Source organism: Podarcis muralis, chromosome 7 (assembly GCF_964188315.1).
Source record: "Podarcis muralis chromosome 7, rPodMur119.hap1.1, whole genome shotgun sequence".
Classification (NCBI taxonomy): Eukaryota; Metazoa; Chordata; class Lepidosauria; order Squamata; family Lacertidae; genus Podarcis; species Podarcis muralis.
This window is the reverse complement of record NC_135661.1, coordinates 68618001-68761629: the sequence shown is the minus strand read 5'-3', so window position 1 is coordinate 68761629 and position 143629 is coordinate 68618001. Positions and strand designations below refer to the sequence as shown.

The 143629-nt window shown below is 42.5% G+C and overlaps 4 protein-coding genes across 19 annotated transcripts; 3 read left to right on the top strand and 1 right to left on the bottom strand.

Annotated features, from left to right (window-relative positions):
- Nucleotides 1-13517: 13517 nt before the first annotated feature.
- Nucleotides 13518-32534, top strand: MECR (mitochondrial trans-2-enoyl-CoA reductase). The gene is made up of 10 exons (XM_028742804.2): nucleotides 13518-13707; nucleotides 22179-22276; nucleotides 23783-23914; nucleotides 24664-24807; nucleotides 25799-25901; nucleotides 27907-28009; nucleotides 28581-28654; nucleotides 30146-30206; nucleotides 30455-30527; nucleotides 31344-32534. Exons 1-10 carry the CDS (start codon nucleotides 13553-13555, stop codon nucleotides 31505-31507), a joined length of 1107 nt encoding a protein of 368 aa, XP_028598637.2. The 5' UTR covers nucleotides 13518-13552; the 3' UTR covers nucleotides 31508-32534.
- A 1046-nt stretch (nucleotides 32535-33580) lies between these two features.
- Nucleotides 33581-43912, bottom strand: LOC114602899 (uncharacterized). Its single transcript, XM_028741628.2, has 6 exons — nucleotides 43785-43912; nucleotides 39992-40065; nucleotides 39356-39481; nucleotides 35767-35946; nucleotides 35512-35607; nucleotides 33581-34308 (listed from the first exon to the last, which is right to left on the bottom strand). The coding sequence occupies exons 1-6, from the start codon at nucleotides 43910-43912 to the stop codon at nucleotides 34229-34231; spliced, it is 684 nt and encodes a 227-aa protein (XP_028597461.2). The 3' UTR covers nucleotides 33581-34228.
- Nucleotides 43913-53638: 9726 nt separating this feature from the next.
- Nucleotides 53639-68101, top strand: SRSF4 (serine and arginine rich splicing factor 4). Of its 3 annotated transcripts, XM_028742805.2 has the most exons (6): nucleotides 53641-53969; nucleotides 62181-62323; nucleotides 63197-63309; nucleotides 65091-65305; nucleotides 66022-66111; nucleotides 66693-68101. In XM_028742805.2, the coding sequence occupies exons 1-6, from the start codon at nucleotides 53863-53865 to the stop codon at nucleotides 67504-67506; spliced, it is 1482 nt and encodes a 493-aa protein (XP_028598638.1). In that variant the 5' UTR covers nucleotides 53641-53862; the 3' UTR covers nucleotides 67507-68101. The 3 variants fall into 3 exon arrangements, with proteins under 3 accessions (XP_028598639.1, XP_028598638.1, XP_028598640.1); XM_028742806.2 differs by lacking the exon at nucleotides 62181-62323 and having other exon boundaries at nucleotides 53639-53969; XM_028742807.2 differs by lacking the exons at nucleotides 53641-53969; nucleotides 62181-62323 and adding an exon at nucleotides 62794-62839.
- Nucleotides 68102-88614: 20513 nt separating this feature from the next.
- LOC114602900 (lethal(3)malignant brain tumor-like protein 4) lies at nucleotides 88615-143228 on the top strand. 14 transcript variants are annotated; one of them, XM_077932029.1, is made up of 22 exons: nucleotides 88615-88751; nucleotides 101865-101994; nucleotides 105480-105633; nucleotides 107896-108001; nucleotides 109984-110131; nucleotides 110514-110568; nucleotides 111731-111819; nucleotides 114462-114566; nucleotides 115457-115592; nucleotides 116713-116804; nucleotides 118425-118576; nucleotides 120495-120571; nucleotides 121999-122084; nucleotides 122987-123097; nucleotides 125411-125525; nucleotides 125627-125750; nucleotides 128518-128682; nucleotides 129178-129315; nucleotides 129816-129877; nucleotides 131371-131537; nucleotides 136503-136565; nucleotides 141045-143228. In XM_077932029.1, exons 2-22 carry the CDS (start codon nucleotides 101878-101880, stop codon nucleotides 141171-141173), a joined length of 2391 nt encoding a protein of 796 aa, XP_077788155.1. In that variant the 5' UTR covers nucleotides 88615-88751; nucleotides 101865-101877; the 3' UTR covers nucleotides 141174-143228. The 14 variants fall into 14 exon arrangements, with proteins under 14 accessions (XP_077788155.1, XP_077788152.1, XP_077788163.1 ...); XM_077932026.1 differs by having other exon boundaries at nucleotides 101825-101994; XM_077932028.1 differs by having other exon boundaries at nucleotides 88738-88836.
- Nucleotides 143229-143629: the final 401 nt, after the last annotated feature.

The window sequence follows — 143629 nt, the reverse complement described above, 5'->3', positions numbered from 1 at the left end:
TGGAAAAGGTTGCCCTTGCTGCCAGGTTGGCTTTGCTTCAGATTCTGTTCTTGTGGGTAGGGAGAGGTGGGGCAGGGAGAAGGAAAGAGAGGGTATTTGGTCCTTGCTTTTCCAAACCTTAGCTTTGCTTCTGGATTCTCCACGAACTGAACAAAAGCAGCTTTTTCAAATTTGCTTCGGTCTTTGATAACATGTTAGCAACAAAACATTGCAGCCCGGAGTGTTAGCATAAGAAGATCCTGGTGGATCCGTCTCCTCTGCTCCTGTGGCCCTGGCAGAGATGGAGCAGATCAGAGATCCAACCAGAGAGCTATTCTTAAACAGTTTCACTGGCATCCAGTTCACTTCCATGCCCAATTTAAGGTGCTCACACTATTGCGTAACGCCCTAAATGACTTGGGTCCCAAATATCTGAGAGACGGCTTCCTTCCCTACAGACCCGCTTGGGTGTGGAGTTGTGGAATTCCCTCCCCAAAGAGGTGCACCTGGGACCTTCACTATGCAATTTTCAGTGAATGCAGAATACTTACCTCTTTACCCTGATTTTTTGATGACTGAGGCATGTGTTTTCAGAACCCAACCTATTCTGGCAACTGCCACTGGTTTTCACTGGTTTTAATACTGAATTTCAAATTGTTAGAACCTGCCCTGGGGCCTGCTCATGAAGGACAGGTAGTAAGTTTAATAAATAACAGCAACAACCAGGAACCCAGGCTGGTAGTGTGGTAACCTCCATTTCTGCGACAAGAAATGCCCTGATCCAGAGGTTCCTCAGAATCACTGGGGGTTTGGAAGATAAGGCTACCAATAGCTACTAGCCATCATGGCTGTGTTCTGTCTTCTCTGATGGAGCTGGTATGCCTCTGAACACCAGTCCCTGGGTAACACAAGTAGGAAGAGCGCTGTTGCACTCAGATCCTGCTTACGGGCTTCCCACAGGCATCTGGTTGGCCACTGTGAGAACAAGATGCTGGACTAAACAGGCCTTTGGCATGATCCAGCAGAGATCTTATGTTTCGGGTCCAGGTCTGGGAGAGCTGAAGCCTTACAGACTCTGAAACTGCTATGAGAGAGAGAGGGAGAGGACTCATCCCCATTTCCACTTGTCCCGTGCCTAGAAAGCATGGGTCCGAGCAGTTTTGCCTTTGCCCCACTGCTTTCCCCCTAGAAAACCCACTCTTTATTGCTGAATTGGAACAAATGGCAGTCTGCAGAAAACCTGGTTGCCATTTGTTCAGATTCAGCGCTGAACCATGGGCTTTCCTGGGGGAAAGTAGTAGGGGGAATGGAAGTGTGGAAGTGTGTGTGTGAGAGAGAGGGGGGCGGGGAGCAGAATGTTCACCTGGGGAAAGGAGCGAAATTCTAAAGGCAGATTGCAAATCTGCACAGAGACCAGCCTGAAGCTTCGCTGCCCACACCATAGATGAATGAGTCCTTAAAATGGTGTGCGCTCTCTCTCTCTCTTATCCATCCCCAATGTCATATTGGCAACATTTTGCTTTCAGGACATGAACAGGCAGGAATTACTTGAATCAGTCAATGAGCATGATAAATCATGGCTTCATAATTAACAATAATGGTTATTAGCCAGGCAAAGCAGAAAGGAGCAAACAGGCTCATTTATCCTCCCGGCCAGGCGGTTCTGCTGGGGGAGGAGTGCAGGGAGGGGGGAGACTAATGAAGCCATGAAATGCTGTTTGTGCTTGGAGAGTCGTGCACCTCCGCCTTTCTCAATGAAAGAAAGAAAGAAAGAAAGAAAGAAAGAAAGAAAGAAAGAAAGAAAGAAAGAAAGAAAGAAAGCCTCCCATAAGAACGTAAACAAGATTTGTGTGTCCTTTTTTAAAAATAATAATAATTGTAGCTTCAAGAGATGAAAATGCTCTTAATCACGGGAAATTGTGCTTGTTAAAAAGAGAGCGAGAGAGAGAAACATTAACCAAAAAAAAAATCATAAATTGTCTGTCAGTACTCATTTTCAAACACATACATTTGGACCAATATGCAAGAGATTCTCATTTTGCCAGGGTAATTAGGTCTTTAACCATTTCAGTGGGGAAGAGAAGCAGATGGCAGATGGAAGGGGCACATGATGAGTGGTGTCCTGCTTTTCACACGCAGTGATCCTGATAAATGCATGCCACAAGTCGTAAAATGGGAGGGAGGAGGCTGGAAAGAAGAGAAACTGGGGTGGGGGGGTGCAATCCATCAAGCATCTCAGTTCCTCCTACATGTCACTCAAAGTAGAACCACTGGAATTAACAGACATACCTTCATCCGAATGGGTTTAGTCTGAACAGGATTAGCATGGGATACAACCATGGCATTTCTGCAGAGACCCACAGGATGAAGTCGTGCCACCAAGGCAGAGGTCAAGAGCTGCACTCAGCAGAAGGCCCAGGAGCAGTGCCAAAGGCAGCAGGGCTAGCTCACCACTTTTTGAAGCAAGTGAAATGTATACCCCGCTAGTGGTGTAGCGTGGGTTGCCAGTGCCCAGGTCCACACAGAAGGGTGGGAGGGAGGGGAAACGGACAGAGTACGCATGCACATTCAACTGCCTAACAGTGTTTGCGTAACTCAGGAGATCACAGCCACAGAGATAAGAAAAGAAGAGTCGATTTGTTGTATGGAGAGGTTACTTCCTGGTTTGCAGGGAGAAGACATTTTCAACAGAGCCCAATGATGGAAGTTCTATTGAGGCAGCAAAAGGTATTGAAATGTTGCACCCCTAATAATTTTGTGCCCAGGGCAACTGCCCCTGTGGCCCCCCTCCCACACAATGTCACTGTACCCCTCTTTTCATTACAGCTCTCAAGGCAGCATACAGAAAAGCAAAGAAAAAACCTACAGATGTACCAAATTTAGAACATAGGTTAAGAGAAGTGTCTTAACCTTTGGCCCTCCTGATGCTTGCTGGGCTACAACTCCCCTCATTCCTGATCATTGGCCGTGCTGACTGGGGCTGGTAAAAGTTACCAAAGCTGAAGGGCCACAGGATCCTTCCTATCATTCCAATGAGTGTGGGAGCCGTAAGACCATTAAGTCCAGAGTCTAAAATAATGCCATTGCACCACTAATAAGATGTTTCCAAGACTTAGACTGCGTGCACGTCTTGCACTGAAAGCACATATAAAGCATATAACTTCCCCAAAGAATCCCGAGGACAGTAGTTTACCCTTCACAGAGCTACAATTCCCAGCTCTACAATTCTTTGGCAGTTTTCAAATGGGTTCTCGCCAACCACAAGCATTCGTGTAACAGGGACAAAACCAGAAGCGGAAGATTAATCAGAACTGGCACAAGACACTGGGCGGCCATTGATTTTTTGTTTTAAAAGTCTTCATGTAATATGATCTGAATACAGATTTATTCCGCTCAATATTTATTATTATCCCCACGCCTTGCTCTGCGAGTGCATTGAAAAGTGGGCAGGAAGATTGTCTAGATCAAAGCACTATATGAATATTAATTGCATCACTCAATGCCTTGTTGAGTGAATATTTTAATTATTACCTCCAGTTTAATGCAGTGAACCTAGACAAGGACACACAGTCAGAAGCCTGTGCCGTGATCCGGTAAGGAAGTTCTATGTACACAAGCAGGCTTATTTGTATGCAGTAGATCCACATTACAGTGCTCATTTGGGCCCCATGAAACCACCTGAATCAAACAACTCTCTCCTTGACCTCTCTCCCAATACAATTCTAGGCAGTGGAGGCATTGCCCCACCAATCTCAATCTGCCCTCCCCCAGCTCCCACCTGCATGCCTCATTATTTACAACCAGCCTAGGTAGTAGTACTACCTGCCAGCTTCCTTCTCCTTAGTTTCAGTGTGGTCCTTGCAAGGAAGAGGATGGAGACAAAACTAGAATCAGTTGGCTCTTCCTACCATTGACTAAGGATCCTCTTACTCTTTGGGCTACCTTCATTCCATCCCACCAGTATCTCTGGGCACCAGCTATGACCTGTTGTAGGAATGGGGAAGGAAATTCAGAAAGTTTGTATTTTGAAGTGGAATTTGATCCACATCTCCTGGGGTTGTACATGGATGAGATATGAATCCACACTCTGTCCAAGGCGCCCTGTGCCCCGTACCTAATCCAAAGAGTACAACACTAAAGGAGGGCCCTGGCAGAAGCTGGGGGACACCATGGGGTGGCTCCCCTGAGCGATCAGGGAGAAACAGACACGGAGGCAAGCAAGAGCACCCAGGTCACAGGATGGAGTGTCTTGCAATGATCTGGAAGACCCGAAGAAGGAGGAAACTAGTGGAGGGTGGAGAGTGAGCCCTGAACAGAAGGAGGAGCTGCTAGCAGAAGCCAATAGGGATTAAAGAGAGCCCTCCATGCCTTCTTCCCTTCTTCCCCACTGCCACTGTCACCTTGAACACATCAGCCAGGCAAGCTGAGTTGTCAGAGGAAGGAGCAGTGGACACTGAGGTCAAGAGACACCAAGCCTCTTGGATGTAGCATGAGAGCGATGTTGGGTAGGGCTGCCATACATCCGGAATTTCCTGGACAATGCTGGGATTTGGCTGCCAAAAGTCACGTCTGGGCAGAATTTTCTTCAGCTGGTTCAAATGTCCAGGAAAAACCCAAACGTATGGCAACCCGACTTAAAAAAAAAAAATGCTCAAGAACTTGGGGGGTGGGGGTTGCAAAAAAAAAACTTCTAAACTTTTGTGTCCAGATTTCCACTTTCTGAAATATGGCAACCTTAATATTGGGTCACGAGGAGAGAGATGGTAGGTCAAGACTGGGAGTAGCACTGAGTCAACAGGAGGGAAGGGAAAGGCTGCAGGCCACCAAGTCAGATCAGGGTCTGAGGGGGTTGAAATGTGGAGGTTAAACCACTATTGGGGGGGGCGTGATTGGCCTGATTGCATCTGAATCCCCCTCCCCAGACCTCATTGCCAAACACTGACTGCAATACACTCCTACTCAATGCCGTAAGTGGTCCAAGTGCTGCTGACTCTTTCATTATTATTTTTACAGTTATGCCTTCCAGTTGGTGGTGGTCTGCAGCTCCCACCATCCTGCATGCTGTCCGGGGCTGATCAAAGTTGCAGTCCAGCAACATCTGGAGGGCCACAAGTTTCCCACTCCCATTTCATGGGTACTAACTACCCAAAGCAGCTACTGTGCAGGGCTTCTACCACACACATTGAAGGTATTGCTGCAGTTTACCCAAGGAGTGGCAGGTCCTGATGACATGCTGACTGTCACACTCAAGTAGATTTTATTGGGGGGAGGGGATGACTGCTCCAATGGCCACATTTCCAGTTTTTACTATATCAATACTCTTGTTGTGAACCACCGGTGTAGAAATGTTTCTGTCTTCCTATATGCATAAAATGTAAGGCTATCACCACACTGCAGTTTTGTATGGCCACCAATCATACCATACCGCCATACCAACTTCAACATGAGAGCACTACAGGCAAACAGGCAGGCAAGTGAGCATGCAGAACAGGTAGCAGACAACCCAGGTGACTTGTTTAGTGGAAGTGGGGAGGTACTTGACAGAGCAGTTTGGCAAACCGCTCTGTGAATCACCTCTGCTCCTCCATTAAATGCTGATACAGCAAGGTTCAACTAAGGGGGCACTTCAGAAAACAGTCCTCTGCTTTCTTATGGAGGGAAGAGAGGGGCAAGCTGGGGGGGGGATAAGCACAGAGGTAGGTGAGTGATAAAATGAGGGGGTTGGTCAGGTATAAAGGCAGGGGTTGGCCAGGTGTGGGGGAAGGTTGGCAGGTAGCTGGGGTTGATAATTGGAGTGAGCAGGGGCAGCAGCCCTTAGTAAATAAGCAAAATATTTGAACACATAGACAGTCTAAACTAAAGAAGAAACCTCCTAAGACAGAGGTGAAAAAACCTTTTCCAGCCCCAGGACCACATTCTCTTCTGGGCAACCTTCCAAGGGCCATTTGTCTATGGGGGGAGGTGCCAGAGGCAAAAGTGGGTGGAACAATGATGTTATTTTTACCTTTGTACTGAAGGCTAACTTATGCACACACAGACATACATTTCTCTATCCTTCATCTAGACAAGCAAGAGGCCATGTCAAGCTCTGGTGCCTCTTGCTGACGTGACAGCTCAGTTGGTTAAAGCGAGGTCTGATAATGCCCAGGTTGCAGGTTCGATCTCCACAAGGGACAGCTGCATATTCCTGCATCACAGGGGGTTGGATTAGATGATCCTCAGGGTCCCTTCCAACTCTACAATTCTATGATTAATGGGCACTGAGTGACCACAAGAGTTTAACAGAATCCGGGATGTTGTAAAATGGCTCTCAAAGACAATCTGCCTCCAAATGTGTATTAAAGAAAAGAAGGGTGTCTTTTGTTCAAGTCAGAATACAAAATCTTTGCCCTAGGAACTGGAATTTGTGTGCAGCCCCAGCGTGTAGGGGGAAGAAATGCATAGAAATGTGATTTATTTTTTTCCAAAAAGGGGGAGTCATTTAATTTTTTCCCCAGACGGCCAGCTCCTTGGCATAGCATGTGGTTAGGTTCCTCCAAGGGTGGGCTTGAAAGGCTCAGCGCAGGCCTTCTTCCAGCTACCTTGCATATGCGCTCCAGTCATTATCAGACAAACCTGAATGACTTTACCAAATCATTAAGCCCTGCAGCACTGCTTGAAGGCAGGGGTGTATTATCTGCATCTTTCAAAGAAGTGAATTGTGCCCAGAAGGACAAAACTGATTTCTTCTTCTTCTTCTTTTTCCCTCCTCCTCACCCTCCCCCATGCCAAAAAAAAAAAAAAGCCTCACCACTGTAATTTAAGAACCTGGGTGTAGCGACCACATTTCAGAAATGCTCAGCATGGCAATTTGGCCATAAATGTCGCAACAGGAGCTTTCAGGTGCTGCATATTCGTCACAAAATGCCTAGCGTGCCTCCAGATGCTTAAATGGAAGCAGAATGCCTTAGGGAAAGCAGTTGCTCCATTGTGAGTGCAGAGGGATGGTAAAAACAAGTCCTTGCAGTGGCTGGCAAGATATGAGTTAGCAACTGAGCAGCAGCAGGAGGAACCTGCCACATTACAATCCTTTGTGATACTTACAGACGCCATCTCCAAATTCTATTTGTTTTAAAAAGTGCAGCTAACCTGCTTCTAAATATAGCCAGCCCTTAGTGGTTATCTGTGACTGAAAGTTGCATCATCCTTCAATTTTCATACACACATTCAGCTTCATTATTTCAGTCTTCCACCATATTTAGGGACTGGGGAGAAATTTGATCCAGTTCAGAGTTTTAAAGGCAAACGTACCTGATTCACACTTTTGAAAACAATTCATGGACTAAGATTCAAGTGCGCAAATTAGACAAAACAGCATACAATAATGTGTGTTTTAGAATAAATGTGTACTAATATGCTGACTAATTATCATTAAAATTTTGGTACTTCCGGGTCGCCGCAGGATGCAACCTGAAAAGACATAACCTGAACCAAACGTAACAAGAGGTATGACTGTACAGTCTGGCAAGTATCCGTTAAGCTGAGCAAACTATCAATACATGTAAGAGATTCAGGGACTAAAGTATTTACCATCACAAAAGAATAGCCAGAGTGCCCAGGTTGAGCAATGATTGAGCATTTATATGCTGTTGCCTAATATATACATTATTGCAAACAATTTAATAGAATGCATTTGTGTATGTCATTTTCACTTATAAGCATTTTTATGCACTCTTTCCTCAAATCTATACATTGCTGAATACAATCTTAATTGGAGAACTGCATTGCAATTAAAGATTGTACAAATACATTCCAAAATTCAAAGAAATTGTGTTTTTTAAGGACAGTTACATTGTGATTCGCACATTGTTTGGGGAACTGCCAATTTTGAATGTTTCTTTCAAAATGTTAAGTGAACTGAATTTCTCTCCCATCTCAACTTGCTGCAGGACAGGTTTTTATTTTCCTGATTAGATTTAGCAGATTAGACTTGGCAGTGACTATTGATGCAATTTTGTTTCAGACCCGAGTTATACAATCTAAAATACCTTAGCTTGCCATGCCCTAAATTAAGTGTTGCATAGTACCACCATCCAAACTTCTTTTATTATTATTTTTAAAAACTTTTTAAAAGAAGACTCTGGAAAAAAATAAACTGCAAAACATTGTCTCTTTGTAGAGCTTCCAGTGTGAAACCTTCCTTAAAGGTCAGGAGATACGTTTAAGCACCAAACAGGCAGGGAACTTATCTCTGGCGAGCAGAGAGAGCTGAGCGTTAGATCTCTGAGCCATGCTTGGCAGAGGAGCCGCTGCTTGGTAAGAAACTGGCTGAGTCCTCTGCAAGCTTGTACCATTGAAAGGAATTGTGTTGCTGTTGAATGCCGAACAGAACCAGAGGGATTTGGATTTACAATTCAAATTGTTAATTAACCTTTGAGAAGCTAATATAGAGCTCTCAAAGCACTTTTGTAAAAACAAAAAACACACCCTCGGATGCATTTAACATACCAACAGGTTGTTCTCCTGACCCATTTCTGGATTTACCGTACATGGTATAATTTGTCACTTGCAGCCAGAAAAATCTAGATCACTTGCTTGGTGAGAACTCTGGAGACAGGGCGCTTTGCTGCACAGCCTGAGCCTGTTCTGCCTTTCCTCCAAGGAGCTCAAAGGAGAAGAGGAACAAAGGAAGCTGCCTTGCCGAATCATGGAGGAGAGGGCTAATGATGGCTACTAGCCATGATGCCTCTGTACAACTTCCACAGTTGGAGGCTGCAATGCTCCTAAATGTCAGTTGCTGGAAACCACAGGAGGGGAGAGTGCTCTTGGGCTCAAATCCTGCTTGCTGGTTTCCCACAGGCATCTGGTGGGTCACTGTGAGAACAGGATGCTGGATTAGATGGGCCACTGGCCAAATCTAGCAGGCTCTTCTTATTGGCCCATCTAGCTCAGTATTGGGACGCAGGTGGCGCTGTGGTCTAAACCACAGAGCCTAGGGCTTGCCGATCAGAAGGTTGGCGGTTTGAATCCCCGCGATGGCGTGAGCTCCCGTTGTTTCGGTCCCAGCTCCTGCCCACCTAGCAGTTCAAAAGCACGTCAAGTGCAAGTAGATAAATAAGTACCACTCCGGCGGGAAGGTAAACGGCGTTTCCGTGCACTGCTCTGGTTTGCCAGAAGCGGCTTAGTCATGCTGGCCACATGACCCAGAAGCTGTCTGCGGACAAACGCCGTCTCCCTCGGCCTACAGAGTGAGATGAGCTCTGAAACCCCAGAGTCATCCGCAACTGGACCTAATGGTTTACTTTTTTAGCTCAGTATTGCCTACACTGACTGGTAGTAGCTCTCCAAGGTTTTAGGCAAGAGCCCCTTCCCAGTCCTACCTGGAGATGCCAGGGATTGAACTCAGGACCTTCTGCATGCTAGGCAGATGCGGTTCAACTGAGCTACAGCTCTTCCCCATATGTGGGACATCACAGGAACCCTGTGAAGTAGTTTAGGCTTAAGAGGCACTGACTGGCTCTAGGTCACACCATGAGCTTTACAGATTCAAACCTGGGTCTCCCCAAGTTGAGTCTGACCCACCAACACAGGGATGGAGAACCTGTGAGCCTCCAGGTGTTAGAGGGCTTTAACTCCCATCAACTCCTGCCAGCATAGCCGGGGGTTAGAGATTATGGAAAAGGCTGTCATAGGGTGCCTCAAGTTGCGTCTTCTGGAATTCCCAGCATACGTATTGAGGTTGGTGGGGCAATGCCACATTCGCTCTTAATAGATCAGCCTCCCCTGGAGGAGCTGTTCTTAATACCAAGGGAGCAAGGACAGTGGTGAGAAATTGGGAAGGTGCTCCAAGGCCTGACAAAAGTTCCCTCTCAAACAGGCAAACATTCTGCCAGCCTCCTGAGTGCTTGTTCACTACAATGTGTAAAAAGAGGCTGTTTGCACATAATAGGGCACCTCAGGGGTTGAGGACTCCCCTGCTTGAGTGCCTGAGGGCCCCGTTCCTGCCTATCTCTACCTGTCCCAGGGCAGGGCCTGACAGGCCTTATAAGAACTGCTGCTGCCCAGCAAGGACTGGGGTATTTTGAGGGAAGTTTTGTTGGGAGTTTTTGCTCCTGTTACAGATATTAACAATATTAACTTTTTGTATCTTTATTTTTATGTGGAAATTGTTCAGTTTGGTTATGTAGTTTTTAATGTGTTTCGTTTATTTTTATGTCTACTTTGCTATGTTTGTAATTATGTAAATCTTTTCATATTGTAAGCCGCCTTGAGCATTGTTTTAACTGTGGAAAGCCAGAATACAAATAAAAAATGATGATGATGATGATGATGATGATGAGGGATCCCACGGGTATCTGCAGGGCTTCCCCCCCCCCAGCAGATGCAGGGAGTAAAGGACTTCTTGCTTGCTTTTTCCCTAAATTAAGAAGCCCCCAATGCTTCAACCTTTCTTCTAGGAGAGTCACTCCATCCCTTTGATCATTTCAGTTGCCCTTCTCCGAACTTCTCTGGAGACCAAGGAGGAGGAAGCCCAACAGTCCATGCCATCCCCCAGACAGGTTGTAAATAGAAAAGCAGGCAGGTGGCGGCTGGCTGAGGGCAGACTGGGGTTGATAAGGCTGTGCTCCACTCACCCCAGTGGACTAGTCTCCAAGGAACGGAATTCCACACAATATACGGAAATGAATTGTGAGTCACTGCCTTTTAAACTGATTGCCAAGTGTCCTATTTCAAATAAATACTGCACTCTTCCTCCTCCTCCGCTGCATCGCTTTTCTATTGTACGCTGAAGAGCAAACTGGATTCCTGCAAAAAAGGAAGAAGTGATTTCTTGTCCTTTGTCTTTTTTTCCCCCCTTTGGATGGCAGGGTGCTAAGTGTTCCGCTAATGGCTCTCATTTGGCCCAAAGAAGGCAGCGCATTTACATGCAGTAGATTTAGGAGCATTATGAAAATGACGTGTTTATGAGCCTGCATTAGAAGGAAAAGAGGGCATTAATGTTTCATTTTTTTCAAATAAGTCAGGAAATTACTAAGTAAAAGATTGTAACCACAGTAATAACTCAACTTCTTTGGTACAACTGGAGCCGATCCAGCAGCACTTAAGTCATGTGAAGGCGTGGAATGCTTTGGGCTCGAGCATGAATAAGTAGGATCAGGGCCCTGAAATATATTGCCACTCCTGATGTAAAATATCGGTCTAGTTGCGGGCTGGGGAAGGAACAGGGGGAGCAGGAGGATGGAATGCCCGCAGCATAATAGGCAACTTTAGCATGTTTTTAAAACCTGAATGAGATCAGAGAATGAGCCATAAAACTAATTTGTGACCACCTAGAATAGATCAATGTTAAACTTGAAAGAAGTAAGTATAAAATGGGATTCAACAGCAGTCACTCATGGGTCAATTGCAATTCAGCATCGTCATGAATAGCTTGAAAGTGGGACACTATGGATGCTTAAATATGAAGGGGCTATAAAACTAAGAAAGACTCCAGATACTTTAGAGTACGTATGGGCATCACATATGTTACACATCACTCTTTGGGGTCTTCAAGGCAGGATCTCAAGCCACCTGTCTCATTCACTTCTCCCTGCCGCTGATTTTTGCTGCCTCCTCCAAGTTCACATGCTGCTGTCCTCTGGCTGCATAGCCTGCTAAAGATCTGTTTTGTGAAATGGGAAGGATGTGATTGTGGTGAGGAGGATGGCAGGGCCATCCCTGCATGCCACCTTCCCCATGTAAACCATACTCTCCCCTCCCCAGAAAACAACTGTTAGGCTTGCTAATGAGAACAGAATTGTCATGGGGAAGAGGCTAAACTGTTCCTTTCCAATATGCATCCTCCAATGTGTGTGAGAGGGAGTGAATTTTCCATGCTTACAATCTCGATCCTGTACTGTTTACTCAAAAATAAGTCTCACTCCCATCAAGAGGACTTGCTCCCAAGTAAGCATGCATAGGATTGTAACCATAAAGTGGAAAACATGACATTTTGAGGCTGCTTGTTATCATTTTTAATGTGTCTCACGCCATGTTGTCAGTTAAGCTTTAGGGACTTTTCTTTCTAGATTGAAGAGGAAATTGAAATCAAAAACATAAACTGCTGGCCAGGTGTAGAGCCCAGGAGACCCCAGAGGACAGCCCCTACCATTTCCTCCCAAAGGGGTGCAAACAGACCAGCAGCACTTCCTATTTGCCAAGATGCAGCTGTAGCGGTGGCAGATCTGGCCTCAAAGGAGCACACCATAGCCATTGACAGCAGCAGGAGGGGATGCATTCCATGGCAGACAGATCCACACACCCCAGCCCCATGGATCCTGCCACCTGAGGCAGTCTTCTCACCATGTCTCATGGGTGGGCCAGCCCAGACTACAATGGTACCATGGTTCTCGAACTTAATCCATTCCGGAAGTCCGTTCGACTCCCGAAACCATTCAAAAACCAAGGTGTGGCTTCCAATTGGCTGCAGGAGCTTCCTGCACTCAAGCGGAAGCCGCATCGGACGTTTCGCTTCCGAGAAACGTTCAAAAACCGGAACACTTACTTCTGGGTTTTTGGCATTCAGGATCCTATTTGTTTGTCAACTAAGCCATTCAAGAACCAAGGTAAGGAGGTAAAGGTAAAGGACACCTGGACGGTTAAGTCCAGTCAAAGGTGACTATGGGGTTGCGGCACTTATCTCACTTTCTGGCCAAGGGAGCAGGCGTTTGTCCACAGCTTTCCAGGTCACGTGGCCAGCATGACTAAACCGCTTCTTGAGCAACGGAACACCGTGCCAGAAACCAGAGTGCATGGAAACGCTGTTTACATTCCCACCACAGTGGTACCTGTTTATCTACGTGCACTGACGTGCTTTCGAACTGCTAGGTAGGCAGGAGCTGGGGCAGAGCAACTGGAGCTCACCCCGTTGTGCAGATTCGAACCGCCAACCTTCTGGTCAGCAAGCCCAAGGGGCTCAGGGGCAAGCCCAAGAGGCCCAAATGGCTCAGTATACAGTAAGCCTGAAACTTACAAATGGGTTATGTTTCCGGGATCGCACCTGAAGCCAAAATCGCATATAGTCAAAACACATTGGGTTCAGTCATGGGCAGGATTAAGCCAAATTATTTTTGTCTCAGTCGCCCACCACCTTTCAATTTTTTTTGCTTTCTTTTGGCAAGCACATAAAGCTGAATCCAAATACGTTAAATGCGCTTAAGTCTCAGGCTTGCTGCGTATGATTTTAACTGGGAGGGTGTGCATATCCTTCTATTCAGCTATTGCATTTAATATCCCACCTCTTTCTCCAAGGAGCTCGAGGTCGTACAAGCATTCTTTATCCACCCCCACCCCCAAAACCTCATTCAATCGCAGGTCAGGCTGAAGGACGTATCAACTCTCACTCCGCCGTTTCCCCACCCTTGAAATAAAAAAACCACGCGGGCACCAGCGCCTCTGCAAGTCACGTGCCACTCCGCCCAGAGAAAGGGAAGCCCCTCCCACTCCGCGTGAGTGGCGTGAAAGGGAGGCGCGGCGATGACGCGCGTTGATACAGCCCGGCGAGAAACGCTGGAGCTGTCGTCATCGCCGCGCGCCACCCGCGGAAACGGTTGCTATGGGTTTAACGGCTGTGGCGACGCGAGGGAGCCGCGCTCGGCCCTTACGGCCTCTGTTGAGCGCCGGTCTCCGCACTCTGTCGGCGTCGGCTGCCCGGGCGCGGCCTCGCGGGCTGATCTACGAGCAGCATGGGGAGCCGGCTCAGGTCCTAAAGTAAGGGAGGGAACTGTTTGGGCTGGGCCGGGCGTCCGCTTTGCCATGGAGACAGCAGGTGCGGTGGGGAGAAGCCACGTCCACACAGCCCAACGGCGCTATAGACGTCTGCTTGGAAGTGAAAAGGCCCCGCTGTGTTCCGTAGGGTTAGTGGGGGGCTGCGTTATATATCTCAGGGCGTCCTGGGTTTGCAGCCTCAGAATGGGCAAGAATTAAGCTGGTGGAGCGGGAAACCACTACCGTACCAGTGCATCGCCCGGGCTGGGGGAGGCTGCACCTGTTGAATTTCTGCCTTTCACGTAGGTATGGCATGGCATGATGGCAAGAAGCACCAGGGCGAGGGGAGACTGGAGAAAGAAAATACAGTGGTACCTCGGGTTACAGACGCTTCAGGTTACAGGCTCCGCTAACCCAGAAATAGTACCTCGGGTTAAGATCTTTGCTTCAGGATGAGAACAGAAATCATGCTCCGGCGGCGCAGCAGCAGTAGGAGGCCCCATTAGCTAAAGTGGTGCTTCAAGTTAAGAACAGTTTCAGGTTAAGAACGGACCTCCAGAACAAATTAAGTTCTTAACCTGAGTTACCACTGTATTTAAGTCATTGGGGAAGAGAGAGATTACATGCTTCGGCTGTTCTCCTACCTAGTGTGTTAAGTTTATTCAAAGCTAGAGCTTCTCCTGAGTGTAGGTGCATAGTATTTCATCACCTGTAAACATTACATCATTGAAGATGGCATAAAAATAAAATGCAATTTCAGAACTTAAGCTTTTGTTCTGGTTTTGTGTGTGCATTGGAACTGGCCTCTGTGTACTTAGGAATTTTCCTTTCCTCCTTGCACTCCCCGCTGCCCTGCTCTTTTTATTTGACCTTCTCTAAGATGTAATGGCCAAGGATATAGGACCTGGTAATTGGTGACCTAGCCTTGGTTTCTCCTTCTTTTGGGTAAGTGTCTGCCTTTGTGGCCGTGTTAAACTTGCAAAGCTTGATCAAGATTTCAAAGGACTTCCAAGAGGCCCTGAAGCTCCTGCACTGTCACAGCCGTTGCCTTATATTCAAATTGGCTCTATTTCCTGAAGAGCAACAGAAGTAAAACAATTCAGAGGTATCCCCAAATACTTCCGTTCTCATGATGAGGACATGTGTGTGGAAGTTTTTTCCACGCTTTGCAGTTGCAGATTTGCCCATCACGGATTGCTGTTTCTGAATTGGTAAGCTAAAGACCCCAACTGACAGATATTGCAGAGTAGTTCTCAGCTGCTGGGCATCAGCTCTCAGTGATAGTATGTGCAAAATAGTGAAATAATTGAAACAACCTTATGTAGCTTATGGTAAGATTTTACATTCTGGTCCTAGAACCTCATTCTTTAGCATCTTTTACTAGATTGTTGCAAACATTTTTCCATTCTTGTTGAAGGGACGTTGAATATACCGGTAGTAGCTTTGGAGATCACATCCTTTTGGAAACTGGACACAACACTCCTGTGCTGGATATGGGGATGTGTTTGCCATACCATATATGGCCAAAATACCCAGCTGTTGCAGTCTCAGTGACTATTTAAAGTTCAGGTTTTATTCTGGGGGTTTTGGGGGGTGGGAGTTGGCCTATATAAATGATTAGTCAACTACTGAAATCTTCCAAGTACGCAAGCAGGTAATGTTTGTGTTAAGTAGGTCTGACATTAAGTCTGCCTTGTGTCAGATATAATACTCAATGGAGTGACATTTCTTCCTTCTTGCTTTGAAGGAAGGCAGGGATAATCAAGCCTACAAGTATAACTTTTTAGGTGGGATTAAAAAGTCAAGGTCCAGCTAACTGTAGGATTTTAAATCCTTTTAGCAAAGTCATAGTAAGATGAATACTAGAGTGGCTGGGGGAACTCAGCCAGATGGGCGGGGTATAAATAATAAATTATTATTATATTATTATTACTATATCTGATTTTGAGTGAGAGCTCTCTTGTTGTTAAAAATGCATGTTTTTGCTTCTAAAATAGTAGGTTAGACTTTGTGGCAGAGAGACAGCTTGCTCCAAACACACAAAATCGTAGATATAAACAGGAACTTCTGATTCTGCTCTAATGATAGCTCATTTCTAATTTGAGCCTGAGTTTTGAATTTCAGATTTTCTTACAAGATTATAGTATAGAAATTCTAGATCCAGTTGTAAAAAAATTAACTGCTAAATTTCTTTAGTTATCTGGAAATATGGATTTTAACTTCTGCTGTTTAAGTTGTAATGGCTTCAGGTTCCAAAATGTAGCATAAATAGTTTTTTTGAATCAGATCATACATTTTTGCTTTGAATATTTGTGGTTTTTATTACAACTAAAGTAAGTTTTTAAATATTTAGACGTCACAAGGCTGAATTGGCTGCACAGCTGAGTTCAACATGGACAATTTGATCACACAAGAAGCAGGCTTGACGTTGATGGGTCTTTAAGCCTACTTCAAGCCTACCTTGTACAGGGATCAACGGTGCAATCTAGTCCCCACAGAGAGTCATCAGGTGATTGACAAGTGAATGACCTCACCAACATGTCAAATTTGGCCCACAAGGGGCAGGGGAAGATTGAGTGAAGGGTATCAGAACTATGACTTACGTCATATTGGGCTACTGGACAGTTGAAGTCAATAGAAATAAACTTTAAGAGGTACACTTGCTTAGTATGCAAGCAAGCATTCTAGATGCCTAGCAGGAAGGTATCTTACCTCCCACATGCTAGTCCAAGAGGAGGAAACATGGCTGATAAGGCAATCTGAGGGGCCTAGGGTGCAACTTGGGTTGTCATCATGGGCAACCTGCAGGAAGAGATTATTAGTGGTCTGACTGGGGATGAAGAAGGCTATAAATCTATTTGGGACAATAGGTGAGAAAAAATGGTGTCAGCAGAGGCTATGAGAGAAGCAGTGGAGGCTGGAGAAAGTTGTTGGGGGGGTCTTGCAATGTTGATATAAAAACTTTGGAATGTGCTGCTAAGGATACTTATCCCTGTTTAGTTATGGTAAATTGATTCTGCACTCTCTTCCCCTGATTCCCATGTTACTTCTTGAAAGTGCCACAGTGATATTTAATTTCTGTTCTGAAAGGAAATCAAATATGACAATTGGCCATAAAATTCCCTGCCCAGCATCTTGTAGATTAAGCAATGGATTTCTTACACAATTTACTTGATCAGTTGAAGCGAGTGACTATTATTCAGCTGAATGGCGTAATAAATTTGAGCAAATTTGGATGATTAGGTTCCTGCCATACTTTGCTGGCAATGTAGTAATTAATGGTCTGTCCGCATTTCCATTAGAACATCAATTTTTCAAGGGAGCTATAAATTTGAAAAAAGAAATCTGGTCTGTTCAGAAATGTTGAGATCAAGGGCTCAGACTAAACTGTCTTCTCTACTGGATTTTACTGTTCCCGGTTTTTCAGCACCAGCTACACTAGCTGCACATCTGGCATCTTATAAGATAAATATATTATTAACCACATGCCTTTAGTCACTAAAAAAATAGTGGCCTGAGAAGTCCCTTCTTGGTCCATGAAAGAACCATGTGTGCCTCTCACAGTGCTATCTTGTGGTTTATAGAGGACTATGCTATGATAGCATCACAAAAGGTTCTTTCTTTTCCTTTTAAAAGCAGGGATGGCAAGCCTGTGGGATGTATTCAGTGCGTGCCCCCCCCCCCCCCATTTGCCTACTTTTTAAAATTACTTTTTTTAAGATGCAGACTGCTCACGTAAGTTCCCAACTGTACTGTTGTGGTGCAGAAAGGGTACTTATACTACCACCACCCCCGCTCCAAATTTGTCCTGACAGGGATGTTACTGTGTGTCTTCTCTGTGTGCAGAGATACAGTGAATACTGGGTAATATGTAAACCCTTCCTTCCTCGGTTACGTTCTAGCGTGCAGAGAAGTGGAAGCTAAAATAGGAGTCTGCAAGTGAAGGAGTAAGCTTTCTTTTCAGTTAATCCTGGCGTTCTATGACCAGATGTACAACAGATGGCAAGACAGTTGAGGGGATGTACCCTGCTGACACGCTGAAAGCTGGCCTTCCAGAAGAATCTTCCTGTTCCATAAGATCGTATTCTGAGGTTTTAGGTGCCCTAACTTTCAGAAGTTAGAAGAGTGGTGTCCAGGGGTAGGGCCTCTTCTGTGTTGGCACTCTTAGTGTCGAATACATGCCCCCAGATAGCTGTTTGGCACCTGTCCTTTATATTTAAGACCCCCGTCAAACTGTGTTTCATGTTCTATTTAGGGCATTCAGTGGGTGATTCCTGCCCCTCTTATTTTTATTTAATGCAGCTTCCATTTTTTTTTACTGGATTTTTGCTGTTTGCTGGTTCTATAGAGTATTGGACTAGATAACCCTCAGGGTCCCTTCCGACTCTGATTTGGATTCTATAATAGGATTCATCAAGAGGTGACAAGCAAGGAGGGTCCATCAGTTATTTTGGTGCTCCAGGAGATGATGCTGTCTCTCCTTTCCTGGAAGGAAAAAGTCTTAGAGCTACGCTCCCCCATAGTCCCCCTCCATCAAACCACTGTGTGATAGAGTAAGCAAAGACTTTACCCTCAATGGTGTCTCTGTGTACCCTACCCATGTGCCAAATGTAGAGTGCTGCTGCAAAGAAACCACTCCTATAAATCACTTTTATAAATCTTACCACTAATATAAATCCCAGATCTTCCTCTCCCCACCCCGTTTGAGGGCAGATAGGAAGTTGCTGTGTCTCAGTCCCTATGCAAACCTGGGGAGCTAAAAATTAGAAAATCCTGAAGGAATTTTTGCTTTATCTCTGACATATAATGAACAAGTCTCCAGGTGAAGGTGAGCTATTGCAGTGTCTCTGAGCAATTACTACGCTAACAAAACATTGCTGTGGTGCTCACCCACTTTTTAAAAAGGGGGTGGGGCAAGGCCACCCCAAGTGTGTGACAACAGTTGAGAGGAAAGTTTGTGCCTGAATCTGCAACAAAAGGAAAATGAAGTGGGCTCTTTGTGGGAGGAAGGCGATTAAATATCATGCAGGTAAAATACACTATGAATTTTACTACAGCACAAAGCTGCAGAGGCAAACAGAATGTAACCGCTTGAGTCATGTGGATGATGGATTACTCTGTTTCAGTTAAGTCCAAACACATGAGCAATAATTCCAAACAGAGCTAAGCTATAAAGCCTCCCTAACTGCAGCACAGATGCTACTTGCGACTTGAACAAGGGCCTTGGTATTTGTACTTAAGAGTCTATACACAAATTCCCCATGACATTAATGGCTGCAAATGAGCAATTGTGTTTGTGATCGGTTGTTTTAGAACACTAGGATCAGAAGCCTCTGAAAAGAGTTGTCATGCTTTCAGAGGAAATGGCTGGAACAGGTCTATTAAAACAGCCAAACCTATTTTAATTCAAACAGCTCCAGCTGTGTGTGGCTTGTATCTTTGTGGAAAAAGATTAAATAATGTTATCAGTGCTAAATCCATCAGTGATGGATAACATTGTGGCAAACATTTTGCTCTGTGTCTAAGATGTACCAAATGCTGCTGTGAAAGGAAATTATTTTACAACCTAAAAATGCATTTTTCCGAATCTGATCCCTATGATCTTATGTGGCAACATTAACTAAATGTATATACCATTTGTTAAGAGTAAGGGCTCATAGTTTGGAGTGTGCCCTGTCCCTGCGCCGTATATGGGACCGTCTACATTGACCGTCATTGAGAGATGTAACAGATATATTCACACCTCAGTGGTTTATTTTATTGTAACTTCAGAACTTCTGACCTCCCCACAGTTTATTTTTATTAAGAATAATTTCCTGCCTTTTGCACTGATAGCAACCTTACAGTGGCAACAATAAAATGTCTTTCTAAACAACTGAACAGCAAAATAAAAACAGCCAGGACAACGTTCTGCTGTAGGCTATATTGATTTATTCTGCAGTAGTCTGTCCTGCATTGGCTTCAAAGCAATGTGTGTTAGTAAACCGACCATAACATTTTAAAAAATGTAAGTCTGTTTATTAGAATGAACACTTGGTGCCTGACATGTTAACTCAAAACTATGCGTAGGATTGTAGCCTTTGGTAAAAATGGGATGCATTGTCTCACTGCATTCATCCTAACATACATTTCATAGTTGTAATCTTATGCATGCTTTCTTTGATCTGTCTCATTTCACTCAATGGATTTATTTCTCTGCAAAAGGCAAAATCTCAAAGTGTTTTACCAGGGGCAGGCACCAGTAAATAGGGGCTACTCCTGTTTTTAAAAAAAATTAAAAAATGAAGTGATTATGAGAGTTCAAGCTTGGAAACCGTCCCCAGAAATACCCACCAGGGAGCACAAACGACTTGGGGTGAATGAACAGGGGGGGTTTTCATCCTCTGTTTACGCAGAAGTTCAACACATATTTTCAGAGACCCTCCATGCATGGTCAAATAATGCTAATGTCCAAGTGCTAAAATCTTTTGAACATTTGTGTCTTCTGCTGTCTATTTCAAAAGTTACATTTCTATTATGTTTGACAGATTGCTGTACCTCAGATGCAGAGGGGGGAACCTGCAGTTCTCCAGATGTTGTTGCGCTACAGCTTCCATCATCTTATGACCATTGGCCATGTTGGCTGGGGATGATAGGAGTTGGGAGTCCAACAGCATCTGGAGAGCTACAGGTTCATCACCCTGTTCTAGCTGTTCAGATTCAACCTGCTTTCTAAATTGCCTTTTCAAGCATTTGTGTGTGTTTTTATCATGTATTTTATGGCTTTTAGGTGAATGGTCTTGGTGTGATGTGGCTGCCTTTTCAAATTGGTGTTTCCTGCTTGGCAGGGGGTTGGACTCGATGGCCCTTGTGGTCTCTTCCAACTCTGTGATTCTGTGAAATTGTATTAGTCTGGTTTGTGATTTGTAATGTGGTAGTGTCATTTTTGCAGTGTTTTGCTATTGTGTGATGTTCTTACTGTGAGCTGCTTTGAAAACCCTAGGGCAGGAAAGCAGGGTTAAAAAAATCTAAATATAGACAAACTTTTTGCTGATGGGTTTTTATAACACTTCAAAGCCTTTAGGGAAGTCCCTTATTAGCTGAAACTAATTTTCATTATTGTGTTGTTGAATCTAACCTTTAATTACTGAGATGCTTTGGTCTCTTTTGAGGGCAAAAGAACTGAACTTTTCCACTCTGCTCTCTGGAGTAGCAACAGAATTGCTGACAGATCACATGATGGACCAATTCATTGGGATGTAGTGTTTGCCTGTTTGTGTGTCATTCTTCGATTCAGGAATCTAGTGTGTTGGGCAGGTGCTTCAGTGGAGATGCAGCAAATTAATTTGGCTGCCTACCGTGTCCAAGCAGCTGGAAGTCAAGGTTTCTTTTGCAAAGGGTATAAGGTGGCCAAAGCCAGTGCAGGGATCCCACTAATGCCAGGTAGCACATTTTAGGTCTTCCATGTGCATTCTTTAGAAGGATGTTGGTTGCTTCCTCACCATAGCAATTTAGTGCTTCAGAGACACTGCTTCTAACAAGTCAGCTGGAATTACAACATTGACTTCATATAGCACTTGACATAACACTATTTTCCCCCATTAAAAATCTGTCAAATCCTAGACTTATGGGTGAGAGCTTAAATATGGATTTACTCAGAAGTAAGTCCCATTCATTAAAGATGCTGCTTCTCCCTGCCACTGTCTGCTTAAAATATGCTCCTGATTATTCCTTGGCAACTGGTGCCTTTTAAACTTGGTGCCAAATGCAAGCCCTGCTGGGGTTGATTCCGCTCAGTAGCTGTGAATTGGAGCTCCCAAGTGACATCAATCTCTGCCAGAAGTGGAGCTTGAAGACAGCATCAATCAGCTGATCTGCATTGACTTCAAGCTCTGCTTGGATTGGCTGGTATCTTCCTTTGCAAGACAACTTGAGCTCAAAGAAAAATGGATCGCCTGACATCATGGTGATGCTACCAGACTGATGAGTGGGTGGGTAGCTGTGTCCACCTGTCAAAATGGCCCTCAAAGGGTGGGTGAGCTTGTGATTTAGCCTGCCAGCCAGATCCTGTTTCGCATCCCAGAATTAACACAGTATCCTAAATAGTGCTTTGCTAGTGTTATAGGGTGGTGCTGCAAATGCTTTTTAAACAGAAACAAATGGCATAAGATAAAATAGGAGAATACAGAAAATACTAGAATGCAACAGGTTGGGAAAATCACTCAGTTTTCAGAGAATCTCAATGAATGAATGATACCCATTGGTCACATATACAACTGGTTAGGAACCCACAAAGGGTCCACAACCGCTCTTGCAGAAGGATGCTAACAGAAGGTTTGAATGGTACTTAAACAAGTTCTCTTTTGGATGAGAGGTTGAACCTGATGGATGAATACTTTAAAGACAGATTAAAATCCATCAAAATGCTTAAGAATCACATGAGTGAGAAAGAGCCTTAAGCATAATATTGCATTTTTGTCTGCCTTTCCTTCCAGCCTAAAGGAGATAGATCTGGCAGAGCTGGGGGATTCTGGAGTCAATGTGAAAATCATTGCAGCCCCTATCAATCCATCTGACATCAATATGATTCAAGGTAACCTTGGCTTGCATGCAGACAGTTTCATTCTTGCTCCCCATATCATTTCTTCATATAATGCAGTCAGATAAGGCAAAATAGATTGTCTGAATTTAATGATATACCCTGTGGAATATACCACAGGGGTTACATGGCCAACTTTCCTTCTTCTGCGCGTGCACACACACACACAATTTGAGTCAGGTTGAATTCCTTTCCATCTCTGAAAACAATGTTTTCTAAGGGCCATGTCTGTCACTGTGTGCCATGCAAGTTATTAATGTTGTCTAAATACTTGGAGGGACGTGGGTGGCGCTGTGGGTAAAAGCCTCAGCACCTAGGGCTTGCCGATTGAAAGGTCGGCGGTTCGAATCCCCGCAGCGGGGTGCACTCCTGTTGCTCGGTCCCAGCGCCTGCCAACCTAGCAGTTCGAAAGCACCTCTGGGTGCAAGTAGATAAATAGGGACCGCTTACTGGCGGGAAGGTAAACGGCGTTCCATGTGCTGTGCTGGCTCGCCAGATGCAGCTTGTCACGCTGGCCACATGACCCGGAAGTGTCTCCGGACAGCGCTGGCCCCTGGCCTCTTAAGTGAGATGGGCGCACAACCCTAGAGTCTGTCAAGACTGGCCCGTACGGGCAGGGGTACCTTTACCTTTAAATACTTGGAACGATTTGGCCACCAAATACATATAGGCAGCAAAGCTCCATACAGTGCATAAATATTCATATGTGCTTTTCAGTAGTGATGCTATCCACTTAATACTGAAGAGCGAAAGCAAGAAGTAGCAGGAAGAGATGTTCTCCTTACCCCTCTGCAGAGTCTCTCCCAACATGCTCCCTCCCAGATTGGCTCTGACTGGTTTAGGCAGTAGCATATTCTAGAAGGCAGCAATTGCCATTCAGCTGTTTCAGCTTCTGCTCCCTGTTCAGCAGCAACAAATTAAAATGATTGTGTAGGAATTGGCCCTTGTGCCTCTGGCATGGGGTGAAGGTCCCCTATGTGTTGTGTTTAGGAGTACATGGAGGGTATGAAGGTGCCAGAACATCCAAAGCAGGTGTGCGAAACCTGTAAACTCCACGCCCTCCAAACCCTCCAAACATTGGACTACAACTTCCATCATTCCTGACCACTGGCAATGCTGAATGGGACTGATGGAAGTTAAAGAAACCAATGACAGCTGGGAGGCAGCTGGAACCCCATCCCTGAACTAGGGACCTGAGAGAAGGATGCAACTTCATTCACAGAGACAGAGAGTGAGTGTTCCAACTGCTGCTGTGACAGATTTACCACTTTTTGTTTACTTAAGTTGTAAATTGTCTTTTAGTTTATGTTCATTGTTAACCACCTTGGAAACTATTCTGATTGAAAGATGGGTGTTTCAGTCATAAGTAACGAATGCTCATATGCCTGTCACATTCTGGCATCTTGTTTCTGAATATGAAGAAAAAATGAAGCAAGACTGAATATTGGCTTATTCCCAATAACTGCTTGGATGTTTTATGGTATAGTTGTCATCTTGCAGGGACGTATGCTACTCTGCCTGACTTGCCTGCAGTTGGTGGGAATGAAGGAGTTGGACAAGTGATTGAAGCTGGGAGTCGTGTGACTTCTCTGAAGCCAGGTGATTTGGTTATCCCAGCTGATGCAGGACTTGGTGAGCTTGAATAACTTTTTTTAAACAATTAACTAAGGAAAAATTGGCTCTGCGACTAGATAAGAGAAAGGAAACATACTCATCAAGGGCCATAACCCGTCTGATAGTCTGATTCCCCAGTTTAAAGAAATATGCCCTCTTTTGCTGTACATCTACAAAGACATGCACTTGAAAATCTCTGATGAAGATACAGTAGCGCCCACCTGCTTTCATCAATCAACTTACAATTTATGCCTAAGTGGGCAGAGTTTGCAGCATTTGGTGGATAGCCAAAAATTAATTATGTGACCTTCAGCAATAGTGCTTGTATTTTCTCCTCATGGGACAAAGAGAAACTTCTGAAGTCAGGGATTAATAAAATAGGGGAGGGGGGTGTTTTAAAAGTTGTGCACTGCAATGGTCATTGCCTGCTTCATAGATACCCATAGTATGTTTACCTCTTAAACAACAACAGAAAATCAGGAGGTCTAATCAGTTCTCTTATCATACCAACTTAGACCTGAAAAGAGAACAGCCCTGATGTTCTTCCAAGAAAATATCTGTGACCCAGCAACAGGCAAAAACTCAATTTATTTTCTTCTTCGCTCTTAGGCATGTCAGCAAACATTTTGAAACCACTAGCTTGCAGGAATTGAGCTATTCATAATTTTTGACCTATTTCTTGAACTGGAAGCTTCTAACTTAAGCTGCTTGTTTCTAGCTGCATTCTTTACCCAAATTGGACTTTTTTCTTTAATCCCTCAAATCAGGAACATGGCGAACAGAGGCAATATTTGGTGAGGAGACCCTGCTGAAAATTCCTCCTGATATCCCATTAACGTGCGCTGCCACTTTAAGTGTCAACCCCTGCACAGCTTATCGGATGTTGTCGGACTTTGAGGTCTTGAAGCCAGGTGTGTACTGACAATGTGTTTTGTAGTATTTATACATCATGAGCAAATTTACCAACTGGACATCATGCCCTGCTTTGGGGCTACACAGAGGCATCTGGTTGACCATTGGAGAAACCACTGGCCCTTTGTTATAATCCAGCTGATCTGTACTTGAGTTATAAGATGCATCACTAGACTCTCTAGCAAGGATGCAGGGAGGAATAGAGGTGAGGGATGAGCAAAAGAACTCTAACTTGCTTTGCTCATCTTAATTACCTTTTAGTCTGGACAGCATAATCATGTTGACAGGTATTCTCAATTATTGCTCCTTCATCATGAATTTCATCCCCTGGGAGAATTTCCAAAGTTCAAGTCTGAGCCTGTTCGAGAAGCAGCATAAGATGAATTTTTGTTCTGTTTTTCCCAAGTGACTTTATGTGGCCAGAAACAGGGAGGGGGAAGAGTGAAACTCAGGCAGTGGAATAATTGCAACTGAGGCTGTATGGTTCTTGTTGTGCTTTCATTCCTAGGCCACCTCTGCCTTGCCATTCAGATTTTTGTCTACATTCATATATCATTATCATCCCTTCTTCCTCCACCAAACACTCTGTCTTCTCTGTTTTGTTTCATTTATTATCAACCAGTAGTGATTTAGCACAGACATTGGTATCAGAATCTATAGCTGTTGATGGAAATAACAAGAATTTAGCAGTGGTCAACCATTTTATCATTTCTATAGCTAAGTCTTCAAATTAGGACTGAAAGGGGTGATGGGTTCCTACTAAGAACAACATGGATTGTGGCTTCTCAAAATCTGTTGCATTTATGTCCTGCTTGTGGGCTTCCCATAGACCACTGTGAGCAGAATGATGGACTAGAGAAACATTTGGTCTGACCCAGCAGGGTTGCTCTTGTGTTTTAGATTCTGTAACAGACAAGAATGAAAATTAGCAAACTCCACCAAAGGAAATGAAAGGGAAACTTAAACAGAGATGCATCTGTTTGTCTGCAGGAGATTCAGTCATCCAAAATGCAGCCAATAGTGGAGTGGGGCAGGCCGTCATCCAGATCGCAGCAGCCAAGGGGTTCAAAACAATAAATGTGGTCAGAGATAGGTGAGTGTACAGTGAAACTGCTCATCCTGAATATCTTTTCTATTTTGCTTTGGCCCAAACAGCTCCCCTAGTTGCTGCTTGGCTTGGCTTGGCAGGAGATGATATTCTCTTGGTTGTTGTTGTTTAGTCGTTTAGTCATGTCCGACTCTTTGTGACCCCATGGACCAGAGCACGTCAGGCACTTCTGTCTTCCACTGCCTCCCGCAGTTTCGTCAAACTCATGCTGGTAGCTTCGAGAACACTATCCAACCATCTGGTCCTCTGTCGTCCCCTTCTCCTTGTATTCTCTTGGTAGCAATTCCCAAAGTTAGAGTTAAGCAGGTAAATGCATTACAGTCCTGCAACATGATCATAATGTAGGTTTTTTAAAGTGTAGCTTAACTTTCAGCAGGTACAGACAAAACCAGGTGCAAATTAAGAGTTCCACAATTTCTTAAAGAAAAGAAAACTTTTTAAACTGCCACAGAGACTGTTTTGGAGGGGGTGTTAACTGGAGTGGTGCCGTGTTTAGTATGTTGGACTAGGACCCAGGAGGCCAGGGTTCAAATCCCCACTCAGCCATGAAGCCAACTAAGTGACCTTGGGCCAGTCAGGATGGCTCAGTTGGTTAAAGCGTGGTGCTGATAACGCCAAGGCTGCAGGTTCAATCCCCATTAAAGGGGGTTGGACTGTATGATCCTCAGGGTCCCTTCCAACTCTATGATTCTGTGACTTCTCTATGACTGTTTCTCAGCCTAATCTGTGTCACAGAGTGGTTGTGTTGATGAAGTGGAGAGGGAGAGGACTATATATGCCACCTTGTGCCCCTTGGAGAAAAAGGTGGGATTAAATGTAACATAATAATAATTTAAAAAATAGAAGAGGGGAATCATAACCTTTCACATCTGTGCTCCCCCCCCCCCTTCACTGAAATCTTTATCCTCAACCACTACTCAGAAATTGTTGTTATCCTCTCTGGGGGCAAAAGACAGTCACAGTTTAAGTATGTTATCTTTGTCCTTCAATGTGGTTAATGCAGCATGAGGAGAGGGCCAAATATATGCCCTACCCCAAGAATGTAAGAACAGCCTTGCTGGATCAGGGCAGTCAGGCCCATCTAATCTAAGGGAAGTGGTCTCTTCTCACAATAGCTAGCGAGATGTCTATGGAAAGCCACAAACAGGACATGAGCACAATAGCGCATTCCCACTGGTATTCTCCACAACTAGTATTCTGATACTGGAGGTCGTATGTATCTATCATGTTTTATCTTCCATGATTTTGCCTGATCCCTTTTGAAAGCTGTTGAAATTAGCTGCCATGAGTACATCTTGTGGTATCAGTTTTCATAGTTTAACTATTTGCAATATTTCCTCTTCCCTGTTCTGAATCTCCCACCATTCAACTTCATGGGATGCTCCCAATGAGTTAGATGAGAGAAGAACAACTCCTTAGTCACTAACTGCACACTAGGCATCATTTTATACATCTGCTTCACCTCTTCCCAGCTTTCCTACCTCTTCACTGCTTCACATGCAGTGTTACATTAACCTATGGGTGTCTGAGTTTAGTTAATAATAATAATTGCTATCAACTACTATATTATTATTATTATTTAAAGAAGCGTTTAATTGACTACATTTCTTCCAAACCCTCCCTTGTGTCTAGTCAATGAAAAGTGGGTATGTGGATGTCTGATTAAAAGGGATTTATTTTGGAGAAGAGTGGAGAAATGGAAGTGGCATGGCTGATGGCTCCCACACTATGGTTTCTGGATTATAATCTACTTAGGTGTCTGAGCAATTGGCAAGTGGTTCCCTCAGTAACGTATTCTGAGGAAGCTTCTTCAGTGACTGACTGCAGGAAGAACAGCAAAAGCTCTTCCTTTTCTCACTAAATGAGGACTTGGGTTCACATGATGGCATGTACAAGAAGATGTTCTCCCTCACTACTGTGCAGCATGGCATGGTAAACAGTGGGTCTTAACATTAACTAGATTCCTTTTTCATTTGTCCTTCCTTCCCAGACCCAATCTCCAGGAGCTTGTAGACAGACTGAAGTCCCTTGGAGCAGACCATGTCGTCACAGAGGAGATGCTGAGAAAACCGGAAGTAAAAGAGCTGTTTAAGGTATAAGTGAAAACCAGATTTCTGGGGGACAGAGATGGCAAAGGAAAACAGAGTTGCCACAGTGAATCACTACTGATTGATAATAAATGAAACAAAACAGACAGAGAAGACAGAGTGTTTGGTGGTGGTAGAGTGGAAGATAATGAAATATGAACAAAGACAAAAATCTGAGTGGCAAGGCAGAGGTGGCCTAGGACTGACACCACAACAAAAACCATACAGCCTCAGTTGCAATTATTCCCCTTAAAACTGAAGTCAGATTTTCTGCATTCCTTTCTGTTTCTCCTCCTGTCTGCCCAGAAGCTGCCTCCTCGTATTATGGGCCAAACCATGAATCTTTTCAAAAATTCAACTCAGTTGCATCCTAGAGATAAAAGATTCTAGCTCATAGGAGTCTTGATTATAGTTGTATTGAATGACACAAAATGAGCCAGGATCAGGTGTATGTGTCTCTTTGTGAGAATCCCTTCTGAGAGGTTGACATCTTGGAGCTAAAGCAGCAAACACATGCAGTGAGGGGGGAGGCAGTAAAAGAAGGAGCTTATTTTCTGTGCAATCTCTTGTTCTCCAGAAAATCCCTAGGCCCATATTAGCTTTGAATGGCGTTGGAGGGAAAAGTGCCACTGAGTTGCTGCGTCACCTCCAGTAAGTTCAGCTCTTTGTTGGGGGTGCATTTTAAGTGTTTACTAAATGCCTTTGTCTTGCTGTTTTTAACTGCTTGTATATTTCATATTTTAAATATTTGCATTGTGAACTGCTGTGGGATAAATATTTAAATAAATGTACAGTATTTAAATAGTGTTGCCTGTGGCTGGAATCCTCTAGTTCACAGTGCAGATTTACAAAATCCTCTCTTGAGTGTGTGCACTCATGTTTGTTGAAGAAACAAGATTGTGGGTGAATTGAAAGTCTTTATTCTTAATGTAAAGAGTTTTCCCAAGGATATGAGATTCCAGCTCCCAGCAGTCTTAATTGTAGTTATATTGATCACTATCACAGAGGTTCAGCATGGGTAACATTTAAGAGAGAAATTAAGATGCGTTAAAAGACATAGAATACCTTGCTTTTGAGCTGGTAACTTTCACATGCCTGTCAGTGCTAAAGGGTCTCTTTTGCTGAATCTTCAGCATGCTTGAGTTTCATGTTCTGAGGGAATAAAGTTCTACATCTATATCTTCCACGAGAGACTGCTATGCCCAGTAGCTGTTTGAACACGGATCATGGAAGGACTGAAACCTACTCTTGAGCAAACTTAGCTGTCATCATGACTGGACACAGGAAAGGGGTTGGTATCCTAATTGGGACCCCACTAGTTTGGGGCTTTATTGATCAAAGCTGGCTTGTGTTCCATAATTTAGTGTAGCCGCTTGAAATTACCTTGAAGGCCTGCCAGGTTCGGCAGACACACTGCCAGGAGCCACCCTATTATTTAAAGGCAGACAATTGCCCAGGGCCACAAACCTGCAGATGTTCTTTCTGAAAAGGAACAGATCTCTCTTAGTCATAGACTTTAGGCAATAGACAAGGTGGATTCTGAATGCCAGTTGCAGGAAATCACAGGTGAGGAGAGTGCTGCTGTGCTCAGGTTCTGTTTGCAGGCTTCCCATGGGCATCTGGTTGGCCACTGTGAGAAGAGCAGGATGCTGGACTAGGTGAGCCTTTGGCCTGATCCAGCAGGCTGTTCTGAAAGGGCCCATATGCACTTTCGTACCCTAACTCAGTGTTTCCCAACCTTGGGCCTCCAGCTGTTTTTGAACTACAATTCCCATCATCCCTGACCACTGGTCTTGCTAGCTAGGGATGATGGGAGTTGTAGTCCAAAAACAGCTGGAGGCCCAAGGTTGGGAAACACTGCCCTAACTCACCTTCCCAATATTTTGCTTGATCTAAATTTAAGACATTTTTCTCAGGAAAAGGAATAGCATTCTGGTATTTGTGCAGTACTGTTTACTGTGAACTATTGGGCTGTGCTGCTTACAAATTAATCCTGGTAATATTAGCCAGATATCCAGGAGATGAGAGAAGCTGGTCAACAAAGTAGACTTGAGTGCCAAAGTAAGAGGATATGCTTGTTGTCTGGAAATGGAAAAGCCCAACCATTTAATCTTCTAATCTCACTGCTAATTCTCCCTATAGGCACAAAGGGACCATGGTTACCTATGGTGGAATGTCAAAGCAGCCTATAACAGCCCCTGTGGTGAGTAGCCATGAGATTTCTGTGGTTTACTTAATTTTTTTCTGCACTTTTCCATTTGTTAAGGGGCAATAGCTTATTCCTGTTGTGTTTCTCCTTGCAACGAGTCATCTCTTTCTTTGGCAGAGTGCCAAATTCTTCGCATCTATGGGGCAAAACCATTCTCATGCCAGGTCATGTTGTCCTCCAAAATGTCCTCCGAAAGAAAATATATTGTAGAGTTTTCATAATCCCTCTGCTTTTTTCTGCAGAGTGCACTGATCTTTAAGGATGTGAAACTTCGTGGCTTTTGGATGACCCAGTGGAAGAGGGACAACGCACAGAGTAAGTGATGGTAATGTGCAATGGTGAAATAGGGTTTGGAAGAAAAGAGCAGGGTGATGTGTGGTCCCGTATATTGATGAGAGAGAACTCTGCCTGAGATCCTGGAGAACCCCTTATCGTCAGAGAGGCATTAGCTGACTTTGAGCTGGTTTCTGAGCATCTCTGCTATCCGGTTTTAGTGTTGGAATCTCTGATCTGTAGTAAAATGAATGTAAATGTGCAGTTGCATGTTATACCAGTAGTATGCTGTAGATAATTCGCTCTGCCCCCTGAGCCGCTCTTTGGCATCTTAGCCCACCTCACAGGCCACTGCTCTGCACCTGACTCCAATTGCTGAACATCAAGATCTAGTTTAAACAACAAAAGAAACCACTCCTGTTCTATCCAGCGCACAAAAGAGGTATCCTGAACTGTGTTAGAACAGAACATAAGAGGAGCCTGCTGGATCAGCTCAATGGCCCATCTAGTCCAGCATCATTTTCTCCCAGTAGCAAAATAGACGCCGATGGAACTAGCATGCAGGGTCTGAAGGCAAGGGCCCTCTCCCCTTCTGTGGTCTCCAGCGACTAGTATTCAGATGCATTACGGCCTCCAGCTCAAGTTGGAATTTCAGTATCTCTGCCCTGAACAACATCCATAAGTTGTTTGTGTCGCTTTTGACTTCCCTACTTCTAAACAATCAAAATCTGCTTATTAGTAGCAGTAGATTTATTAGCATCATTGCCTTTTTCATTCTCATGCCAGGACTTGTTCAATGTAAGCTCAGTTGTTTTTGAGAACATTTAATATGTACTCTGCTTTGTTTCCTGTATACAGATAAAGAGAAACTGAGAGGAATGATTGAAGATCTATGTGATCTCATTCGTAAGGGTCAGCTCACAGCTCCAGCCTGCCAAGAAGTCCCACTGATAGACTACCAAGCTGCTTTGGAGTCTTCCATGAAGCCCTATGTATCAGCTAAACAGATCCTTGTTATGTGAAGCCGGTCTGATGGGGAAATTTGTACACAGCCTGTTCAGATGGAGGTCAGGCCCAGCTGGTTTCAGGGCTCCCAAGACTAGAGAACTGAACTTTTTCAAAGCTCCATGCCCTGCAGCTTGGCAGAGGGGGAACTGTGGGGGGCAAATGACCCAGACTATCCAGTAATAGTGGTGGTGGGAGATTAAAGCTCTTGTTTCTATATGACTAGGAAACACTGGTTTCATGGCAGAAGGTGGGGTGGAGGATGACCTAGGGAGACTTTCCCTCAGTGTACCCTGATCTAGATTTTCAGTGAAGGAACTGTACAAAAGCTGCTGTGTGCTCAAATTTCTTCCTCCTATAGCACACTTTTTGCTGGCTTTTCTGCACTTCAGCTCTGCTTCTGCAGATCGATTGCATTTTCTAGGATCAGGTACTACTGCATAATTGGGTATTTGGCCTTCTTTAGATGGAGAACAGCTTTTGAATTATGGACAGCAAAACCTGTCCATTTCCTACAGATCTTTCTTTTGTTTCTTTTCCACTTGTAACACTTCCTGTGTTTGTCCTTGTCTTAAGTAGCAATGTGCTCCCACCATTCAAAATCAGGCATAAAAGTGATTGTACATTAGTGGCATAATGTTTTATATGGGAAGACAGATCTGGTCAAGACTTCAGGAAAAGTGAGGCTTGCCTACTAGCCCTCTTAATGTCTAGTGCGTTCTAATTCACATTGTTGGTCCATTAGCGATGGGCAACATGAGCTGTATCCAGCCTACCAAGGCTTTTCCCCTGGAGTTACCACTTTGCAGATTACTTTCCGAGAGCATTGATGTGTCAGATGCAGCCTGCAGTCCTCAAGTGTCATCCTCCTAATCTGTATATAACACATAGAAAGACTACTTTAAAATTGGTTATTTATATCAAGACTGTTGTAACTGAAATGAAGGCAAATTGTATTTGATTGCAAACCTGTTCTTGCAGAACCGTGTAATGACCGTTGAAATGCCAATGATTTTTGTTTCCAATAAAATTCTCTAGCTCTGATCAGTGATGAGATTTTTGCTGAAGCTTAGTAATAGGCTATGGCACTCTTGAAGCTGTTCAGTCACGTAGTGTTGCTATATCAGCCTCTGGGATATTTCATGGTATTGCTTTAATAGCTTATATGGTGCTTTCACACATTAGACTTGGGCAGTGTAGAAGCTTGTATGTTTATACGCATTAGCACACACACACATAAGCATAAAATGAGAACGGCTGTGCTGGGCTTTGATGAAAGTTATCAGTGCATGGACTAATTATGATGAGAAAGTATATCAGGCCCACAGAGATTGGAGATAAAACAATAGAAATGTTTTAAGCCCAGAGAGAAATTGTGTGATAGCCCTGGCAAAATCAGTCAATATTTCTTTTAATTCTAGAGTATGAATTGATTTTCTAAGTGTTGGTGATACCATGAACTTGAAGAATTTGGGATTTCAAAGGGCCTGTTTTTAGGGATCATTTTGAACATTTTGATTGCCCCTTTCCAGCTCTACAATATCTTTATTTTATTTTATTTTTTGCAGTGACCAAAACTACACCAGAGCTTTCCAAACTGTGTGGCGCAATACGTTAGTGTGTCAGCTGCAGTGTGTAGGTGTGTCATGTGAACACTCCCTGTGCTCCTCTTGGGGCTGGGAAGGGGTTAGTTTAACCTCCATTTTGCTACTAAAAATGAATGACTGTGTCACAAAATGATGCATGTCTAAAAAGTATGTCACCAACGTGAAAAGTTTTGAAAGCTCAGCTCTGCACAGTATTCCAAGTGTGGTCTCACATAGATTTTTATAATGGCAGTTTGCTTTTCCTAATGATCCCTAACATGGAATTTGCCACTTTCCACAGCTGCCCCACATTTCCATTGAGCTATCCAATACAACCCCAAGATCTCATTCCTGGTTAGTTACTGCCAGTCCAGGCCCCATTAGTATATATGTTGTAAGCAGTCCTGAGTAGTTATTTTGCATCAGCAGGATATAAATCTTTTAATAAACAAAAGACAATGATATTACAGTACATATAGTTGTACAAAAACAGTAGTTCTAAGGAGGAGGAAACATTGTTTCAGTATGTGTGTGCTGCAGCAGATGACACCATAGACTCCAGAGGCACCTCCCTTCTTGCACTGGAAGGAGTGCCTATCTTAGATGGTGCTTGCCCTCTGCAGTTTTTGTAAGGTATTTAAAATATTTTCTAAAATTAGCAATTTGTTTGTTTAATCAAGGCCACATTGTAAGCTGATATTTGAAATTGATTAACAGCTAAATGCTGCAGTCTGCTTAGGCACCCTTGTCAGCCTGTCTTTTTCAAATGGAACGCTGGAAGAATCTGCCATACACTGCCAAAATCAGACTATATGTCCATCTAGGTCAGCATTCTCTATTCTAGGGTCTCTGGCAGTGGTCCTTCACATTCCCTTCTACCTGGGATTCATTTAACTTTGGAATGGAAAACCTGTGATGCTCCAAGTGTTGGACTCAAATTTCCCCGATCTCTGACTATTGACAATGCTGGCTGTGGCTGATGGGATTTGGAATCCAATAACAGCTAGAAGTTTGCAGGATCCCCATCCCTGATTTAACTGAAGAAACCTGAAATTGAAACTGGGACCTTTTGCATGCTCCATGGTCCCTTTCCGATGAGCAGCGAGTGCCTTGCGCTGCGTGTTGATGTGAAGAAGTGAGGCCGCTTTGAGCTTAAAGAAGGCTGTCTGTGTTGGAGCAGGCGAGGTAAGTCACGAGTTCTCCGCTGCAAATCATGATGAAGAGGCCGCTGGCTGCAGAGGGAAGGTAAATCAGCATATGAAATATTGTCAAAATTAACCTAATCCTCTGCTAATAATTTATTTAAGATTACATCATTCCTTTCTGACTGATTACAGGTTTCTAAGGTGGTTTACAGGAGCTCGCAACCAAGTAAGACTAAGAAAAGAAATAAGGCAGCTGGAGGGCATCACATACCCTACTGCAGGGGTCAGCAACCTTTTCCAGCCATGGGTCCACTGTCCCTCAGACCATGTGGTGAGCCGGACTATATGGGGGGGGGGGGAGAACGAATTCCTATGCCCCACAAATAACCCAGAGATGCATTTTAAATAAAAGCACACATTCTACTTGTGTAAAAAACATCAGGCAGGCCCCACAAATAACCCAGAGATGCATTTTAAATAAAAGGACACATTCTACCCATGTGAAAACACGAGGATTCCCGGACCGTCCGCGGGCTGGATTTAGAAGGCGATTGGGCCGCATCTGGCCCCCGGGCCTTAGGTTGCCTACCCCTTCCCTACTGCAAGGTAGCCTAACAATGCTGTTAATGTTGCTGCAGCAACTTCCTCCCTTTCAAAGTTTACCAATGACCACAGGGGAAAATACCTCCTTAGAAGAAATGGACTACCTAGCAACCAGTGTCAGGAATTCTTAGGGCACTTACTCTTGGGCAGCTGGGTAACTTGTGGGTCCTGGCTCTTCCTTGCAGTGGTGACTGATGAGTGTATATTACTAGATGTTCTCTAACTTCTTGTAGCTTGAAAGAGGGGGTTTGATGAGTGGGGCACAGCTTTATGCAGATCCACTCTTTGCTCATGTTTTTTGTCCCTTTGTTCATGGTCCTGTTAGTAGCAAATCCACCACTACTGGACATCATTTTGCTCTTCTTTACCCAAGAGAAGCCGGACTGAGACCAGGAAGCATTGCCCTTCGGAAGCTGACATAATCATATAACTAGCCAATGAGAGTTAGCAGATCAGAGTGAAGGCAGGAATCATGTTTTCAGGTTCTTCCTGACAAAATCAACAAACTGGGTGGTCTGGGCACAGCACGGTGAAGGTGAGAGGGCCACCTTGACCCAGCCCTCAACACCCTGTCAGCCAGAGGTGTGAACTCCCAAACAAAGCAATGCATGTTGGATTGACTTTGAATATTGCAGACCTTATACTATCCCTTCGAAAGCAGAGTTGGCTTTTTAAAAATCATCTTACCAAGCGCCAGCCACCATTGCCAAACCAGAGGAAATTCTTTCATTACTGCAAAAGACAGGTCAGAAAAGTCAGCTGAAAAGTTGGAGATATGCCGGTGTCACTATACTGTAAAGCAGAGGTCAGCAAACTTTTTTGGGAGGGGGTCGGTTCACCATCCCCCAGACCTAGTAGCGGGCCGGACTGTGTGCGCAGAAGCACACGCACGCGATGGAGGGGGCTTCTCTCTCCCCCAGCCCCTCCCCTCCCCCTGCCTACCTCCGCCACCACTCTGCCTGCGGTTGGGAGCCGGCAGCGGTGGCGGCGCCTCTCCTTTTCGTGCCAGCTTTCCCCGGCACAGGGCCAGCAGACGCACCAAGCTCCGGCCCACAGCGCGGCCATGGGGAGAGGCCGTTGGGTAGGCGGCAAGGCTTCCTATCAAAGCCCAGCCCCCTTTCTCTGCAGGGTGGGGAGAAGCCAGGAGGAGACGCCGCCATGGTGAGGGAGGGAGGGGGGCAAATCACCCAAAAATGGCGACCAAAAAAAATGGTGATCGCACCGATCCAAGCAGCAATTGCAGAACCATTCACGGGCCAGATCCAGAGGGCAATTGGGCTGGATGCAGCCCGTGGACCTTAGTTTGCCAATCCCTGCTGTAAAGGATAATTTATTTGGTAGGAAAGAACGGATCGGAGAAATGTGGCATTCCAGGGTCCAAAATCCCTTTGCTGCCTCTACTACTAACGTTTTCAGTAACCTGAAGCACAGCTTTGCCTTACTGAAGCGTCAGGAAACTGTAGGCCCAAGAACCAAATGTGGCCTTCTAAGGCCCTCTATCTGACTCTCAGAGCTCTCCTCAATCATACATCCTTCTGGCCCTGCTTTGAGTGTTTTCCCTAGTTGGAAAGAGTCTTTGAACTGTGATAGTGCATAAGAAGCAAGGCTGACTTCTGGGTTAGCATAGTTTGACAGCTGCCAAAGCCCATACCATGGGGACGTGGGTGGCGCTGTGGGTTAAACCACAGAGCCTAGGACTTGCCAATCAGAAGGTCGGCGGTTCGAATCCCCACGACAGGGTGAGCTCCCGTTGCTCAGTCCATGATCCTGCCAACCTAGCGGTTTGAAAGCACATCAAAGTGCAAGTAGATAAATAGGTACCACTCTGGTGGGAAGGTAAACGGCGTTTCCGTGCGCTGCTCTGGTTCACCAGAAGTCATGCTTAGTCATGCTGGCCACATGACCCGGAAGCTGTATGCCCGCTCCCTTGGCCAATAAAGCCGCAACCCCAGAGTCGTCCAAGACTGGACCTAATGGTCAGGGGTTCTTTTACCTTTACCTTTAAAGCCCTTACCTCAGTGCGGGATCCACTACCAACTCTTGGAGCCTCCTGGCCTTGCTGCTGCTACCTATTCATCTTTCCTCTCCATCTTGAGTGACCCACCAGTACTCAGGATAACTGTACTTGCAACATACATACACAACAGAGGTGGGACCATTAGAGTGAATGGGTCACTGCCCCACCTGCCTGCCTTCTTTCTTACAGTCAATCCTGAGGGTGGCACTGACTGTCGGCTTCCTCCTCCTCTGTGTTCTCTGTCTTCTGCCCTTTTGGAGGAGGATGGGGACACAACTAGAGTTTATTGGTCCAGATCCTCCTCTTCCCTTCCCGTGCAGCATCTTCCAGCATGGGGGCTGAGCTCCTTTCAGGTGTGTGCTGGACTACTAAAGTAGGTGGCTACCACCCTGTTCTGGCATAGCAAATCCAATAAACCTGACTCATCTATCTGTTTGCAAGTCCATTCATCTCTTTGTGCGGCTCTTCCCCGTTCCTCGCTTCGCTCATCAATCATCTCTTAATTTGCCTATCTTAGCCCTTTCATCCATCCATCTCAATCTTGGAGCACAGAAGTTTGCCTCCCTCCGAGTCACAATTTTAAAGGGGGGAGAGAGAGTGACTGCACCTTGCTTTGGCAGCAGAAGCAGCTGCAGTTTATCATGCCCGAGCCAGGACGCCAACAAATCATGCCCATGTTGGAGGCCCATGCAGTGGCCCTAATCGGAAAACGCATGGGGACTGTGGCACGGGAGCAACACAATCCTTTCTACTAAAGCGCATGTGTCTGGCTCCCACTTAGCAAAAATTACTTTGTTTATGACTAAGCAATTAGTCTTTTCCATAGATGCCCCCCAGCAACGCAATTGACACAGGAAGCCGAGGGGGAGCCTTGCACCTCTCGTGGTGACAGCGAAGTGATGGGTGCCTTTTTCCAGTCCATTAGCACCAGCAGGCTGCAGATGTCGGCGCCTGTCTTTCTGGCATTTCAGCGCGCAAGAGAAATGGAAGGCTCTTCCCTGTTATCATTGCTGCCATGATGGGAGAGAAGGAAAGATGGTTCCACATGGCACAGGGATTAATGGGACAGAACAATAGCGGAGGCAGGGACATGAGAGAAGAGGCGGGTGCCAGCCATTTGCAAGCTATTTAAAAACAACGCTCTCTTCCTTGGTAATGTTCATATTTGCTTTAAAGCTGTTTTTAAATTTGATTTTGCAGGATCATTAGCTGTTACTGCTGCTTCTAGGGTGGTGGGGGTGGAGAGGATGCCTGTGGGAAGAAGGGAAAAGTTGGCTTTGTCTCCTGGGTGAACTTTTTAGGCCAGCAGTGGGGAACCAATGGCATTAGACTACAACTCCCATCATTCCTCTGACTACTTGGCATGCTGGCTGGTGTGAATGGGAAGGTCACAAATGTATCCATTTTTGCAAAACAATCTCCCCTAATATAACACATTTTATGTATTTTTTTGCTGATAAATGCATTTTTAATGCACACTTTACCCTAATACATTTTTGCACTCGTTGCTTAGCTGACAACCTGCATTGCAAAATTCGGATAAATGCAAATTTTGAAGGATGCCTGCCTATTGTTTTTCATCTGGTTTCATTAAGTGCAGCTTAAGTTAGTCTGCCTTTAAATACAAAGTGAATTACATTTCTCTCCTGCCCATAACCTGGATATATTTTGTTCTTTCATCAATAAATTCCTTTTGCAGTCAGTTCTTAGTTGTTTAATTATGTTAACTTAAAATGTCCTACTCAAGTAAACCCACTGAAGTGAAGACTATAGGTGGTCATGTTTATGTCAGTGGGTCTACTCTGAGTTGGACAAGCCTTCAATGCCATCTGAAGTCGTTATTATGATGGTGATTAGTAATACTGTTTTGCATTGCATGTGGAATTTGTATTATACTCCCTTGTATTAACATGCTTTGGGGGTGATTTATAAACTGCTTAGAAACTTTTGTAGAAATATGAAGCAGTATATAACTTAAGTAAATAAACAAAAGATTTGAACATGACTGATACCGTATTGGCCCAAATATAAACTGCACTCAAATATAAGCCCCACCTTTAAAATTGGAAAGGAAAAAATAAGAAAATAAAAAATACCTGAATATAAGCTGCTCCATTCCTCACTGCTCCTGGCTGCTTATGGGAGGGTGGGGAGCCGCACTGTGTTGCCAGTGGCCTTTCCCCTATCTCGCCCTCTCCCTTCCCGGCCTTGGGGGAGAGGACAGGGGAATACGAACGGGGCGGGCGCCAATTTGCCATGCTCCTGGTGCTGTTTGCCCCGTGCTTCTGCCTGCATACCGTAAGGTCACGAATATAAACCACACTTTAACTTTTCACGGCTGGAATTTGGGGGGGAAGTGAGGCTTATATTGAGGCCAATACGGTAATATCTTAGCTGGACAGTTGGCTGTTACTTCACTGGTCCATGAAAGCTGCAGTCCAGTGCCAAACGTTGCTCCTTTTTCCATCCTTGAAAGGGTCCCTCCAATTTAATACATGACTGCCTTGAACTCACCTGCAACAGTCAAGAGCACATGGGCCATGGTAACAGTGATGGTATAATCCCAGACCCAGCGTTTCAGTAGTACAGCGAAGAGGAGGCCGCTGATCAGAAAGGTGGTCTCCATCGACAGCACATTTGCTTAGGAAGGAGGAAAAGGGAAAGAAAGCCTTCAATGACCTGGTGTAATCCAGATATTCTGGATTATAAATTGGGGGGGAAACAACAGCAGCACCCAGCTAAAATTCTAAACTACAGTCGTTCTCCTGTATAGTAGAGCAAAATGTCTTTGATGTTGTGTTCTATACAGAGGTCATTCATTTTAGACTTTCTAGGTTTTATCCGATGCTAGTCCTATTCAAAGTTTTTAATGTGTGATGTTTTATAATGTATTTAATATTCTGTTGAGAGCCGCCCAGAGTGGCTGAGAAAACCCAGCCAGATGGGCGGAGTATGAAAAATAACTTCTTATTATTATTATTTATTAAAGTGAACCTAATGAAATTAATCAGCATGACTAACTTTGGTCCATTAATTTGAATGGGTCTACTCTGAGTTTTGCATCATAGGCATACCTTGATGCTTCTGTTCTTCCCTCACCCCCAAAGGCAATGCCATCTCTATGAACACTAAAGGGTTTCCCCAACTCACCCAGATATTTGGGATTTGAATAAGATGGTTCCATGTTGAATTCAAAAGGGATAAGCATGCCAAAGTTGTTGAGCCTGGAAAGAAAAGTACTTGAGGTTAAACTCAGTAGAAGCAGAGGGAACGCCCTCCCACCAAATGTCAAAGAGAACAACAACTACCAGACCTTTAGAAGACATCTGAAGGCAGCCCTGTTTAGGGAAGCTTTTAATGTTTGATGTATTACAGTATTTTAATATTTTTTGGAAGCCGCCCATAGTGGCTGGGGAAGCCCAGCCAGATGGGTGGGGTATAAATAATAAATTATTATTATTATTATTATTATTATTATTATTATTAGCTTCATGACAGTTACAATGGTGGCGCTTGTAAATTCCACCGACATCATCTAACTCTTGCTGATTCCGAACAAGGTCCACTTTATCCTACATGATGTTTCCAAGTGCAGAAGCTGAGCGTTTGAATCTCAATTCTGCAATACAGTGGTACCTCGGGTTAAGTACTTAATTCGTTCCGGAGGTCCGTTCTTAACCTGAAACTGTTCTTAACTTGAAGCACCACTTCAGCTAATGGGGCCTCCTGCTGCCGCTGCTCCGCCAGAGCACGATTTCTGTTCTCATCCTGAAGCAAAGTTCTTAACCTGAAGCACTATTTCTGGGTTAGCGGAGTCTGTAACCTGAAGCATATGTAACCTGAACTGTATGTAACCTGAGGTACCACTGTAAACTGAAACAGCCCTCCTTACGAGGTTAACAAATAAACTATGGTTGAAACATGAACAGGCCAGGAAAGATGGGTTTACCCTGGTGTGGTTTAATTTCGTAACATATGCCAGTATTCCAGAAAATGAATAACCTCGTCAGCATTTGCTTCAATCGGATTTATCAAAATTTAATTTAAACATATATTATCTTCCCTTTGAACCCGCCCCTCCACGTTCCTCAATATACCAACTGTTTCATTGGTAACAGTAGGGGAGAAATGAATATGACTCATACTTAATCGAAGCACAACCACAAAAGCTCCTGATTAAGCATTTGGCTATGCAATGTTGAACTTTATCTGTTAACTCTGTTCTGTCCTGCTCCCCTTTATTTTTGTTTAAACCAATTCACAAACCAAGAACTTATACGCTGACTGCTAATAATGAACCATATTGTCAGGGAACTGCCATCGGAGCCAGAGGGAGAGGGAGGGCTCCAGAGGGATTCCGGAGAGCGTCCCGGGAGGGAGAGAAGCAGCACATCTTCTGGGGAAGGAAATCAGCGTAGCACCAGTGGAGAAGGGGGGCAGATGAGGGAATCGGCGAGGTGGCTCCATGACTCCTCGCTGGGGACCAGCGGAGAGAGCATGGGTCCTCCGCTGCCCACACCCTCCCTGCGCAGAAGGCTTCCGCGCAGGGAGACTAGGCGGAGACTAGGCGTCAAAGAGCTTCTTTGCTGGAAGAAGTTCAAGAAACGCCCACTGATGGATTCTGCCAGCGATTGAGACAGCCACGGGCGAGTGGCTGTCCAGACAGAAAGGGTTCACTCAGGCAACCAGCCAGGTGTGGCGCCGATTTACACACAAGCAACCCCTAGAACCATTACACATATGCTGTAGATATCACTGAAGATTTATTATGCTCCTTTTGTGGTATACACATGGCATGAGAAGACTTGGTCTATTTATTTGTATCATTTATTATTCCTATGATCCTTGTTTATAAACCCATTAAAAAGTTATAGTAAATAACATTTTAAAAAACCTCTGCAGCAAACTGTTAGTGACAATGGCAGTTTTAGAGGGTACAGGTTTATACGAGAGCATGGTGGGGAAGAAAAGATTCAGCCCTCTCCAATCCTGTATGACCCTGAGCAGAGAGAGATGCTATTTAACAAACAACAAGCCCAGATACATGAAATATAATTGTGCATTTAACTTACTGTGTAGTTTGGCCCTCCACTAGTTGCCTCAAACCAGTGGTGGCCAAACTCAGCCCTCCAGATGTTTTGGGACTACAGTTCCCATCATCTCTGACCACTGGTTCTGTTAGCTAGGGATGACGGGAGTTGTAGTCTCAAAACATCTGGAGGGCTGAGTTTGGCCACCACTGCCTTAGGCAAACTCTTCCCCCAGCTTCCACCCAGCCCTGGTGATAGGCTGTTGTAGGTAGTGCAGAAAGGTAATTGTGTTCATGCACCCAGCTAGAACCCTGAAAAGGAACTGGAAATTGCAATGTTTTGCTGTGGGTTCTGCTTGCTTCATGTAACTGTGATTGATTACTTTGTCCACTTTGCCCAAAGAGATCTACGGTTTCACCCAACAACTTTGTCAGATTGGACAACTTGGCAGAGCCACCCAGTACCCTTGAAGGCTTAAGTACCGTTCTTCCCCAGACATTTTGTGTAAGTTATTACAGATCATTCATTGCTCTTCTTGCCAGGCTGGGAGGTTAACCAACAATGGGAGTAAAGCTAGGCACTCATAAACCTGTCTATCATTGATGGATGGGTAATCACTTTGGTCTTAAATGTAGCTACACTTGGAAGAAAGCCTCATTGGTTTAAATCGGAGTGGGAAACCTTTGTTAGCCCAGTGGCCAGCTACCTTCAAGAAGAAAGCTTTCCAAAAGAAAAAGTGTATTAGGCAAAAATGCATACTAGAATGTGTATATCAGGAGGAACGAGTCTTTACAGAGGGTGGTGAACACAGCACATGATATCATGGGCTGTCCCCTGAGCCCGCTAGATGACATCTGAAGGGATCGTTGCCTTAGGAGAGCAAGAAAAATTATCAGGGACGATTCGGCCAGCACCTCTTTAATCTACCCTCAGGCAGGAGATATAGAAGTATACCAACAGGCTAAAAAACAGTTTCTATCCGTGGGCTGAACAAAAAATAATATAGTACAACTGACTTTCAGGGTTGGTGTGTTATGCGACAAGCACACAGAGTGCAATGAGACTGGGTGTTTTGGGGGGGAGGCTCGATTAATTTCATTGTACACAGGTTGTACATTGACAATAAAGGTATTATTATTATTATTATTATTATTATTATTATTATTATTATTACTAAAATGCTGGCAAACTTCTTTGAGGACTTAAAAAAAAACACAGACTGAAGCAGAAGTGTGGCAAACTGTACTTAATGTGTGAAAATGAGAAACAGACACTAAAATTGAAAGATGTTTACAATTCTTATTAATTTATTTTATATATTTATTTTAACAGATAAATACAATTACTAAAAACATAGAAGAAACCATAATTTTAAACAACCAATTAAAAGACAATTGACAAGAATCAAAACTTTATGTCTCTCTGTGTGTGTTTATTCCTGGAGTACATCCGTTGAAATTAATGGACCTAAGTTAATCATCTCCATTAATATAGACATTAATATTATTAATATGTCCATTAGTTAATATTAATAATTGCTTAATTTTCAGAGTGTTGCTGTGGGAATTAAATGAGGAAGGGGGAAAGCCCTTCTGCTCCTTGGAGAAAAAGTTGGGATATGAATGAAATAAATAAAGGATGCCCATAGATCTACGCTGAGTGTGACTAACATTGACCATAAGCCTTAAGACTCCCAGGAACATTCTGTCAGATGTGTTTTGTAACAGCACAAAGCTAAGGGGAAATTAAAATAAATGGCCTACACTGTAATTAGGCATTGTGTCAGGTGTGGAGGGGAAAAGAACATTCGCAAACACTTATTAGGAGCAGCAGCAGGAAGACTGAACGCTTGTGGGAGATGCTAACAGGAGAGGTTGAGAGTAACATCTATGGTTCACAGAAAGCAGCCTCACCTGAATGCTCCACAGCAAATGCTTCCAGTCATGTAATACACTGTGTAGAAAATGAGGAGGCACAGCAGTATATGAAGAACAATTGTCTGGAAATCAAACCAGGAAAGAGGAAATAGATTGGTACACATGGTGACCTTGCGTTGGTTTCCTGCTGAGCAAAGTTGAATGGTACCACCTCAAAGGAGAAACGTCATTAGAGAATTGGGTACCTATGTTAGCTGGCCCAAATAATATTGGTGGGTGCAGTCGCAGGTGATTGTTGAAGGTGCTTTGCAGCCCGACAGAGCACTGGAAATGGTATTGGATTCGCCTGAGAAACAGCATTTCTGCAGCAAAGAAATGACTTGGGCTTCTGTGTGGAAAAGCACAGCTTCATATCTGTTGGAAGTTCAGGTGCAGCTCAGCTGGCCAAAAGGGGGTTACATGGGGATTCAGATTCCTAGACTATCCCTGTGCCTTTTGCCTCTCTACTGACCTCTCTCTCCTTTAAACTTTAGATTGACAAGCCTTAGGTTGCATCCTGTTCACAACTTCCTCCTCCTCACTCTCTCAGACCTGCCTTTGTTTTCCTCTATAGATTAGTAAGATTAGAGAGAAGCTTTTCTATCCAAGTTAAGTACTTCCTACGATAGGCAACTTTATTATTTTTCTCTCCAAATCTCTCTGTGCGTGATTCCAATAGGGTAACGTCTACTTATCAGATTCACAAGCCACATTCTGCATACCAAATTTCAATAATGTAGGCTACTAACAAGAGTTTCCAGAACCATCCCTCCCTTCTTTCATATGTCTTTTGAAAGCTATAATATTTAGACAGGCCTTTGAGATTTGAATGTTCTCCTTTTTAACCAATTGGTATTTAATGAAGTTTATCTTAAATAATGTTTTTTTACGGAGACTTTTTGCTGATTTTATTCCTATAAGTTGTATACCACCTTGATATATTTTAATGTTTGGTGTTCTATTGTATTTTTAATATTTTGTTGGAAGCCACCCAGCCAGATGGGCACTGTATAATTTATTTATTTATTTATTTATTTATTTATTTATTTATTTTTTATTATACAAAATATAAATACAAAGATACATACATAGATAAAATAGGACTTCTGTCTTCCTGTAGTTTTTTTTCCCCGTACTACAAACCACTGAGAAATCTATCACTCAGGTTGCCACTTGCATTCGCTAGAATGCACCACAATATCATCCAAGTGATATTTAGTTAAGAAGAGTTTGGATTTGATATCCCGCTTTATCACTACCCGAAGGAATCTCAAAGCGGCGAACATTCTCCTTTCCCTTCCTCCCCCACAACAAACACTCTGTGAGGTGAGTGAGGCTGAGAGACTTCAGAGAAGTGTGACTAGCCCAAGGTCACCCAGCAGCTGCATGTGGAGGAGCGGAGACGCGAACTTGGTTCCCCAGATTACGAATCTACCGCTCTTAACCACTACACCACACTGGCTCCTTTTATTTATTTACTTGATTGGGGTGGAGGGTGAGCAGTTGCCCCCTTGCCTCCCCTGACTATGCCCATGGACCTTCTCCTGGCCCATGCTAGCGAATTCTATGCTAGAGCTAACTTTGGAATTATAGAGGTATACTATTCTACAGTTATCTTTAGATACTGCAGTCTGACTTCAAGCTGATAAGCAGCAGGTGGTGTGGGTGAATCCCTGCTTGACATCCCAAACCTCTCTGCAGCAGCTGACTCTGCTTCCCGCCCCCCAGCTCAATAGAGGTAACCTGTTCCCCAAGGGCTTTACCTTGATGGCTGGTGTATGGCTGCCTTGAGGCACCATGTAAGATTCATAACAGCAAGGGTAATATTTCGTGAAGCACAGCTGTAGCCCAGAAGAGAGAGCCTGGTCTTCTCCCGCAGGGGATTAAGGTCTGAGCTGCAAAGCCTGTTAGAGGCGAAGATCGGAGGTGGCAGAGAAAGAGGGAGGAGCAAAGGAAAGCAGCCAGTTCCTTGACTGGAAGAGTTGAAGACATTATAAGCACTGAGCAGAATCTTAGGGACTGTGGCAGTCTGCCATAACAGTGGTCGGTGTGACTTGCACCCATTGGGACAGTTAAGGCAGAAGGCAGGAAGATCTACAGCAGAGCCTCTCCCTAACTGGTTGTAAGAAAGAAGACAGGCAGGTGGGGGCTGATTGGAGCCAAAGTGAGGTTGGTGGGCCAATGTCCCCATTCACCTTAGTAGAGTAGCCTCCTGTGGCGGTGATTTTTATAGGACTCAATATCTGTCATGGGATGGGATCACATTGTTCAGTGATGCTGAAGAAATTCCTACCCAGACATTCAAGAGTGCATCTATACTACCATAAAAGGTAAAGGGACCCCTGACCATTAGGTCCAGTCGTGACCGACTCTGGGGTTGTGGCGCTCATCTCGCTTTGTTGGCCGAGTGAGCCGGCGTACAGCTTCCGGGTCATGTGGCCAGCATGACTAAGCAGCTTCTGGAGAACCAGAGCAGTGCACGGAAATGCCATTTACCTTCCTGCCGGAGCGGTACCTATTTATCTACTTGCACTTTGATGTGCTTTCGAACTGCTAAGTTGGCAGGAGCAGGGACCGAGCAGCGGGAGCTCACCCTGTCGTGGGGATTCGAACCGCTGACCTTCTAATCGGCAAGTCCTAGGCTCTATGGTTTAACCCACAGCGCCACCCGCATCCCATATACTACCATAGATGGCACTAAACAGGGAACGGTAGCCAACACCTCAGAAAACAGAATAAAATTCAGAGTGAGCTTGACAGAACGTGAAGGGATGGCCTGGAACTATGAAAATGAAAATTCAGCAGAAACAAATGCAAAAGTTCTGCATTTATGCAACAACATCAAGCAAGTGACACCTAGCTTGGAAACAGTGAATGTGAAAAGGGTCACAGCAGAGCACAAGGTGAACATAAGTCAGGGGGGAAAAGTAAATGTGATTTTAGCCTAATAGAGCCAGAGTTCTCAAGTCATAAGAAGTATTAGTTCCCCTTTATTCCATGCTGGACCACCTACATTCAGCTCAAGGCACCATACTTAGGGAATGATGTGGGCAAGCTGGAATGGATTCAGAGGAGAGCAATGAAGATGGCAGTCAGTACAAAAAGCAAGTCCAAAGAGGAAAGGAATGGGGTATTTTTACTCCAGAGCACACAATGAAAGAGACATGCTAGCAGTCTTCAAATACCTGAAGGACTGTCGCAGATCAAAGGACAAAGGCTAGAACCTAATGAGCTTATGTCACAGGAGGGTATATTTTGGCTGACCAGTGGCAGAAATACCTTGGTGACAGGAGTGATCTGACAATGAAACTAATTGCCTTGAGGGAGGTGGGATCAGAAGAAAAGACTGGGAGCATGGGGGCAGGATCATAGTGCTTTTAAAATCCTTGAAGGGGCATTGCACAGAAGAAGGCAAATACTTGTTCTCTGCTGCACCAGAGGGCAGAAGTACATGCAATGGGCTTAAGATACACGAGGGTAGATTCTGGATGTACATCAGGAAAAACTTATTGATGGTAAGAGCAGTTCTATGGACCCAATTATCTAGGGTTGGTTGGCTCTCCTCTGATTGGAGGTCTTAAGCAGAGGCTGCACAGACCATCTGCTGGGGATTCCCAAGCCATGCATTGACTGCATGAAGGTTGGGCAAAATGGTCTTCTCCAACTCTCTGATAGGTGGGTCTACCATGGAACAACCCACTCACTGTTCACTGCATTTTTAAGGGGCATCAACATTTGCTGTCTTCATCAGATTGTCGTCCTCTGGTGCGGTAGTGATCAGTGGGTCAGTGATGGCAGGGTAGAGTTTCGCATGAACAGCTCAACTCAAGGTGAGCACAGCGCCAGTGCCAGGAACATTGGATTGTTCTGACACTGCTCACACCACCCTGAGCAGTGCCTGTCATTCAGAAGAAGAAGAAGAAGAAGAAGAAGAAGAAGAAGAGGAGGAGGAGGAGGAGGAGGAGGAGGAGGAGGAGGAGGAGGAGTTTGGATCTGATATTCCACTTTATCACTACCCGAAGGAGTCTCAAAACGGCTAACATTCTCCTTTCCCTTCCTCCCCCACAACAAACACTCTGTGAGGTGAGTGGGGCTGAGAGACTTCAGAGAAGTGTGACTGGCCCAAGGTCACCCAGCAGCTGCATGTGGAGGAGCGGAGACGCGAACCCGGTTCCCCAGATTACGAGTCTACCACTCTTAACCACTGCACCACACTGGCTCACTGAAGCCAGATGGCAAAGCCACCTCGCCTTCACTGCCCTGCTGACCACTGCCTGTCCTGTTCATGACTCTTCCAGGAGCATTGGTGAAGTCATTTCCTGCCTCTTCCTCTCCAACCCTTCTTGCAGGGCCTGTTGGCATTGCATAGCTCTTGAGGAAGGCTAGCATAGCTTAGCCTACATTTCCTGTGCCCACATAGTATCTGGCTACTCTCAATTTATCTTTGACTTTTGCCCGCCATTTCATTATTATTATTTAGAAGAGGGGAAAGAAATCAAATCAAGAAAATATCATTAGTTAGAAAAATAGGTCCCTGGCTTTGTAGCTAATGAAGCTTGGTAGCCTGAAGCATTATGAAAGGAGATGGAAGCTTTTTACATATGAAGAAAATGGTTATTTCAATAGATTGCTCCCCCTACACATACATTAAAAAATGTGTCAAAAAATTAAGCATGTCAACAGAAGGCACAGCGCTCTATGCTCAGGGCCCAATACTGTCAACGTGTCAAGCTTAGGAGAAATGGTTTACTTGCGTGAAGACCAAAAATGAAGAGAGAATTTTTTATTCTGGAGTTTGGCAAGTTCTACACAGTTGTCTGAGAACTCTTCACTGCAGAGGCAAGGAATTGGTGAGCTTCCAGATGTTGCTGGACTTCAACTCCCATCAGCCCCAGCCAGCCAGCTAGCATAGCCAATAGTCAGGAGTTGTTGTCCAACAACACATGGGACACAGCTACATAAATCAAAAAACAATGATTTGAATGTGTTATAAACATGCAACACCAGATGGCACCAGAGAGCAGAATTTTTTTCTACATGATTTTCCATAGGATTTTTTTCCTTTTGTTATCACAATCTAATTTCTGACTTATTTACAGCATAGTGTTTCTTTTCTGTGTATAAATCCACTCCTTGGAGTTAGTGGTGGATGGTGCCAACTGGGGTGGAAAGCAAGGAGGCCAATTGCAGGTGGAGCCAGAGACTGATGCAGCCAACTAATTTCTCCCAGTTGAGGGTAGAGGGAAGGTAACACTGAGGTGGATCAGCAGCAGGAGGAGGAGGCTGACAGCCAGTGCCACCCCTTCAAAAGGCTGTAAGAAGGCAGGCAGATTGGGACTGGCTGATGGCAGGCTGAGGTTGGTGAGGCTGTGCCCCATTTGCCCTAACAGATCAGCTTCCACTGCCTGGAGGATCCACATCTCTGCTTTAGCACAAGCTTCAAGAGAGCAAGTAGTAATGCACAGTGAAGACAGCCCCTCCGTTTGCTGTGTTAGCCTGATATGATATCAAGACTTGGCTCAGCTTCCTGACCATGGATGAACCTCTTAATGTGCAAGCTTTTTAGATAGGTCGTACGGCCTGCAATGTTGGAGTTGCAATGTTTGCAACTCTGTCCATGTTGTGGAATCATCAGGGGATCATTTGCCCCTAATACCAGGAATATTCTATGATACAAAATCCAGTTATACCCATAACCATATTGAAAAGGGACCCCTCAGGTATGTTGTCCCTCGGGCAAAAAAAAGGACATATTGTGATATTGATTGTGTGTGTTGATAATTGCTTGGTGTTTATTGGTGAAAGCAATGAAAACAGAGCAACTACTATCTTTGGATGCTGGGGCCCAAAACTCTGGAGCACCATTTCATTGGATAAACTTATCTGCTATAAGCATTTTGGGAAGGGAAAAGCTTATTGATTTTATACAATACTGGAATAGACCTACAGAACTTGTATTCCAAGATGTCTTAATTATTACTTTGAATTAACTGAAGATATTGTGTTAAAGAAGGGTGACCTTCCAGACGATTTTGGACTCCAAGTCCCATCAGCCAATGGTCAGAGATTATGGGAAATGTAGTGCAGTAATAGCTGGAGGACCAAAAATTGCCCAGCCCTAATGTAAAGACTTGGAAGACTAAATAGATGCATCAGATTTTGTTTGCCTTTTCTTCCTATTTGTGTGTTGAATAAGAGGAGAAAATAAAAAGTAGTAGTCTCTTAGCCACACTGAGTAATTAGGGAGAGCTAATCTGGAGTAGTTGGTTAGAGTGCCAGACTATGACTTGGGAGACCAGGGTTCAAATCTCTACACAGCCATGAAGCTCGCAGGTGACCTAACTTACCGTGTTTTTGTGAAGATAAAACTGGGAGGGGAGAACAATGTAAATCGCCTTGACTTCCTTGGAGGAAAGGCAGAATATACATGTTGTAACAAATGAACATCTAAAGAACTTGACTGTATGCTCCAGACCAGTGCTTTGAGCAGAGTAAGTGTTCCAAGTTCCCCTCTAGCCTTTACTTTAATATGGGCATTAGAAATTCAGAATCACTCCCAACAGATCACGTGTGCCGAGGAAATGTTAATATTATTAACACTTACTACAAAACAGAAGATCACAGCCTTGTTAAAACTGATTCTAGAGAACGGCACACTGAGAACTAGCAATCATAGCTGGTTTGAGACATTTTTACAAAAAAATTGCCACCTGCTCATTGCTAAAAATGTTAGTCCCCTCAAAGACTAGCCTGGAAATAGTTTCAGGAGATGTTAGATTATATGTTCTCAAGCCCCCTGGTAATAAGAGTAAAAGAACACATGCACTGTATCTTTTCCACCTTAAGTGTGATTACAGGGAGGACAGCTTTCTTTCAAAAGAACTCCAGCAAATCTGTCAGCACACAGCATTTATTTGCAGCAGCAGCAGAAATTAAGTTTAGTTAAGTGGAATCCTTGCCTGGTACACACCTTTAGTTGAAAAGGTATTTACACTGAGCCTTGGTGTAAAATAAGCAAGCTTATGATCATTCAAGGAAGTTCATTCTTGAAAGGAAAGAGTTCTATACTCCTAACTATCTGGTTGGAGAAAGAAAGAAGCCATGCTTGTCCCTTGTTCTCAAAAGATAGATTCAAGATGTGTGAGGAGCAGGAAGTTGTAAAACTGGATGCAACCTAAGATTTATTGCTCTAAATCAGAGGGGTCTGCATCACCCCTAGTGGCACATTTCTTAGGAGCCAACTTTTTAAAAATGGCAATGAACATGACTTTTTTAAACCATAGATCCCTAGAGTAACAAGTCTTAACCTTCCACCCTATAGATCGCTAGATGAGTGGCAACCAACAGATAAAGAATTAATTGTTGTCTCTGCTTGGGGGCCGTTTGTGATTTATATGACCAAACAATCTCAGGGTTGGCACATTCCCACTAAATATGAGTTTATCTGGCAACATTCTTGAAATTTGGTATGTTTCGTATTTCTGCCAATCTTGTATTCCACTGTGGAATTTATGTTATGCTATTCAAGCTCTCTATGATTATTACGATTACTATTTTATTGTCTTGTTATACATTCTACCCTCACAGATATAGGATCGCAGGTTTGAAAGGAGACATTGGGTTTCATCCAGACTAAACCCCCAAACACACAACAATATTTCATGCATCCTGAATTTGTTGTCAATAAAATACTAACTTTACAGCCCTTGTTTCTTCTCTAAACCATTACAGAACATCTACACTTTCTACAAAGCAATGCAATGATTCAGAAACTCCTAAACTCTCTTCACTGGGTGAACGAGCAAAGTCCTGTTGTTGATTTAGAGGTCTTCTGATGTTTTTATTACGGCGCTGCCCGCTTTTAAGAGGCCTTCTGGTTGCCTTTTATTATGGTGCTGTCCACTAATGTGGATCATTGTCCGTGAGCACAGTAAATCAGGGAAAAGTGCAATAAATAAACGGCTAAAAACTGAAGGCCTTTACTTCTGCGGAGGTACCGTTTGGGTTCTTAAGGGCAATTCTCTAAGAATAGAGTAACTGCTTTACTGCAGAGGTAGCCAATGTGTTGGCCTCCAGATTTTTCTGGACTTCAACTCTCATGATCAGGAGATGTTAGATTCTGGGTGGAGCTAATGGGAGCTGGAATCCAACATCTGGAGGCACAAGCAGACCAAGATCAGTCTAATCTAGTACTCAAGAGCGACTAGCAAGATTTTCCAACCACCACTAGCAGCTCACAAAGCACACCTAGTGGGTATGGGGGTAACACACTTACTGGGAATAAGTCCCATCAGACACAAAGATTTTCTTCGGAGTACACATGTTGCACGGTTAGTACCCAATTTCTGGAGTCCATAAAATCTCCCAAGATACAGTTTTGAGGTGCATTGATATAACCTCCATTGAATTCCTTCTTGCAGAAAATGTGGTGAATATATCTAGGGAAGAGTTATAGCTCAGTGGTACAGCATCTGCTTTCCATGCATAAAATCCCAGGTCCAACGCCTGGCATCTCCAGGTAGGGCTGGGAATGTCTGAAACCCCCGAGAGCTACAACCATTCAGTGTTGACAACACTGAGCTAGATGGACCAATGGTTGGATTCTATATATGGCAGGGTTTTAAAAAAATGTTTCTATGATATAGATTGGTCTTAATATAATCAAGAGGGAACTGTCAGCGAGTGATTTCAATCACTACAATCTGGCAGATCACTTCTTGAAGTGAAGTACCATGTAACATTTTGATGCCTTAAATGCAAACATGGGTTTCTGGTGTCACAAGCTGTCATGTCTGTGAGCGTTATGGTGTGCCAGATCTTCTGCCTAGCGACAAAAGGGAAATTTAGTCTGCAAACTTAAACACATTTATTTAATCATTATATGCTTTTATTACGTTTTTAGATATGCTGTAAGCCATCCAGAGTGGCTGGGGAAACCCAGGCAGATGGGTGGAGTATATATAATAAAAATAAAAATTGGTCGCTTACTACATAAAATACCTTGGAGCAACTTACAGTGGTTTTTATTTATTGTATTGTATATGTACACCACCCCATAACATGAAGTTCTCTGGGCAGTTTATAAGTTAAAAACACACAGAACTTGAAATACACAGGTAAGACATAAAAGCATTTTTTTTAAAAATGAAAATCTACATAAATACAACAAAACAGAATTCACGGCACCCTCAATGTGGGAGTTACTGCAGCATAAACTTCTGCCCTTTAATTAATTAGCATATGACACCCTATTGTGTAGATGAATAAATGCATATGATCACGCGGTTATATTGTAATCTTCAACATGCTTATTAGCAAGCAAGTACTTTTGAACTCAGTGGGGCTTAGTGCTCAGCAACGCACTCCAGCGAAGGTGCATCCGTTAGCTGCATTAAAAATGAATGAATATAGCTGCGCCTGGTGGATTTATGCCTGCTGCCACGCATATAATGAAAGCACATGGATTGCCTTCAGCTCCCGAAAAGACCCACTGAAATTAATGGACCTAAGTCAGCCACGTCCATTAATTTCAGTGGGTCAGCTCTAGGGTATTACTAACGCGGGATACAGCCCCGGCTCATCAAACCATTATACTGGTGAAACTGTCCCTAAGCGATCGGAGGGAGCGAACCGCACCTGCCGAATGTCTGCCTGTTAAGACAAGCGCCTCCCCGCCCCCCGGCTCATCTCCGAGCGGCCCCTTTAAGAGCCGCCGCCGCCGCCCATTCCGAGAGGCGAGCGAACTTCAAAAAGCGCCGCAGCGAAGGCTTCTCGGGCCCGCCCGCCCCGCGGCGTCACCTGACGCGCCTACGTCAGCGCGCACGCCCTTGCGTTGCGTGTGTGCTTACGCCGGCGAGGGAGAGGAGGGAAAGAAAAAAAAAGTCCGCTGCTGCCTGCCGCCCCTCCCCCGCCTTCTCTCTCTCTTTCTCTCTCTCTCTCTCTCTCTCTCTCTCTCTTCCCTCCCCCCCCCCGCCCTTCCCGCCCCGCGCTGAGCTCCGCAGGTCGAAGCTGTCGCTGAGGCCGCGTCCGCCGTCGTGCGCGGCGCCAGGCCCTCGCGAGGCTGTCGGCGAGGGAGATGCCGCGGGTCTACATCGGGCGGCTCAGCTACCAGGCCCGGGAGCGGGATGTGGAGCGGTTCTTCAAGGGCTACGGGAAGATCCTCGAGGTGGATCTCAAGAACGGGTAAGGCGTCTCCTCCTCCGCCGCCGCCGGGCCTAGTCCCCGGGATCCCTCGTTTCTTCCTGTCAGCGCGGCCGGGGCCTCAGAGCGCATGCGCGCCCTTTCCCCGTCCTTTCCCGCGCGCGCTTCTTGCTCGCCCGCCCGCCGCCTCCTCTCCCTCCCGGGAAGGGCCTCGCCGTGGCTGCCCCCGGGACCCTTCAGAATTGGCAGAGCAGAGGGGCTTCTCCCTCGCCTCCAGTTTTTAGGCCTTCCTTGTGGTGGGGGAAGCAGCTGCTTCTCCCTCCGTCTGGCGCCCCGCTGCCCCTTCTGCCCTACCGGAGAGGTGAGGGGGCCGAAGGCCTTCCTCTTAAAATGAACTTCGCTGCAGGAGCGTAAGGAAGCCCCCACCACAGACCCCGGCCTAGCTCAGTATCGTGACTGACAGCAGCTGTCCAGGGTTTCAGGCGGGACAGTTAAGAGCTGTTCGGCAGTGGGACGGACTCCTCGAAAGTTGGTGGTGGGCTTTCCTTCACTGGAGGTTTTCAAGCAGAGGTTGGGTGGCCCTCTGTCATGGATGCTTTAGCTGAGATTCCTGCTTTGCAGGGGGGTTGGACTAGATGACCGTAGGGACCCCTCTCAGCTCTTATGATTCTGTAAGGGCAGGGGTGCTCCATAACAGACCCTTCCCCAAATTTGGCAGCAACTAGCAGTTCGAAAGCACGTCAAAGTGCAAGTAGATAAATAGGTATTGCTCCGGCGGGAAGGTAAACGGCGTTTGCATGCGCTGCTCTGGTTCGCCAGAAGCGGCTTAGTCATGTTGGCCACATGACCCGGAAGCTGTATGCCGGCTCCCTCGGCCAATAAAGCGAGATGAGCGCCGCAACCCCAGAGTCGGTCACGACTGGACCTAATGGTCAGGGGTCCCTTAACCTTTTACAGTATAAGGAGCCCCCCATATAATGCGTCTCAGACCGTTTTGCAAATTCCTTCACTGAGGGGTCTTGGAAAATATGTTTCTGGGTGCAAGGAATTCAAATCTGCTATCCTTTTTTTGTGATTGGACAGCATTTAGCTTAGTAAGTCTACATGTGATGAAGCACATACAGTCGTGCCTTGGATCTCAAACGCCTTGCAACTCGAACATTTTGGCTCCCGAATGCTGCAAACCCAGAAGTGGGGGCTCTGATTTGCGAACGTTTTTTGGAAGCCAAACGTCTGACGCGGCTTACGCGGCTTCTGATTGAGTGCAAGAAGTTCCTGCAGCCAATCAGAAGCCGTGCCTTGGTTGTCGAACATTTTCAGAAGTTGAACGGACTTCTGGAGCGGATTCCGTTTGACAATCAAGGTACGACTGTAATTTGCTTTTGGAAAACCAAAGAATTTTAATTTTACCTTCTGAAAATTAGGTAGTTCTAAAGATTAATTAATAAAAATGATAATAAAAAATATAACAGCAAGTACTTGGCAATCATTTTTAATGATTTCTATGCAGTTTAACACATTTTACTTACCAAGCAAAACTAAATTATATTAATTTAACAAAAACGTCTTTTGAATTTCCATATTATGTTACAACTTTTTATCACTCACTTTTTTGCAAAATGGAAGTTGAAAAATTCAACATATCCTAGTAGCAGTGCAGCCTCCACACTGGCTGTCAGCAGCTGTCCAGGATTTCCTATAGGGGTCTCCCTGAGCCCTGTCTAAAGATGCTGGAGAATGAACCTGAGACCTTATACTTGCAAAGCATTTTCTCTGCTCTGGTCCTGCCTTCCTTTAACACAAAAAGTTCAGTGCTAAGTTTGATTTTGAAATCATCATCATCATCATCATCATCTTTTATTTATATCCTGCCCTCCCCAGCCGAAGTCGGGCTCAGGGCGGCTAGCATCAGATATATAACATTGGTATAAAATCAAACAATAATTAAATTACCTCCTAAAAACAGGTCAAAATCAAATTGAAATCTAATTAGATGGCTTTCCGTGGTGTTAGGGTTTTTGCACCTGTAAAGCAGCATAGTCCTATACATGTTTTCTTAGAAGTCCCACTATGAGTCCTTGCACAGTAAGTGTGTTTAGGATTGCAGCCTACGTCTTGAGATTGACATTTATATGTGCTTACTTGGGAATAAGCTCCATGAAATTCATTGGGACTCACTGTGTGTGTGTGTGTGTGTGAGAGAGAGAGAGAGAGAGAGAGAGAGCAAGAGAATGACAGAGAGTCTGCTGTGCTTTACAACACAGTTCTAGGTGTATTAACTTAGGTAGAAAAGTAATAGCTGTAACACTGTGCTAATTGGGGTTCATTACCATGTAAGTGTGCAGGAGGGCACAGCCTCAGAACACTTTTTAAATGCTTTATTGTGGAAAGAATGATGCAACTGAAATGTTTCCGCTGTAAAGTTAACATGCCAAAACTCTTGCACAGTGATGCGGAGAGTACTGGTTTCCTTGCTTGAAATAGGCAAAGGAAGAGATTGGCCCTCATAGCTTATTGATTTAGAGATTGATTCCCAAGCCATAATGGGTATATGCAAGAGATGCAGTTTCTACAGGCCTGTGAATATGGCATCATATGGGCAGACCTCACCTGGAGTACTGTGTCCAGTTCTGGGCACCACAGTTCAAGAAGGACACTGACAAACTGGAATGTGTCCAGAGGAGGGCAACCAAAATGGTCAAAGGCCTGGAAATGATGCCTTATGAGGAACGGCTAAGGGAGCTGGGCATGTTTAGCCTGGAGAAGAGGAGGTTAAGGGGTGATATGATAGCCATGTTCTAATATATAAAAGGATGTCACATAGAGGAGGGAGAAAGGCTGTTTTCTGCTGCTCCAGAGAAGCGGACACGGAGCAATGGATCCAAACTACAAGAAAGAAGATTCCACCTAAACATTAGGAAGAACTTCCTGACAGTAAGAGCTGTTCGACAGTGGAATTTGCTGCCAAGGAGTGTGGTGGAGTCTCCTTCTTTGGAGGTCTTTAAGCAGAGGCTTGACAACCATATGTCAGGAGTGCTCTGATGGTGTTTCCTGCTTGGCAGGGGGTTGGACTCGATGGCCCTTGTGGTCTCTTCCAACTCTATGATTCTATGATTCTATGATTCTAATATATTCCATGTATGCACATTTCGTCTGAAAACATTAAAGTACTTGCATGAACATCAGCTTTGTAGTATGGTATAGGTATTACCTGGGTTGGGGAGGGAGAGTTCTTCCTTAATTAAGCTCATTGTTATTCATACATGTGACTGACAACTGACAGAAATGGAAATTACTCCTGCCCTGACACAGAATAAAAAAAAAAGCTTCTGCCCTGATGATCCATCATAAATTTTCTGTGAGGTAAACTGTGAGGTAGCCAGTCATGGGAAACTTAATGACATGTTTGCTCACTCTGATGAAGGAGGTTGGTGTATGGCCATAAGGCTCCTTCAGATCTCAGCTTATTGAGCCAGTGGGTTGTGGATCCTGTGGTCAGCATGGTCAGTGGTCAGGGATGGCGGGAATTGTAATCTATCATCATCTGGGAAGGCCGCAGGTTCCCCATCCTTGCAATATCCAAATGTGGTCATTGATAAGCTCCAAAAAGACCCTTCCAAACTAATAAAATTAGTTTCAAAAAGCAAAAGGTGCATTGATGGATCTAAATTGGCTGAAACATACAGAACTTCATACTTTGGAATTGTACTGTTGAATATTTGAGAGTCATGATGGAAAACTTGCTCAAAAACTACAGTGCAGAAAGACTTGTATGGTACACAGTGCCATTAGGGATCACCCAAATTCAGGAATAGCCAGTATTAATAGTCATGATAGCTAAATGGACCTTCTGTGTTAAAAACATCCACATAATCTTTGAACGCCACATTGTCTGGCTTTGACTGGCAGCCGTTGAAAGCAGAATGCTAGACTTGACAGGTGTTGATCTGATCCAGCAAGGCAATTCTTCTGTTCCTAATAATTTGTTGAACAGTGGAGATTTCTCAGCAAAGAGTTTAGGCACTGAAAAACTAGGTCTGTGACTCACTGCCAGGGAAAGTAATGTGTACTTTGAGCTGTAAGAATGATGAGTCTGTAATTCATTCTGTAGCAGTTCATTATATATGGGCAGACAGCAAATTGGCATTCTAGGAAGAGTTTATGGAGTGATTCTCCTCTGGAACAAAAAGTATGTAACATGTAAGTTACACTTGTAAATGGTATCCCGGTGTTGATTTCTGGCATGCTTGGGGATAGAATGTGGATGGTTGACATCTGTAGATATGCTGCTAATTGATATACAATTCATGCCCCTCACAAAACTCTTTCCCATTTTCAGAGATTGATGGGCAGTGCATCTGTAAACAAGTGACTTAGCTGCCAGAGCCTTTGCACCACACGTAAAGGTGTTTTCATAGGCATGCTCTTGGCAGAAGATCTGGACTTCAGAAGTCCTTCTGCCTTGCCCTCGTGCCCTCTTCCTCCCCGCCCCCCCCAAAAAAACCCTCCTCCCATATGGAGGGCTGATTGGTGTCTTAAGGACAATTTTGTTGATCTGGTAACATGTAAACTTCCTAAGCCCCCTATATTGCTATAATATAGCTATCTGTTTCACAAGCTCACATTATCTTTCTTCTGTTCTCTGTCTTTGGCATTCTGCTGGGCTAAATTCATTCTTATATTGGCACAAAGAATCCTGTCTCAGTGCTGGAAGTAAAAGATGAGCTCCAGGTTTTGAGCACCATGTTATCAGTGCTAAATGCAGTAATTTTAAACTTATCCCACCTTTACTTTAGAATTCTGGAGTTATCTGCCTTTCTCTCTTTATATATGCTATTTCATATAGCTATCTAAAAATCTTTCAACAGACCACAGTTAATTTGCCCGGGATCTAAAATCGCAGTTCTATACATTTTTTTATTACTTTATGTAGCAGGTATGTTGTTGGACTAACAAGAACAATTTTCAGGTGTAGAACAATACTGTATTGTGGTTTTCCTCGGAATAACTGTGTTAGTTTTATTTGTTGGGGCTGTCATCTTTTTCATTAATGCTTAGCAAACAATTACAAATTAACTGCAAGTTGTAAGATATCTTGTTTTTCAGTTCTTCATTTTTCAGTTTATGCTCAGATTTAATGCTGATCATAGGTGCTTAGTTTGCAGGAGATTTTAAATTCATTGTTTTAAGTTTGGGGTAAATTAAGCTGTAATGTGAAGCTGGAATACTATACTACAGAGGCTGTAATTTGATGTCACACTAAGTGTGACAAGTACAAGCTGCAGTGGGGCTTAGGCTTGCCCAGTGTTATAAAATGAGATATGCATACTCCCCCTCTACCCTGAAACAGCTTTTAGGAACAGAGCACAAGTTTTCACTTATCATTTCAGTTAGCCACAGTTCAGCATATCATCTGAATACTAAACTCTGGTTAATTTTAATTCAGGTTTGTTTAAACAAGCCAGCTTCAAAACCCATGGTTTGAAGTTCGTCTGATTCAAACAAACCATAGATAAACCAAACTATGCTTAATCTTGTTGGTTCGGAAAACCTGACAAGTTGCTGTTAATCTATGGTGGAAGCGAAAGCTTCATAACTTATCACAGTCATATCAGAAGAGGAGCAAAGGACACACGAGTCTGAGGATCATTATAGCTTGTATTTGTCATGCTAACCTATGGTTTAATATGATGTTCAAAGTGGGCCAGTCTATCTCGTCCAGAAGTCTACAGATTCATCAAGCAAAATTGGTTAGTCAACAGGACCATTCTCCTCTCTCAATGAATAGGGTCTAGTTCCTGATCTCACCCATACCTTTGAAAGTCAGTCCAAGGTCAAGGACAATCACATGTTCTTGATTTGTCTTTGCACTTGCCCTATAATCCATTCCTGAAAAGCACAGAGCAAAAACAAATCCTAGGTTTCCTCCAAACATTAGAGCTGCAGAGTGAGTGGGGACCACATTCCTGCAACTACAGGACTTGTTCATCAGAAGTTTTCCAAGCACTTACCATGACAAGTGTGGTGAGTGATATTGTGAATCCCTGATCCTAGACCCATTTATTTTGATTAGTACTACTGTCTTTACATTTGTGTGAACATAGGCTCCTCTGAGAACCATGAGACTGGCCTAGATCTCACAAAGGGAAGATAATGGCAAGTAAGAAATCAGAAATTAGAGGAAGAGGTAATATGGGTCATACAACTAACAGAGAGGAACTTCTTTTGACAAGGACTTAATTCTGTCCAATTAGTGACAGACACCTGACATTATCCTCCCCAATCAGGGGCTTGGGTAACTTGCGTTTTTTTGTTCATGTTGTCAGTTGGGTACACTAGTATTTTTAATTGCTAAAATAGTGAAAGGTTGCCCATATCGATTAGAATTCAGAGTAATAACCCTTCTGTCTGTCTTATTCCACAACAGAGAACTGTGAGCATTACAGTTGGGCACTCTTCTCTGCGTCACTAACCTCACAAGGTTGTTTTGAGGATAAACTGAGTGAAGGCACTTTGAGCTCTTCAGCAGAAGAGTGATATACAGATGTGACATGCAAGTCACTAAATGATAAAAACCAACTGTCATTTGGCTCCTCCCTAGTTAGAACTGCCTCTTGCAGTGGTAATTCCAAATTGCCTCCCGGGTTTGTGTTTTTTCCTCTTCCCTCCCTTTCCCCTTTGTTGTTATCTGTATAGATTGCAAGCCTGCAGACAAGGGTCTGTGTTTTTAAATAATAAAGTTCCTGGACTTCACCACTTCTAAAGCTTCCACTGGTGTTCACACTTGGAATGGGGATGCAACTCTTTTTGCACTTGACCCAACAGGCTTTCTCAGAGGAAGAACTGTGATATCATCCTGGAAAATGTAGTGCATTCAGTCTGTGCAAAGGCCTAAAAGGCTCGTTGTATGGACTGAAAATCATTTTCTTGTATAATGAGATAGTGTGATCATTGTGAAAAGTGTTTGCCCTATATTTTCTTGGCATTGGCAATGAGCTGAACTTTTCTGCAAAACCAAAGCATGTGTACCCACACTCTCACACTACAGATGGATGCTAAACCTGCTGTTGTTCACACGTTTGGACAATAACTTGTAAACTTGCTGCTTCTGGTTTTTTCTTGTTCATCTTTGGAGGCCATTGAGCATTTCATTTCTTTCCTCTTAATTATGTCTAGCAAGCATTATTAGAAGTTGCTTGTTCACTGAAATTGTTGATGCTTAGACTTTGAGGGGAAATCTTACAATTTCCACTTCCTAAAAATCTTGCTGAATGAGGTCATTGTAGTAGTAAGTGTTTTGTTTTCATTGGCATGAAAGAATTTAAAACCTCACTATATGCAAGCAGCAATCTGGATAGAAACACTTCTGCATCTGAACAATTCAGTATCAATATCCCTCCTGATTTGCAAGAGGAATATGTAAAATTCAGAGGTCTACAATGGAATGTTACTTGAATAAAACACTTAGGAATATGGTTTCTTCCAGATTTTCAACAATAAGAGATTACAATAGCAAAAAGATTACCAGCACAAAAATAAAAAAATATCTGGAACAGTACAAACAATACCCTTTTTCCTGGTTAGAAAAGATTACTACAGTTAATACGGTTATTCTCCTGAAAATTCTATTACTTTTGGGAATGTTGCCTTTGGAAATAAAATATAATAAACTGGCAAAAGAAAATCATGAAGTGTATGGTGAAGCAAACCACATAGAACTGCCAACACTAATCTTGGTGTTTTGATAGCCAGTAGAGGAGGCCTTGAATTTCTTGATGTTAAAAGGTATAGTCAAGTGGTAAAATTGGCAGTGATCAATAGTCGCTTTATCTAAAACTGATGCCTGCTCAAATTTGAAAATGGGGGAGCACCCATATACATGTATGCCTATAAATGTTACACATTATTTACAATATACTTCAAATAACTGGTGATGAATAATAAAGTCATGAAGAGATAGGAATAACACACTTTTGAGTGCTGTTATGGCAAGCAGTCATCGTTTTCTACTATTTGCCACAAAGCTTTTCTTGAGGTATATCGGCCTCTTTTGCCCTATGGTAAGACTTGACAGCTATTCTTATGCCATACTTTTGTTGTCACCATTGAACTTCTAAGGCTACACTTGGAGAGAGATGCTTGTCAACAGCTCCCATACTGCATAGATCTTCAAAGCCCATGCCACTGTTGGCCAGAATTGTGAAGGTAACTGTTGACGTGGTTGATGCTGGAGCTGTTTTTGTCTCCCCTTAGGTATGGCTTTGTTGAGTTTGATGATGTGCGTGATGCTGATGACGCTGTTTATGAGCTAAATGGCAAAGATCTTTGTGGGGAACGTGTAATTGTTGAGCATGCCCGGGGCCCTCGCCGCGACAGCAGTTACGGTTCTGGACGCAGTAAGCACTAACATACCGTTGTATTGGTGCCTTTTATTCTATTTAAAACACAGCATTTAAAAACAGTATTTTTTAATTAAAAATGTAAAGTTTGATTACTGTAGATTTTATTAAAGTAATATTATTTAGATATTAATATATTCAACTTTTTAAACTGTAATTAACTAAATGAACTTTAATTTTCATTATTTTATTTTGTAAATATATGAATGGTTTATTTGTAATGTGATTGTTTAACATAGACTTAACAAAGACCTCAATGTTTCAATTAAGAGTCCTTTGAGGCTAAGATGACTGCCTGTTCCATTTGCTGACCCTGGGTTGCCTTTCCATGAGTGGCTCTTTGACCTTTGTGGCCCTTGGCTGACCCAAAAAGGAAGCCATGTGACGACCGCAACCTTTTCCCATTAGACGTGGGTGGTGAGGACCCCAAGGGTTAGAGACAGATGTGATTAAACTGAAATAGGTGCCTGAAACCTTTATTCATGTTATATATTCAGAAAGCTTTAAATCAATGTAAGTAACATTAGTAACTGACTATAGTGATTTGGTTTTTTTTGTTTTCAAAAACATTATTTTTTATTAACTTAAACTTAGTTGCATGTTTAATTTTAATAGTAAATATAAAATATACAGTCTTTTAATTCTGTGCTAATGTTCTAGACGTAATGTATATAGACCTTTTTAAATGTCTGACTCTCGTAACATAAAATTTTTAACACTGAGAATGTAGTTTAGGCTAATGGGAGGGGGGAACTAAATGTATTTACCGGCTGTTGGGTAGACTAGTATTTATTTTCTTTGGGGGTATAGATTAACCACCTGGCTCCACTACCTTACCTGAAGTATTCCATCTGCTTATCACCTCTAAAGGTGGATATGGTTATAGAAGAAGTGGAAGAGATAAGTACGGTCCTCCGACCCGTACTGAATACAGATTGATCGTTGAAAATCTGTCAAGTCGTTGCAGTTGGCAGGATTTGAAGGTATGCCATCTCTGTGCCTCTGCTAGTGCTGATAAAGGTTTGAAAACATAAATTGTGCTTCTCTTGTTAAGCCTTGCTTTTGGCCTGTGGTCCACACAAATATATTTTTCATTTTTCATGGAAACCCTGGGTGGTATTCAGTTATGCTTTACTCAGAGTAAACCCACTGAAATTTGTGAACATTACTAAGGTAATTAATTTCAATGGATCTATGCTTAGCTGAATACCACCACCTGTCCAGAATAACGGACATTGTGTTAACTCTTACTGCAGTGTACAAAGCACAACAGAGAACAGTAAAAGTGATAAGCTCCTTGAGCATGAGGGTTTCAGCCTGTGCAGTTATTGTGCACACTGAATATTTTACTATTTCAGATGTTTTATTTCATTTAGTTGTTTCATGAAAGTCATATAGACTGCCTGATTGTAAAAAAAAAACAGACCCTCATGTGCATAAATGCAGATCAGATGCTTCTGAAGTCATACAAGGTTTTGTACCTAAACTCGCATGTTGCTATGCATTTTGAAAACCTTCCCAAACAGCCAGCTTGCAGGGAATGGGGGGGGGGTCTTTCCTCTGGTTTCCTGGCTCTTGTGGTTTAATGTCATGTTTCACATTGGCCTGCTTCCCTTGGAAGGGCTAAAATAGTACTGCGGCCACTTTGAGGAGATTAAGGGTGATAGACCCCATAATGCAAACTGGGATGCAGAAGGATGTGTGCAGAGAAAAGGAAGGCTGAAAAGTCTGCTATGCATGCAGTCTATAAGTCTTGGTTGAATTGCTTGAGCTAAGCAAATGTGTAAGCAGATGCAATAATACCCTGTTGAATTACACTATCTGCTTTATCCTTTCTGACCATTTTCACCGGTAATTGGACAGTATTGTTCCTCCTTTGCCAGCCCAACAGTAACATCTTAAAACAGAATGTCTGAGGTTAGAATTGCCTTTGGTAATAGACCACTGTGCTCCTTGTATTTTAGACCAGAGGTGAGGCTTGGTGTAGTGTGCAGCCATTTTCTTGGCTTTTTCATCTGTCCATCTGAGACGGAATCAAGAGGGCATCAATAAGCTGAACATTCTCACATGCACAGTTTGAAAAATAAATGCAGTCTAGTGTGCTTTTCAGTTGCAGCATCAGGGCAGAGCTTTCCAGACTTTTCATGTTGGTGACACAATTTTTAGACACGCATCTTTTCATGACACAGTAATTCTGTTTTACTTGCAAACTGGAGGTTAAACTAAACCAGGGGTCTGCAACCTTTAAGACAAAAAGAGCCACTTGGACCCGTTTCCGAAGGAAAAAAAACTGGGAGCCGCAAAACCATTACAACATTTAAAACAAATATAACACTGCATATATTGTTTCTTACCTTAATGTCCGATCTGACAGCGGGCGGGAAGGTGACGTCGGGACGGTGTGTGACTAACGCACGCACCGCCCCAATGCGACGTCACAGCCAGTACAGCGCCCGCCACAGTGGGGAGTGTCGGGGCGTACAATGCGCCTCCTCCCCTCGCTAGTATTCGCCCCGGAGCTGCGGCAAAGGTGTAAAAGAGCCACATGCGGCTCCAGAGCCGCGGGTTGCAGACCCCTGAACTAAACCCTTTCCAGCCATGGGAGGAGCGCAGGGAGCCTTTGCATGACACACCTACACACTTCCGCCGACACATTAACATGTCACGACACACAGCTTGGAAAGCTCTGACCTAGGGGGGATGATAATAGACAGAATCAGCTTGAAAGCATAGGTGTATTCACAGGCAATGTTCTGTCTTCCAGGATTATATGCGTCAGGCAGGTGAAGTGACGTATGCTGACGCACACAAAGGTAGAAAGAATGAAGGTGTGATTGAGTTCAAATCCTATTCTGACATGAAAAGAGCCCTTGAAAAACTGGATGGGACAGAAGTAAATGGTAGGAAGATAAGGCTAGTGGAAGACAGGCCTGGGTCCAGGCGCCGCCGCTCCTACTCCAGAAGTCGGACTCATTCGAGGTAAGTCTGTTCACAACACTCCTTGGCAGGGCAAACGTTTGTTAGAGCTGCTGGAAAGTTATGTATTGGGCCCTTGCTTTGTTAACCTTGCAGGAACAGTGGTGAGTTGCAGAACTGTGAAGTTCTCTTGTTGGGTGATGGAATTAGAGGGGTGCTTTAAACTTAATTCCAACCATGATCAAACAGATGTGAGTTTAGGTTTGCTCATTGCTAATCTCCACGTCTGATCTTGGTTTGAGGCACAGCCAAAGTTACCAATTTCATTCAAGCCAGCAAACTGTGTTCATGCCTTACGAATCACAGTTGGAAGCCAGAGTGAGACCTGGGTAGAGCCATAGCTCAGTAGCAGAGTAGCAGAATCCTTGACATCTCTGGATAAGGGTTTCAGGAGCTTTTTCTACCCCTATCTGAAGCTGGAGAGCTGCTGCATCTATTGATCTCTTCCCTGATATAAGGCAGCTTTCCATGGTCCTGTAGTTTGCCAGATTAGACAAAACAGCTACATATGCTTAGCCGCAAGCCAGGATCAGACACAGGGAATTATTGTGCATGGGTGAAGGGAATACAGACCTGAGGTATTTATACTTAATCAAAACAAAAACAAAAAGAACCCAGTAACCCCCACCCACCCACCCATTTGCTATTCCATGTTCCAGGAGTCTCCTAAAAATATGTAAAGACTTATAGCTACAACAATGACTTTTTCTTTCTTTCAGGTCCCGCTCTCGAAGCAGACACTCACGTAAAAGCAGGAGTCGTAGTGGCAGTAGTAAAAGCAGTCATTCAAAGAGCAGATCACGATCCAGGTAGAGCAAACTCACAGTTACTTAATTTTCAACATACTTCATTCAGAGGATACTGATTAAGTGTTTTTAACTGATGTCAACATGAACAAACCTTGCGTACGTAGCTGTTAAATCTAATCATTATAGATCCCTAATTTGCAGTGATTTTTGCTTTCATTTTTTTCTTGAATTCCAGGTCCCATTATTGCTCTCATTAGCTTTAAAATCTAGATACTGATCTCTTACTGTTCTATTTCTGTCCCCTTCCGGTGGGTTTTATTTATTAACAGCTTGTGTGATTTGCTTCTGTAGCAATAATACTCATTTGAGTGCTACAACACACAAGTCAGATTCTGGTTACAGTACAGTATAGGAAGTTCTTAAAATGTGAACAAACTGAATGTCTCGCAGGGAAATGTGCAAGGAGGGAACATAGTGAACATATGAGCAGAAACTGATACAAGTTCAATTATTTCAACAGGGTAAGACTTGCAAGCTTCTGTTTGAGTAACAAAATCACAGAGGCTGAATTTCATTCCTGCCGATAACTGCATGAAAATTTATATAAGAATTCCTTTGCTACTTTTGGTTTTGCTTCTTAGGTCAAGATCCCATTCCAGAAGCAAGAGTCGCAGCCGAAGCAAAAGTCGAAGCCAAAAAGCAAAAAGCAGGAGTCCGAGTAAAGATGATAAAAGCAGGAGCCGCAGCAGAAGTGCAGAGAAATCCCGAAGTAAAAGTAAAGACAAGCCAGAGGATGTGGTGCAGAATAATGATGATGTTGATGATGATGACCGAGCAAAAAGTAGAAGTCCCAGCAAGGAAAAGAGTAAGAGTAAAAGCAGGAGTAGGAGTGGCAGTAAAGAGAAAGCAGAAGAGGGGGAGAGGGGCAGTGTGAGGGGCAGTAGAAGTAAAGAGAGAGAGAAGAGTGTCAGCAAGGCGAGAAGTAGGAGCAAAGAGGGGAGTAGGAGCAGGAGCCGTAGCAAAAGTAAGGACAAGAGGAAAGATAGGAAGAGGAGCAGAGAGGCCAGTAGGAGCAGGAGCAGGAGTCGCAGCAGAAGTGAGAAAAGCAAGAGGCGGAGTAAACGTGACAGCAAGTCTAGCAGCAAGAAGAAAAAGAGAGAAGACCAAGAACGGTCTAGATCCAGGTCTAGATCCAGGTCCAGATCTCAGTCCAAGGAAAAAGAGCATATAAAAGCAGAACCAGACACAAAGGAAGCAAAAAGTGAGGGTGAGGAAATGGACACCCGCTGTAAATCCCGGTCCAGGTCAAATTCCAATTCTAAACAAAATGTCAGATCAAAATCTCGCTCCAGATCCAAATCTGTTTCAAAGCCAAGATCCCAATCCAAGTCTAGATCGCGGTCTGCCTCTAGATCGCATTCCCGATCTAGATCAAGGTCTCGGTCCAGATCCTAAACTTGCTGCAACCACACTTAGAGCTCTATGAGAAGTCTTTTGTACATGTTTGGTAGTTGTAGCACAAGTGATTGGAGTAGAACACATGTCACTGCTGTACATTTTTAAAACCCCGCCCCACAATGGTGTGTCTTAAGTGTTCAGTCCAGTGCTCCCTCTCTGTCGCACATTCTGGAAAATGATACTGAGAGTCTCATCAGATCATCTTCCTGGATTTCCAGAATAGCCATAGAGAATGAGCACTGCGTTTCGATGGGCTTCTAAGATTGGAATGATGACTCCTAGGTAGGTATGGTAACTTCAACAATTTGCCCTTAAATTGATGCCCTTTGATGTACGCCATTTAGTGAAAAGTGCAGAGTCTTAAATTTCATATTACTTTTGTTTCATATTTTGGACTTGCAGAGTTTGTTAATAGCACAGTCAAGAAAAATAGATACCTACAGTAAACCATAGGAAGGGAGGGGGGGAGTAGAGTTCCACATTCTGGTATTGTGACAATATCCTTGTTTTATATTTTTTTATTTTTCCCCATCTTGCAAAGTACAGTGGCCCCTGTTTCCATTAAATTTGAATAAAGACTATTTTTGCTTGACCACACGTTGTAATGGTTTTAAGTTATGCTGATTTGTCCCTTTACATGTTCATAAGTTTTAGGCAAGATCTTCAGAAAACAGTATTTTTCCAACATATTAATTCCTGTTATCGAGACTCCATAGTACTATTATGTGGCTGCTGACAAGATCCCTGCACAACTTGGCTTACGGTTGAAACAAAGCAAGTATCTCTTAAGGGGATATATGACCAATTTATTATGACCTGTTTTTAAATGATTTTAAACAAATTCACTATCCTTACTTTCACTTCTCGTACAGCATTAGGGAGAGCAACAAAATCTATTTGACAACTGTGCAATTGTGCAGGGGGCCTGTCAAGTGTGGTCTCCAAAGCTTTTAATCGACACATTGAAATGAAGTGGGTCTCAAGGGTGTTTTATGTTCTTATTTGTCAGTTGATGCATTGAATTGTAAATGGATAAATGGTAACTGCAGTAAAGTGACTGATCCTTTATGTGGGACCCATTCAAGTTTAGATTGACGACACAGTGGCAAGAAATGTGGGGTGGCCAGAGCAAATGAACAGCTCCTCTATGAGGAAATGTTATGATATCTGGGGGTTTTTAGTTTAGAAAAAGGGTGAATTGGGTGGGGGGACATGGTAAGAGGTGTATACAGTTATACATAGTGTGAAGTAAGTGGATAGAGAAGTTTTCCTCCATCTCTCAGCTTTCATTGGAAGACTCCCAGGTTCTAGTATTATGAATGCTAGGAGATTCAGGACAGACAACAGAATGTATTTCTTCACACATTACATGATTAAACTATGGAATTCAAACACCCCGCTACCCCTGCTGCCCAAGGTGTTGTTATGCCCACAAACTAGGATGGCTGTAAAAGAGACAAATTCATGGAGGACAGAGCTGTCAGTGACTACTACTCATATCTTCTACGTCCACTGTTGGAGACAGTATGCCTTTGTATGCGACTCACCAGTGAGGAAAGTGCTGTTGGCATTTAGTCCTGCTTGCAGGCTTCCCATAAACATCTGGCTGGCCATTGTGAGAATAGGATTAGGGCTAGATAGGCCTTAGTCTGATCCAGAATGACTCATGTTCTTTACATGTGTGACAGTACTGCCTCACTGTTGGATACGGTGCTCAAGTGTCCTTTTCTTGCAAAATTCACTTTTATCTGAACCCAGCAACCTGATCTGTACCATGTGGATCATGAATCGTTTCCAAGTGAAGACATACATTTGTGTGCTTTATTCACAGTTACAAAGACAAAAAAGCTGGCTGTCCTTGGGAACAGATGTAATCTGGCCACTGACAGCAAATAGTTAGACATATGAAGTGATCAGGAACTTAAGAGCATGCTGCCTAAACAATGATCTAGTACATGGCACAACTTCACCTAGATTTGGGATGTGGAACCTGTGGCCCTTAGACCAGCTTCCATCAGCCCCAGCAAGCATGGCCAGTGGGCAGGGGTGGTGGGACTTGTAATCATAACTGGAGAGCCACAGTTTCCCCATCCCTAGTTTGGATGCTGTTATGCCGTGAAACTGCTTGCCTACTCACACCTATTCATAGGTGAAGGTGATAGTCATCTAAGGCTTATTTTGTGCTGTGACACTGAATTGATGAGCTCAGGTGTCCTGGGACTTTTTCCTCTCTTGAGACTGATGAACACCTTTAGGCAATGTAATGAGCTAGCCTCAGCAACATGCTTTTCCATCTATTCTTTTTTGCAAACATAGCTTGAAGGAGAGTTTTATGTGTCTACTCTGAGTAGAACTTAGTTGGATACACCTATTCAGTGGTGAGGCTTTTGGTCTTCTCTGGGTATGTTGCCATTGCTCCAGTGAGTGGATTAGGAGTGCTTCCTTGCAAATGCAACCAATGAAGTTTTGTTTAGGTTTTTATTCCCCTGGGGAGCTCTTCAGCTTCTAAACAACCCATATGCTCAACTCCAGGTTTCAGTGCTTTGACGGCATGCATTTCTGGATCAAAGTAGGTGAACACATGCTACATCTAAAGCTCAAGAGTGCCTTAAACTCTTGGATACAGATTATTAAAGTTTGGAACTGCTATGATCTTCTGCAGTTGTGCTGGTAGGAATCGATTTTTTCGGGAGGCACAAATATATATATTTCTGGTTTCATTTGTTCAGTTCACTTCTATCAAGGAACTAGCTAGTGTTGCAGTTCTGATGCAAAATCTTCAAGTGGATGGTGCAAGACGTTAACAAGATTAATACATTTTCTCCTGGACTATGGTACATAATATCTACACTTTGAAAACTGTCTGTAATGGAACTGAACTATCCTTTTATAACCTTGTGTATTTAGACTAGCAATAGAGCATTTGGAAAGGGATATACATGAATTTCTTGTCTGTCTCTGGACCAATACAAAAATAAACCGTTTCCTACTGCTTATTGCATTGTAGTTTATATGCCAGATCTATACTGCATGGTGCACCACTAGGGGTTATGTTTTTTTTAATGTTAGAATAAGCCTCGTAAATAACTTTGCAGAGTTACCAACCTGCTGGAGTGGCAGAGTAGGGATGGAGAGCTGCATTTTCATGCTATGTGCAGCAGCCCCTTTTGTTTCGACACTGCATGCAGCAGAGAGCCACAGCACCCTTTCCTTCCTCTTCCAGTTCACTCATTTGCATAGAATTCTGTTTGCCTACATGGAATTCCAGTCGCCTGTGGCTACCAAACCAGTGTTTAAATACATGACTGATTGAAATGTTTACCCTGCCCTTCCTCCAGGGATCTGTCCATGGTCTTGTCCAGGCGTCCCCAAACTCGGCCCTCCAGCTGTTTGGGGACTACAATTCCCATCATCCCTGACCACTGGTCCTGTTAGCTAGGGATGATGGGAGTTGTAGTCCCAAAACATCTGGAGGTCTGAGTTTGGGGATGCCTGGTCTTGTCCTCCTACCCTTACCACAACCCAGTGAAGCAGGTTGAGCTGAAGATGAGTGACTGGCTCAGGGGCAAGATTTGTGGCTGAGTAGGAAACTGAAATGGAGTCACCCTAACTGAAGTCAAAAGTTCCAGCCATTTCACTGCAGTTGCTCAGTGGTTTGAAGAATACTGTAACAGCAACCTGATGTGGCAGCCTTTCATTCCAAGGCTATACTGGGCTGTGAGCAATTCCTACCTAAAATCCTGACAAATTACTAGCAGTAAGTGTAAATACTGAGCTGGGTGGAGGAGAATCATAGGACTGTGGAGTTGGAAGGTGCCACGAGGGTGCAGTGTCTCCAGTCTTTCCCCCCAACATGGGTCTCAAAACCACGTCCCATGAGATTAAGAGTCTCATGCTCTACAATTGAGCTATCCCAGCTGCGTCTCAATATACAGAGCTTCCTATGATGTTCCAGCACATGGTTCAGCAGCCAAGTGGGATGTGTTCCTCTCCTTTCCTGAAGCAGCAAGACGATGGCAACAATAATGGTGCTGGAGACATAGTGGGCTAGAGGAGGAGCTACATTGGGGGTATTGGAGATAGGAGGATGTATCAGAGAGGGAAGTGAATGCGAAAGAAAAAGGGGCCCTTGGCTTACGTTCCCTCTCCACCCCACTGGAATTTCATGTTACCCTGAAGTGGCAGCACTGTCAAGAGGCTTCAGATGAAATTTTAGGAGAGATGGGATACATGTCATCCAGCCTTTCAAAGCATCTCTTCTTTGTGTGAAAGACAGGAAGAGTGATGAATGGGCCAAACGAGTTTCAAGCAAATGTAATATTTGAGGAATTTAATGGGGCACAACTTCAACACGTTCCCTTTTGGCATTCTCAGCAGCACACCAAGTCTAGGTGCGAGCAATATTTACCGTATTTTTCGCTCTATAACACGCACCAGACCATAACACGCACATAGTTTTTAGAGGAGGAAAACAAGGAAAAAATATTCTAAACGAAACAGTGGGTGTATGATTTTTGTGGTTCATGCTGTGGCCACAGACATGTGATCTGACAGTGAGTTTGGGGTAGCCCAATGCAAAAATCCTGAGGATCCATGTGGATCCATGCTTTGTAACCACGTTTTTGCGACATTGCGCCCCCATGAAACAGTGGGTGCGTGTGTGTTTTTTGGTGCAGGCTATAGCCATGGAAATGCTATGTGATCTGATGGTGAATTTGGGGTGACCCAGTGCAAAAATCCTGAGGATCCATGTGGATCCGTGCTTTGTAACCACGTTTTAAGTGGGGAGGGAAGGAAAAGAACTCAAGGGACAAGGAGCACGCGTGGGGGGTGTAGAGAAGGAGCTTTCCTGCGAGCTGAGCGGGGAGGAGGGAGGGAAAGAGCACTGTTGCTTTAAAGGTATACTTAAGGTATTTGCCCTGTGCCTGGGTTTTTTCCATTTAACAGTTTGCAGCCTTTTCCGTCCGCTCCTTGTTTTGAGGCAGAATAGATTTGAGCAAGTGAGGAGGGCTTGGATTGCAGGGGATTCGCCATTAGCTGTGTAAAAGCGCTCCTCCTTGCAGCCTGAATGATAAGCAGCCACCAGCAGCAATAGAATGGAGCACAAAAAAGAGATAGGGGCACTAGGACCCAGCCAATGCTCAAATCTATCCTGCCTGAAAACAAGCTGCTCCGTCCCAGCTGAGACGCGGGGATTTGCAAAGTTTTCCCCTCTCCCTCATCCCTCCCCAGCCTTTTTTTTTTACTTCCTGGCTCAGAGCTCGAGGTTGGTTTTATTTTGCTGCTAGTTGCTTAAATTTTATCTTTCCTGCCCTCCCTCTGCAGCCTCATTGCTCTGTTTAGAGAGCGCACGGACTTTTGCTAGCGTCTGTCCCTCCTCCCTTGTAAGCGGCTGCTGCCGGCTTTGCTGCCATGGCTCTCCTTCCCTCCCTCCTCCCCGGCTCCAGGTCGCTTTAAAGCAAGCAAAGTCAGAGCCTCGTAGAGCCTGTAAGTGGCTCCCGCTTTGCTTGACTGACGGCAGCCATGGCTCCGATCCGTGCATTCGCTCCATAACACGCACAGGCATTTTCCCTTACTTTCTAGGAGCAAAAAAGTGCGTGTTTTGGAGCGAAAATTACGGTAATCCTTTCTGTGAAAGCATAAAGGGTCGCTGCTATCCAGCTGTTTTCCAAAGGGTCAACACAGCTACTTTGGATTTTTTTTTTTTTTTTTGGAAGAAGAGGATTTTGCACCACCTGAAGGCACGACTTGATTCCATTATGGGAAATCCTCTCCAGTCTAAGGAAAGCTATCCAATGTGGCTTCTTGCTTTTTGCCTAGCACACCTAAAATTAATTTCTGACTTTGCTAATTGAAGGGCTACCTAGTTTGTCTTAATTCCTGTTTTTTGAGCTATCAAGGAACCTTGATGTGCATCTAAGAATGAAGACACAACTGGATAACAGCCAGCACTATGTTTTCAGGGATGGGAAATCACCCATTGTTAATTCTTCCTTTAAGCAATTCATATACTTCTTAATTACCAAAGTTTCCTAGAAGGCAACTTGGTGCAACTTGATACCTGCATAGCAGCTAAAAGAACCTCACTTGAATGCCTGCTACCTCTTTGCCACCCTGCCTTTTTTCATAAGACTGTGGCTGGCAGAGGGAGCACCATCAATCTGAGGCCAGAGACAAAGAGCTCCATCCATCTTTCTCCAGGGTTCAGGCATGCTAATCAGCTTCTGTAGAGAGGAGCACAGGAGAGCATAGGAATAAGATGTCCTCTGTATGACGCCAATAGGGAGAATCATAGAGTTGGAATAGACCACAAGGGCCATCGAGTCCAACCCCCTGCCAAGCAGGAAACACCATCAGAGCACTCCTGACATATGGTTGTCAAGCCTCTGCTTAAAGACCTCCAAAGAAGGAGACTCCACCACACTCCTTGGCAGCAAATTCCACTGTCGAACAGCTCTTACTGTCAGGAAGTTCTTCCTAATGTTTAGGTGGAATCTTCTTTCTTGTAGTTTGGATCCATTGCTCCGTGTCCGCTTCTCTGGAGCAGCAGAAAACAACCTTTCTCCCTCTATATGACATCCTTTTATATATTTGAACATGGCTATCATATCACCCCTTAACCTCCTCTTCTCCAGGCTAGGGAAAGCGGAGGAAGAGTTTCCCCTTAGGAAAACACCAAAAGAAATATCAGACAAGTAGGAAAAGAACAATGTGAGGGCAGTATCAATAGATACAAAATTCAGAATGAGACTGACTTTCAAAATTAGCATCTCTAGGCACACTTGCGAGAGAGGTTATTCTGGCTCAATTAATTTGACTTTAAAAATAAAATAAAAACGATGCATTTTTTTCAAAAGGGACACACTGGTGCTTTGATCAAGCATCTTCAAAAAAGACCGGTCTGAGGCTTAACTTGGATGTGTGCCCTTCCCGTCAACAGAATTTTTTATCTCACCATAAAAAAAGGTGAGGGGGATGAAAAGGTAATGCTTCCAAAAGACTTGCTGAAACGCCCTGACGAAGTGTATTTAAAAGGGTCCCAACCTTTCTGCCTTTTATACTATTCAGGACGTCACTTTCTTCCATTGCCACAAAGAAGCAAAATAAAGGACGGTATTAGCAGCCCAAAATCTCCCATGCGGGATTTAGCACATAAAAGACTTTATTTCTTTCCGTTTAAAGATTCCACGGACATTTATACACACACACACACATATACAGGTGATTTTTTTATCATTTTTCCTCTTCCTTGACCTCTTATGTATTATGCAGCAAAATCATTCAGCGCAGCCTTTAATTCCCCCCAGCTGCTCTCCCACAGGTTTGGGTCCCCGGCAGCATTTATCTTTAGTCCCATACGTTGTGCGCAACTTCATTCTCTTCCAGGGTTGTATTGAAATGCTTTCGGAAGGAAAATAATCCCTTTGTTACTCAGAGTTTCAGGCTTGGCAAGCTTAATCCTGGGGCAAATAAAGCAACCGGCTTCTGTATTATTGTTCTTTCTACCAAGGGACTTCCCTGTCTCAGGTTCATTCATTTGCCCAGGTCCCAAACTATCCTTCAGTGTGACAGAGGGCTCCTCCAGGTGCCCTATTAATTAGGAACTGATGGCTATTTTTGCACATGATGGTATCAGGGCAGTTGTACATGACCCCTCTCTCAGTACTGTTTGCTCCTGCAAAAATTCAGATTGGGCACACAGCTTTGATTCTAATCGGTGTGTGCCCCATAACTTCTTGTTGAAATACTATAACTATTTACACCACAGATGTTCTGTTTTTGTTTTATTTTGCCCTGCTTTTTGTGTTCTATAATAATAATAATAATAATAATAATAATAATAATAATAATAATAATAATAATTTATTATTTATACCCCGCCCAGCCACTCTGGGCGGCTCCCAATCAGTGTTAAAAACAGTACAGCGTTACATATTAAAAAAATTCCCTGAACAGGGCTGCCTTAAGATGTCTTCTGAATGTCAGGTAATTATCTCTTTGACATCTGATGGGAGGGCGTTCCACAGGGCGGGCACCACTACCGAGAAGGCCCTCTGTCTGGTTCCCTGTAGCCTCACTTCTCGCAATGAGGGAACCGGCAGAAGGCCCTCGGCGCTGGATCTCAGTGTCCGGGCTGAACAATGTGGGTGGAGACGCTCCTTCAGGTATACAGGACCGTTTAGGGCTTTAAAGGTCAGCACCAACACTTTGAATCGTGCTCGGAAACGTACTGGGAGCCAATGCAGATCTCTCAGAACCGGTGTTATGTGGTCCCGGCGGCCACTCCCAGTCACCAGTCTAGCTGCCGCATTCTGGATTAATTGCAGTTTCCGGGTCACCTTCAAAGGTAGCCGCACGTAGAGCGCTTTGCAGTAGTCCAAGCGTGAGATAACTAGAGCATGCACCACTCTGGCGAGACAGTTCGCGGACAGGTAGGGTCTTAGCCTGCGTACCAGGTGGAGCTGGTAGAGAGCTGCCCTGGACACAGAGTTAACCTGCGCCTCCATGGACAGCTGTGAGTCCAAAATGACTCCCAGGCTGCGCACCTGGTCCTTCAGGGGCACAGTTACCCCATTCAAGACCAGGGAATCCCCCACACCAACCCGCTCCCTGTCCCCCAAAAACAGTACTTCTGTCTTGTCAGGATTCAACCTCAATCTGTTAGCCGCCATCCATCCTCCAACCGCCTCCAGGCACTCACACAGGACCTTCACCGCCTTCACTGGTTCTGATTTAAAGGAGAGGTAGAGCTGGGTGTCATCTGCATACTGCATACTATTTATTTTATTATTGCATTTATATCCCACCATTTTCTCCTAGGAACTCAAGGTGGTGTACATAGTTCTTCTCCTCCTCATTTAATCCCCACAACAAGCCTGTAAGGTACATAAGGCTGCGAAGCAGAGACTGGCCCGAGATCGCCCAGTGAGCTTCATGGCCGAAGAGATTTGAACCCTGGTCTCCCAGGCTCTATTCCAAGAGGGCATCTCCAAACAGCAATACAGTCGTACCTTGGTTTTCCAACAGCTTAGTTCTCAAACGTTTTGGCTCTTGAACGCCACAAACCCGGAAGTGAGTGTTCCGGTTGGTGAACTATTTTTGGAAGCTGACAATCCAACGTGGCTTCCGCGGCTTCTGATTGGTTGCAGGAGCTTCCTGCAGCCAATCAGAAGCCGCACTTTGGTTTCCGAACATTTTGGAAGTCGGACGGACTTCTGGAACAGTTTCCGTTCAACTTCCAAGGCATGACTGTAACGCAATAACATTGGGGAAGCACCACAGAAGAACTGATAAAACAAAATGTGTGTGCAAGCCAGTATAAATTCACCATTAATACACTATGATTGGGTCAATTATATGTTGCAACACACACACACAGCCTGAGCTCATGCATGACTTTCCTCAAGCATCTGCATTTTAGGTTGCTTCATAGTCCTCCAAATCCATCTTTCTCTACCACCTTGTTTGCTGGTTGCCGTTTAACACAAATTCAGTCCGTATATTTGGTTCATCAAGGTTTGTCTGTGTGGAGCAGGGGTGGGCAGAAAGTAGGTTAGGTTCTGCTAGGAAACCTCTGGCTGATTTGCAATGCCAACTTTGGTTTCCTCAGTTTCTCATTTTATCAGTCTTAAATTTCTGTAAGCCCCCCACCTTGGGAACCCTCGCTCTAAACTTGGTCATGATATCCAACAGGCAGCCAAACCAATAGATGTTACAGGATGGGAGGTGCTGAGAGAGACCCCACCACCACGAGCCTTGCCTCACACATTACCAAAACCTCATTCATTAAGGCAGTGCTTTTTTCGGGGGGGGGGAGGTCAGGGGTACACATACCCCTAAACATTTTGTGAATCTTTGTACTTTTGTCCATTTAAAGTATTTATTTGAACTATAAAATGGTGGTTTTCTTGAGTCAAAATGAGAGTACCCCTAAACATTTTTTTTGGGGGGGAGCACTGCATTTAGGTTCAAGACTCCGTTCACAAGTAAAGGTAAAGGTAAAGGGACCCCTGACCATTAGGTCCAGTTGTGGCCGACAGTGCCTGTCTAATCAGAAACTCAAGATCCCGACAGCAGCCCCTAATGTCAAGAAAATTAACAGCAACATATCTGCAAAGGCATTGCATCTGCAAGGGAAGCTCAGCTCAGTTTGCAGGAGGAGCCCCAGCTGAGCCCCAGGTCTCCAACAAAGGAAAACAGGGTAAGTACCAATACCAAATGTAGCAATTCACTGATAAATGTATCCATGTACTGGCTCAATGGGAAAACTTTAGAAATTCATAAGATATCATTCATATCAATCTTCTCAGTTCCAATGGCACTTAGGACCCAGGGAAGGGAGGTACAAGGGGAGAGGTTAGTGAGCCCACCATAATCCCTGAGATGTACAGTCATGTCAGCAGAGCCTTCGAAAGGAGTCATGACCTAGCGTCAGACAGATAAACATCTCAATTACAAAGCCTACCCACCCCATAGTGGAACAAGACAAAGGGGTTTGTTTGACTTGACTCAGGAACCAGGGAACTGTAAATACTTTCCTTTGTACTGTGATGTACGCGTGAAAGACTATATTTGATTGACAGGGGCATTCCTGGAGACCACACCTTTTATGTGACATATCTATGATGTCTTGATGATGCTTCTGGAAATGTATTATGGGAAACTTTTTTAAAAAAACTGATGTAACAATTGATCAGGGCTTCTGGCTGGTTTGTCTTTGTGGTTGTGGGAAGTCTTGTTGCAACAATAAAGATTAGGCTGACTAGCCGCTGTTTTGCTTCAATCTCCTGGCTGAAGTCTCTTGCTTGTGACCCCCGACTTGAACCTGTGGGAGTCAAGGTTAGGCAATTGTAGGACGTGGGTGGCACTGTGGTCTAAACCACTGAGCCTAGGGCTTGCTGAATAGAAGGTCGGCGGTTCGAATCCCCGTGACAGGGTGAGCTCCCGTTGCTTGGTCCCAGCTCCTGCCAACCTAGCAGTTCGAAAGCACGTCAAAGTGCAAGTAGATAAATAGGTACCGCTCCGGCGGGAAGGTAAACGGTGTTTCCGTGCGCTGTTCCGGTTTCACCAGAAGCAGCTTAGTTATGCTGGCCACATGACCCGGAAGCTGTCTGTGGACAAACGCTGGCTCCCTTGGCCAGTAAAGCGAGATGAGTGGCCCAACCCCAGAGTCGCACATGACTGGACTTAACGGTCAGGGGTCCCTTTACCTTTACCTTTTAGGGTGCTCCAAGGACTCCCTTTCACATAGAGAACAAACGGACAGACAGACAAGCCACTTTCCCAAATCTACCGTATTTTTCGCTCCATTGGACGCACCCGACCATAGGGCACATCTAGTTTTTAGAGGAGGAAAACAAGGAAAAAATATTCTGAATCAAATGTTGTATAAACTACTGTATTTAATAAACAACTGGTATATCAGAATCACATTACAGCCATGTAAAGTGAACAGCAGTCAACAATGGCATTAAGAACCATCATCACTGTCATTAACAAATGAAGAGAGACTTTAAGGTTTGAGTACTCTTCTAGTCTGTGAACCCCAAGAACTCATCACTGCTAAAGTCAGAATTTATGAAGCTCAGTTGCTCACAGTCAGAGACATCACTTTCTTCGCTATCTTCATGTAAAATACCATCTTCGTATCCATCCAAAGCATTGCTAATGCCACATTTTTTCCTCTCAATCCTCTTCCTCCCCTCTCTCAGCGAACAGCCTGCCAGCTGCTCGCAAACATTCCCTTTACTTGAATTACAGTCAAGAAACAGCCAAGCAGAGCTTCTCAGTAGCAGGCTTGGGAGGCTTTCCTTTTCCCCGCATTTTTCTTTTCCCCCCTCCAGCAGAACAGCCCCCTTTTCCAGCCTCCTCTCCATCCCTTTCACCCAAACTCCTCAGGTGACGTCTACAATTTCTCCCCTTCACTGCTCCCTCTCCTTTGCCCTCTACCATGACTCTCCACTCACGGCAACCTATGGTACCTCATCTCCCTTCACCCAGCTTCTTGGTCCCCCTCCTCTCCGTCCTCTTCCTCCCCTCTCTCAGTGAACAGCCTGCCCGCTGCTCCAAACCTTGAGGGGAAGGGCAGGCTGCTGGCAGAGCAGCACCCCCCACCCCCATTCAGCAGCCCTGGAGCGTGGGGCATGGGCGCACAGCCTGCCCACTGCTCCAAACCTTGAGGGGAAGGGCAGGCTGCTGGCAGAGCAGCACCCCCCAACCCCATTCAGCAGCCCAGGAGTGTGGGGCATAGGCGCACAGCCTGCCCACTGCTCCAAACCTAGAGGGGAAAGGCAGGCTGCTGGCACAGCAGCACCCCCCGCCCCCATTCAGCAGCCCAGGAGTGTGGGGCATGGGCGCACAGCCTGCCCACTGCTCCAAACCTAGAGGGGAAAGGCAGGCTGCTGGCACAGCAGCACCCCCCACCCCCATTCAGCAGCCCAGGAGTGTGGGACATAGGCGCACAGCCTGCCCACTGCTCCAAACCTAGAGGGGAAAGGCAGGCTGCTGGCACAGCAGCACCCCCCAACCCCATTCAGCAGCCCTGGAGCGTGGGGCATGGGCGCACAGCCTTCCCGTTGCTCCAAAGCTGCAGAGGGAAGCCGAGGCTGCCGGCAGGGGAGCGCGGCTCTCCCGCCCCCCCCGCCCCCATTCAGCAGCCCAGGAGTGCGGGGCAGGGGCGCACAGCCCTCCCCTTGCTCCAAAGCTTCCTGGGGCTGCAGGGGGAAGCCGAGGCTGCCGGCAGGGGAGCGCGGCTCCACCACCACTACCAAAGACCAGTCCAAGAGTGTGCCGCACTCCGACAATTTGGCCCCAGGGACCACACATTCGCTCCATAGGACGCACAGACATTTCCCCTTACTTTTTAAGAGTAAAAAAGTGCGTCCAATGGTGCGAAAAATACGGTATATCGAATAAAACAGGTGTATCTGTTTTCGCTGGAAATTAATGGAACAACAGAGAATGGGCTGCAAATTGAAGCGATTGTGCTCTCCCCAGTGCCTCCTGAGGAGCAAGAACACTGGAGGACATTTGCATCTGCCTGTTTATGTACTCCAAATCCCCAGGCCTATAAACGACCTGTGATAAGAATTTAATAGCTTCTGTACAGACAGATGCAAAGCTCACCCCTTATCTCTTGGCTCCAAAAATCCCTCTTTGAAAAAATATTGCTTGAGAAAGTACTTTCTTGATAGCGCCGGGAAGGTGCAGCAATACAGCAATGGCCAAAAATAAAAGGATGCCCCCCCCCCCTTGGCAAAACAGAGCAAATCTGGGAGGAGGTAGGGAAAGCAAAATAATCATAATTGTGCTCTGTATCCCTCTACTGGGTACCTAATCTGCATTTAAAAGACTATATAAATATGTATTTTATGCTCGCTGTGCCTTCAAAAAACACCAGGAAATACTTTGCTATGGGTTCTATTTTTTCAACAAACCTGACATAATTTGGTATATTGAAAGAGCTGTTTCTCTTGGCTAGTTTGAAACATTTCTGTATGTGGGAAGAGGGTTTGCCATTGCCATCAGTTTAATTCAAGGCCTTAGGCAAACTAGTTGAGCAAACATTTTCGAAAACACACAGGGAGTTCTGATCCTTGGAGTTCTTGATTTTAAATGGGGGTGTCCTACTGCAAAAAAATAAAAAATTCACAGCATGCAGCTTTAATGTTTAAGTGACAACAGCACTTGGGGAACCTGCAGCAGAAATCTTCTAGTCAGTTAATCTGAAGGAGCCCTGGGCTGTTCCCATCAGTATACTGATGACAGACAGCTCTACTCCATAACATCCGAACCAGGAGAAGCTGTGCAAGCCCTGTACCACTGGTAAGGCATGTCATCTTAGGGGGCTAAACTTTATTTTTCAAAATTTCTTCAGGGAGGGGAGGGGTCTTAAGAATGTGTTTTTGGGTGTGAGGAAGTCAAATCTGGTATTATATTTTGACTGGTCAACATTTAGCTTGGTTAATCTATGTTTGATTAAAAAGCACCTAAATTGCTCTCGGAAAACAATAAAAAAAAATAATTTTACCTTCTGAAAATTTCAGGTAGTGCTGAATTTTTTCTTTTGTTTTTCTGCATAAAGCATATCCTACTAAGCATGCAACATTACCTTGTAATCATAAAACAACATTAGAAAGCAATGGCACCAGTTAATTTAAACCAAATGTAAAAGAAATTTAAGCAACTTTCATCAAGTCTTGCTTTGATTCACTGACTTGTTTCTTGGCCTCTGATGTAGCCCTCACATTTCTCATTTATTTTCATTTGACTTTTAATTTGTATGCCACCTTTCTATATTACTATGCACAAGACAGTTTACAGCAACAGAATGTACAACAAAGATCACACACCTTATGTGTATACACCTACCTGCTTCCTTGTTTCGCACACTTCTCTATAGACTGAGCCTGACAGGGCCATCAGTTAACTTATTTACTTCTGCTGTTGTAAGTTTACATGTCAAAGGAGGTTCATAGACACCGTCAGAACAGTCTATGAGCAACAACAGGGATGAAACACTGGAGTTGACGGAAGGTGTCCTCGGATGTACAGAAAGATCTGAGTTGGGACTTCAGAGAGCAACAACTCTCTGCCAGTTCCAATTACAGTAATTTGCTCATATGTGTGAATGTCCCCAGTCCTGTTCTCTGTTTAGGAGCCATTGTAGGTCAATCCACACTGGTTAGGATGGAAGTAGTGGTAGCTGAAGAAGAAGAAGAAGAAGAAGAAGAAGAAGAAGAAGAAGAAGAAGAAGAAGAAGAAGAAGAAGAAGAAGAAGAAGAACAACAACAACAACAACAACAACTACTACTACTACTACTAATGGACAAGTAATATAACTGCACGTACTTGGCAATCATTTTTAATGATTTTTATGCAATTTTTTCACACATTTTTTCACACAAAAATTAGTAAGACAAATTTAAAGTAATGGAAATTCCACACAAAAAACCCCTCAAAAAGTCACTATTTTAATGTAGTTATTTACCAAACCAAACTAAAATATGTTAATTTAACCAATACATCTTTTGAATTCCCAAGTCATGTTACAACTTGCTAGCACCCCTCATTTTTGGAATTTGAAAGTTGAAAAATTCAACATGCCCTAGAAGCTGAAGACACAGAGGCATGTCTTGCTATGTGCTGAACCTAAGCTGGGACTCCTCTAGAAACCTAATGGGGACACAAGATCTGATGAAGTATTCATGCTTTGAGCCCCTCCACCCTATGCTTAGGTTATACATATACATATACATATACATATACATATACATATACATATATATACACATATGAATAAAACCATATATCATAAAGAGGCTTCAGTGACCTTCATTCTTTTTTTTTTAAAGATATTTATTCAAAATTTTTGACATTTAACACCCAACACATATAAACCCTTCCCCAACAATACAATAAACAAACAAAAAAGAAAAAAAAAGAAAAAACATAATACAACATACAAAAGAAGGGGGGAAAAATACAACATTAAAATCAGATTCTTAATATTCAAACTTTCTTCGCTTTTTTGGACTTCCTCACGGCTTTCGTTCCTGTTTCCAAATTTATAAAATTCTGAACAGCAAATTATCACCTTATTTCAATTACTTATTTGCATTTTTTCAATATTATGTCTCTAAATCTAGGTTTATTTACCAAAGGCTTAAGTATTCAATTTAGGCATAATATTAACTAAAGAATTAACTTTTTATCAAATTTCACCCATTCTCAGATTCTTTTCAACTAGCTTGCTGATGCCATATTTATTTTTATTCTTGCATCCTTCTTAACATTCATACAGTTTCCAATGTTTTTGTAAATAGTCCTTAAATTTCTTCCAATCCTCTTCCACTGCTTCTTCTCCCAGATCGCGGATTCTGCCAGTCATTTCTGCTATTTGCATATAGTCTATCAGTTGCATTTGCCATTCTTCCAGCGTGGGCAGATCTTGAGCTTTCCAATGCTTAGCTATAAGTATCCTTGCTGCTGTTGTTGCATACATAAAAAAGGTACAATCTTTCTTTAACACCTTCTGACCGACAATGCCCAAAAGCAAGGCCTCTGGTTTCTTAGGAAAGGTATACTTAAATACCTTTTTCAGCTCATTATATATCATTTCCCAGAAAGCCTTAACCTTAGGGCAAGTTTCAGTGACCTTCATTCTAAGGAAACTGAACCTGAGGCATGTGTTGACACCCTGGAAGTCTTCCTCACTTTGGAGATTAAGATGTGCATGACAGGATATTGAAAGGCACAAGAAAAAGTGACTTAACAACCTGTTGCAGATAAACAAAACTTTCAGTTGCCAAATATATTGCAACCAACTGAAAGCTTGCTTGTCTGGGAGAGTGTGTTTTCATCTGTCTTTCAATACATGCTGTAATTTGTCACTGTGTTCAGAAGCTGTTTTATCTTGCTGTTGAGCAACTGAAAGAGTAGTTTGCCTCATTTGAATAATCTGAAATAGTTTGCCTGTTGTATTCACTTCTGTCTTTAATATACCTTGCATTTTATCATTGTGTGTAGAAGATGGTTTACTTTGTTACTTTCTTTCGTGCGCAATTATATATTGAATCAAATTTGCAGTGTTTGATGGCCCTAACTGTGCATATTGTGTTCTGGTGCTGAATGGTCCTCATTCTTAGATTCTGCCTAACTTACACAGCACACCAGACATCCCTAAATCATTATAAAATCAAAGAGTCCCTGCATCACAATTACCATGAAATGAGACACATCTCTCTAAAAATCGTGATTATTTTCCAGGACTGTGCCATAACATTCACATGAACCTTCCTGCAATTAATGGGAGATCCTTCTCTAGGTGCACCCCATGCCCAGGGTTAGATAGGTGGGAACATGAATAGAAGTCCTTTCCAGTAGTGGCACCTAAATTCCCTCCTTTAGCATATATGTTCATATCAACCTTTTAGGCAGTTTGAGGGTTTAACTGGCATTTGATTTGTTCTATATAGATTCTGGTGCGTTTTGCTGTTTTATTATGTCGTTTCATTGTAACATATCGTGGTATTCTTTTACAGTGGTACCTCGGATTAAGTACTTAATTCATTCCGGAGGTCTGTACTTAACCTGAAACTGTTCTTAACCTGAAGCACCACTTTAGCTAATGGGGTCTCCTGCAGCTGCCGCGCCGTGGGAGCCAGATTTCTGTTCTTATCCTGAAGCAAAGTTTTTAACCTGAAGCACTATTTCTGGGTTAGCGGAGTCTGTAACCTGAAGCATATGTAACCTGAAGCGTATGTAACCAGAGGTACCACTGTATATCCATCTTGACCCCTTGTAGAAACTGGGCTATGCATACATATATATACTGTGACTTGTATCCAATGCAGTGTTAAGTATCTTGTCATCGCAAGAATTTAAGTGTGTGAGATGGGACATTTCCCCCTCTCCTCCCCCAGTGTGCCTCTATATTTGTTCTGAGGTTCCCCCCAAACCTTTGGAGCAGATTTAGGGAAGGGGAAGGTGCAGAAATAAGTCCTGTTGCAGGAATAAGTCCTGTTGCACTAATAGGACAGTTACTTAGCACTGCACTGTATACAAATCATAATAAATACATGCATTTCTTGTTGTCTATTCAGTAATTTTATTGAGAGCATTTTTATCCTGCTCTTCAGCTGGAAAGGCTCCCAGAACAGCTTACATAAATAAATATATATTAGATTAGTTTGGAGAATGTTCCTGAAGAACCGTGATGTCTGCCATTGAAACATTTAAAGATAGAAGTGTATACCTGAGTATTATATTCCTACCCATCTTGTATCTTCTTCCATGTCCCCCCTCCCAAAAAAATTATCCCCCTTGATTGTCTCATAATGGGACAAAAAGGCAGGATAGAAATCTTTCAAAACATATAAACAAATACAATCTATCTGCAGCTGTACAAACTGGAAAGCAACAGGAATGCTAAATTATCTGACAGACTTCAGTAGATTATGCATACTAGATATACTCATGGCAAGCCTGTTGTACTATTTCAGTTACAATCGATCCTTTCACTTTCAGCACAAAAGATAAAGGAAGATCAGCTCTGGTCACTCCAATCAAAACAGGGCTCATTTGGGAATCAATTGGCTGGGGGAGAAATGGGCAAACAGAAGTTTGGACTCTAAAAGGAAGCTGCTTCTTTTAATTCAGTGACACCAAAGTAAAGTTTTTTTGCGGTAGCACCAGCTGAGGTGAGCGACACCGACTTGTCCATCAAATTGGATGCATTATGCTAAACTCTTATCACCACGCCACAGCTTTAAAAAGATGAAGCCTGAAGACATATGTGAGCAATTATTTCGAACAGCCGTTATGACATTGTCGCTACACCACTGCATAAAACCTCAGCAAGCACATTGCTTTGTACTATCCATAAAGCTGTCACTTTCCAGAAGATCTAGAATGGGCTATTTTGGACAAAATCATTACAAGACACACACACACCACCCAAATTAAAATTTTCATATTGTATTAACATAAGCCACTTTGAAAACCTATCAAAGCTGTGCCAAAGTTCCACACGTTGTGAACTTCCTCATTAGAGTGGCCGCTGTTACGTACTTTGAAATGGCTTTGCAAACCTGGTTAGAAGGGTTGTACTGACCATAATCTGAAGGTCTGAACCACAGAATCATAGAGTTGGAAGGGACCCCTAAGGGTTATCTAGTATAGGAAAATGCAGCTAAGTGGTTCTGTGGAGCAGGCAGGATGGACTATGGGGAAGGGCCATAATTCAGTGGTAGAGCATCTGCTGTAAATGCAGGTCACAGTCCTATCTCCAGGTAGGGAGCATCTCCAGGTAGGGCTGGGGGAGAACCTATCTTAAATCCTGGAGAGCCACTACCAGTCAGTGTAGACAATACTGAGCTGGATGGACCAATGGTTTGACTCGGACTGTGTATACACTGACCTGTTTGTAGCACAAAAATGAAGGTTTTCTCAATCTGCAATAATTCACGCTAGTCCTCAACATACTGCTTTCAATCTAGATTGATTCTAGATCCTGCTGTCCACAGGGGTGGGTGGGTGTGGTTACTTGAGACACACTTGAAATCCCTTCTCTTTATTATGTTATCCATGCCTGCACACAGGTGAATGAAGAAGGAAGTGGTGATTGTGATCTCCGCATGTGCCCAACCACAATGTCGTTGGCCAGGTATGAACCACATGCTTTTGTTTTCATCTGACTCAAGAGCCCTATGGTGGGAAGTGGCACAAACCAACAAAACACACACAAACAGGAAAATGGTATAAACTGCCCTACATTGGTGAGATCTCTGTCTGGTTCAATGACAAATTAGCAACTTTGACATGGATAAGACTAACTCAGTTTGATGAACTTGACCGAAGGACACTGATGATAACTGCCGCTAATAAATCCATTGTGGGTATATTTAAATTAATAAATGTTACAGAGCAATCCCACAGACCCCAGATAAACAGATACAGGATTGCAGCCTTAAGAGCAGAAGACACCATAAACATGTGTGTGTGCGCACATACAGATGTGTGTGTCTGTGTGTTGTATGAGTTACACCAGTGTGGTGCTATGCATGTTTTTTTTGTTGTTATAGTTGTTTAGTCATTTACTTGCCAGTAATTCGTATTAAATTTGATGGGATTTCCCCCCATGTATAGGATTGCAACTAAAATGTACCAGCATGCTGCCTAACCATCAGCAGAATTATGATTCTAACATCAAATCAGATATGCAGATTAGGCAAAATATGTGCTCCCGTTTAGTGAATTTTAATAGCAGGTTTTAAAAGTATCTTACTCTAGCAATCAAGGCTAGTTTAACATGTTCTTCATGTGAGCCATTTAGCTTCTCAAGTATCATCTTCCTTCGATCCCATTTTCATTTAAATTGTAACAGTTTCAGGCCTGCTTGAGGCTTTATTTTTCCCTGCATTATAGATGTGTCTTACAACTCCAATGGGAGAAAAATCTTTTTATTGGGGGAAAATATTGTTATTGTTTTAGCATTCAGACATAACTGAGCAATAAAGTGTTCCCAATTATGGAGGTAAACAACATGAACAAATGGCAAGATAACAAAAATACCATGCATTAAAAGTGGCAAGACAATCATGACCGCATGACAAGACTTATTGAATCATAAAAGCTGCTGTAGATGCAAAAACAGCCTTGGGTGCAAATTTGGTAAGGGGCGTTGCATGTGAACACATAAACCCTGCAAGTTATTTTCTTCATTATCAAATCCCAACCCTTTTAAAAGACAAGTAATACATCAGAACTCACAAGCATAACTGTATGACATGCATGTGGATACAATACCAGGGGAAAGAGGTCTAAACCAATCCTGTTGCCACATTAAAAAACTGAAAAAGGAGCTGCTGTTCTTGAAAGCAGGGATGTCGAACCTGCAACCAGAGCCGGCCTGCTCATGAAGCAGCTGCTTCAGGCGGCAGAATCCCATGGGCTGGGGTCACACAGAGGCGGCTTCTGGTGAGATCTTGAGGATCTCTTGCATAGGTGCCCATTCTTTGGGGCCCTGGGTGCCACAAAACTCCCCATGAAGGAGCTGGGCACTCACAATTTCAGTGCCAGGGCCACGCACGCTGCATGGTACCCACGACTCCGGTCACCCACGGTCGCGGGGCCAAGCCGGCACTCCTGATCTCTTGCAAGATCTCATGTAGCTTGCACGAGATCTCACCAGATCTCTGCCAGACCTCCCCTGGAAGCTGCCACCTCATGACCTCAGTAAGCATGGCTTAGGCAGGACAGGGCGATGGCACCTTCCCGTTTTGCCTCAGGTGGCCAAACAGGACGAGCCACCCCTGTGTGGGACACAACACACACCCCTCTCCCAACACAAGATGCTGTTGGACTCCAACTCCCATGAGCCCTAGCCAGCACGACCATGGGGCAGGAAGGATGGGAGATGTAGGTCAGCAACATCCTATGGGCCAGAATCCCCATACCCACAAGATTCAGGGTGTGTGTGTGGCAACTTGTGTCACGCAAAAAAACTCCCCTCCCAAGTCGCCTGCCAAAAACATCCCCCTGCCGCCCCCCAGGAGCCGGCCGATGCGCGCGCTCCCGCCTGAGCCTCGCGCCCCTCCCACCCTCATCCCCTCGCTCGCGCGCGCCCCGCCGTCTCCACTCCGGGCCTCAATCCCTCGGGTTCCCTCACAAACCGGCCGGAACGGCCCGCGCCGCCCCAGTTATTACGCGCATGCGCCTTGGCCGCTCCGAGCACCGCTCCGGTAAGGGAAGAGTGGAGGGAGGGGGGGGGGCGGGTGAAGAATTGTTGTGGGAGTTTAAAGGAGAAGAGTCCAGCGAGGGGAGGAGGTGAGTAGGGAAAAAAGATGGGGAGTGCAGGGGGGTGTCGGTCAGGAAGGAAAGAGCGGAGGCTCTCAACCCTTCTTTGTACTTCGAATTCAGTTTGGGGGGGGGGATGGAATGGGACGGGAGGAAAAGAGGATTACTTTGTGCATGGGGGGGGGGCGGGGGGCCCTCGTCTTTTGTCGTCGTCGTTGTCCCCCCCCCGTCGCCGCCGCCGCCGCTTCGCGTGCGCTGCACACACCGTTAGGCGGCGCTTCCTCCCGCCATTTTGAGAAGAAAGTGAGGAGGAGGAAGGGGGGGTGCGCTCAACACCCACCCCCAAAATCGGAGTGAGTCGGTAGGTAAATGAGCAAGCGACGGAGTGGGGGCTCCCATTCAACCCCCCACCTCGACCCGGGACTCGGAAACTGCCCCTCATTTAACTCTGTGGCTGCCTCGGCCACCGCCGCGCTCCCCAAGTCCTGTGGGGAAGTTTGAAGAGGATGCCAAGTTGTCTTTCCTCTCCGCTCGCCACCCCCCCCCCCGCCACCCGCCGCATCTTCCTTCTTCCCCATCCCATAATTTCTGCTTTGTGCTTGGGTGGGTGGGTGAGGTTTCCCCTCTCTCCCCTCCCCACCACCTCCGCCTCCCCACCCCACTCCCACCAAAAAACAAAAACAAAGGTCTTGATGGGTGGCTGTGTTAGGCTTACCCTTGCTTACCTGCGAGTAAGTCCCATTGGAGTCCCCGGGCGGTTGTTTTTGTTCATTTAAAGTTGAGAGATGTCTAGGGTTTCACAGGCAGGCAACAACAAATGTCCGGTGGCATCTTCAAAGACTTATTGACAGGAGGTTTTGTTTACCCCTCCACCCCCACCCCCGTATTTGCCTGATGTGTAAAAAAATATGGAGAGAAAACTATTATGGGGGGGGGAGTGTCTTATTCCTGGCTATTCCTGTGGTATGGAACGGTTGCAAACTGTGACCCCAGGAAGCTGCCTATATTCCTGGTCAGATTATACTGTCTGTTGATATTGAATTGAAACCTGGGGCCTTCTACACGCAGCACTTGTGCTTTCGCTGAGCAGTGCTCCATCTCCTCCTACTTGCACGGATAATAATGCATATATGGCACAAACAGCCACAGGGCTGTTAGGAGGGGAGTCTTACATGCCCTCTAGACCAAATTGCTGCTCTCTGTAGGAAATCCAGAGTTAGAGCATCCCAATCAGAGGGCAATCCAGTCTTGAAGATCTCCAGTGAGGAGAGCTGCCCACTCCTCTATGTAATTAGTTCCATTATCCGACTACTTTTACCATTAAGAAGTTTCTCCTAATGGGTAATTGAAATCTATCCTTCTGTAACTTAAGCCCGTTAGAACTACTCCTTCTGAAGAGCAGAGAACAAGTCTTTGTCCTCTTTTACGTGACAGCCTTTTAAGTATTTGAAAAGTGCTATCATTTTCTCCCTCCATCTTCTCTTTTTTAGGCTCAACATATCCAGTTTCTTCAACCTTTCCTCACAGGAGTTGTTTTCTCCAGTGCAATGTCCAGGACTGAATACAGTTCTTCAGATGGGATCTGAGTAGTGCAGAGGTGTACAGAAAAAATGTAAACAGTGGGGCCAAACTGCAGAGCTCAAAAGTATACATGTCACAGATTGTACCTCTGACATTTAATGGTCCTATTGTTTACTTTTTTTTCTCTTTACACCTGTATATATGTATGTCTGCTAGCTGAGAATGGCAATTGATGAAATAAGTTCTGGGCCACAAAAGCTTATGTCATAATAAACCTGTTGGTCTTTAAAGTGTCACAGGACTCCCCATTGTTCACAACAAAGTGTATACTCTCTAGGGAGCTGTAGCCAATTCTGCATGGCTCTTTGATTAGTGTACAGTACTATGAAACATGGTTTTAAACAAGGGGTTGTCTTTTTCACATATTACATTATATGTACCCTTAAAGAATTTTAGATTTACAGCAAAAAATATAATATATAATTTGTCCTTGAAGATGTCTCAGATGTGGATCCTGGCTGGCCAGCTGCAACAGTCTGTACTAATGCCACTGTGCACTTCTGAATTTTAGGAAAGATAAGCAATGCATTCCTCATCCCCATCTCCTCTGCTGATAGGCCAGATAATTCCACAGAAAGGTTGCATTAACGCAGGATCTGAAGTAATGGGTGCAAATTTCACCAACTAACTTAATATGTAGTCCTATACAAGTCACTATCTCTTAGCCCCCTTCCTGCAATATGATTATATGACTGGTGTACTTTACAAGGCTATTGTAAAGATTACTGAGAAAATATATTCTAAGCACTTTGAGTGCTTAATCCTGTCTTGGCAGGATTATTGACTTTTGGTGGAAGAAGTCAATAATCTTCAGCAGGCTCTGCTGAAACCATTGTAGTCCCTTTGGGAGTTAATATATAGCAGAATAAAACCTCTAATTGTACCTTTACACTCCCTAAGTGTACATTCAAAATGAATTACTTTAAAGCAGGAGATAGGCCAGGAAAGCTGTTTTCTTGCTTGCAAAGATCTTTAATAAGAATTATAGAACTATATGTTTTCAGCCAATATCATACTATGTTTTGAAATAGTTGACCATGTTCCAGTATAGAGCTTCTGTGAAATCAAACCCTTAATTTCCATGGGGCTTAAATGCTTATACATGTGCATTTGCATTGTGGCCATTTCCTCTTAAGGAGCCTCAATTGGCACTCTTTGGCAAGTAGTTACAGGGCTATGACAAAAAATCAGGTGTAACTAAACTTTTCTTGAACGTCACTCTCATCCTGTAGAAATCATTCTTGCAATGAATGGGTTTACATGCATGCAGAAGTTCTAGTGTGGTGAAATAATTGTATAAGAATTAGAGTTGCAAGGGATAATAGCAGGTAGAGAGATGTATACAGGGAATTAGCAAGGAGCAAAGGCCATTCTAGCAGGACATTATTCCCACCCTTCAATCCCTATTGTTTCTGCCCATGTGAATGGCCTGTGCTAATAGAATCAGTACAGTAAATTGATTTTGCTGGTAGAATTGCCTGTTTGTTTGTGTATTTCCTGATTCTGTGGGAAGGGGTGGGGTGGGGGAATACAGTGTTCCTTGTGGCCTATGGCACAAAGAGCTGTGCAGAGGTTCCCCCTGAGACTTTCATTGAAAGAATATAAGAACAGCCCTGCTGAATCAGGCCAAAGGTCCATCTCGTCCAGAATTCTGTTCACACTGGCCAACCAGATGTCTGTGAGAAGCCCATAAACAGGACCTAAGTGTGACAACGCTCTCTTTTTGTCATGTCCAGCTACTGATATTCCGGGGCATACTGTAGAAAATTTGATTTCAGAATTAAGATAAAAACTTTTTTACTTGTAGGATGGACTCAATAGTACATGTGTATGAGGAGCCTGTGTTGCAAGTTTGTGCAGGTAGCTACAATTTAGAAAAGTTAGTTGCAGAGTTCTCTGGATGGGGCCATGGATTGATCAGACACTAGTCTGATAAAAGTTTGGTTATTTAACTATAGCTTTGTTAAGTCCCCCCCCTCCCCCACGTATTGATGGTAGGAAGCATGTTCCTAGAATCCATGTTCATAGTGAAATACGCAAGTTACCTTCCGACCATGGTTTCAGATAATAGTTGGTGAGCTTAGTTGGGTTTGAATGTACAAACAAGTCAGAATTAAGCTAAACAAATAATAGTTTAGCATTCTGTCTGAAACAAGTTACTATGTATCTGCGTGTTCAGTCAGCACATCGTAATGTGGTCATCCTTTGTTCATATCCCTCACATAGTATGCTGTATGATAATTTCATCATTTCAGATTATTTCCCACCTATACAGTCATTTTGGAGACGTTAGAAGTATAGTTTCAGTGTTAGTTGTTGTTGTTTTTTTTTGTCAGTGAATTATTCTTGAGAACAATGGATTTTTTTATTTTGTAGCATATTTGTCAAACATTAGAAGAATGGAATACTGGACTGTGTAGTACAGGGATGGGGAGCCTGCATCCTCCATTATTTCTGACATTAGCCATGTTGGCTGGGGTTGATGTGAGTCCAACAGTGTATAGGGGGCCACAGGTTTCCTTCCTACCCCCACTGCAAAAGCTGAAAGACAGAGGCTGCAATCCTTATACACACTTACCTGGGAGGAAGTCTCATTTAACTTCTGAGTAGACTTACTTTGGATTGTGCTGTATGGCTTTGGCCCTTTATGTGCTTATCTGGAAATAAGCTCCATTGAGCAGCAGTTAAACTTATTTCCCAGTTAACATGCATAGGATAGAATGGAAAGAGAGATGAGGCTTTGTGTTCAATTTCTAATGTAACATTATACTGCTATTGTATCAGCACCTTCAAGTTATTCATAATCAAAAATGGAAAAGTATACAGTGGTGGAAACTGTTACATGATAATGGACATTTGTGATAAACAACTCATACTTCCTGTCAGGTTAACATTTTTCTCTTATCTATCTTTTATGCTTTTTCTGATGATGTGACTAGGAAAACCATGTTTCATCTGTTGATGGGCAATGGAATGTTTAATATGTACAAATCATAAATTATCAAAAGAATGGCCTTGGAACCTAGTGAGAGAGTTCTAGCAAAATAATTACATGTATAACTCAAAAGAGATGGGTATATGGGTGAAACTAACAGTTATTGCCAGTAAAGGAGTGCCAGTTTTCCCTCAGAAATGAATTGGATGAACAACCAACATATATATGTGGACATCATTGAACTGAGTAATTTCTCAATCTACAAATGTTTCCTTCCAAAACTGACTACTTGTAAAATATGTTTTTCGTAAAATATAGATATGGTTTCTATATTTGAAGCTCCAAAGAATTCCAGTATAAATTGTCAAAGTGCATATTGCTTTTCATTTGCTCTGATTAGCAGGAATCTCTTGCTTTATGAATGATATTATCTTTTATTGCCGAAGTAAATGACAGTGTTAATTTTAATGGGATGTACATGAGAGCACATTACATTCAGTTGTTATCATGGAGAGCACATTACATTCAGTTGTTATCATGGACAATAAGCATATTTCTCACTTAAATGTATTTTACCAGGTTACATTATTAAGGCTACTGTAGTAGCTGGTTATTTTACTCATTTCTCTATGACGAGATAAAGATACTGTCATTACTGGTGGCTGGGAAGTTGGTTTTTGGTTCAGTAGACTCAGAAAGGGCTTCCAGGTAGCCTGAAGTAGCTCAACCTATCATAAGCGACATGATTGTCAGTAGTTATATTGGGTCAGAAAGACCTTCAGAGCTAGGGGTAGAGCAAAGAACTTTGTTCCCTTACTCAAAATAGTACAATTGAGCTTTGGATAAAGAGTTATAATGACCTTCCAAGCTTAGAATTATTTTAAGTGTACTGAATATAAGGTTATGTTAGCACATCAGTTAGATGAAATAATAAGAGAATGTGGTGTTCAACTATGTATTAACTCATGGTTTTAGTTTTTGGTGTAGCATAGCCCAATCCTATAACTGAGTTTTGTGCACCTAATCTCATTGATTTTAGTGGGCTATGACATGCCTAATTCTGCACTCTTACGTTCTTATTATCCGGAAAGAAACATACTTTTGTGTTACTAACTTGCTTTCAAATTAAAATCTGTCTGTTTCTGAAGTATGTTAGTAAGTGAAAGTCATCCCTTAACCTTAATGTTTGATCACTTCTGATAAGGTAGACAAACAAGTTTGGTGCGCATCAAAGAATACTATTAAATTTCAGCATTTTAATTATGTGATATTAAAATGTCAAGGGCAGTGAAATATGCATAGTAATGCATATATTTCTACCAACAGAAGTCCTGTAATATTTCCAAAATAACAATTGCTCTTAGGTTAGCAACTTAATCACACTGCCTCCTATCGCAAACTATGTTTATACACTGCTCACATTTTGTTCTTAAAATTCCCAAACTCTGTTCCACTTCTATCCAAACCATTAAAAGTTGGTTAACTTCTATCCTTAACTACTGATCAGCTGCCATGGAATCTTTTAGCTCCTTACACACATACTTTTTGTTTAACCTTTCTAGTCTTTACATCCTTATGCTACAGGATGGCTGAATTGTATCCCAATAATCTTTTAGCCATGATAAAAGTGTTAATGTCTAAATTGGAGATGGCAGGTTTGTTAGGGTATTTTCTATTGGCATTTGTAGTTTTCACTAAAATCAGGAAGTGTCCGTTCATTCAGGTGCCTTGCAAATATTACCTGGTTGTGACAGCTGCTTAAAACACAAGTTCAGGAATAAGCTAATACTTTTGTAATACTTTTTGTGGTAATAAAACAATGTTAAGGGAATTACTGTTGATTGAAACACTGATCCTCATAACCAACTGGCCATTCTCTTAACTTACATTTTAACCTGCAATTGTCAAAGATGAAATGATTGTGACTAGAGTGAAATAATACTTCTGTGAAGCAGGTTAATGGTGGATTACTTGATTACTTCTTCCTGATACCACTGATTAAATTTCCGTAATGCATATGACTAGGCTTCTCATTCACATCTGATTCCCACAACCACCTTTGTCATATTAATTGTGTGCCATCCAATGTACAGTTCTGTATGCATTGACTGTAAGGGCTTGAAAAGTCCCATGTAGATCTGTATACAAAAAGCCAATGCTTACATCAGAAATGGGGAACCCTTTTCAGTCTGAGGGGCATATTCATTTGTATGAAAGCTTCTGGGGTCACATGCCAGCGGTGGGCACAGGTAGAAGCAAAAGTGGTCTGTCACTTTTACTTTTGTACAGTTTGGCTACATTCCAGCCATGTCAAAGTCAAAGTTTTACACCCATACAACACACATCTCTCCATTCTTCATTCATTATAACAGTTCAAACACATTACAGGCCAGATAAAAACATTTAAGAAGGTGCATAGCAGGACTGGAAGGGGTGGGTGGGTGCATGGCCTAGCTAGAGTCTTGAGGGCCAGATAGGCCTGGAAGACTGCAATTGACCCCCAGGACTGAGGTTCCCCACCTCTGTTTTACAGGGTTGGTCAGATGCCGTTTGTGTCCAAACAACTACTTCTGCATGTGTTTATAACATGCAGTTTATATAACATGTTTATAACGTTTAGTACAAGTGTGAGTATGACTATCATAATGGAAAGGGTTGTGAGTCATTCTGTTAGCAAACTGAGTATTGTAGGTATTACCGGTATCTCCTTTTTCAGCAGTGAAAATAAGGTTATGATGTGTTGCCTTTCTAGTGGCAAATTGAAAACATCGGCTGCACTATCAGTTCTTCTTTTATATCTGCACTGTGCCCTGGTCACCGAGTATATTTTTCTTCACTGATATTCCCATTTTTAGGAAGTGGAGGTTGTGGGGAACAGAAAAAAAGGGATGACTAGAATAGAACAGGAAAAGAATTTATGCAGGTGTTTATTGAAAAGAAAGGTATTTTCAGATCATAAGTTCAAACAGGCAGTCTGCTACTAGATAAACAATATAAACAACCCTACTGAGGCATTTGAGAAGAAAACATGTTGTTTGCAAGCAAGGTAGCCATCAAAGATTTCTACAAAGGAAATGTTTATTTCTGGCTTGAGGCAAACTCTTTATTCGGGATAGGGGCAGCTGACTTTAAAATGCCTGCTGTTTGCATTGGAGCAAAATGTTGATCCCTATCTTTGTGGAAGAGAAGGGTACAAAAGGAAAATAAAAGAAACAAGATTAATTGTGATAATCTGGAAATTCTGTAGAATGTAGTTCATACAGAGAGCATTTTATAGTTTTTAAAAAAGGAGAATAGACCCATTAAATCTCATTAAATATATATTTTATCTTTCAAGGAGCAGGCGTCTCTAAAGAAAGATTGTTCCTTCACAATATTCTGTTATAGATGTTGCAGGCTTCATTTCAATACGTATATTGTCCTTGACAAAAACTCCATGATAACTTTTTCTGTAAAACATGGAGAGGTTGTGACCTTGACTATATTCAGTGGCTACCACTGCATAAAAATGATACATTACCATAGTTAGAGATATGGCTTGTCAATGTGGAAAACGTATGTTACTATTATTATATTACATTGCAGTATCCCCTTATATGCCACCTTGGCTGTTAGCCCAGATCAGGGGTCAGCAAACTTTTTCAGCAGGGGGCCAGTCCACTGTCCCTCAGACATTGTGGGGGGCCGGACTATATTTTTTGGGGGGGAAATGAACGAATTCCTATGCCCCACAAATAACCCAGAGATGCATTTTAAATAAAAGCACACATTCTACTCATGTAAAAACACCAGGCAGGCCCCACAAATATCCCAGAGATGCATTTTAAATAAAAGGGCACATTCTACTCATGTAAAAACACGCTAATTCCTGGACCATCCGCGGGCCGGATTTAGAAGGCGATTGGGCTGGATCCGGCCCCTGGGCCTTAGTTTGCCTACCCATGGCCCAGATCATCAAAGCCTTCTGCCATAAGAATTTTTTTTCCAGATGTTCCTATTATTAGTTAAGATACTACAAATAAAAGGGGGAAATCACTCCAGCATTGCTTTGCATGTTTCTTCAAAAGTTCCTCTTCAGCACCACTTTTGACAGTACAGGAAGTTCCTAAATTGACGGTGATGCCACTAAGTCTCTTTTTATCAATGTATGTAGCATGAGCTGGCAACATTGTACAGTACTGATCCTAGGAAAACTTTGCCCACTGAGCTGGCATAGAGCTACCGCAAGAGAGTTGATAGGAAGCCTTCATGTTTGATCTGCTTCTAACAATTTGTGCATGTAATGTTAAGATAATGTAAAAGAAGAGCTTCCTGTTTCTGGCAGTGGGAAATGGCTGACTCCCATACGACTGAACCCCAGCCGTGCCGGTAATTCAGGGCTGATATGGGGGTAATTAGGCCTGGCAGACTCCCCAGGTTGGGGGAGGACTGTTTCGTAGACCCGCAGATTGTCCGAGAACACCGACTTGCATCAAGGTGCAAGTGGCAGGACATTGGGTTGCAGAGCACGGTACGGCTGGCACTCTCTGATGCCATTCTCATAGCCGGGAATATCTGTTTGACAGATTATGCATTAAGATATATCCTTAGATACTATCAGCACATGGAGGAAGATAATATTGGCCATTAGATGGGCTAGTGGTTTGACTAAGTATGCCAACTGTTTTGTAAGTTTGGATTATGTTGTATAATGAGAAGTTAGTAATACAGGTGGCAACAATTTTGCTCGCATCCAGTTGATGCTCAATCCCTGATGTGTGGGTCCTTTTGGAAGAGGGCATAATGGGGGCATAAAGGGAGTTGTGAAGTGGGGATGGAGCACAGTGGGGCAGGGTGGGCTTATTTGTGCTTCACTAATGTGTGTGATGGCCAGGAACAGAGCCCCTGCATGAAACTTTCACCACAGGTGTTTTCCTGTTGTTTTGTTGAATATAAAGGTACACTATGCCCATCAAGGGCAGTCAGAAACAGACTTCTGCATGTGAATTGCCATTTCAGATTAGAATTGATGTACATGAGGAGTTCACATATCATATGGTACACCACTGAACAGATGGCTAACTGTTAACTTAGAGGAAAGACCTTCAAAGTGTTGACAACTTGTACAGTACTGTATTTTAATGTGAGAGATGCTTATGCTTCCCCTACCCATAGAACTAGGTTTATTGTATAAATGTTGTTTTATAATAGCACAATATAATGGTATTGCTGTTGTAAATCAAAGGCTAGTGTTTCATTCATTTATTTAAAAGATTTAAATCTGTGGCTAGGTCAGTCTTCCCTAGGTAAGGCCATGGTTGCAAAACCAGCCCAAGCAACCTCCATCACTTGCATCTCCCTAGACAGTGCTGGGTCCAGGAGCATTCCCTGACCCTGACTGTATACCTGACCGTTCAGAAAAAAATGACAGCATCTAGGGAAGTTAGATAATACAATTTCTCCAAATGCAGCCCATAGGTTAAGCTGATGTGGACACAGAAGTGAATAGCAAGGCTGAGACACAAGGCAAAGGACAAGAATGAGGCAGAGTGAGGAACAGTGTATGAGCTGTACCTTGTAAGTGACTTTTTTGGAGAGACAAGGGACTAGGAAGCATTTAACAGCTGTAACAGTATTTATTTATGCAGTGTTTATTTATAAGCTATAAACTGTTAAACTAGGTAACAGTTAAGAGCAGAATTTGATTTCTAAAATTTTGTAGTTTTCTAACTTTAAAAGCAACAGCAATTACTCAGGTGCTGGAATCTTTGTAAATAACTTGTGAGGAAGGGTTTGCTTGGTGATGGCGTTGACTGTTCATATGACTTTGGTCTATAATTACAAGTCTAAAGTGTTTATTTTACTTTTCTAATAATGCACAAATGAATTCACATCTCAAGTTAGTGTGAAATTAAAAAAAACCCTATAGACTATAACATGTTTTCATGTACATTAAAGAAAACATTTAGGTTTACACTATTGAAGTGGATTAAAGCACTCTGGCACAACAAGCTGGACTAGAAAATACAGGATGACAATCAGTTGACAGGAAGCAGTATAACCTCCACACAAACCAAAGCTCAATAAACAGCAGACATCATATAATCTCTTTGCTAGCTTAGTGCAAACAAACTAGGATGAATGTATAATAAAAAGATAGTCTGGAAGTGACCCTAAAGACTGCCTCAGGATGGAATGTGATGCCTTCAGATGCCATTGCTGGAGGTGGTACTTGCTAGAAGCCTTAGACTTATTAAGGAGTTATTTGCTGTGACTGTTTTAACTGTGTGTCCACAAAGGAGTTAATCAGAGAGTTCACTATAGCAGCTTGAATCATAAATGATTCTTCGAGGCAACGGACTTATTGCCTCTCAAAAGGTTTCCTTTATTAAATCAAATGGCATGAAGTTCTGCCAATGGATTGTTTTGTCTTGTATTGTTTTTTTAAAAGAACCATACAAATGAAATGGCAGTGTGATTTCCCCAGAGCAATTTGTTTTCACTGGTTATGGGTTGAACTGAATTGACTGTCAATATTTTCCTGCCTAGATTAGTCTAGCATAGTTTTGAGGAGCAAAATGGTTAAAAATTCTCTGCAAAGGTATATGTTTTTTTTGTAACCTTCATTGTTAAATGTTAGAAGTATTACATAATTTAATGTATTTTTTTTGTGGAACAGCTATGTAATTATTAAAGTAATCCAGCAAAAGTTCCCATCATGTTATAGAATTAGAGGGCCTTTATTCTGCAGCATGAAACAGCTGTTAGTGGGAAGTGAATAAAAATATAGCTGGAACTCCTGCTGGCTCCCCACATAACACAATTATCCATGAGCTATAAAATCAAAATTTGTGCAAATTTGCACAAGTTCTTGCTTTGTTTATTCAAAAATATAAAATATAGACCAGTGTATCCATTATTCCCATACTCTTCCCATCTCTATTTACAGTTGGAGGCATATCTAAAAAGAATCTAAGAGTAGTGTTCACTGTTACTCAGAGTAGACCTACTGAAGTTTATCTATTTTTATTAAAGTTTTTCTTGGTTTACAAAAGTACATACCTCTTTTCTCAAGTTGTACAGTCTTTTCTACAGATCAGTTACATTTGTTAAAGGACATTTATGTTTTCTAGATAGCTTCTCTTTCTGTTCGCTTGTTACGTTTCCTTGGTAGTGAGAGAGGTTGGGGGCCCAGGGTATGGTTAGTTGGCTGCAATGGGGTTTGTTTGCCTTTGTGAGGGGGGTGGGGTGGGCTACCCATTAGATTAGTTTAGAAGCTGCAGAATTCTGAGGCCCAGCTGTTTCAAGGCATTTGCTACCAACTATATTCAAATCTTACTAATAGTATATAAAGCCCTAAGTAACTTGGGGCTGTTGTTGTTTAGCCGTTTAGTCGTGTCCGACTCTTTGTGATCCCATGGACCAGAGCACACCAGGCACTCCTGTCTTCCACTGCCTCCTTAAGTACACTTGGGGCTAGTGTACTTAAAATATTTCCTTATACTTCTGCCCAAACTACAATCATTTGATGGTGCCTGGCTGTCCTCAACAAATTATGCATTTAGCACGGGAGCACCGGCATTATAGAACACTCTACCTAACATAATGAAGTCAGCATTGTCGGTAATGAACTTTGAGTGTCAGCTTAAGGCTTGGTTATGTCAGCAAGCCTTCTTATGAAAAAGATATATGGTTTTCATTTCATGATTTATAGTCAGATGAACCATTTTTGTAAACCGATTTCTTTAATTCATTCTGCTTGATTTTGTTATTTTGTTTTGGTTTTAATTGATATTCTCTATACCACATGCATATGTTTTTTATATGTGTTTGTGGTATAGAAATGACTTGACAACAGCAGTAATAGTAGTACAGGTATAAGGATCTGCTTATACCAAGTCAGACCAACTGTTCAACTATCCCAGCACTGTCACCCTGACGACAATTCCTTATCTGGATAACAGGCAGCAATTTTTTCAGGCCTGCTGCTTGAGAGCCTTTTAACTAGAGATTTGGGAGGGACCATAGTACAGTGGCAGAGCACAAGGTCCCTGGTACAATCCACAAGTCTCCATTTAGAAAGATGAAATAGCAGGTGATGTGATAGACTTCTGCCTAGAACTCTGCAGCTAGTCAAAGCAGACAGTGCTAGGCTCAATGAACAAATATTCTGACTAGTATAAGGCAGCTTCCTGGGTTCTGATACTTCCTCTGAGATGTCACAGGCCTTCTCTCGGCAAAGCCTATGATTTTTCTTTAAGTCATGGGTATTTCCTAAAAAATTAAGTATAGAGACCTCTTCTCTCACAATAAGGTAAGAACTGTGCAAATACGCAGGTAGGCAGCACACAGTTAAGTCACAAAACACTCTGTTTCTTTTACACCAATTGCTTCAGTGTGAAGATGCACCTTATTGAAGGATGACATTTTTTCATGTTTCAAAGCCTCCCCCCTCCCTAAAATTGTTCATAAAATGTACACAACTGGCCTGCTGATTCTGTGCCTTTTTGTTTTGTTTTCAAGCCTAGTTTTGTTTCTTAATTTTTTTTAAAAAAAATCAAAGACTAAGCTGAAAGATGGAACAGAATATATCGGAGAAAAAACCAGCCATCGCCCAGACTGCAGACTTCGATGTAATGGGTGCCTTAGACTGGAAAGACGGCATTGCCACCTTGCCGGGTAGCAACATACAAGTAAGGAAAAAAAATAAGGGATAGGGTAAGCAAAGGCCCTAACTTAGTAAGAGTTACCAAATGTTCTTTTGTCAGGGTAGAGAAAAGACGTGCTGTGAAATGTATTGCCCTCTGGCATTAATTGGAGCTCTGGTGGCAAAAGCAAACTTGAGATGCCATCACCAAACTAAATTAAATTTTGCTGAGATTTCTGCTTGCCTGCTGATTTAGCTATTTGTTTTTCCTGCTATGCAGTGAATCTGGAGTTTCTGGAAGCAAAATGTCAGTGAAGAAGTATAACTCACTGTTTATGCACCAAAACAGAGATCTAATTTAATATATTTTCAGCCACATAAGTACACTTACTAAAGATAATCACCCTGTTTTAACTAATTTGTGAGACAGCTCTCTTCTTAGCTGTGACTCCTTGGGTACCAGTATTAGACTGCAGAATAATAATTGTAATAGAACAAAACTGCAGCAGGGGAAAAAAGAATTCTGCTACCTTGTCTGGACCTGGTGACATCTAAGCCTCTACCAAGATGTTTCCTTACACACCTGTGCGTTATAAGAAAACTTGGAACCCAAGGCTGGTTGCTGGCAGCCAACAAGAACAACAGAGAATTGCATGGTGACAATAGGAAGGAGAGCAGAAGAAACTGTGGCTGGTTGTGCTGATCAGAGAGGCTGGTCTGAAGACTGGTTTGGCTTGTGGGCCACCTGTTGAGGAACAGGGCCTTAGCTCCAGCTTTTGGGAGGAGAGAATAACTCAACTTTGCAGTTAATCTGCATCTAATTTGAGAGTTTTAGGCAAATATGGTTTACTGGAATACCTCTTATATATAGACTTTATCATTACAGATTTATCCCCATCCCACCTGCTAACTGATCTCCATAATGTTATTTATTTATTTTTTAATTAAATGTGTTAGCTGTCTTTTAAAAAATCTCAAAGTGCTATAAACTATTGAAGGATTTAATATGATAAATAGCTTTAAGGATGAAGACCCTGTGAAGTAATAACTGTGTTGCATCATGCGCAGAGGGCATTTTCCTTACCCCTGATCTTTTATTCTCTTTTCCTCTCTTGGGTTCTAGTGTGGGCACATAGCCCATGGGGTGTGATTTTAAAGATGGTTTGAATTCTCTCTTTTCAGAAATTGAGAATGGGCAACGTTGCAATCAGAAAATTTGTCAGTCATTGTTGGTATGATTTTTAAAGATACAAATTACATGCCCCCCAAGAGTAATGTTCTAATAAAATAACCACTACTTCAGCATCAACATGAAAGTCTGCCCAGTATGTCAAATCTAGGCCTGGGCGATATATCAATATATCTCCCAGGACTGGTATGAGGAGCTTCAGTCAGTGGTATATCGCTGGTGGCACCGCCACTGCTCCTGAGTCTCTCTGCTACCAGTGTCCACTAGAGTTCCTGCCTCCAATGGCACTGCTAGCAGAGGGACTCAGGAGTGGTGGCAGTTTCACCAGCGATATATCGCTGAGTGAGACCACCATCACACTCTGCCCTCATACAATGCAGAGGGAGAAACTTTCCTTCCCTCTCCATCTTTAAACTGCTCGACTGAGGAGTGTGCACCGGGCTGTTTCAGCTGGGGAGAGGGAACCTTTCCCTTCCCTGGCTGAGCTGCGCAAGAAAACTGCATTGTCCCAGCCCATGAGCGCCTGGGTGAAACTGCCTCAGTAATAGCTGGGGCAGTTTCACCAGGTGCCTCGCTGGCAGTGGCCAATGCAGCTTGTTTTTCCAACATTGTGGTATATCACCAAACCATGATGTTTGGCTGGTGATACACCACAATGTAAAAAAGCCGATATCGCCCAGCCGTAGTCATATCATCTTGCCTTTAATGACACATAATAACTGTAGTGAACTTCACATTGTAACCACCTACATTGTGTCTAAAAACACTTGGATCATTCTTTTGTTGCTCTTCCGTTTAAAAAGCAACAACATAGTTGTGACAATCTATAATTATTGATCAGCATGTTGGCTGGTTTGCATTTTCTCTCAGTCAAGTAAAAACAATGCTGTATTATCCTCGGATTTGTAAGAATGGCTCAATTTGATTACAAAACAAGTGATAAAATATTTTATTTATAAAATGCTTAAGAATGCTTAACAAATCTTCACTTGTTTTTCAAGGGTCTTGCATTATAGTTCTGTTTATGTGTTTTAAAATATTGTTCTGCCCTCTGTAATGGGCGAATCTCTAAATACATGGAGATGGAAGTGTACTGTGAGCAACATCCAGTCAAAAAGAAGCCCTTCTGACATCAGTGATTTCAGTTGGATAGTTAGGTACATGCTTAAATATTTCACACTGAATTCATTGGGATTTAGGGTGATATCCAGCTAAGTCATAAGGGTGCGGGTGGTGCTGTGGGTTAAACCACAGAGCCCAGGGCTTGCTGATCTGAAGGTCGGCAGTTCGATGGGGTGAGCTCCTGTTGCTTGGTCCCTGTTCCTGCCAACCTAGCAATTCGAAAGCACATCAGAGTGCAAGTAGATAAATAGGTACCGCTCTGGTTCACCAGAAGTGGCTTAGTCATGCTGGCCACATGACCCGGAAGCTGTATGCCGGCTCCCTCGGCCAGTAAAAGGAGATGAGTGCCACAACCCCAGAGTCGTCCATGACTGGACCTAATGTTCAGGGGTCCCTTTACCTTTACCAGCGAAGTCATATTTTGAGTAGACCCATTGAAATTGCTTAAGTCCATTGATTTTATTGGGTCTACTCTACTAGCGGATATCAATCTTGGTGTTTACCACTAACTGGATGTACCCTGTCTGTTGAGTATTTTGGTGAATTGTGGCAGATATTGGTTAAGTGCTTACGGGGAACGAATAAACATAAACTGGATGATACAGCAGAAATGTTTACTAGTACCCATGTACCTTCCTCATTTTGAAATTCAAATAATGTACACATCACTTCCCGAACTGTTCAGAGACATTCTCCTTGTAGGTTATAACTACATGAACCATTTAGGGGGTTGGTGCTCTAGCACTATAGGAAAGTAGGTATATACCAGTACCAGCTTGATGTGCTGAGACATCCCTCTAAAGCAGCAGATACTGGCAACCATGGTTTTCACTTTTTAGATTTTGATTCTAAGCAGATAACCTTATGAAGGAGTCATTACTCTCCCTCAAACAGCACTATAGTTTTGAAGATCTTCGACTGTGTATGTAATCATTCCTCATTATATTTTTATATGTTTCATAGGTCTGAATCATGTTTTTCGATGATGTCTTTCTGTATGTACATTGAAAGAAATGAGTACTCATTTAATCTGTGTCTGTGCTATACTAACGATGTCCTAGAGATTATTGTCAATGCAGTATTTAATGCATTTTCTTTGCTATTAGTTCCTTTTTACTCCTATCTACCTTGTTTCCTTGTTGACTCTCATATACTGTTTCCTTTCCTTCAAAAGTCTCTTTTGTCACATGTTTACTCCATTCACTTTTTCTTCCCTGCAGTTTCGTTTAACTGAGTTTGGGACACTGGAAATAATTACAGAAGTTGAAGCAAAGGCTACAAAAGCTCTCTCTGCATCATCAATCAATACCAGTTCAGCCCTTAACTTGTCTACCTCTTCTGTGCCCAACACCATAACTGCTTGTGGTACTGAAGGTGAGCCTTAGACTAGTAGACTATATAATGGAACAAGAGCATGAAGCCGACATAAAAAAATTTAAATGCTTCAGTTACGTGTATCAAGAATGGGTCTTTGTAGTAGCTTGCAATCTGGCGAAACATTTGAACTGCTTGTAATTTTTATTCATTTAGCATTATTTACAGTCACAGTTTATATTTGTCCTTAGGAACAGAAACAGTAAAAAAAGGGCGCCACTTTGAACTTTGAAACATTGTGGTTTCAACCATCAGGACTCCTGTTCTACCACACAGGGGGGCGGGAACTGGAGTGCACAATTTTCCAAATTATGTCTATTGTCCAAGAGCAATCTTGTGGGCAAGACATTGTTTCTGGAACAGGTTTGCTGGTAATGTACCGGTAATTATAGAATGCATTAACATCAACTCATGTTAGCAATCTTGAATTTTCACTAGAAAAGGGGAGAACATTAGCTAGCAACTTTCTGTTGTTTCTGGTGGTCAGATGCAGTTTCTTATTACTAATTCTTGTTACTTTTACATTTGTAAAACATTGCTAGGACTATTTAATGCTATTAAATTCACACAAGAGGAATAAGTGCACTGTTTGAAAACCATTTAAGCTTATCTAAATTTCTGCAGTGGGGCAGATTCACCTTCCTGACACTGATATTGCTGCTACGTGACACTGATGTCAGGAAGGTGACATTGCTGGACTTCTCTGGCCATTCCTGATACTTAGATTGGCACCATCTAAGTTAACCTGGTTGTATTGTCTCTATGGAGATTATTGAATATACTGCCAAGTTTTGTGATTTTAAACAAGGATTTATGAACAAAAATGAACTCATGCTGTATGATTACTTACTGTATAATGCTACACATTTCCTCCTAAACAAACTTTGTACAGTTGGGTACAATTTTCTGTTTTGTCCACATGCTATTGCTGAAGATTTTTGATCCAGAACAGAAGAATGAATCCAACTAAAGTACACATGAAAATATGCTTAGATATAGGCTTTATTTATTTATTTATATCAATAAATTTTTGTTATTTTCTTTAAACATACACATAATTTCTTTATAAAGTCATAGTTGCTTGCATATATTTACTATGTCTACACAAGTTTATTAAAATTTCAAAACAGATACACCTTTATCTGACATCCATGTAGAGAGTTACCGTATTTTCCCATCTATAAGACCCGGCCATGTATAAGACTCTTTTTTGGGACTCCAAATTGAGGAAATGGGGGGAATTGCCCCCATGTATAAGACAACCCAATTTTTAAGCTTAATTTTTCAGGAAAATAACCTAGTCTTATACATGGAAAAATAGGGTAATTTATATTGTATTCATCATATAGTTAGACCAATCTTTTTTGTTTAAGTAAGTATTTTTTTTAATAATATTTTTTATTGCTTTGTTTTCCAAGGTCAAAGTACATCGTCAATACAACGTCAATAACACAACAAAAGCTATTTTACAAAAAAAAGAAAAGATTAAACAAAAGTAAATTCATTTTTCCATGTTCATTTTTTGTTTAAGTAAGTAGATTATTATAAGACCAACATCATTATCAATTGATAAAATAAAAAATATAAAATTGTCCCCAAAGCCAAAACCAGTAACAACAGGGTACATATAAACAATCTATATATTAAAATGTCATTTCAATACGCATAGTTAATGACATCTTTAGCTGTTAATTTTTGTTTCTGTTTAGTTACAGCAAATCTGGCTTAAATGTAACCTATTTCTTTCAGACAGAAAATACATTATTTTAATTACATCACCATATCTTTAAATCACTTTCTTTTATTGAATGTGACCTTAAGGTATATGTTTAATGAGGTGCCTATAACTCATACTTTTTTGCCACAATACATTTTATTAGCCTATGGTGTTAAGACTCTTCTTGCTGTTTTTGCTGCAGCTAACATAGCTTCCCCCTCTGGAATTTGTCAATATAGATGAAGTTTTGAATTTGTCATTTCATGGGGTAGGTGCCTAGAGGCTTTATACATTTGACAGAATTCAAAACACTATTCTTCTCATCTCTAAAGTTCACCCACAGTTAAAATACCCACAGAGTCTACATTTGTTTGTTGCTTTGGCTTAAATGACTTCACAGACTCTTTAAATACCTGGCCCATGGTGTTCTGTTTCCTTTCAGGAATGTAAAAAGCATTGAAAGAGCTCCATGAAAGGTTTTAGAAGTCCCAAATATTTTTATTTTGAATTAATCAGTGCCTATCATCCTTTTTTTTTTTTTGCAGTGTCCAAGGACAATATTCCCAGATCTGAACTCCAAACCTGTGAAAATAACAGACACCCTGGGAAAATGGACTGCTTTGAGAATTCCCGCCAGGAACCTAGAGACAGGTAATGTCTTTGGTCTCCTCATTTCTTTCATGGGACACAAGTGGAATCTGGATTAATCTATATTTATCTCTGTATTAAAAGAGCAAGTATCAATTTCAGTATTTTTTAAAAAGATGTTGGAAAACAGGATGGCTGGCTGCTGATGCAGTAACTAAATAGTAAGGCTGCAATCCTACACAATGAGCTGGGAGTCAATACCATTGAACTGAATGAGGTTTACTTCTGAGTGTAGGATTGTAGGGTAAATCACCTTATGAAAGAATGATAGCATTCAAGGTGGAGACTGGCCCCATGTATTGATGAGGCACTGACCAAGACAGATTAAGAGAGGTAGTGGTTTTCTCTTTATCAGTTAACATTAGTCAAGAGAGAGAGAAATGCAGTTGTTGTTTCTCTAAACAATATTCTTTGATTAAATTTAAAATGTCTAATTATCTTTCAAAACATTTATTTCAGCATGACTGAAAGTTTATTCTCAATACTTTATTCAGAAAGGTGGAAAAAACGTATTCAACCTCTGATCATTTAACTGCCCTCTGCATCCCCATCTAATTTCAAAACACTGTAACTATATATAAAGAATACTCCAGTTTGTCTGAAATTCATTTTATTCACATATTTGTGATTGCTTTAAATAGATGAGTTATAATACTCAAAAGTTTCATTAATTTGAGTAACTTCTAATTTCACATAAATTATGTTTTGCCACCTCAGTTGTTTCCCAACATAACTTTCATACACTAGTTTTGCATTTTTAGTAATGCTAAACATTGAAGTAGCCCATAAAAATTGTTAGGATGGTAGCAAACCTGTCACTCAGATGGGGAAGTTCTATTCCTGTTTACCTCACAAGACTGCCACAGCAGAAAAATGAATACATATCCAGTTTCCTTATAAAATACAAAATGAAATGAAAACTCATCAAGCAAGCTGTGATAGAAAAACCGTTGGTGGTATGTGTGAAGCATAAGAAGGCCACATTGCAGTATAAAAGTGTACAAGAGCCTTTCTTAAAGGAAATTAGCTCTGACGCTTTTCATTGGCTCATATTGAATGAAAATGTAAGCATTGTTTCAACTTTGCAGTGCTTGTTTTCCTTGATGTGAAATATTCAATGCTAATATGAATGAAGCTCAACATCAAGAAAACCTGCATGGTTATGCAGTTGACCTGTGCTTCAAGAAAGGTCACTATTGTACATGATTTTGGTTTCCTTAAATTTGATTAATTGCTAATTAAGATGCCAGTTAGTACTAGCTATTAAAGCTTAAGTCCTGAACATACTTCCTAGGGAGTAAGCCTCATTGGTCATAGTGAGACATGTCTGAGTAAACATGCACTGGATTGTGCTGCAAGTCATACTGCTGCAGCAGCAGCACTTGTAATCTATCTGTACAGAACCAGCTCAGGAGGTTAACTAAACATTTGCCTCATGCTATTCAACTATTTAATTTCTTTTCATTAATTTTTTTTGGTGAATTTATTCATTTAAACATCTTGCCTTTCCTTTTGTTTGGATCCACAAGGTACTTTAATAATATACAAGCAAATAATGAAAATATAGTTAAAGAGCAATATTGTAGATTTAGCATCAGTAAAAGGACAGAGCCCATTCATTATCCTTTGTCCCAAGTTCCCTTTATAACAACAGTCTTTTAATCTAGTATGTAGACTCTAGTATGTAATATGTAGAATTCCGCAAAATAGGCATTGCTGCTGAAAAAGCCATGTCTTGCGTAGCTACCCACTGAACATCAGATGGAGCGGGGAACCTAGACCAGGACCTCAGAAGATTATCTAAGTGAGCAGGTCGGTTTTCATTGAAGAAGCTGGTCTTTGAAGTATCCTTGCCCCAGACCATTTATACTGTATTGCCTTTTAAATCTGCCAGTCCAGATGCTTCACCACTGTTAACGGGAAGGGTAACTTTTTGTAACTTCACATGGATACCTTGCACTTATGTTAGGTTTTGTCTCTTGTAGAGTCTCTAAGGACATCCCAGCTGACTTTGGGAAACAGACAAGTAGCAGCCAGATGTATGAAACAGACAGACCTTCCAAGCGCCTACGAAAAAAGAGGAAGTTGCTTTTGGATTCTGAAGATGAAGAAGAAAATGCAGATGATGATGAGGTATTACAGGTTTAGTTGGAATCATAACCAAGCGACTACACTTGAGTTGGGCAGTGATGTATGTAAATCTCAAAAACTTTTTTGAATTAGAAGCTAATGTTTACATTTTACATTCAGAAAATATCACTCTGGAAAGTTTATAAATATATATTTTTATTGTGTGTGTGTATGTGTGTATCATGGGGGGGGGGAATACTCTATATGGCAGGTTATGCTTTCTTGTTTGTTTTTTGCATTTCTACCTTTTTACCAAGGTACCCAAGGTGAGTTACAATTTAAAATACTAAACCTTTTTATTTTTATAAAAGAATGAAAATGTCAACCAGATGTATGAAAATCTCGGTGTATTTTCTTATCATTTAAAAAATATGTCTATTTCTAGGAAAAGAATAAATTGAATTTGAAAAACCGCAAGAATGCTAAACCAGTAAAGCAAGGTGAGCGGAAGGCTTAATGCCGAAAAGCTGCTGTATAGTGGATAATTTTGCAGCCCAGAAGGCTGGGGCTGTAGAACCCATAATATATCTAGAATAGTAGAATTAAGGGTTGCGAGTAACAGTATACCAACTTGCTCAGGTGGCCGCAAAGCATCTGGATCATTCATTCTGGCGTCATCAAACTAGAGTCCCTCCTATGAACAGCAAGCTGAATATGATAAATCCTGTTAAAATAAACACTGGAAGATAAAATTGAAATGAAACTGATAATGATTGATGGGCTCTTAAGGATCATCTTAAATTAAATTACATCCTCAAATATTGTTCATCTTTTGCATTAATTTGTTGAACGCTTTTACTAAAGTCAGAGCTGGAGACATTTACAGCACACTTAATTAAGTGGAACTTGGTAAATATGTATAAGATTGCAGCCTGTTCATATTCCTCACGATCTGTCGGCTGGCCATTTAATTTCTTTTAGATTTGCTTTATTGCTGCTAATGGTTGCTCATCTTTTCCTGTACACAATATATTTTGTACACAATATATATATATATATTTTGAAGGACTATGGGAATTTGTTGTTTTGTACTGGTCAGTAAGGGTCTGTTTGACGAGTGCACCATTTACAGCTATCTAGAAACAAGAAAACCATATTTAAATAGCATTAAAAGTCTGCCTCATATATTTACAACACAGAAAATATTTTGAAATTTATGAACAGACTTTACAAAAAACACACCAATTCTGAGTATTTCCCGCCCCCTGTTTCATTTAGAACTATTATATATGGTTATTTTTTCTCTTGCTGTGTTTTTGTATAAATAACTGTAAATGCGTAAATAATTAATTGTATGTGGTATGTTTGTAATTTTTAAAAAAGCAACACCAGAAACCAGATCCTTCCTGCAATTAGTTTTATTCATTTCTTAAATAGTAGATAGTTTTGCTTGTTTTAGTTCCCTAATATATATTCTAGTAAGGGGAAGTTGATAGCATTAGAATTGTTGGACTGTACTTGAAAGCTGCTATCCATCTATTGTAGAATAAACGGCTTACCTTTGGATACCCAATGTGGCAAATAGAAGCACATGCATGTGTATCTCTGCTTCAATGCTTTGCCCTGCAGAAATAATTTCCCTCTCATTCTGTCTTTGCTCAGTTACTCCTGGAAAGAAGCATGTGTGGAACTGGCTGTCATACTTAGAAGAAGAAAAAATGGCACCTGCTCCACTGAAACTCTTCAAAGAGGTTGACAGCTCTTGGATAATTTATTTATTTTGTTCGTGTGAATATTTAATGACTTTGTGCATTTGGTTAACAGAATTGGGGGTGGTGGTGGGGGTGTTTTGGCATGTGCTGTGGTGCGTACAGGAGAAATAGAGTTTTCACCTTGTCCAACCAGCCTAGAGTTCTTGCACACAAAAGAGTTCTCCTACAGAGACGAACCAGACAGGGTTGACTTCCTTTATTTTGTGCTGCTGCAACACAGAATAAAGGGCTAGATTTACTGGTGGTGTTGTGTTGGCTGGCTGGCTGGGTAGTTCCATCTTGTCTGAAGGGTGGTTCCTGACGCCTTTCCAATAATATCCTAAAAATTAACAAAGCTTCCTTTTGGGTCAATATGCAAGTTTGCTTGTTAAAAGGGAAAATGTGTAATCAAGCCCCATTTCTGTTTTGGTCTCAGGAAAAATGCAGTCAAACTCCCTTGCTCCTTTCATTGTTTCCTCTGTGTAGTCAGGAATAGTTTGCCCATTTGGATAGGGAAGAGCTGTTACTACAGAGTAACCAGAGCTGTTGCAACAAGGTGCTGCTCTCCAAAACAGCTTGCTAATGAGATAGGTGGCCCTGGGCTTTCTCATTGTGAGGGAGTAGTAGACAAGAAAAGGGGAGAGCAAGTGCTGCAAGACAAAGGCCAACTGCCATGGATGCTTTTGCTGAGATTCCTGCATTGCTAGGGGTTGGACTAGATGACCCTTAGGTACCTTCCAACTCTATGATTCTAAGAAATCTTCAATTACCGCCTGTACTGGATGCCAGAGAAATGAACCAATATGGGCAGAGGAGGGTTTTAGTTGTACTTGTTCCCCTGTAGAAATGGGAATATGTCAATCACTCACTAGAGAAAGTTTAATAGTTGTATTTTTTTTAAGTTTGCACCCAACCCCTGTTTTAATTTGTGCCTTAAGTATGTGAAATTGCTCAGCGCTAGGATCATATCTTAGCCAGTGACTGTGTGAAGCTAGCTTTAGCTTTGCTAATTAGCATAGTGCTTATATTAATTGGATCCTTGACTTTTAGCATGTTGTAGATTATCTGATTAAAAAATAATCATTACAAGTGAGGGTACAAGTAGCAACCAATTGGCATGTCTAAAAATATGCAAGAAGCTGACCTCTATAGAATGTGAATATAGCACACATCCTGCCTGATACTGAATTCCCTCAATTTCCATTGAAATGAAAAAATAGCACCTTGTAACACTGGGGAAATGTTCAGTCATCCATTTTTTTCTAGCGGCACCTTTCAGCTTTGATCACTTATGTCTATAAAGATCAACTTCTTGGTGGAAGTATGCATTGGTTATAAAAGGTTGTTTCAGGTTCCATCACCAGAATTCCTTTTAATTATCTACCTGTTCTTAGCCTGGGTTTGAGAGTTACTGCTCTTTATATGTCAAAACTTGAAACTCTGTTCTTGGTTGATGCTTACAAAAGTCAGAAGAAACTACTCAGTTCAGGTGTCACACCAAGTCACAATTCAGATGTCAAACCAAGTCAGTTTTGTGCTCATGATAGTTTAGAACTAAACCAATGGATTAACCAATGGATCCAAATGTTTAACAGTCAAATCATGGTGGGCATCAGGGTGGGGAACCTTTTTGACTGCATGGGCCAGACCCTTATCAGGATGCCTTTGGTGGGTGGGTCCATTGAATGGAAGCTACTTCTCTTTCCTTGATCAAGGTGTGCGCCTACCGCCCATCATCTTAACATCAGGTATAGGGCAGGTGGGCATGACTTCCCCTAAATGGCTTTGTGAGCCAAATGAGGAAGCCTGGCATGCCAAGTTTGGCCCACACGCCAGAGATTCCCAACCCCAGTCTACAAACAATTTTTGCCTGCTTTTGTTTTCCCATCTGCCCAGCACTTAGCTCCTTAAGTTCATTCCTCTCTCCATAGAACAGCAGCCTCTGGAGGTGAAATGAGGGCCATCACCATGGTTTGTCAGTTCTGATATCATTCCGACTATAGCTCAAAAAATGGCGTGCAAATTAATTTCAAACCATGGTTTCCCATTCTTGTTTGCTGACTGATCACAACAATGGTTTTTCATTTCAGAGTTAGCTTAACTATAGTTTCATGCCAACTGATGTCTGAATTGAGCGCTGAAGTTGCTTGTCTGATGTGACAGAACCACAATATTCGCTTTCTAGTAGTGACAGTGCTGCCAATTACCAGGAGATGAAGGGGTGGGAAGGTCAAGGTCGTGTGGGTGCAACAGCAGATCTAATCCAGTGCTCTCACTGTTGCACCCACGATGCATTGACCTCCCCACTGCCTCACCCCACTCCATTGTGGTAAGTGACAGTGACACTACTGCCAAAAGTTATCATTGCTGCTCTGTCCCACTGGGCAAGCCATTTCTGATGAATCACAGTCTTCAAATCAATATATTTGTGAATATAATTCTGATATAGATGTCATTCACCTTCCATCTCTCAGTGTAAAACAAGTACAGAGTTAGCAATCTCTGAAGTTACCTCCATTAGAGAAAACAGATTATACAAAATACATTTCCTTCTTATTTTCCCCATAGAGTATTAACACTGCAACAAGAAAGTCTTTGTTGAAGTGTAAAATAATGTTTTCCCTCCATTATTTCCACTGCAGTCTCAGTCCTTTCCACAAAACAAAAATGGATTTAAAGTTGGAATGAAGCTAGAGGGCCTAGATCCTGAACACCCATCCTTATTTTGTGTTCTTTCTGTTGCCGAGGTATTTGCCTTTCTTTGTCTTGAAATCAACAGTATTAACTTATTTTCTGAATAATAGGGGGGAGGGGAAAATAAACAGACAGAGGGAAGGTCTCTAAGGCATGCCCTGGATCAGTGAGTTAAAACAATGTCTAAGGCATGCCCGGGATCAGTGAGTTAAAACGATGTCTATAGATAATGCTTCAAATTCTATTTAATTAAAAATATCTTCTGCCTTGATTTTGCTATTTTAAATTAAACAACTTTAATGGTTTTAAAGTCAGAAACGGATCCTGCCAGTCTCAAAGGGTATTTTCAGGTAAATAAGACAATCTGTGTGTGTGTGTGTGTGTGTGTGTGTGTGTGTGTGTGTTTTCTTGGGTGTTTACTTGAATTACTGTATTTTTCTGTCTACAAGATGCCCCCATGTATAAGACGCCCCCTATTTTTGTGGCAACAACCAATCGCTAGTCCACCCTCGGCACTATCCATGTATAAAACACCCCCGTAATTTTTGACATTATTTATAAGGAAAAACCCCTAGTTTTATACACAGAGAAATGCGGTAATTTTGAGGCCTGAATAAATGGGTACACATGTGCAAAATGGATCTCCTGGTGGGTGGGTGAGAGTGAGTGAGAGAGAGACTCAACATCAGTGTGACTGGACACTGCAGTGTAGAGACTTGAGTTCCACTGTGACAATAATCATAAAACAGACTTTGTGGAGGAGTCCCTACAACTATAGATAGTAAATTTTAAAAGAGAGCATTTCTATCTTTTGCCAAAGATTTTAAGGAGATGGAATCAATCCAGAATTAAGTTTAAAAAACAAACCGAAACAAACAAAAAACAACCCTAAGGTTCATTTGACTCGCGAAAGGGATAACTTTGAGTTGCTTCATGCTTACAGGTGCAAGGGTACAGAGTGAGATTGCATTTCGATGGTTATTCTGAGTGTTATGACATCTGGGTTAATGCGGATTCTCCAGAAATCCACCCTGTTGGATGGTGTGAAAAAACAGGTCACAAGCTGCTTCCTCCTAAAGGTACATGAACTTATTTTTTTGTTCAAACAAGTGCATTTGGATGTAATGCTAAGCCACATTTTAGCACCTTGGGAGCACACATGGATAAGCTTCAAGCTTTTATGCTCCCATCTCATGGGGGAGGGGGCGGGTGTTTGAACAGAAAGTTAAAGGCATCCAGTTCCTGATTTGAGTTTGTTGTAACATCCACACTTGGAACTCTGCTTAGTTTAAACGTAGGTTTGCTGAATCAAAGCTAGGTTGTTTAATTTACTATATTGTGCCATTTCATATAAATTGTAGTTAGTTCAAACATGGAAGTGAGGAGGGAGCTTGCAAACTCATGGCTCGCCTGTGCTAATTCTGATAGCACTAAAGTTAACATTGTTAAAAATGGGAAGAAGTAATTGAAATCTAAACCAATAAGTAGCCACTTCACAAAGTAGAAATGGGTACATATTAAATATAACATTTGCACCTACCTTTGCTTGCTTGCCTTTACTTGTTTGAGTAAAAGATATTAATATTTGTAAATAGCTTGTCAGGAAGGCAGTGCATAAGTGCAATAAATAATAAAGTGAATAAATAATAATATGTGAGATGTTGAGACACCGTTTGCCCACCCTGTGTACAGTATGGAAATAAGCTGCTGAAGCAGTGTATTGTTTGCAGTGGATCATGTGTGGTAAACGAAGACAGAAATCTTACAGGACAGAAGAGAGTGCATTCACTTTTGCTGTAGTTTATGAAACAGTTTTTTTTTATAAGAGAAAAGACAAACTTTTTTTTGATGGAGCCAAGCAATGGAAAACGTAAAATAATGAGAACTTCTTTCAGTAATGTGCAATATAGCAAATGCATTCACTACTCCCCCCCCCCCTATTAATGTGTTTCCTAGAGACTTCTAAAGTTTCAGATTAATGATTAACAACTGCAATAATGTATTTAAAAGACAGAAGAAAGTGAGAGATATGTTAACTGAAGCCTGTAACTCCTGCCTATTTCACAGGGGCAGCTATTATGCAAAGTTCACATTCTTCCCACATCATTTCTATTTCTGAAAAACCAATCTGAATGTAGCAGCAGCCACTGTATAAAACAATACTTTTATCTCCCTCCCTCCCTCCCTCTCTCTCTCTAGGTTACAAGGAAGGGGAATTTAATTGGACATCATATTTGAAGAACTGCAAAGCTCAAGCTGCCCCCAAAGCTCTTTTCAGAGCCCTGAGCACAGTAAGAGGCAGTACTGATGTTTTAGTCTTTTAAATTCCAGCCATTTCTAAAGCTTCAGCCAGGATATTATTGTGCCTTTTTCAAATGCTTGGAACAGAGGCTGAATTCCTAAGAAACAGGGGAATATCAGATGTCAAATGGGAAACCTATTTAATTTCTCACATTACATTTAGTAAACAGAGTTCATTGTCTGGCTTTTTATTTATGTGCACACGGCAGACAACTATCCAAGCAAAGCAGCAATTCTATCATCTGACTACTTACTAGGTGATTTGGCACAGACTAGATTGTATTTTGTCATATTTCTCTGGCATTGGCTACATTTTACCAGAATACCAGAACTTGCTCAGTCCTTGACGGGAAAATATTTGTTATATGTGTACTTACATCAAACACATTTCTGCTCATTTGAATAAATGCATTCATCTTCCCCATCTCCAGCATTTTTAAAATAGCTTTAGTTTGCTTCCCGTTCCACTCTGTCAAGTATCCTTGCTTGTACATTTTGCATAGCACCTTGTCCAATCTGTAGCCTGGCAATGGTTGTCAAATTGTGTTGATTTCAATGAATGAGAAGGCCCTTTGTAACTCTTCCATGCAGAGTAGCCTTGTGGAGAAAGTAAGATCTGTTCCAGCTTTTCTTTGAATACAAGAGTCACTTCCCAGCAGCATTTTACATAGTCATATAATTGTAGGGTTGGAAGGGATCCAAAGGGTCATCTAGTCCAACCCCTGCAATGCAGGAATCACAGCCAAAGAATCCCTGACGGATGGCCATTCAAGCTCTGTTTAAAAACCTCCACTGGAGAGTCCACAACCTTCCGAAATTGTCCGTTCCACTGTCAAAGAACAAGCAACCCATTTTTCAGCCAAGAATTGTGCCAGGAAGCAGTAACTGTATTTGTGGATAAACTAGCCCAGACATTATTTCTTTCACATGATTGTGTCTGCAGGGCCACTCTATATGGAAATGTTTCATATATTTGAACAAGGTCAGGATCTTTAGGTTTCAGTCTGAGTGATCCCCCTCTATTTATGGGGAACATCTGCTGTATGTCAGAGGATTTGTCCAGTAATGTGCCAGAACTTGCTGTTACCATAGTAGAATTGTCATAGGATTCAGCCTCTAGCACTGAATTTTGATCCAAGTGGAAAATAGCATTTGCATTCTGCTGTCTTGATGTCATAGCGGATTATAGTTTAGAGGAGGGAGAAGAGGTTTGGATCTAAAGGTTCTCCTCCTCTGGATGAAGGAATCCTTCTATCGGAGAAAGGGAAAATTCAGAATGCAAACCATTCCCACACATGTATTGCCAAGTTCGGTCTTTAATATGTCCAGTTAGAACAAACTCAGGAACCATGCCTGGGAAGGATTTCTACCTGAAACCTCTTTAGAAGGATAAATTTATTCAGCTGCTAGATTAACCTGCTAGTTTGATCTGGTATAGTTTGTTTTTTGATGAGACTTTCCCATATCTAACAAATTCTGGTCTTTAATGTCCACTGGAAGGTGTGATTTTTTTAAAAAAATGCTTTATTAGCATTCATTATACTAATGAAGCTGTAATTTCAATAATTTAGCAAACTGCAATGTTTTCTCAATTTCCTCCTGTTCCTTAGCCAGTCACACCTTCTGGTTTTCGAGTGGGAATGAAGTTGGAGGCCGTAGACAAAAAGAATCCTTCTTTAATGTGTGTAGCAACCATTGCAGACATGTTGGATAATCGGCTGCTAATTCATTTTGACAACTGGGATGAAAGTTATGACTACTGGTAAGTAAATAATTATCTCCTCTGTTCATGCAACTATGGTATTGCTTGACATTGCCTAGATAGAGAATGAATTTGAGTTCGGATGAGGGGGGCGCTAGTTCTGCATTTTGAGTCAGGCTCCAGTTCTGAATTTAGATTCATCAGGTCTTACTCACTTCCTGAATTTCTTAAGCTGTCTTAAACACACTTAAATTTCATTTAGTGCACCTTACCTCCGAGTGAATATGTTTGGGCCCAGTTGTTTGCTTGTGACATTGTCAAAACTTGTAGAACGGTGTACAGCTCACATCTTTTGGAAAATCCAGGGGGGAAAATACTCTTTTACTTGCAAACTTATGCATGCTTACCATTTGTCATTATGATTTAATTAGTTATTTTAGAGGTATGTGTATGTATATATAACTATAGATAGGTATATTGTTGCAATTTTGAGACACCCTGGGAGTCCTGTAAAGGACCAAAACCCAGAATATAACTGAATAACTGAATAAAATAAATGTAGTCAACATTTAAGTTTTTCTAGCTAGGTCTTAGCTAGTAGAAAAGGATTATACAACCTGCTTTAGGATCGACATACATCTGGAACGTTCTCTCTTTGTTTTTGTAACACAATTTTTATTCATTTTCATCTTTGAACTGTTTAACATGGTTGCATCGAGAAATATCTTTGTTAACAGAGCATATGACAAGCAACAATTACATAAAATTAAAAATTAAGCAGTAAAGATGACGGGAACTTCTGAAGGTGCTCTATACCCTCTAAAGGGCAGGCTGCCCTACAGTATGCGAATCATTGACTTATTCTTTCCCATGCCTGCTGATTTCTCCATGAAAATAAAATCCCACACCACAGCTGTATTTAGCTCAGTTTCTCTCTGCCTTGTTTCTGACACCAGAAATACACCCAAATGGAGGAAAGAAGGTTGCAGGAGACATTAGGAGGGGAGAATTGATAAGTATGTGAAAGGTTAAGCACTCTTTTCTCACATTCACCAATGCTTAACTACACATGTTCCTCATGCCCCTTCATTCACATTACTTTAGCAATTGTGGGTTGGGAATGTTCCAAGTTAGGGTGGAACTACACATTAAGGTTTAGGAGATTAGGGAATAGTTGACAGGTGAAAAGGATAGATTGATTGTTCCATGCAGTGAACTGCTACCCACCGAAGGACATCCAATCTATTCTCATTTCTGAACCTTCTTTCTCACTGTATGCAAATTTTAAGTCTTTTGCAACCTTGATTACTAGAAGCATGCTTGGAGAAAAAGAAAGAGCACTGAGAATCCCAGCATATCAAATTATGCTGCACATACCAGGTTCCTTAAAAAAACCCAACAACATCCTGACTTTCTTCCAAGTGGAACTCAAGGCAGGTTCTCAGCACAAGTGTAAATGCTTTGTAGATCAATGCAAATATATACAGTGGCCGCTCACACAACAGTCACACCAAGAGAGGAGAGAAGGCAAAAAGAAAAGAAAAAGAATACAGGGGAAAGCTATTTAAAAAGGCCCGGAACGAAGTCTGAGAACCAAGCCTTCACTGACCACAGACAGAGTCAGTCTGGTTAGAGGGATGACTCAATGGAAAGCAAGCATAGGGTCTGACTGATCCCTCCAGTAGGAGGCATTATCTTATTTTAGAAATGTCTTTCACCTGGATCTTCAAACGGAAATCCACATTTTTCCTGCCTTCCAAGCACTAGGAGGGATTATAACCCACTTGATACCTTCTTATGTTGAATAAGGAAAAAACCCTTCACAGTAAGTTCCAGTGTTTTGGTCTTCTTGAGGACATAGTTTTATGATTTTTAAAGCAAGTGGCTTCCATGTATGATCAGGTTCAGCAAAAAAACATCAGATTCATTCTTTCATGTACTGGCTGTGACTGGAACTAGTTCTCTCTGTTTGATCCAGGTGTGATGCTAGTAGCCCTTATATTCGACCTGTTGGTTACTGTCAAGAAACTGGAACTCCCCTTACAACACCAGCTGGTATGTTGAAAGTTCACAAGTCCCTGTTGCATTCTAAACATTTGCAAGATGTGATCTGCTCTATATGATTCAGATGTGTATGAGGTCCGTTCTGGTTTCTCCTCTCCAATTAATTCTGCTAGATTTGTAGAATGGGAGACACCCCCCGCCCTGCCCAAGAGGATGGTCATATCCCAATTCCATTATGATAAGGGTAACTGCATGCTGGTGCTGGGTCACAAAATAGGGTCTTTGTTGACAACATGATGTATTGATGCTGGCTTAAGAGTAGGGGGGTTCCTAACAACTCTCAGCTCCCTTGGCAGACTACAGTTCCCAGGAGTCTTTTGTGGGAGGCCATGACTCTTTAAAGTGGTATGATATGGCTTTAGACATAAAGTGCAGATGGAGCCCTAGATAGGAGTTGGGATGGGAAAGGAGAATTGAGAGCAAAAAGGCCTTGCTTAAAAGCTCAAAGGATCTCCACAGTGGGCTGGGGGATCTTGCTGGTGTTATTACTGCTGACTGAGGTGGCTGAAAACAGTGTGTCACACACTGCTTCAGGGAGGAGCAACTGTAGATCCGGGCCATTTGTCGTGGATGGTTTAGTTTAGATTCCTGCATTGCGGGGGGTTGGATTAGATGACCCTCAGGACCCCTTCCAACTCTACTGTTCTATGATTCTATGAAGTCTGGAGGGCAGCTCATAACGTTCACTTAAATCACCGAGTCCATTTTTGGCCAATCTCTAAGGATGTGGAATTTCAACTTATAAGTTTTAGAGGTAATAAAGGTGCTTTAAAAGCCACTTTACATACAGAAAATGCAGTAAAATTAACTTTAAAATGAAAATGAAAACTAATGTAGTTATCATTATGATGTGGACCCATTTAGTGAATTTTCTGAGATTGCAAGAGTTATGAATGCTGTACTAGTTTTACAGTATTATAGATTCCATACCAAGATTTTTGAGCTTGTTTAGGCTTGCACAATTACTCCTTCCCTCACACTTTCCCTAACTACTACTTTTGTGCCAAACCATAGTTTGCTTTTGCACAAACACTGGTAACCTCTGGTTTGTGCTTATCCTCCAGACCAGAATTAAAAGCCAGGATAAAAGTTTGCAATGTTTTGGGAGGGCAAGAACAAGCTATCATTTGTTCATTTCAGATATGATGACAAGCTATGATTTTCCATGAAAGGGAAGGTATTACAGTGCACATATGAAGGAGAGAGCAGCTCGTACACCAATTGATGAAGCAGCACAGATCTAAAACAAGCCTAGGCACATAACCTGAAGTGGAAGCTTACACTATATAAACATTTTTAAAAGTGATTTAATTTCTGATTTCAGTTCCCTTGCATAACAATGTATTGTTTGGTTAATGTACACTTCCTATGACTTAGAGTTGTAGTTAAAGTGATAATATTTCTAAACCTCTCTGCAGAATACAAGGATTTCAAAAGCTTCTCATGGGAGAAATACTTGGAGGAAACTGGTTCTCAGGCAGCCCCAGCAAGAGCTTTTAAACTGGTTGGTCAACATCTTATCTAGTTTTATATTAGTGAATCACAACATTAAAAGCTATGGTTTTACTTTTGTACAGCTCTTAGTTATAGGTGGATGATTAGGATGATGATGGTTGCTGTTGCTGCTATTTTATTATAATTATGGTATTTATAGAATGTTGGGTGCAAGGCAAATTAGAAATCATGTTCTAGATAAACTAAGTGGGTTACATGAAATGCTTTAAGGTAGCAGTATTTTTTTAAAAAGCTGGTAAATGGCACTGGCTTTTTGAATTTTATGAACATAAGAAGAGCCTGCAGGATCAGACCACTGGCCCATCTAGTCCAAAATCCTGTTTTCACAGTGACAAATCAGATACCTGTGGGAAGCATGTTTGCAACAGCATTCTGCCTACCTGTGATTCCCAGTAACTGGTATTCAGGGAATTCAGATATTGTATTACTTATATGATGTTAGCCACTCTGAGCCCAGCTCCGGCCAGGGAGGGTGGGGTACAAATAAATTTTTTTACTTATTTATTATAGTGGAGGTAGAACAGGGCCGTCATGGTTAGTGGCGCAGCAACAGGAGGAGGCCCCATTAGCTAAAGTGGTGCTTCAGGTTAAGAACAGTTTCAGGTTAAGTACGAACCTCCAGAACTAATTAAGTACTTAACCCGAGGTACCACTGTAACTACAAGTTAGTTCAGATGTAAGAAATTGTGGTTAGTTAAACCAGAAAGCAACTTCTTCCAGAGACACTCTGGCATGCACTGAGGAAGCTGCTGATGGTGCTGCCCAAGCAATCTTACTTTTTTAATGCTAGGCTGTGGTTTATCATTACGTCCAGACTGCACCTTTAAATTATATATGGCTCACCTTACTCTCAGTAATGCTTGACTGCATTTGCAATGTGTTCCTTTACAGCGCCCAGCTCATGGATTCCAGCCTAACATGAAACTAGAAGCTGTAGACAAGAGAAATCCCATGTTAATTAGAGTGGCAACCATAATTGAAAAAGATGACTATCGTGTCAAGGTATGTGCATTCAAATAAGCCATGGTGCTACTCTAAGATTATGAAAAGAATATTGCATTTGAGCTTTCAAGAAAGAAAGCATCTTCAGCAGTAATATGACAGCTTGATCTTAGTCCCCCCCATGAATTGCAATGCTCCTGCTCACTATTGCTGGATGCTATTGTAATGCCACTTATTCTGGAATGACATTTCTGAATTGATTTTTCTTCCCCTTGAGCAATTCTCTGTATGAATCTAACATAAATTTGCCATGTTAGAGCTCTCATACCTTGAGGGTGACTTGCAATACAAACCTCAACATCAGGTTAACCTCATTTTTTTTTTAATGCTGAACGCCTCCACTCACCATCCTGTAATGAGTACATAAACACATCAACTTTGCATTCAACTCATTGTATAAAATGGAGGTTTGTCAGATACAAAGACTGAAAATCTCCCTCAGTTCACAGAATAGGTGAAGCAGCAGCAGATTTTTCTCAAGTGCTCCTTAGTGGGCTCCTTCAGTTTTTATTTATCAGAATTGGATTTAGGCTATAAGAGCCCTCTTGCAAGGTCAAAGCAATGATGCTTATAGACCAGCATTCTGCCTCTGAAAGTGCCTAATTCAAGATGCTCTAGAGGAAGCATATAAGAGACTAAGAAACTAAGAGTCTCCAGTTGAGCACCTACTGTGGTTTCATTAATAACTATTGATATGCCTGTTGACTATACATTTGTAATTTTCCATTGTTGGGTATCCACAGTAATTCTATTCTGTTTATGTGTCAAAAAGGTTCTTCTAGTTCTAATGCTGTAGATTTTGTGTTATGGGTAAACATTCATTAGAAGTCAAAAGTGATGCCATAAACTGATATCGGAACCAGCAACTTAGATTTACCTAAGAATATTACACAGAATATTTTACCCAGAATATTATTTTTAACCCAGGAAACTTAGCTTTACTGGGCAGTTTGGGTGGTTCTCCCCCCCCCCCCCTACTTGGCTCACTGGCTCCAGAAGGCAGTTCTTGGGGAGCATTGTTTGACTCCATGAGTTTTCCAGTATGGAGTCCTGCAGGGGTCAGTCCCGTCCCTCATGTTGTTTAACATCTAAGTGGGGTCCTAAATAGTTTTGGAGTGTGTAATCAGTATGCTGATGACACACAGCTCTATTTCTTCTTTTCATCTTCTGCAAGGGAGGCAGTGGACATGCTGAATCAGTGCTTGGTTAAGACTGGATGAGAGCAAATAAACTGAAACTTAATCCAGGGAAGACAGGTGCTGTTAAGTGGGTGCTTCCTCTGTCTGGCTGAGTGGTGTGCAACCTGCTCTAGATGGGATCACACTCCTGAAAGAGCACATTCATAGTTTGGAAGTTGTATTGGTTGCATTGCTGTCACTTGAGACACAGGTTGCCTCAGTGGCATGGCGTTCCTTCCTCCAGCTTAGGCTGGTGGCCTAACTATGACCCTGTCTGGACAGGGATAACATGGCCACAGTAATCTATGCTCTGGTAACCTCAGGATTGGACTATTGCAATGCATTTTTAATGAGTCTGCCTGTGACATTTTATTTACTGGCTTTGTTTGTGTATTTATTAACTACAGGTGTATATTGCCTTTTTACACATATCTTCTCAAAGCAGTTTACATACTGTTTTAAATTCTGTACATAAAATGATAAAACAGTTTCAGAAATGATTCAAAAGCAATTCAGGCTTATATCCATGGAGCACAGTGGCTGCTAGTCCTGATGGTTATAGCAACCTCCAAGTTCAGGGGCAGTATGCTGCTGAATACCAGCTGCTGGGGAGCAACAACAAAAGAGGGCTTCTGCCTTCATTTTCTGCTTGTAGACTTCCAGAGGCTCCAGTAGGAAACAGAATTGTAGACTAGCTGTACCAAAGGTATGATTCAGCAGGGCTCTTATGTTCAAAAAGCACACATCCAGGTAAATCCCTGGTTGGGGGAGAGTTTCACTTTTGTCTAAAGTAAAACTAAGGAAGATCAAAAGACTCTCCAGGGAATGTATTCCACAGCTCCAGAGCCACAACCAAAAAGATTCTGCTCCTGTTAGAAGCTCTTAGAGTTGTTACAAGAAACATTATCTTATGATAATGAAAATGAAATAAAGAGAGATGATGAAGCTGTTAAGAGGTATGGATATGAACATGCATAGAAGAATAAATAGACTATGTACGTAAATGTAGAAGAAAAGATGATGTCTATCTGTAAATTTTAAAATGCAATTAAAATTAATTTTAAAAGGAAAACAAGAAACATTATCTTATAACTTTCATTCTTTCTTCCTCCAATATGGGTTTCCTCCTCTTTAGATACACTTTGATGGCTGGGACCACAGTTTTGATTTTTGGGTTGATGCTGACAGTCCAGACATTCACCCCATGGGCTGGTGTGCAAAAACTGGACATGCCTTGCAACTCCCACCAGGTGAGACAAAGAATAATGTTGTAGTTTCTTTCTCCCCTCCTTACCTAATTATTTAAAACAAGACTTTGAAATCTATTCCTGAACAAGTTTTGTTTTTCTAGGGACTGCGGACCCATCAGGGGCAGTAGGACAGGGATGCCCTACTCCTGGTTGTCAGGGATTGGGTCATGTCAGGGGACCCAGATATGGAACGCATTACACGTACGTGTGCCCAAGAGTTATGGGGTAATTGCCAGCAGATTGTAGGGCAATATGTATCAGTTGCCCAGCACCTGTTTATCAAGTAATGCAGCTTCAGTGAACTACAAATATGAATGCGTGTCTCAGTTATAAAATGCTGTGCTTCTAGCTCCCTCTTGTGCTTTGTATTTGGCTTCACTGACAAGCTTTGTACTGACACCACAGAAAAGTAGCATCAGAACCTGGCTATACATATTACAGCTACTCACATGAAAGAGGTAGCTCTAGCTGTTTAGATTCTCATGGTTTCATTCCCAAAACTTTGCCAGCAAGAAGGGAAAGTTGGAGTGGCTTGAAGAGGTGTCCTTGAACATTCTCAACCCACCCAGGAGAAAGTCGAGACAAAGGAGCAAAGAACAGCTCCTTAGCTTGGGAAAGGATTTGTGTTTCATAGTTGGGTGTGTGTGTGTTTAGGATTTCCAGTGTTTGTTGGGCAAAAAGCCATTAAATTGCTTCTCCCCAATAAACTCTGTAAGATTTAAAAACTAATAAGGCAAAGTCAGTAAGGCAAAGGCAGGACTCCCTCTTTTAACCAAGGAGCTGTTTCTACTACTTTGACTCATTGACACTCTCATAAGTCTTTCTAAACATGAAACTAAAACCAAGCTGTGCAATGGGATTCTTGCCGTTAAAATACAGTGGTGCCTCGCAAGACGAAATTAATCCGTTCCGCGAGTCTCTTCGTCTTGCGGTTTTTTCGTCTTGTGAAGCACGGCTATTAGCGGCTTAGCGGCTATTAACGGCTTAGCGGCTTTAAGAAAAAGGAAACAAACTCGCAAGAACTCACAAGACGTTTCATCTTGCGAAGCAAGCCCATAGGGAAATTCGTCTTGCGGAATGACTCAAAAAACGGAAAACCCTTTCGTCTAGCGAGTTTTTCGTCTTGCGAGGCATTTGTCTTGCGGGGCACCACTGTAGCTGACTGCAGATATAGGCTCTGGCAGGATACATGGTGCAGCACTAAAAAAGTGCAAGATTACATGGACTCCTCTGCTTTGCATCTTGCTTTCTGCGTAATATTTCCTACATAAAAAAGGGAAGATTCATAGCCTACTTCCTCATGAATTTCGGGATTCTTAAAGACCTCCAGAGTGCTCCTTTTTGTTCTGTGCCACTAAGCTGGTGCAGGATTGCATATTAGAATGTTCCCCCATGTTAAAAACTCCCAGATTGTAAAAAGGTAGCATATTGGGATAAGGAGATTGTTTTTTCCTTCCTTCAGCCTTCTCCCTTGATGTGCTAACTGGCCGTTTAGAGGAAGCTCTTTATGTGGGGGAACAAACATGATGCATATATTTTGCGGAATGACAATATTGTTGTTTTGTTGTTTTTAGTTATTTTGAATTTGTATACCCCCTCCACAGCAAAGCTCTCTGAGTGGAAATACATTAAAAACCATTTCAAATAAAAAAAAGTTTTCACCTGTCACCTGAAATCCAGAATGGAAGGTGTAAGTGAACTTTCTTGGACAGATAGTTTCATGGCTGATACATATATACTGTCTTTTAATCCAAAGATCTCAGAGTGAGGGACAATTAAGCTTCAATAAATAATGGTACCAATAAAAATCACGATACATAAACCAGCAGTAAAACAACCAGATTGGCATAAAATCAATCACACTTCCCAAATGCCTTTGTGAAAAGACACGCTTTAAGCTGGCATCAGAATAACATCAACATAAATGTTTGTCAAATCTTAAGGTGGATGAGATTCCAGATATGGGAAGAGGTGTTTGTTCAGATAGGCAAAAACTTGTGTTTATATTATATTATTTTTGAGGGAGGCAAAGCTTGATTTACAGGAAGGAGAAAGAAACTTGTGTTTAAAGGTCAGGACCATTTGGGGTGGGGAAGAGTAACCAACCTAAGTTTTCTCAGACCTGTATAATATGGTCCCAGTGTCCAGAACAAGTGATGCAATTCTATTGGAAGACTAGGTTGGCCTTGAGAATCTTAGCCATTGAAAAGGCCGCCGAAATGTAGGCGTTTTGTAGCAATTGCCTTTCTGTGTTTGTGCCAGCTCACATCCCCACCTGCTCCTTTTGCTTCCTTCTTTAATGTGTTTGTTTATTTTTATTTCTTTATTTGTAAAATTATTTATATTCCACCTTTTGGGGCACAGCCCATCAAAGGTGGCTCACAATATCATAAACTGATGATTAAATACAGTGGCTGAAAACATGGACAAAGGCAGCAGCATTAACAATTATTACAAGGGTGGTTAAAACAAAGGCTAAGAAACAACTATGCAGAGCTACATTTTGAAACAGCTCCAAAGCAAAAGCCTTTAGGAAAAGGCAGTTATAAAAAGATGAGTGTTGTTTTTTTTAAAAAGACTTGTTCTTCTCTTTAGTCTTCTCTTGAGCTGACCCACCATACCCCCTGCCTCTGGCTAGCTTTTTATGTGCCCTGTTTCCTGAATTCTGTGCAAGAATTTACTTTCATTCATGTTGCCCCAAGCTCATTCAGCTACTCAGTGTTGTTGAAGATCAGTCATTTTGGCAGCTGATGTCCTTCCCTCCTCCTTTCGCTGAAAACTGCATCTCTCTGCAGAATTTCTGTTTTAGCCTGTGGCTGCTAAGCATTTACTTCCCAGGAGCCTTTATCTTACATGCCTGCCATTTGTTGCTCTTGCAGAGTTGCTGTATTATACCGCTTTGCTAGTTAGTATAGGCCTCGGAGGGAGAAGGTGGAACAATTGGGTTGCATAATATTTTTCTTGTGGAAACATTTTTCTGCTTTTGATGTAGATTAGTTGGCTGCCCATATTCTGAAATCAATCGCAGCAGGGAGAGTTCTTTACAAGATCGTCTTGGTGGAGAAAAACCTTCACCCAGTGCTATTGTTCAGAAGCCCAAGAAACCTGAGACTTCTGCAAGACTTACAGACCTTCAGGAAGACTCTCCACAGTCCAGGTGAAGTTTTAAACTAAACCTTAAGGCCTACTATAATATTGGGCACATTTATTAAGCTACTCTTGCACTGGTCTTGCTTTCCACTTGCCCCAGACTCTCCAGAAAAGCTTGCCTGGTGCCAATATTGTGATCTTTTTGGTGCCAGGCAAAGATGTCCCTGTTCTCTCAGGCACTTGAACAATAATACTGTGTTGGTTTTGTGGCCTTTTCCTGACAGCAGTTGTTGTTAACCCTGCTGCTGGGTGGGGAAAGATTCTTGTTTTGTGACTGATTTTGGTGGGGAACATTTTTGTGTATTTTTAATTGCCCCACAGAACTTAATTAGAGTCGCTGACAGCTGAGCCAGTCCTATCTGCATCACCGTATCCTATCCTGAGGACTTTACCAGGCTTTATCTGCACAATCACAACCCTTAATTTGTGAGGATTTGCCCTGAGTTCTAATTCATGGCTAGTTGGGAAGTGGTTTTTATAGATATAAATATTGTATTCTTAGTAGAAAATCATCCACACAAGATGGGGAGAGATCAGGACGGAGCAGTGTCCACAGTCTTTCTGAGCAGTCTGAGACCAGCCAAGAGAAGGACTCAGTGGAAGGGGAATCGTCTGCTGTTACTAAAATCAAATCAAAAGGGTAAGCAAAGTTGTTCAACTTGTCAAACCTACTCCTAATAAAGTTTCCCACCTGCACCATTTAGTTTTGAAGTGAAGGGAAAATGTTGGGATACTGATTACAGATGCAAGGGTAGCTTTCAAGGAGCATTGAACAAATTCATGGAGTATCCATAAATGTACCTGAACAATTTGAAAATCAGTTAAAAGTCACTGAGTCAATTTCCAAACCATTTTTTTTACATTACAATTGAGTGATCCTCAGCTGGCACTGGACCCAACAATTTCTATTCCAAAGGGGTTAGCGGCCTGTGTCAGCATAAACTTAAAAAGTTTTAAAGGGTAGCATGTATTGTGACATAAGCATTTGTGAATCAGAGCTCATTTTATCAAATGCTGGCTAAACATGCTACAAAAAAACATTTTAAAGTCTTTTATTCAGCTCTGTGATTTAAGTTTGGAGAAGCAATTTTGTCTGTTCTGTATAATTGTTTGCCTTACTGCCCAAATCTGTGTTTTCAGGATTGGTTGCTCACGTAGCTATATACAGCTCCAGCTAGTGAAGCAAGAGGCTGATGGAAGAGGTTAGTTAATTTTGTGTTTGTGCTTTTTAAAACCATTGAAACAATTGTGGAGTTACTGGAAATTTGGTCATGAAAATTATCTATTTTGCTAAATGGGTGGTTTCAATGATAAGGTTAAACTATTTATTTTGATGCTTGCTGCTGCTTACATTTCTCCCACCTCTTTTCCTCTGGCAAACCTGTTAAAATGAATGTTAATTGTTTCTGCAGAGATCGGATTACTCATTGGAGAGCCATAAGTGTTCCATCTCTTTCCACTGACCACTGGTCAATATAACAGGTGCAATCCACAGGGAGAGCTTTCTTCACTAGAGAGATTTCCCTGCTTCAGTTCAGAAAAATCTACAATCCGTATAAAAAAGTGAGGGCCCACAACAAAAAAGTAGTGTATCCCCAGCCCATAATTGCTCATCTTCTAGCAAGCTTATAGCACTAGCGCACAGAGGAGAGGTTTCAGGAAGTGGGAAAGGAAGAGGTTGTAGCTCCCCCCCCCTCCTTTCTCACTCTTCCAAAAACTTCAACCACTTGTGCTGTAACAGCACCAAACAGCTTTATTGTTATGTATTTGGGGGAGGAGTCATGTTGTTTCCCTAACAACCTCCTTGTAAAATGCAGGGAGGGGAGTTGTACAGTCTCATCATAAGCAGCCCCTTTGAGCCCTAGTATTCCTCAATCATTTTTAAACTAGGGGAGGAGTAAGAACACAGCATTTCACAGACTGTTCAGTCCTTGCTCTCTTATAAGCAGTATATTTTAGTTATTTGAAAATGCCACTAGATGTCACTACAGACCTTTACATTAACCATCACTTAAAAGGAAAGGTCCTGGTGTTTTGAAATACCTTTCTTTTTGTGTATGTGTCCCGGTGGAGGAGGGGGAGCGGCAAACATAATTAGCTAATGTTGTTAACCCAATAAATCATGCTAATATTGTTAATCAATGAAATTGTGCCATGCCATGTTAATCAGTGGCTCCAGTATATGCTGCATAGATAGCCACAAATCTTTACTGCACCATGACACAGCAATAATCAGATGATCTTTTATATATGAGAGGGATAGAGAGGCAGGCAGGCGGGAGATGTTTTCTTGTTCTTAATGCCTCTATTGTTTGACAAATGGAGACTGATACTAACGTCTGGAAGGAACTGCCAACCTTCCTGACCTTGGAGTCATCTCTCCAGGGATGTGACCAGTGCTTGTCATTATCTTGTATGCAGAGTGCTCTGAACAGGCTGGATACAAACTGTAAGCTGGAATGGTGCCATTAATTTCCATCTGAAGATGCAGTTACCCAACCTCCTCCTCCCTGGCAATCCCTCCTGTGTTAGCATCGGGGCATCTCTTCCCTGAGAGCATCTGTAACAGCACAGGGCTTTCTTCTTTACCTTTTTCGGGAGGGATGCTCTGAGCACATCCAGCCCTGCACTTCTAAATTGCACCTGAACAAGGACTGACTCATCTTCTTTCCTTCCCTGCCCTCCCTCTTCCCAGACACAGCATTTGCTCTGCAGCAGGCCCTCCACCAATCTGTCTTCATGCCTTCCCTTTCTGCAAACCCTACCCACCGCCTCCATCTCTGCTGGGAGCAACACTGCAAGCTGCTGCCGGAGGTCTCTGGCCTCACCGCCAAGAATGTGGCCAAATGGAGTGTTGAAGAGGTGAGTTGTGCTTCCTGATTTCCCCCCCTGTCTAATTGGAAAGCATTTTTAATACAGTGGTAGTGATTCTTTTCTTCCTCTGCTTTACAGCTGTGGCTAATTCAGAACTTTCGATCAAGACACATAGATTTGCACTGATCCTTCCTTGTGCAGCCATGCCACTTTTACCAGCTGCCCCCTTTGGGGCCTCTTTCGACAATGGCCTTTTCTGTGCTTGTCTGCTGCTGACTCACTTTACATTGCAATTGTCCTGTGCATGCTTGCATGACCGTGGCACAGAATACCCCCACAGTTTGCATGATTGCTGACAGACAGACCCATTCTGTTGAGACTATGGGTTTACAGTCAAAACTAACGTTGTGCTTTGCTGCAAGCCAATATGTTTCCCCTGCAGTCAGGGATTGAGTGACACAGCATATCTGAGCCGTGTACATTTGCACCAGTTGCCTTGGGAGTTAGCAATCGCTATACCACAGGCTGAAAGTGGCAAAGAGTGGTTTTGTTTGAGCTGATGTGAGTGGGTAGATGAAAGTCCATTTGGTTTGACGGTCACTTGGCCCTATTTTGAAAATGTATAAATTATACTTTTTTCAAGGGTTATGCTTCATAGTAGTTGCAGTAGCTGTTCCTGTAAAATTTATTCATTTATGCTTCAAAATTTGGAGATGTTTGATATCATGAAAGACTGACACTTCAAAAGTTTGAGCCAAATGTTACTACTTCATCATTAACATGTTGTTATGATTATTATTTTGATTAATACAAATATATGAAGCTATCTTATACTGGTTTTGATATAATAATATGATTTGCCATTACATGAATGAGACTCGACTCACACATTCACCTTTCTTGCTCCTGCAAGGCCATGAGGAGGAGATATAAAGCTTTCATAGAAACATAGAATTGCAGAGTTTGAAGGGGTCCCAAGGGTCATCCAAACCAACCTCCTGCAATGCAGGAATCCTGCCCACAGTCATCCCTGGGTGGGCTCGAACCATCAAACTTCTGGTTAACAGCCAGAGGCACTGACCCATTGTGTCACATTCAGTATTATGCCATACCCTCCAGATGCTGTTGTGCTGCACCTTTTATCATCCCTGACTATTGGCCATGCTGTCTAGGACTGATGGGAATTAGAGTCCAATGCCTGGAGGGCACCATGTTGGTCACCCCTGGGCTTTAACTATGATTTATTAAAACAAACCAAATGAGTATGCTCTTGACTGCCATAGTTCTCCTTCCTAAGCCAGAGAGTAATTGTTGTGAATATCCCTCTCAGTCCTTTTTAGCCAAAGAGAGGCAGCTGCAGTAGAACTGTAGCTTTCATTCTGGCCTAAGCCAGAATACATCAGTCGGTCAAGCATTGCAAAAATATAGAACTCCAGATACAGATTGCTTCACAGTTACATAGTGGTCCCTATTCTGGCCTGGAGAAAGAGTGAGGTGACTAGAGGTTGAAATATTTTGATTGGGAGGAGGAGATTACTTCTTTGCATAGGGTACAGTCATAGTTAAACTGTGGAACTCACTCCTGCAGGAGGCAGTGATGGTACTTGAATGGCATTAAAAGAGGATTAGGCAGATTCATAGAGGATGAGGCTAGCAACGGCTATGAGCAATGATGGCTATGCTCTGCCTCCACAGTTCAAGGCAGTAATGTTTCGGAATAGCAGTTGCTGGAAGCCACAGGAGGCAAGTGTGCTCTTGGGCTCAGACCCTGCCTGCAGGTTTCCCCCAAGCATTTGGTTGGCCTCTGTGAGAGTAGGATGCTAATCTAGAGAGGGCCATTGGCCTGATCCAGCAGTTTCTTGTGTTGTTATGAGGGGGGAACACTTGCTTGTCCAACTTAAAGCCTCCTCGACTAGTTTGACTTCTGAAGGAGAAAAGCTATATATTCAGAATACAGCTCTTGAGACAACACTATAAAATAGTTGAGCTCTTTTTAAAATTGCTGATCAAACAATTCTTAACAATAATATTCTTTCTGCCCACCATGCTTCTTTAATCCAGTTAAACTCTGTAATTGCAGGGGGAGAATATTAAACCCGCTATCATGCTTCATTTATTTTCTTCACCTTAAATATCCTTGAGTTTATCTGTATTTTGGAGAAGAACATCTCATTCCAATTTCAAAATCCTGGCTGTAGAACTACTACTTAGTGGGTCTGACTGCACAGACATTCCCTAGCCAGTCATCATCCTAGGATAGGAAGTGAAATTTATTGGTATGTGGCACTTAATTTGCTTATCACAAATGCTCTAAGCTCAGAAGGAACAGCACTGTGAAATCATTGGGGAACTGCCCAACTTGCATTTTGATCTTATGTATGTTTTCTCAGATGAAAGCCTCACTAGGTTCAATGGGGCTTTCTCCCAAGTAAGAGGCAAAGGCTGCAGTTCTGTGCTCATTAGTATTTGAATCCTGAATGTGTCATAGTGGTAGTGGAAGCAGCAGTGCTTCTGAATATCAGTTGCTGGAAACTACAGGGGGCAGAGTGCTGTGTGTTCAAATCCTGCTTACAGGTTTCCCACAGGCATCTGGTCCAGCAGTCTCTTCTTGTGTTCATCGTAACATGGGCGGAACTGAACTTTGCTTATGAACTTAAAATTGGAACAAGGAACCCACAGCCTCTGTTAAAAAAAGGGGAGGCCTCCAGCATTAAGTAGTAATACTAATGAAACCAAAGAGGACATTTTAAATTTAATTTTAGGAAATTGCTGCAGAAGTAGGAGTGTTTCTCCTTCATTGCAAAATCTCAAGGAAAGGCTCGTTCTGAATAATCTTTACCCTCTAGTGAGAACTTATCATTTGAGTGTTGATTATTTCTCAAATGCTCCTTAAAATGTTTTCTAAATGTAACTGGCTGGGAGGGTGATTTTGTATCATGTGTGACAGTTTTATCTCCCTTTTAGTTAATCCCGCAGAAGAAATTAATACATGGATGGGAATCCTGTTCAAAGCTTAGCAAGGCTGGTTCCTCTTTGCAGAATTTCAGTGTCAAACGACAGTGTCAAATCCTACTTCCTTTTGTGCATTTTTTTTACTGCAAACAAACACAGTTTAAAGCATTTGCTGGGTGAACTGAGGGTTTTTTTTTTACAATAGTGGCACCATCTGCAGTGCAATGGGATGTGTTTAACAATGTCCAAATTCCTAGGTTTCGCCTCCCCATACCTTAATGGAGCATATGATGGAAATTACCCTTAGCAGTATCCATTGGAATTTAATCTGATCTTGCCCCCTACCAGCTAGGAGCAACTTTTCATCCCTATCCCTTCTTTTCCCTACATGGGCCTCCTCCTGGGACCATTCTTTATTCTCTTGTGCATCTTGCCATTCATACAAGGAAGGCTGGGGCAACTTTTGATACAGCCCTTGAGAAGGTGCTGTAACTCAATGGCAGAGCACATGCCTTGCATGCAGAACATCCCATATTTAATCCCTGGCATTTCTAGTTTAAAATGTTCAGGTTGTAGGTGGTATGAGAGACCCCTGCAGGAGTCTCTCGAGAGTCTTCGTTAGTCACAGTAAGCTGTACTGTTCTTACTGGACAAACAGTCTGACCTGGTGTAAAACAGCTTCCTGTCCTCAATAATCCCATATTGCTGTCATTACTGTATCAGCCGGAGTTGCAGGTTTTTAGTATCTCTTAGGGTGAGACCTGCTTTCTGCCATGGTCTAATTCTTGTAATGCCAGCATAAGGATATTCATAATAAACTAGGAAGGATCTTATGCAAAGAAACATAAGAGAGGAATTTATATTCATATCGGCAGTATACTTTTCTTATGCAAGCTGAGAGGCAAGGAGTTAGATAACCTATGGTATATAAAGGAGGAAATTGTTTCTGACAGTGTCCCTTGTAACTATTTGTCCTTTGGTATTGGTGATAGGAATGTCACATCTGTAACAGCTCAAGGCCTGTATAATAGAGTTAATCCCTTCAGGGAACATGAGGTTACTGAAAAATTGCCGGATCAGAGCATGTTTTATTTGGGGGGGAGCTATGCAAGTTGAGAGTTGTAGTAAAATTTATACACTCCTTCCATTTTCTCCCATCTTCTGTCTCTTAGGCCCCAGACCATTGTGAAGATAGCCTGGCCTACACATGCAACAGAATGAGCCGGTAGAATACATTCTACTGTTACTCACCAAAGGTGGTGGTGGTGGGGGGGTTGCCACTTTTGTATGCCCCCCCCCCATGAAAAGCTTCCAGAAAGAAAATTAGCAAAGCTGGGAGTGGATTAGGTTAAAAGCTTTGTCCTTGATTATTTTAAATATTGTCTACAGGGAGGTTTTTCCCCAATGGGGAGCACTCAAAAATGGAATCCCATGCCCCCTCAACTGCAGCTTGAAGTGGTTAAGTCCATTCAGCTACCTCAGGACCCTACCTCATTCCGCTGTATGTGTAAGGCAGGCTGATTATTCCTGGATTGATAAGGCTTCATTGCTTCAAATTCATTATTTGTTTTTAAACTCATCCTTATGATGTTTCTCTTTGTGTTGCAGCTAATCTGCATCTATAGGTATCTGTAGTCCAATATATGTGTCCCGGCATCCTCTGCCAGAAAGTAAAGGATCCAGGAGCACATCTCTTTGACCGCATGCTGCTTTGCTAGTGCACACCCATGCACAATTGAGTTGGCCCTAAGTTTGTCTACCTTCAAGGCTTCTCTTTCCTTAGTGCTTGCTACACATCTTGTCTGTGCTATATTACTGTGCAGATCTACGTCAAACCTTATATCAACTCCAGTGTTGTTTTTTATATAAAAAAATGGAAATAATGTAATAATTAATTCTTATCATCTCTTGGTTAGATACAAAGAAAGAAAAATCTTAATGTTTGCAATATTTTGTTCGAATGAATGAAAAGTTGTTTTCCCCCAGACAGGACTTCTTTTATTATTAGGTTGCTGGACGGCCCTTTAATAATTCTGTCTGTTATTTCCCACACTTCATTAGGTGGCTGGATTTGTCCAGCGTCTTCCTGGTTGCAAGGATCAGGCTGCTCTCTTCCGACAAGAGGTAATCCAGTGCTGTCTGTGTAATGCGAATGGCAGGCTACGTCATCTTGCTATCTGTTCCATTTGGATAATTTGTGGCACTTGGAGGGGGATATTGAAAAGAAGAAAAATCAAAACAATGCACCAAAGTTAGCCACATCAAGTTCTGAGAAAATTCTCATTCCACAAATGCTTTGTATTGTGGAAATTAAGTAGATTGGCATATTCTGGTCTTTCTACGTAATTCTGCTTTCTTACTCATTGGAGGAAGATGTGATATAGAGCAGGGCTAGCTAACTTTATGCCATTCCAAAGCTGGGGGACTATATCTCCCACCATCCCTGAACCATGCTAGCAGGGACTAATGGGAGTTGGAGTCCAACAGCATCTGGAGTCCAACAGCATGTTGGTGAGTACTGGCACCTTTCTTTCTAGAAGAAAAGCACTGCTCATTTGGCATGTAGTGGACAGCTTTCTGATCAGGCTGAAATGAAACCAAATTGAAGAAATATCCTCTCTGCGAGACTTTGGCTAAGAAAAAGATGTTGGTGACAGAATTGCTGAAATCTGCTTTAATAGTCCATTAGCAGCAGTTGAGCTGCCCAGACACACCATATTTAGGTACATAATTCTAGAGATGGTAGGCTGTTGTGCTTTTATTTTAATTTTTATTTACTAAATGGCCATAGCTGATGTGAGAACAAATTGTGCAAGCTATGTAAAAAGGTAGCCAAGTAGATTGGGTAAAGCTGCTAGAGATCTGCAGCCAGAGAATTATGCCGGTATGGGGGCTAACAGTCTGAAGAGATCTTTCTGAAACTTGAATAGCTTGGTAGTAGAACTGAAAGGAATGAAAGAATCCAAAAGCTTTCTGCATTGTTTTCTCAATATAAATAGAACTTGATCAAACATTCATTCTTTGTTTCTGAACACACACATTTTCATAGAATCATAGAATTGTGAAGTTGGAAGGGATCCCAGGGGTCATCTAGTCCAACCTCCTGCAATGCAGGAATCTTAGCTAAAGCATCCATGACAGATGGCCATCCAACCTTTGCTTAAAAACCTCCAAGGGAGGAGAGTCCACAACCCCCTGAGGGAGACCATTTCACTGTCGAACTGCTCTTAATGTCAGAAAGTTTTTCTGTATGTTTAGTCGGAATCTCCTTTCGCCATTGGTTCAAGCCCCACCCTCCAGAGCAGGAGAAAACAAGCTAGTTCCCACTTCCTTGAGATATTTAAACATGGCTATCATATCTCCTCTCAGTCTCCTCTTTTCCAGGCTAAACATACCCAGCTCCTTCGGCCTTTCCATACGCTTGATCATCTTGGTTGCCCTCCTCTGTACGCGTTCCAGCTTGTCAACATCCTTCATAAATCATGGTGCCCACAATTCTAGAAACCAAGGAGCTGGACTATTAAGTGACTTGCCAAAGGATAGTGTGGACAGAGAACTTTCTGACTCCTGGGCTGAAGCCTTTGATGCCCAGCTGTACTGTACAATTAAATTAGCATCCTATTTAGCTGATTACTAGTTTCCAACTTTTTAAATGCAAGTCAAAACTTTTTCATCGATCTGTTCAAAGCTTTAATCCTCTTTAAATAAATTAGCATAAGCTATCATTTGGGGGGCATTAAGCTCTTGACCTTCATCATATTGAGCTGCAGTAGAATTTCACTGTTGGGCAATGATTGTAGGGATACTTATTTTTATATTACTGTTTTATATAAGCTCTTATATAACGAATTTTCATTGCTACTCTTCAAAGTCTTTTACAATGGGTATTTTTTTTTCATTTCCTCAGTATCATTTGCATCTTCCCATCTTTCCCACATATAGATGGAAAGTTGAGCTGGCAACTTAAACTATGTATTCGTACTCGATCCTGCTCAACTAAACCCCAATCGCACACTACCAACTTTAAATTTGCAGTCTTTGAATGTAACTATTCATAGTCTGTGTATTAAAAGAAAGAATTGCTAAAGATGTTATTCTGTTGTACCTCTCTAATCATTCTCTTTTGGGTATCTAACCTGTCCTCATTCCACCAGGGCAAGCTGCAGCCCAATGGTAGTTAAAGTACGCTGGTGCTTCCGTTGCTGGAAGACTAGTCACTGCTCTGTGCTTCCTGAGCAACACTTCAACAGCACATTAGCGACATGCTGGGCTTATATAGCTCAGTTGGTAGAGCATGAGACTCTACCAGGGAGTTGCACCAGATGACCCTCATGGTCCCTTTCAACTCTACAATTCTATGATTCTAACATTATAAACCAGTCATTTGTTTTATTGTAAGCAATAGCCTTCAAAATATAGCATCAAACACACAAAACATGCATCATTTAGTAACAGCAGATAAAAACTAACCACACTGGAGAAGAAAAACGACAGGTCTTGGGTATTCTTCCTGTCACCCCCACTGTCTACTACATTCCTGTCTACAAAGCTCCTTCTAAGTTTAGCCACTGAAACCGCAAACAAAGCTGCTTTGAAAATTATGCATTTGTCTACATCATTTAACAAATATGTAAACTTAACACTCCAATGGTCAGCCTATTATTCTGGCCAGAAAATGGATCCAGCAATTCCTTACTAGGAGTGATTTAGAAACAAAACAGTCCATACATGAATGGGCTCCTCAATAGCTGCTGGCCTAAAAGGGCAAAGCTTTCCTTCACAAGTAAGGTTGCCATACATCCGGGATTTGGCTGTTGGAAACAGTATCTGGCCAGAAATCGCTTAAATGTCCAGGAAAATCCTGATGTATGGCAACCCATGTCAGAAGTGTAGATTTTGGTGAGTTTCCTTAAAAATAGCTCAAAAACTTCTTTTTGAGATCTTGCAAAAGAAAAGAAAGCTCAACTGCATGCACAAGGCGCATCACATTTCTGCCTTAACAATTGAAGATTCCATAGTTTGCATTTGAAAAGAGAGAGAGAAGACTTAAAAATAACACTACAAGAAGGACAAATATAGCAAAAGCAGCAACCATTTCCCTGGACTCCTAAGCAATTGCACAACTACTGACAATTCATAATACAGTAGTACTTCCGGTTGCGGATGGGATCTGTTCCAGAGCTCCAGTTGAATCCCCAAGGTTTCCGCAACCGGAGGGACCGCTTCTGCGTAAGCACGCGTGGCAAAAACCCGGAAATATACTTCCGGGTTTGCCACTTATGTGTCCCGAAGTTTACGTAAGAGGAGGTACGGCTGTATGTCTCATGGATAACGTTCCTATCAACTCTACATAGAAAGCACCAATCAGCATCACAAATGTAGAGCGTTAGCAGCACATGTACTAAGGTTGGAACAGGGTTGTTCATCTCTGAAATATTGTTTCCTCATGTGGGTTGTTCCTCCCACTTGCTCTGGGGCATAAAAATTAGAAGATTTTATCCCTTCCACTAGAAAGCAGCCCTCTCCATTTCTGAATGCTGGCAGAACTTGAGGTGAACTCTGCTTTTCGTTTCTTTTCACTGCAGATAGAAGCCCCCCCCCCCCCATTTCCCCTGCTAGGTCCAACCATGGTCTGTCAGGAAAGCAAGGGGGTTATTGTTGAGGAGTAGTAACAGACACACCACCCAGTCACCTCAATGCAACACAGCCAAGTGGGGTGTGTAATGAGGCACCTCTAAAGAGAATTTTGGGTGACCCCATATACAACCACCTTAAAGTTAGCATAGTAATTTAGGGATGGGGAACCTTGGGCTTGGGGGCCAAATGCAAGGACTCTTCCCATGCTTCTGGCTTGCCTGGATGGAGGAGAGAGGAGTGTGTTTAAAGCTAGCCTACTATACAGAGGTAAATTTCATATTTGTTGCTCTGCCCACTTTAGCCTCTGGCCTGCCCACCACTGGTATATCACCCCTGGAAGGTTGCCCAGAAAGCATTGCGCAGCCCTCAGGCTGAAAATAGTTCACTGCCCCTTGCAGTAAGGGAAGGACCTTGAGACTGTTTCAGCATATACCATATATATAATGAAGCACCATTTCTCTGTTGAATTGTAAAGTACAAAAGCTTCTCAGACATTGGTTCTGTTCTTACCAAACAATGTATGAAGCTCCCTTAAACAAGGTGGACCTATTGGTGCATCTAGCCCAATCTTGTCTGCTTTGACTAACAACTGCTTTCGGGTCTCTGATATATAGAGTTCTTCCGCAGCTCCTGCTTCAGATGCCAGGAATTGAATGTGAGACCTATGGTGTGAAGGCATGTGAACGCTTGGACACTTCCCCACCACAAGAACTTTTTAAAGTAGCCATTTCTATTCAGGCGCTTAGAGTCTATAACCCTGTCGTCCCTTACAGAAAGCAGCCACCTGCAAAAGATCTGAAGTACACTAAAGGATACTGCTTGGAAAAAGCTTACCAAGGGTGTAATTGATTATCCTATCAAATGTCATTCTTTGTGCCCTTCCCATGCTGTGTTAATTTTAAGCATATGGAAGCTGGATTGTCCCAGCCGTAATACTGACTTTCTTTTTATTTTTCCATCCACCAGCAGATCGATGGTGAAGCCTTCCTTCTCCTGAACCAGTCAGACATTGTTAAAATTCTGAGTATCAAGCTGGGGCCAGCACTTAAAATATACAATGCCATCCTCATGTTCAAGACTGCGGAAGAAGACTGAAGCAGCCCCTCCAGAACCAGTCTGAGCCAGGAGATCAGAGCTGGGAAAGGCCTTCAAAGAACAACTCAGCAGCAGAGATCCATGTTACTGATTATTGAGCAGGTCGGGACCTTGGAAAGGCAGTGGTCTAATTGCATTTCAGACTCTGGAACCTGCTGAAAGGATCCCAAAGAAGTACAATCCCTTCTGCCACTTGGAATGGATTTAGTGGCTTCCCTTCTAGGAAGAGATTATTAATTGTGTGGTTTTTTCTAATTGAATATGGGTATGGTTAAATTGATCTTTTGTGAAGATCTTGATGATGCCTCCAGTTATAAGAGGAATCCCGGGTATTGCTATTGGTGGGGAGCCAAACTGACTAACCTGTTGATAGTGCCTAAAAGAGAATCCAAGTTATCACTGACGTCCATGACGACTTCTTTGTGTGCAGAACTTGGGAATAGGCTTTAAGGGAACAAGGAAAGAGACAGATTCTTCAAAGCACTGCTGTTGAAATCCTCATCAAACACCTGTGCTTTTTCCAAACTAGTTTTGAATTTTTATTCTCTTTCAGCAATTCAAGCACTGGCAATTATTATTTTGGTCTAGCAGGATTTGGCAGGGAGTAAGGAGTGGCAGGAATGAAGTCTGACTCCATACCATTGATTATCAAGCTATTATACCTGCACTTCAAGCTGTACAATTGCAGAGGTTAAGAGATGAAATGAAGATAGGTCTAATAAAGGCTATTGGGAGATTGTTCCAACAAAAGATAAGTCAGTCACTTGGGTGGAGGGCTCCCCTAATTGAACTGTAGGAAAACCTCTGGAGAGTCATAATGAAACTACTAGAGTATGTTTTAAATGTTTCCATCTCCCTGTGGTTCAGTGCAAGGAAAGTTTAGGGATGGCACATCCCTCTCTGTAGTGATCTTTCTGAGGCAAGAATTGTTGGAAAGAATCTGGAATCCCCACTCTGAAGCATTTTGTTTTGAAAGCACAGCGGGTTAATAAACAGGAGTATCTAGTGTGGACCACTTAAGCACAAAGGAGCCAAACGTACAAGCTACTAAGGACTGCTGCCTCACATCCTCCATTCAGTTCAGCAGTAGTCTTTGACTTTAGAATGATATCTGCATGCTTTGCTGTACAGCAGACCAATCTCTGGGAGCTTTTGCTGAAATGCACAGGACCATATGGGCAGATGAAAAAATTAAGCGGGGCCGGGGGGGGGGATGCAAGGTGCCAAAAGAATATTAAAAGAGAGCAATTTGACACAGATCTTCACTGGGGAAGGCAGATTCTGAAAATGAGCTCAGTTTGTCTATGGAGACATTGCCTTTACACCTGCAGCAGGTAATGGCCATGTAGTCCATATTTCTGTTGCTGTCCCCTAATATTGTACAGCCCACCCTGTACAATAATATTGGTAATGTAGGTAGTCATTCTCACTTCTTCAACCCCTGCCCCATCAAAATACAGTATAACTTGGGAAGGGCATATGCTCTAATGTTCCTCCCTTCAGATGTGGAAGAGCTTATGAACCGTCTCATATAACTCCTCTCTCTCTCTTGCATGCCCATCAAAGTTACCCCTCATTCGCTGCCCTGGTGTTTAGCAGACAATAGAATCCCTTGGACTAGTGTCTCATCTAAAGCAAGCCAAGCCTTCTGATTATTTAATGTGAAGCCATTTTTAGGGTTGATAACTGTTTAAACTTGAGGGAGTAAAAGGGAACTTCTGTATAGCATAGCAAGGATACTGCTCTGTTGTTAGTGTCTTACATCGTTGACATGAAGAATGTGAGCTGGCAAAGGATGCTCTTCCTGTTGGTCAGTGGTGGTATGTCTTTCTCTTCTTTTAACTTACCTTATAAGCAAATGTGTGACATTTCTGTGAAGAATGGTGTCAAGCTTTCCGTTACATCCACTTCACATACATCTCTCTCCACTTTTGATCTCCCAACTATTTAAGAGTCTCTGTAACCTTCCTAAAGTCAAGATGACATAAGACTTGTAAATAGTCCACAATCCAGGCTGCTGAGTCTGAACAGTATTTAATAAATCTGCAGAGGCAATATGTCTCATAGCTTTCTATTTTTGTATAAGAAGCTAAGGAGTTTAAGCCTTCTACGTAGAAGAGCTATCATTGAAAGAGTGTGATAGAGAGAATCTCTATTAATACTTGAGAGAGACAACAGAAGACAGGATGCCACATGACTGTTGCTGTAAAAGAGATATTCCACATAACTTTTATGGTGCTGGGTAAGAGAGGCATTTAAAAAAATACATAATCTTATTTTATAAGAGAGTATATTTTCCAAAGGACATTTTCATCTTAGTTTTCTCTATGTATATTTCTGGCAGATGAGAAGAAACAATGGGCACCTTTAGCAGGGCAAAATTAAGGCCACATATATGCAAATTATAACTGCAAGTTGCACATTCATGCAGTAAAACAGTTCAGGATATTGGTTAA

What these genes read in the sequence shown, in the direction of transcription:
- MECR (XM_028742804.2), top strand. Translation starts at nt 13,553, where the DNA reads ATGGGTTTAACGGCTGTGGCGACGCGAGGGAGCCGCGCTCGGCCCTTA. An exon ending in CTTTGAGGTCTTGAAGCCAG is followed by an intron (nt 24,808 to 25,798) that starts GTGTGTACTGAC and finishes GTTTGTCTGCAG; the next exon opens with GAGATTCAGTCATCCAAAAT. An exon ending in AGCCTATAACAGCCCCTGTG is followed by an intron (nt 30,207 to 30,454) that starts GTGAGTAGCCAT and finishes TTTTTTCTGCAG; the next exon opens with AGTGCACTGATCTTTAAGGA.
- LOC114602899 (XM_028741628.2), bottom strand. Translation starts at nt 43,912, where the DNA reads ATGTGTACCAATCTATTTCCTCTTTCCTGGTTTGATTTCCAGACAATT. An exon ending in ATTTGCTGTGGAGCATTCAG is followed by an intron (nt 40,066 to 43,784) that starts GTGAGGCTGCTT and finishes TTTTCTTTCCAG; the next exon opens with GCTCAACAACTTTGGCATGC. An exon ending in GCAATGGTGGCTGGCGCTTG is followed by an intron (nt 34,309 to 35,511) that starts GTAAGATGATTT and finishes TTCCCTCTGCAG; the next exon opens with CCAGCGGCCTCTTCATCATG.
- SRSF4 (XM_028742805.2), top strand. Translation starts at nt 53,863, where the DNA reads ATGCCGCGGGTCTACATCGGGCGGCTCAGCTACCAGGCCCGGGAGCGG. An exon ending in GCAGTTGGCAGGATTTGAAG is followed by an intron (nt 63,310 to 65,090) that starts GTATGCCATCTC and finishes TCTGTCTTCCAG; the next exon opens with GATTATATGCGTCAGGCAGG. An exon ending in AGAAGTCGGACTCATTCGAG is followed by an intron (nt 65,306 to 66,021) that starts GTAAGTCTGTTC and finishes TCTTTCTTTCAG; the next exon opens with GTCCCGCTCTCGAAGCAGAC.
- LOC114602900 (XM_077932029.1), top strand. Translation starts at nt 101,878, where the DNA reads ATGGAACAGAATATATCGGAGAAAAAACCAGCCATCGCCCAGACTGCA. An exon ending in CACTGAAACTCTTCAAAGAG is followed by an intron (nt 111,820 to 114,461) that starts GTTGACAGCTCT and finishes TTTCCACTGCAG; the next exon opens with TCTCAGTCCTTTCCACAAAA. An exon ending in CAGCAAGAGCTTTTAAACTG is followed by an intron (nt 122,085 to 122,986) that starts GTTGGTCAACAT and finishes GTTCCTTTACAG; the next exon opens with CGCCCAGCTCATGGATTCCA.